This window comes from Ammospiza caudacuta, chromosome Z, assembly GCF_027887145.1.
Source record: "Ammospiza caudacuta isolate bAmmCau1 chromosome Z, bAmmCau1.pri, whole genome shotgun sequence".
In the NCBI taxonomy this organism is placed as follows: domain Eukaryota; kingdom Metazoa; phylum Chordata; class Aves; order Passeriformes; family Passerellidae; genus Ammospiza; species Ammospiza caudacuta.
This window is the reverse complement of record NC_080632.1, coordinates 27,676,697-27,820,875: the sequence shown is the minus strand read 5'-3', so window position 1 is coordinate 27,820,875 and position 144,179 is coordinate 27,676,697. Positions and strand designations below refer to the sequence as shown.

Here is a 144,179-nt window from a genome sequence, read left to right as displayed (position 1 = left end):
TAGTTCCTTTTACTCCATTACTCAGTTCATTTCTTGATATGTAAATTCTGAAAAAAAATTAATTTCAGAGTTTAAAAGTGCTAAACATCTGGGGAAGGTATGTTGAGTTTCATATATGTAATTGAATCTCAGCTTCATAAAACCTCTGAACACAATTGAGGATTTACCAGCATCTTTGTAATGGATTATGCCCTAAAGAACAAATTTGTTTCTGCATAGTGCCCAACAAGAAAAGGCAATTGTTTATAGATCTTATAGGACTTTCAGGAATGTTAAAATGCATCTTGACCCAAAACTGATCCAGTATGTAATATATGGCAGGAATAATTCATGCTATTAATGTTTGGTGTAAAATAGTGTGAAATCCAAAAGCATATCTTTGACCATCCCGGCCGGGAGCAGCTGTCTATTTAGGTTCAACAAGTTCCCGGACACAAGTTAAGATAACGATCGATGCCTTAACTTAAGAATAAAAGCTTCCAGGGTGATGAGCACCAGTTTCCCCGGGGAGCCGCCCTGCCGATTGCATCTACCAAGATATCAGCGGTGCCAAACTGATACATCTGAATGCACGGCTTCTCCAGGTGTGCCATTCATTGACACCAATGGCACACCTGGACTCGGCTGTAAGAGAGTCTGTAGGAGTGACGGGGGTCTCGCACGGTCGGGACGGACGGAGACGAGAGATCTCTGCAGCCAGGTCGTGGAACTATCGGTTTATTGCAAAGGGCCTGGGTGCAGGGCCCTGCTGGGAGCTGCCAGCCTCAGCTCGGAGCAGGCCCGAGAGAAGAGAGGCTTAAAGTGTAAGAGTTAAAGACAAAGAGCGGAGAGCATGTAGAAAGGAGGGGGTGAAGAAATGCAGAGGAAAAGATGAAGAAGTGAGCAAGAAAAGAGAAAGAGAGCGAAGTTCCCATTACAATACAATAAATCATCTTCAGTGTTGAATATTCAGATTCTCATCAACCAATCGACTACCGCATGCATATCCTATAACATTTCCATACAACCTATAAGAATCACTACATTACCATACTGTGTTACATTTTAAACCCTAAATCTTACTCTTTGGGCCCCTTCTGCCAAGCTGCAGGGTCTGCTCTGACCCTTGGACCTGCCTGCTTGCAGAGGGCATTGTTTCATCAAGAGGGGATTACCTTCGGCTGGCCACACCATTGTTTTCCAGTTGTTCAGTAACTAAGGTGTCTCAAAACTTGCTTTCATTTCAATCTCACTTATAGTTTCTAAATTCTCAAAATCTTTTGCCAGGCAATCATATTTATAAGGCTTTCCTGTTCCATCCTCCCCAACACTCGGCCTTTGTCCAGCTCTGCATGTGGAAAGCAACAGCAATGCATGTGAAGAGACACAAAGAAAATTCGGTCATCTTTGCCTCGGGCAGAACAAACTGTATGAAACCCCCCCCCTGCTGCAAGAGGCAGCATTTGTGTACCAAGGGGGACACTCTGACACTCGGAGGTCAGATCCAGGCTCACCCGGCGCCGATCCCGGGCTCGACGCTGTCTCTTTGGCTGTGGCGGTTTCGAAGGCCGAACTTTGGTCTCGCAGACAAATTAATAACTCTTAGCTGAATTTTTGATAATTTTGGCTCACGATTTGATCTTTTATAACAAGTAGGACATGGCTTAAATCATGATGGCTAAAATCTGCAAACTCAAAGTTCCTATCTCTTATTAGAAACAAAAAAAAAATAGGAACAAAAATATGGATATAAATAAAATATAATAAATAGTTTGACTTTAAAAATCCTAAAATTTGCCACAGAAGTAAAATCCACTCTGAGGTGGATAATAAGGTAATCCATCTAGGCAAGTTTTCTAAATGTTTAGACAGCTTGGAAAATACTACAGACAACTACCAGTGTAGTAGTTTCTTACCAAAAATAAATGTTTAAATGGTTCCTAGCATTGCAAGTTTAATTTATTATGTACATGATCATAGTCATAAAAGAAGCAAATGAGGGTACAGGTAAATAAAAGTCCTTTTCTTATTTTCATGCAATAATCTATGACAAGAATTGTATTTGAGAAATAGTCGTGTTAAAAATTAAGAGGTGTTTAATGGGAAGGTCTAGACTCTTTGAAAAATAGAGTTCACTGAAACTCCTTGAGGTTGGAAAGGCAAACATCTTTAGTATTCCAAAAAACATCTTGATTGAGGATATTTTTCAATTGAGTGTTTTCTAGTACAAGTAAAATGAAATTATGTAAGGTGCACAAAGGTGATATGAAGAGCAGATACCTCTATTTCCTTGGATTTTTGCTTGTAGAATCAAGAGAGTTTAGTAATTAAGTTATTTTCATAACAATCTGTCATCCTCTGTCCTTTGCTTCTGTTTCAAGTTAAATGTTAAATGTTAAATGTTAAATGTTAAATGTTAAATGTTAAATGTTAAATGTTAAATGTTAAATGTTAAATGTTAAATGTTAAATGTTAAATGTTAAATGTTAAGTAAGAGTTGTCAGAATCATAAGTAGAAGGAATCTTAGAAAGATGCAGCCCTGTTAACAGTACACTAAGATTTTTCTTAGCCATCCTCCTTTTACATTTCAGTTTAATTTGTTATCTAATGAATAGGTATTAATGTGTTTATACTATCCTGGTTAATACAAGAAGCAAGCATGATTGTTAAAACCGGAATAATTACACTTTATTTATAAATAGTAGATAATAACTTTAGGTCATCTTTACATATGTCAGCAACAAAACAGTCCTTGTAGATCCCCGATTACACCATGACAGAATTTAAACATTTTGCACATGCATTACTGAAGGAATTTGAATTCATAAGGAATGCAGAATTTAAGAACATTGTGACTGGAGTTGTTCACGACCATGATTCCAGCTGTCTAATCAAAACACTAATCAGCTATTCTGGTTTCTGCAGCTTATTGGAGTTGTAATTGTCATGGAAAAATATTTCTCATGCCTCCACCTTTACCATTAAAAGCTTTTCAGCAAAAATCACAAGGTCTGGTTCATGAAAGAACAGGTTGTCCTATGGAGTGCATTCTGACCTTGGCTGCAGATTTACATTTCCATTATGAAGTACTACTCACTGCAAATAAAACACAGCTGGTCTGTAGATCTAAATCCTCTCACCTTGATTAAACAGACTTTGAAGAAAGCAGCTATGCAGGTGAGCAGCACCCCACTCTGAAAGTACAGAGAACCAACACCAGAGCTTTCCCAAGGCTGTTGCTGATGTACCAGGACCAGGCAAGTGTGACACCTGGATGTACACATTCACTTACATGAAGTGAGTGGAGTTAGTGAACCTGCTGTGCTACAGACTGCAACATTGAGGGATAAGCGTTGTCTTTTCATTCTGGGCTTATGTGTTATCCAGCACAACATGGTTTTGGTTTATAAAAAAAGATCTTAAGTGATAACCCACACTACAAAGGAGAAGTAATCATTATGATAGCACCATAATGGATTCTCCCAATTCCATTATGGAGGTGAAAACACATACTTCTGACTAATAGATTTGTTATAAACACAGATATAGGACAGACCTTCAGGTTGTTTAATGAATTTTGTTGGAAAATTAGAACCCCAGGTTATTAAAAAAAGGTCCTGCATGGTCCTATTATGTTACTACTTCAGACATGAAAAGTTCTTTTGAAACCTTACATATGTTAAATAGATGTTAAAATGGATGGTCTGCCTATTTTATAAAATGTGTTTTCTTCTGGGTTTTTTAATGTTGTGTGGAAATTGATTTCCTTCAATTCAAAATGATTCCGAGGAGTATGCCTTCATACACATACTTCATACAAAGGAGTACGCTTTCGTGTTTGATTCAAGGAGGAATCACATGACCTCTTTTAATCCCAAGCAGAGCATGAATCACAGCACTTTCCACCCTCAAAACAATCATTTTGTATATCTGGATATCTATTCGTCACAGATGCAAAAATGTGGATTAAGGAAACTCCATGGTAAGAAGAATCAATACTTCAGTGATAATTGAAAAAACTGAAAATATGAAAATAAGGTTCAGAACCTCTTCAGAAAAGGGAAAAAACTCCTATGACAACAGTATAAACAGAATATATTTTCTGCTCTATTATTTTCAACTGCATCTAAAGCTACTCTAATTTCCTTCAACGTAATAATGATGTTAATTTAATTAACTCTACAGATATTCTTGGATTCAGTACTTATTTCATTCTTTTCAGATCATGTTTTTACTACAGTGTGACATATTTTGTTTGGGAGCTTTTTGGATGAAAGACATATTCTACTGATGAGTATGCATTGAATTTGGGTGCTTAGGTTAAAGAAGTATTTTCTTGACAACTCCTAATTATGGAATCATTAAGGCTGGAAAAGACCTCCCAGATAATCCTTTGAGCTCAACCTTTGACCAAACATCTCCTCAACTAAACCACAGCACTAGGTGCCATGTTCAACAGCTGGGCCCAACCCCTGGCTGTCCTGTGAGTGCTGCCCGATGTCACTCAGGATGATCCATTACAGAAATCTCCCCAGCACCGAGGTCAGGCTGACAGGCCTGTATTCCCTGGATCCTGCTTCCAACCCTTCCTGCAGATGGGCATCACACTGACCAGCCTCCAGGTGTCTGGGGCCTCCCTGGTTAACCAGGACAGAAGGCGAGCGATGGTGAGTGGCTGGGTGAGCTCCTCCTCCCTTCCCTCAGTGCTTGGAGAATCCCATCCAGTCCCATTCACTGTGAGTGTCCAAGGGGCACAGCAGGCCATTGACTGCTTCCTCCTGGACTGCAGGGGTCTGTTCTGCTCCCCATCCCTGTCTGCCAGCTCTGGGGCCTGGCTGCCCTGAGGATAACTGGGCTTTCTGTTAGTAACTGAGACAAAGAGGGCATCAAGCAACCTGGCCTTTTCCTCATCCTTGGTGGCAATTTTCCCTCTCTTCATCCAATAAATTATTGAGATTTTCTTTGGCTGTCCTTTTGTTGTTGATATATTTATAAAGACACTTTTAACTATCTTTCACAGCGCTGGTCAGATTGATGTCTAGCTGAGCTTGTGCCTTACTAATTTTTTCTCTATATGACCTATTGACATCCTTGCATTTTCTTGAGTGGCCTGTCTCTTCTTCCAAAGGTGGTAAACTCTCCTTTTTACTTAAGTCCCAGCAAAAACTCCCTGTCCAGTCAGGCTGTGTTTTAGGAAATAGGAATGGCGTGCTCCTGCATCTTTAAGATTTTCTTCTTAATTGTGTCCAGCCTTCCTGCAGCCCTTTGTTATTAAGGGCTGTTTTGCAAGTGACTGTCTGAACCAATGTCCTGAACAGGATCAAGTCTGCCCCCAGTATACTCAAGGCAGAGCTTTTACTCACCCTCTTCCTTACTTCACCAAGAACAGAGAAACTCTGTCATTCCATGGTCAGTGTGCCCAAGGTGGTCTCTGACCACCACATGTCCCACAGCCCTTCCCTGTTTGTGAGCAGCAGGTCTGGCTGGGCATGCTCCCTTATAGGCTGTGTCTGGAATTTACCTTCCACTCACTGCAGGAACCTCCTAGAATGTCTCCTCTCCACTGTGCTGAGTTTCCAGCAGACATTTGGCAAGTTAAAGTCTCCCACAAGAACAAGGGCCAGTGACCACGAAACACCCACTGATGGAATATTTCACTTCATCCTGGCTGGGTGGTCTGTGACAGACTCCCAGCAGGATCTCTGCCTTGTGGGCCTTCCCTCTGACTGTCACCCACAGGCACTCAGCCTTATCCCCACTGTCCCTGAGCTCTGTACAGCCAAAACCCTCCCCAGTGTGCAGAGCCACCCCACAGCCCCTCCTTCCTCACTTGTCCCTCTGAGGAGCTTGTAGCCATCCACTGCAGCACTCCAGTGATCCCACCACATTCCCATGGTGATAACCACGCCACAGCTGCCTGCTGCCAATGGCTTCCATTGTTTGTAACCCACGCTGGGTGCATTGGTGCAGATGCACTTCAGCTGGGCTGTCCATGCCACCCCAACACAGGCGTGTCCCCCAAGCTCATCTCTAGTGGGACTGGTCTTGTCTCTTTCCCTTTTCAAACCGGGCTTAAAGCCCTCTCAATCAGCCCTGCTAACTCAGCAACCCCAGAGATGTAAAAGAATTTTGCAAGCAACAGTTATCCTACGGTGTGCTATGCTCCTCCTATGAAATGTTGTCCTTTGAGGACTATTACTGAAAATATTTTTCCCCCCACTTTTCCTGCTTCTGCCCCAGCTTCCATTTCAAGTGGTTTGTGTGGAAATGCGTCATTTTTTCCTGAGATGTTTGCATTTTTACAGTGAATCAAGCTTGCTCTGACAAAAAAATTGTCTATTGAAAAAAAAAAAAATTACACTATTGGGTGTCGGTCAAAGGGTCACAGCAGAATCTCAATGTGTTCCTTGCATTTCAGACAGCCTGTCTTAATCTTTCTCAGAAGGCAGGAGTCTAAGAAAGAAGTAGAGGGAGATCATTCTCTATTTTTCACCAATCCCTAGACTAGAGACAGTACCGTTTCTTATTTATGGTTATCTTTCTCTTGATAGCTGCATTTCAAAGAATTGAGATTTGTTGGGGAGAAGGAAGACTTTTAAACAGAGTTGTCAGACAGGGAAGGAAGTAATGGAAATTACATACTTATTCTAAGCCATTTTCCCTCAGGTGATGAGGCAGCACCACAAAGTCAAAGGAGAAACACCCATTGCAAGGACACATCATTACATTCACAGCACACCATGACAAGGTAACGACTGATTTCATTTCTCTGTTCAAAATTATTTTCCTTATGGTGTGTAAAATATTACATTATCAGTCCATTTGCAGAGTCCTAACCTAGACAGCATCAATGAGGGTGTCTGTAGAGGCTGCCATTCTCTGGCCTGCTGAACAGCAGTGTACTCGAGCAGCCTGAGTGGGGAAGAGAAAGACAACATGTCCTGCACTCTGATCCTGACTCTGACATCCCTGCAGGTACATCCCGAGGTACAACTCCTGGACCTAGATTTCCAAAAGGGCTCTCCAAACTTTGTCATTCGCAGAACTTCAAGAAGATGATGACTGAGTAGCATTATTTTTAGTGGCTCTTTGACTTTTAAAAATGATCAGTCAAGTCAGCCATTGTCCACATAAATAAATAACCAGCATTTGGAAGTCCTATCGATGTCTTCAAGCAGAATTCTCTGCATTTTAATTAGAATTCTCTGTATTTCTAAGCTCTGAGTTTTTAAGCAGAATTCACTGTCTGTCCCTTCTTTTGATCTCTGTTGCAGATGGAACCAGATGGTATCGTTCTCACCTTTAACCTCTCTGTTGAATGTAAAAAGATGCTATCAGGTGTTGCTCAATGTTTATGGAAAGCTTTTGTATTTTACAACCTGTTTTGCTTTTGTCTTAGAAGACGTGGTGCAGAGTTACAGATCACATCTTCTTTGGCACTCAACCTGGAGCTCTGTGCATACTGAACTGAATTCTGGTCCAAACTGAGTAGGGGGCACCTCCCCAAACCAGAGACCACCACCCCCTAAGAGGCCCACACAAGCACAGCCACTCATATTTTATAAAGTGTCACAAGCTAAAAAATTACACAATATGTAGATGTAACTATGTACAAGATAGGTGAGTTGATATAGATTTCAATGCATAAATTCTCCTGCTTTTTACTCCTTGACATGTGTGCTCTGTAGAAAATGTCCACCTCGTACTCTGCACGGAATAAAAATATTTCCTTTCTAAGACTCTTTCTTCGTATTTAGAGAGTTCCTAAAATCACCAACATAATGGGACAGCCAGAAGACATAACAGAAGGACTTAAGACTGTTCTCATCCATACAGTGGGACATGTCCAGCACTAAGGTGAGGTCCTGAGCAACACAACATAGACATTTCTTGGATCTTACTACTTTTCAGGGCTATATAAGGGAGATATTATTTTCCAAGAGTGCAGTGTTGCAAGCACTAAGTTCACATCAGAAGAAAATAAACCATGATTTGCTCATTTGTTTGCTTTGTGATTTCTTTTTTTTTGCCACACCTCCAATCACCCTGCAGAGGTGTTTCTGAGAGTGCTGACTGGCAGGTGTGTTCCTCTGAAAATATAGACACATCAGGTAATCCATGTGCCAAAATGGATTACTGTTTTTAGCTGCAGTTCCAAATGCTCCTCACTTCCCAAGAGCTAGAGGTTTCTTCTTCTTTCACTAGAACATGAGAAATATGGGAAACATCTAGGATGCCTAAGGACATACTGAAATTGACTTGGGATATTAGATTGGTGTGTTAGATTGTACCCATGGAGTTCCCTACTAAATGAGATCTACTTAAAGAGTTCCAAATAGATTTCATCATTTACCTTATGTCCATAAAAAGAGGCAGTAAATGATGAGTTCTTTCATTATTCCACCCACTTTTTTTTCTTTTTCTCTGCATAAGAGAAAGGTGAATTTTTATGATACTACAAGAACTGGTTTCTGTAAGACTTTGTGTAACATGCTGATCTGTGTATGGGGACATGCTTACTTTATATGCTGACTGTTTAGAGCCCTATATAGGTCCCAAGATTCAGTTAAGTACCAGGGAATTATATAAGAAATATGAATCTAGATTAATAAATTACAATGATGGATTAGTCAGAAAGCATGTTTTTTAATTACTGGATAGAATGACACACCCCTCAGAAGTATCCTAGATAAACATCCACTCAGGCAGCAAAACAAGGTTGTACTCCTCTCTGCATCTGTTTGGACCTATATCAAAGAACATCCAAACAGCACTAGCAATTTGTGATCCTTCATTTAGGAGCTAGTTTCAAGTCTTAGAGGTAACAATAACCAGGCTTTTGATTTAGTGGCATTATCATCACTTCTGAAATTCTGCTGTCAGGTTCCAAATATTCCATCTTTTACATCTGCAGACAGAAACTGAGCACTTGGAAGGGTCCGCAATAAAAAGGCTGTGTTTGATCTTCTCTCCAGATCCCAGCAATGTCTATTTTTAATGCCCATCCAGTGGAAGAGATTTTTAATAATGGTATTCAAGTGTACATTATCTTTTCCTCTCATCTCTGGTGCTGTTTTTAGATTACAAAAATATTTTACCAGGGCACTTCTACGGATTTTTCCAGTACTTAATCTTAAGAGGTCTTTTTCTGTACTGTTCTGCTTGCTTGATGCCTTGTACTGCCCAGAGAATGCAAAATCTGTTGTAGATGGTTTCTTTCCCACAGTGCTACCTGTGAAGTCTGATCACTTTTCCTTAGCTGTTTGGCTATCACTTTCCTTGGAACTGACACCCCTTTTTGGCACTGAGTTGTTACTTTAGTGTTTCACTGCTCCGAACACACCAAGTACTGAAGGTGCTCCTTCACATATAAAACTACTTTTAACCTTCAAGCTGAGTACAAGAACACTGTATGACCAAATGGGACATGAGGTAGAAAGACTGGAGACACCTTCCACACCTCCATTTACACTTCCTGGACAGGATAGATGTTGCATCAGTTTTAAGAATTCCTCTCTCTGTTCAAAGGCTGTAGCATAAGCGCGACTTGAGTAATTTTCATATGGGTTTCATCCAAAAAACTTTGAAGTGATCTTGTATCAGCAGGGTACAATGAATACAGAGATTATCAACAAACTCTAACTCACTCTTTTTTTTTGTAATTAGGTATTCAACATATGCTGATCTTGTTAGGTACTCTTGACAAATGCTCTTATTTTGATTCAATTTCCCACCTTTTAATGTTTGGCAGAGCAACAGGAGAAAGCACAATAACATAATGGATGACAGTAATGTATCCTTCTGATGGACAGCTAGTGAATTCCCAAAATAAAGTTGAACTAGTTAGTCAAAATCTTTGCATTCTCCTTGCTCTCATCTAAAACTAATTCCCTTCCTCTTTCCTCCAGCATTTCTTTCCTGTTCAGAATTCATTCACTCATTTCCTACCACTTACACCCTGTAGCTGAGTGGGAAAAGACCAACTCAGCCTCTGCCTTAAAGCCAGAAAGGGATGTCCTCATATAGAAAGTAAAGAACTCCAGAGCTTGTCTTGAGAGAATGTTCTTGAACCCCGTTATAAAAAACCACAACAACCATAAAGAGGAAAAAATAATTAGTTTCAGGAGGTAGGACCCAAGGCATTTATACAGATTTCCATGTAAAAGTGCAGAATACTCATAGACTGAGCTGAGTGCTTGAACAAGTCAACATTATTTAGTGATGCAAATTACATGCATGAGGATAATAAATTCATTCTTGATTAGAAAAAAAAATCTATAAGTGTCTTCTAATGCTTTCTCATTTACTATCTTCCAGAAAAAAAGAAAGAAAAGACTGCTGGTTTCAGTTTCTTCTCCAGGTAGAAAACTTAGCAATGTTCCAGCTATCTGTAGCAGTGAAAGAAAAGCAAATACATCTTTGCCCATTTTTTAGTCTCTACAAATCCATTTAAATGCTTGTCTTGTGACAAGATCTGCTGTATAGGACAACTGAAGCCTCAAGTTCTTCCACCATATAATGTGGGAAATAGTAAAGGTAAAAAGATTTCCAGAAAGCTGTAAAGGCAGGCCTTAGAAATGGAAAGAACAGAAAAAGCTTCAGCTGCAAAGTCTGAAAGTAGAAAAAGTTACAATAGTACAGATAGCAAGGACATGAAATAACAGCTTGAATTTTAGGCTTGGCTAAGGTAGACCTTAAGACTGAAGAAAAATATCCTTAGCAAGTTAGTAGAAGGTTTTAAGCTTAATAATGAAGTATTGTGTATTGTTAATAGAGAGCAAACAAGCAAGCATTGTGTGAAGCAGGTGAACATGTACTTCTAGTAATTGGCTAGAACAATTGTCTGTAAGCTTTAGCAATACTATATTGGCTAAAAAGTTTCCTAAAAGCTCTGTAACAAAGAAATCTTTGGCTGCTGCTGGCAGAATGTGAGCTGTTGCTATCTTTCTATTCTCTCAAGCATGCAATGAGACTGATGCTGCAATAAAGCTCAAGGAACATAACAAACCGTCCTGTCCTGTTTGTGAAAAAACACCCACACAATATTCGACATTTGATTTAAAAGAGCAGAAAAGAACACCACTGAATCTCTCAGTAAAATTTGGCAAGTTCTCCAAACAAAGGTTGTGAAGGAAACCTAGAAAGTGTGGCTTTGCCTTTACATACTCAACTGTAAGTCAAGGGAACCTTAAGAATATCCCATATATCCCATACAACAATATTTCTGTGTAGAACACTAAAACTGGTAGTATAACAATATCTAAGTCTAGTGAAAAACAGCTTTTGTTCATATTTGCACACAGTCTTCCAGTGAGTGCCTGAAGAAGTTGTAAAGTAAGGAGAAACAGAGGATTACTTTTTAACTGACAAGTATGAGAACTACCACATCAAATGTGTCAGGGTTTCAAACATTCTGTCATCTTTGCAACGTTCCATTCAAGGCTGCAACACTAGTTTTGGGCCCTAACAAGAGCAGATCGTTACTACTAATGATACAAACCACCTCAAATTTAAGCTAATGGGGGCACTGACCCTGTGTTACAGCAGTAGCACCACAGAAACTCTGGCTGTGCCTGAGGTTCTAAGTCAGCCCGGGACAAATGAAGAATCCTCTCCCTACTGCAGCCCAGTCAGCAGTGCACAGAAATGTTGGAAAGGTGGAATGCTTTGTCTTCTGGCTGTTGTCTTCTCTTGCTTTAAACAGCCACATCTTTTCAGTGCTCCAGGCAGCCTAAAGCTTACTGACAGCCCTCCTTCCATTTGGCAGGCTTTGTAAACATGTGTTTTGGCCCTGTTGTATGTGTGTGAGTCTTAAGAACACTGCTAGGTTTAAGTCCAGTGTTTGCATTTGAGAGTGTTCTGCTTAGTTCTGGCCTGCAAGACCCATGGCATGTGGTCTTACTGATTACAGTGATTATTTCTGGGGAGAAGATTCTTCCTGCATACAGAAAATTCATTGTAGTAAAGCAGGATTGATTTCACCTTTTAAAATGGTAGCACAGCAATTTAACAAGACACAATTGTTTTCAACTAGTCAAGTATTTCCAATAAAGGTAAAATAGCAAAAATTAGTCCTTCTTCTAGTTTTGGGCTGAGAAAAAGCCTGTTTATCTCCAAATACAGGAAAGATCAAAAAAGGGCTATTAAAACGCCTTTGTAGTATTAACTTTTTTAAATCACTAGATTTATTTTTTTTTAAGCATAAACTTTGCTGGAATCTCTTTGTTTTCAGATCTTCTTCTATTGCTAAACTCCAAGTCTATACAGGTAGCCTTCTACTTCAATTAAAAGTACAGCATTAATAAATCAGTTTCTGCTCACTCCTCAAGACATTGATTGTCCCTGATCCACATGGCACAGTATGTATTTAATGCAAATGTCACCAGCCTTTAAAAACCACTTTCTCTAAATTGAAGTAATGCCCAAGTTGCATACAATATTAGTACTTATGTCTGTAAACATGCAGAAACACACACATATAATTAATGGCTTTGGCTCACTTGCAATGGTGGAATGATTCTAACTCATTATAAAGACCACTACAATATCTTAGAGGTTAAGTTCTGTGTCTCATCCATAGACGGCTGGATGGACCATAAAAGTACATCTCCCTTTTTTGTCAATTACAGACCTTAATCACCAACACCTCAGGAATACAGTACATACAGTATCTACCGTACTTCTAGCCTGAAACTGCATTTTAAGGAGTAAGCAATTTTCTCAGTTCTAATGGAATGTCATCACATTATGCCACTCCTTAGATACCAGCATGGAAACATCTCCAGCTGCCCTTGCCCTCTGCTTTTATAGGCCATTTTACTGGCATGCACTCCACAATTCTGCTTTAGACTCAGCAATAAGATTAGCAAGCACATCAGCACTGTGTGAGCTGAAACTCTGAGCTCTGGGTCACTTACACCTGCTCACCACTTACCTCTGAACAAGCTGCAATTCTGCTTTCCCTTGTCACAAAGCACTGCCACCCATTAGACATGTCCTCTTCTATCCAAAGGTGACAGTTTTCTGGTGATGTGACCAACTCTCCCATTTTGGTGGCAGATCTTTTTTCTTGAGGACAAGAACACCTGCACATGAGTGCATTGTACTGAAGGGTGCCTCTTATTATGGTCTTGTAATTTTTAGAGATGTATAACCCCTAAATTAAGAACCCTGTGACTCACAAGAGGAAGCAGCCAGATGGGTCTTAAGGTATGCACACCCATTTCCTGGTAGCATCTCTTCAACCCCATGTGATTTTCTCTGCTTTTCATCTACAGTGCATTTTCATACATCTTTCTGAAGTCAGGGATCAAGTGCAATCTCACATTTGATGCATTCCAAGAGTCAAAGAGGGGTAAGTCCCATCAAAGTTGTGTTTAGTCCTGCAGCTGGAGAGAAGACTCTTAGCCTTTGATATGGGCAAGCTGTCAAGCTGAAGGAGTGCAGGGAGGGCAGCAACAAAATGTTTGTATCAAGTGTGACTTCATTACTCTCTGTCTTCTTTTTCAAACTAGGTTTTTTTGCAACAAGAGATTGAACTGAGGCACATGGAGCAGATAAACTCAGCTAATCTTCGTTACGCCTTCATACAGAAAAGAAGCTTGCTTAAAACCATGAGATGTATTGAGATTTTAAAGAGCAGGGTTTATTATATTATGTCAAGTAATTATGATGCCTTCAAAACAGATGGAAAATAACTAAAAACTAGCACTTATCCAGATCAAGGGAGTAAATATTTTTCTTTGCACAGAAGTCAATGTGACTGCACAAATGGATCATGTGAGTTTTCTAGAGGTAAAAGAGCATTGAAGTAAATAGAAGGATTTTGTTCAACGCAAACAGAGGGAAATACAAACTACAGGCAGAATGGTGATATAATATGCTACAAAACCACCTTCATTGTGCTTCATCTACACAATGTTCAATTTCCAAATGGAAACTTGGCAAAACACTCTCAAATATAACTTAGCTGTGCTCTTAGGTGTTACACACTTACATGAGGCTAAAACATTTACAATGTTTACAATGTGCATTTTTACAAAATGTACCAAATTGAAGGACTCTATTTTTTTGCTCAAGAGATCTCTATCTGTAGCAAGATTGTCCTTCAGCTGTTCGAATGTTAAGACAATTTTGAGTGTGTATTAAGACAAACCAGCTTTTCAGTGCGTTAATGAGGCAGACAATGAGAGAGCAGCTCATTTATTTGTCCTGTCAGACTTAGATGTAGCCAAACTGGTGACTTTAGTCAAAAACCTACTCAGAGGTCTCAGATGAATTCTATGAACAGGGATCATATAGCAAAGCACTATTCCTCCAGCTGGAATATTAAACCAGGCAAGTGAAAAAAAGATGATGTTCTACTCCTTGGTCCACAGAAATGTTTTTAAAAGGTGTTATCACATATTTAAAATTTAAACTGACCTGGTCTTTTTCTTCATTTTTAAAGTAGAATTGTTGTTTTATTTTAATTATTAATGTATAGATCTGTAACAGATACTTTTATGTATCCAGATACATTAATGCAACCAATTTACATTCCTACATACAAAGTTCTGTAATTTGAGAGCATGGTCAATCTTCAGGGACAGTCAGTTTTCAAATTTCCAAAGTTTTCAGTACTTGGGAACTTAAAATATCTTTAATAAATCCTGCTTTCCTGGCTATAGCCCCTTCTGATGCAATATTAGTGGTTAGGTGAAATGAGGAGGGTTTACCCAAAAGTAATATCTACTGGTATTAGTAATTAAGGGCACAATGATGATATAAAATACAAACCAGGCACACTGATAACAATAATTCTGTTGATACGAACAGCTGGGCTTCCATTCACTAAACTAGATTTCCAGATGAAATGAAGGGAAGAATCAGTGTTCATTTGTTCATTTCCTACAGAGAATTTTCTTGTTCTTTGAAATCTGTCCAGTTGCAGAATGTGTGTGTGGGGGTGGGTGTGTGGGTGGGTGGGTGTGTGTGCCTGCGTCTGTGTGTCTGTGTCTGTGTGTCTGTGTGTCTGTGTGTCTGTGTGTGTGTTTGAGGAGGTTTACTCTATCTAAAATCCCAAAACAAAACCAGAAATTAACAGATTCACCACTGCACACCAGGATGGACACCTCCCTGGAGTACAATAAGCATCTCAATTCCTTATCAGCAAAGCTAGATTCTCATTTCTTTTCTCTTAGCAGATCTATAGGTTTGTTTGATACATTCAGGAAGTGCATGTTTTCCTGACAGTAAAGCAGGAAGAGGTGAAGTATTGCATCTGTTTCATTCTCCATGACATTAACCCTCAGGTTTATTGCAAGGAAGAAAGACAGATGTCCTGAATCTACTGGGCATGATTTGTACCTTATGCCTCTGACCAAATGCAAAACGGCTTCTCTACAGATATACTTTCCTACTTGTTTATATTTTCAGAGCTGGGTTTTATTTTTTTATTTTTAAGTGCATGTTTTAGATAGACCTCTCTGCATGAGAGGGAAATAATCACAGGATAAACACTTCTGCCTCAAAACTTGCATGCCACTCAGAGAGGACAGGAGGAAATGGTGATTCTTCTTTACAATATATTTATTGAGAAGCAGAGCTGTCCTGCAATAGTGGCTGCTCCTTTTCTGCTTCCCTAGCCTCTGGCAATTTGATTTCCAGAGCACTTGAACTGCTAGTGGCTGATGCCCACCTACGCTCTTCAGTAGCAGCTGCAGAGGTGACTCAGAGACAGTTAATATATTTTGTTAAGTCATAAAAATATATTCTTTTGAAGTTCATGTCTTTAACTGTGCTCCCAGATAGCTAGATGTCTGCTAGGCAGACCTGAGACTGGCAAAGCTCTGGGGCCAAGACACCAGCCCACCCACTCCTCTGTTCTCAGATGTTGCACAAGGAGCCAGACAGAGCTGAATGAGAAGCAGCCTGAAGTCCCACAGATAAGCATCTATGATCAGCAAGGAGGGGTAATGTTGCAAAGGGAAAGAATATTCTTTTTTGTCCCAGTGAGTGCCACACGTCAAAATTGGTAATATTAAATATTGAAATGACTCTGTAAACATACCTGGACAGGTGAATGACTTTAGCAAGCTGGAAAAAACTCCAGTGTTGCTTCTCAAAACTCTAGTGTTGCTTCTCCATACCTACCTCTGAATCTGTGGGCTGGATAGATCTATCAGTACTTGATAAACCAGAACCAATAACAAGACAACGAAGGCCCATTCTAAGACAGTAAATGTGCTTAGGCTGAACCCAGCACTGAGCTAAGACTCTGTTTTAGCAAAAATTCGTTTCCAAAGCACGGAATAGACACGTTTTGGTATCTTTTTTAGATGCAGACTTTCCCAATAATGCCAATATATGCTTTTGACTGGGGTAAAACATGAGTAGTCTCCATTCTACATGAAACAAGGGTGACAGGGTGACATTTAGATTACTTGTCTTTAAGATGAGTTTCATGTTTTGCTGGTTAAGATTCCATTTCTACGAAGCATTCACTCAGCTGCAGAAGGGCTTTTTTGACTGGATAGCAAAGGACAGCAAAAATGGAGCATATTGCATTTTTCCATCATTATTGTCAAATACAGGGAAATTTGAGCAACTTTCAAATTGTATACTTATAAACTCCTTATTTGGTAAAAAACATTCAGGTCAATATCATATATTTTTATGGTATCTCAAGAAAATTTGAGTTTGCAGGCTAAATGTACCATCGCATGGGGTCTTCTGGGAATATGATTTCAAAACTTTTGCTACAGTATAATTACTATATAAATTACTTGCCAGAGGGAACAATTTAAATGGGTCACACAGATCACCAGTTACTTGCTTGGGGAGACTTTCCAGATTATCCAGTAACAAGAGTAGTGAACAGGTAAATTACCAAGTACTTAATTTACTTAGTAAAATATGTAATAGGCAATCAAGTATTAAACAAAGACATTGTTCAGTAAAGAAATTAATTCATCATGTATGGCTTGCAATTGCTAAAAAATCCTCTATGAGGTATTAGCAGAATGGGTGCATTATTTTATAGCTATTAACAATTCAAATGAAGGGTCATCTCCTTTAGGGAAGACTGCAGATGATTCAAGTCTGAACTTGAGCAGAGTTCAACCCTACCTCCAGGACCAATAGTACATGCCTGTTCTACTTGAGACACTGGAATTTAATAACAAAAGCTGTAAAAGGGAATAAACAAGGAAAACTCATGTTACAATAAATCTCTTTTGGGAACAGAGAAAACGAAGTGCATATGCATTGAGATGGGGTGAAAAAACTTGAAAGTAATTGATTTGAATAAGGTACAGGTTCTGAGGTGAGTGGCTATTGTGGAATAATGACCAACACAGGTGAGTGCAGCAGTCAAACCTGCCTCCACTTATCACCAAAGGGTAAAAATGGGTTATCTAAACAGTGGATCTTGACAAGAAAATTTGAATTGATATTGACATACCATAGTAGAGATAAACAGAAGCTCATAATAATTAAATTATTTCTCCTCTTCTGTGGTAGCTCAAGCTGTGTTTACTAATGTTTTTCTACACAGCCAAAACAATTTTTTTCTACACAGGCAAATCTGGCCAGTTCTAGTTACAGCTGATGTGACAGAGGTTGAAGAAGTGCTGAAAGAATTCCCTTGAAGTCCTGACAAAAGAAGGATTTGGCCTGACTCATCTCAAGAAGCCTTATATCATGGGGCCAAATCATGTAATTGCTCCTTCAAAAGAAGGCAGGTTCCTCAAGACTGAGGAGCTGAGCTGGGTGCCATGTGCTCTGCCACATCACAACTTTTGTTAAACAGTGCTGGCAACTACGAGTGGAAGAATGTGCTTCATTCTGTCCAGAGATGGTTGCCCAGCATCCAAGCATCTTCCTGAAGGTATGGCCCTCTCCAGACAACTTAATCCATGGGGGCTATCAAAATTTACTTATGTTTTCTAGCTTGTGATATTTGCTTGATTTGACAGACTTCTCTCTGCATCCAAACTCCAGTATGGGCCATGATCCTAAATGTTAATCCTTGGTTGAAGTGGTGTCAGGAGGCTCTGAGATGCCTGGAACCACAGGACAAAAGAACTTTGGAAAGATGTGTTGAGGAATACATATGGTGCAGATAGCTTGGCTTGCAAAATGCAGATTGAGATGCAGATTGAACTCTAGGTGGCAGCTCAGACAAAAGGCCATGAACTGCTGGCTCTTTGCACAACAAAGGGCACAAAGTCTGGTGTTGGCCAGCCTGGGGAAAGGGGAGCTGTGAAGTGCCAACCTTTTGGATGACAAAGGGGAGTCACCAGGTACCTGTGCTGCCTACCAGGCAAATGGACACTGGGAGGCACAGCAGGAGCTGAGGACTCTGGAGCAAGAGTGAGACTTGAGCTCACTTGGACTGTGAGAATATAAAAGCCCAGGGGTTCCTTTGCTCAGGATCCTCCTCAGAGGCACCAGCTCAGGCTGTTTCTGTGTTACTGCGCTGTGAATAAACTGTTCTGTGGAATGAGACATCTGAGACTCTGCCCTGGGAAGCCTCCTCTGACTGTGAGAGTGGGGTGAGCAGGGACTCAAGCAAGGTTCCCAGTGTGTCACTGGAGCCACCTGCTGTGAAGGGGCTTCAGTCCCAGCAGTGAGTCTCTGGTGGTGGCAGTGTGACTGCCAGAGTTTCATGAATGGTCAGGCTGAGAAGCCTCCTTAATAGGTGTCTGCAAAGCCCCTGAGACATCTGAGTTCCTACTTTGCCAAAATTCATCTGTATATATCACCAGTATATACTGATACGCAACTAAACCTATTCTTCCAAATTTGTTAAGAATAAATTCATCAGATGGGGATGTGCTATGTATCATGGTGGTCTCTAATATTCATCTTGAACTGCACTTTCACAGCCAGCTCAGGCTATGCTGCTTGAGTCTTCTTCAGGTACGTCCTGGGTACTATGAAAAGAGTTGTGTTGCTATTGCACCTCTTCTGTACGTGCCCACTTCTAAGAAAGAAAAGAAGTGGGTTATGGTTACTACATTCTCAAAAAATTAGAACGGGCTGTAAGCTGACCATGTTTCACAAGATGTCTTATCCTATTTTGGGTTGCTCCATCCTGCATGTCACCCACTAGAAACACTGATATCCCACATAAAGTTTCTGAAAATAGGTATCCACTTCAAATGATAGTATGTCTTTTGTCACAGAAATACAAAAACATTAACATCTTTGCAATAGGAATTACAAAATTTCAATAGAAGTAGTATTCTGGTTTTTTATATCATAGAACTTTTAGGAAGAAAATCTGAAGCATTTCAACCCACCATTAATTTTCACTAGGAAATGAAGCTTGAAAATTACAGAGAAAAGAGCAGCAGGTAGGTTTCCAGGCAAGGCTAATGTAATGAAAATGGTAATGCTCTGTATCTACAGACAGCATTTACTCTTTGGCTCATTGTCATGTGGAGGTGAACAGGAATCTCCTGTGGTGTATGAGACTCACATCTACAGTTACACTTCCTAATCATTGACTGAAGAAAACTTTTGGGAAATGAGAATCCTGGAGGTACCATCATACACCACCATGTGAATTGTATGGCCACACATTCCTTCCTCTGTACTTACCATGCTCCCTGCATGATGGAATGACCTTCCTGGTGTGATTCTGTACATTTATGTGCCTCCAGTGTGTTTTCAGCATTACCTCACAAATTGAAAATGCTGCCTTTAAATAAGGGCTACATGAAGAAAATTTCTTGGGCAACAGGCATCTAGGTGCAATTTTTCTCCTCAGCCCTGGGATAAAAAAAAAAGATAGGCAAAGAATTAATAAATTCAGTTTAGTATTAAGTTTACATGGATTGCACTCCTCATTTTCCCAGCTGAAATAAACAAATGAATAAACAAACAAATAAATAAATAAATTGCATATGGATACTATGTAAGTTTTTATTTCAATTAATTACAATGCAATGACAAATTTACAACATGACTCTTGATCCAGAGTCTTGAGATGGCATATAAGAATCTGTCATGAATCTTCAAGAAGAAATAGTCAGTATCCAGGAAGGAATAGGATTAAATCAACTAAAATTATATATATAACTTATCCTGTGTATACCTAAATACCCTTTAATGGAAAATTTTGCATTAGCAAACTCCTTTGAGAACTTTTTATCAGTTCTATTGCGTTGGAGTTTGTTTTCTCTGATTTTTCCTTAGAACCAGAAGTCCTGCTCTGTGCTGCACCTTTTGTTGAATGGGGTGAAATGATCCCTTGGCCTGCATATGAATTTACCAGTGCAAAAGACAAGATGGAAAATGTGGTAACACTTTCCCACAGTGTGTTATTTCTAACCCTAACAAACATTGCAATATGTCTCTATATAACTTTTGGTTATAACTCTATATGTCTTTTGGTTACCCAGTTCCCAAGCAACCTGATGTTCTGAAAAATTAAACTTCTGGGTTTCTTTCTGTAATACATAACCTCTTTTCACCAGATTTTTATTCTATGGTAGCAATTTGGAGGTAGCAGACTTGGCTCTCTATGTTTTGTACTGATCTTAAAGAATATACATATATATTTTTACTTATATAAACCATTGATTCTGTAGCCTTCTAAAAATGCTTTTTCTTTACCACTACAAGTTTTGGAACTAGGTTTTAAGTGCTATTATACTGTGGGCCTTGTGTAGAAACAACTTTTCTGAAGACTAGGTGGTACTGAAAGAAATCCTGCAAATATTAATTCCATCTTAACAACTGAAGTGTTTAAGAATTTTTTAATCTCTCAAATAAATAGAGATCACTCACTTGCCATTTTCATGCTCTGAAAACTTCATCCTTTCCGGTGCTGTGATAGATAGCCACTGTGCATTTGAATTTGAGTTTCGGCTACATTACTTTCTCAGTTTTCACTCTTCAATTTTTCAGTATATCATAGCAATTTTGTCATCCATGTCTCTCTGGGGCAACCCTAGGTCAAACAATGAATTATACTGTTTTTTCATTGCGGTACTATAAATAGTTAAGTGTAACCTTCCTTTTGGTAAACCCAGCCTTCTCTATAGTAGTGTTGATTCCTGACATCTTTTGTCTCCTGCAGCTACTCTTTCATTCAGCACTGAGCTGACTTAAATTTGGGTGTGGGAGCAGGGGAAGGAAAAATCTCTGTGAAGATAACCTTAAATAGGAAGGTTCTTTCTGTATAATTGCCTCCTTCTTTCTGAGCTTCTAGTTGAGCTGCTACTTGCTATTAATATTAAACTAATAACCTGGTCAGCAAAATAATTCTCTCTCTCAAAAAGCTTGCAAATCTTAATGATCTAGATGGCTTTCTTACAGACTGCCTGTGCAATTCATTAAAAACATTATGGTAGCAACTAATTCGCTGTACACTCCTGTATTTTGAACAAAACTAATGCACCCAGAATTGTATTGTCCCTGACGCTATCTCTTTCTTTTTCCTTCTCTTTCACATTATGTTTTTATTAGTAGCAGTGGCACTGTGATGGTTTTCATGTTGTAATAACAACACTCAGAGGTGCTTGCAATGAAAGGAGTTATTTTCTTCAACAAGAATATCAGCAACATGTGCTAAGGTTTTGTCATCCTGGGGTATGTTTTCCCTATTCTTTACACCTCTTTGTTTGGGTCTTTTCCTTTCATTGTGCTCTCTTGGAGAACACTTGAAGATGTTGCTTGAGTCTAACCATATAGAGTCCTTTTAAATTTCACTTTAACATAAAAAATAGCCTGACAATACTCCTGATCTCAATAGTTCCTTTTCTTTTCACCAGTGTCAGTCAGGATGAATTTTTTTTAACCTGCCTCACCACAGCTGTAAATTTCTCATGCAGTGGTTTGTGGCTCCAAAACCAATGCACAAAGTCCTCACATTATATTTCAGCAGGTCTTTCTTCTCCTTTCCTTTTTTGGGATCCCCTTTTATTCCTTAAACACAATGGGGTTTTGTCTTTGCTACCATGTTCAATGGCCCATCTATGTTCAAAGCCATCTCAGAACAGCTATTGTGTAATAGCTCTTTTCTACAAGGTATTCACTAGGGTCTTCCCACTCTTATTTCTGTTTTCCTACATCTAAAGCACTGATAGAAAGACACAGAAGCTAAAAACATCCTACTTGTCCAATGACTGCTTTAGCTCTTAACTAGAAACTAAATCCCTCCTTAGAGGGAAGAATCGAGGCATCTGTGGAAACCGTGGAGGATTGTCTTAAATTGATCATGATAGTGAGTTAGGTGGGAGTCCAGACTTCATATTGAATAGCAGAAACACATTCTTTTTCTGGTTTTGCAACCTCTACTCTGAACACTGGGAAACCTTCAGTAGAGTGATCAGAGCAAAATGTTAAAGCTTGAATGGCCACAGTTGTTTTGCAACGCCAAGAGAAGGAGTCCTACTCATTCCTCCTACACAAGTATTTGTGCAGCCATGCAGTGAAGTCCATCGTGGAACTAGGTGACAGGAAGAAATGAGTAGAATTGTTATTTTTGATATGCAAAAGTTCCTTATATAGCTCCTTGTAGTTAACTAAGACAACTGTGCTGGAGCAAGGGAGTGGGTGCCAGTCGTGGGTAACTGCGAGTGGTACCGATTCTTCTGACAGAAAGACTGGCATACATCAGCTTGAAGTATTAACTGAACAGAAACTGAAGTGAATGGATTGATTCAGCCCTTTTTGGAAGAGTCTTCAGCTGAAATACAGATAAGTATTTGATAAAAATAATTATGTGAATTGAGCCGGAATATTGAAGAAGTAATCATTGTAAAATGAGCTGATAAAGCACATATTCCTCATGCAAACAGTTCTTGAGTCAGGGCTGAAGAGATTTCCTGTTAAAGGCTGAGTTAATAAGTGTTGTTCAAATGGGTTGTTGCAGCTCTTGAGAATAGATTATCTGAATTTCCACTGAAAGATTTCTGCTGTTTATGGAAGAAGTTTGAAATTTATTTATTGTCAATATGTCCTCTCCTAATTGCCTTGGTTCCAGTAATGTGTTGCCAGATACATTCAATGTTTTACCACTCCAATGAGATGTTGCATTTCCCAGCATTTATTCTCTTAATTGCTTATTCACTTATTCCAACAATATCTGGAATCAAATGATAGCATTAGAATCAACAAAGCTTTTGTACAGAACATTGTCCACCGACTACAGAAACTTAAAAGCCAGTCCTCTTTCCTTCATTGTTTTGAGCTCAGCTGTTTAACCTCTTTTCTAGCGCTCTTCTTCTCTATTCTTCTTTTAACCACACAAACCACTGCCAAGTAAAGGATGGGCCTTCATACTTTTGCCTGAATGACTTCACCAATAAAGGCCAAATAAGAATGCATACAGAGTTTGTAAGAAGAAAAAGAAAAAGTTATCTTTCACTAGCTGCAGGGTCACAATAATTATCCAAAGCTTTAACTGTATTTGTACATGAATCACAGTCAAATTCAGCTTAGCTCCTCTTAGCTGTATTAAGTCTGTAAAATTTATAAGAATAAACAGTAGATGACCTGGTTACATGGACAAGCTCAAGGCTCGTTTTCATACTAGAAGAGGATATCCAATTAGAAATTTAATCTGGTTTTACTTAAGTTCTTTGACTACTTAGGTTTAGTTGATTCTTTCATCTTTTCCTGACCTTTTCAGCTTGCAGGTGTCTCTTAGTGAATGTAGCAAGTTACATACATTTTCTAAGACACCATTTTATATAACTGCTCAACACACATTTAAGATTCCAAACTGCCTCCCAGTGGTCAGGAAAAAAAATTAGTTTTAAGAACTGCAAGCAAATCCTTGTAATACTCTATTCATATCTCACTCATTAACAGCTATTTCAGAATAGCAAATTGAGTAACTTCCAGGGTAAATATGGACTTTAGCAAACGATGTAAACAGCTCCAATGCAGAGATTTCAATAAGTATTAAAATTCATATTTTTAAAACTTGGTATATTTGAAGATAGCACAACATCTATAATCATATACTTGTGATATGATATCATTCACAGACTCTGTCTGTATGGTTCCTTAACTTAACATCAGCCAGTGCAATGCTATAATTTCCATGGCCGTATACCCTTCTTGTGGATTTTTTTAGCCCATATATTGCTGTATAATTTCTAACTACTTTTCCCATATCCTAACTTGCTAGTTTGGGGGTTTTTAATTTCTCATTTGCAATTTTTCTATTAATTTGTGAACAACTTCTTTCAAGCAACATTGTTAGGCCATTAGCTATACAATCATCAATGCTGGAGTTCAATTTCCAAACCAAAGTTACATGAATAATCCTTATTTGTGCAGCTTCAGACTTGCATTGGATCTGTTCTGGGAATCCCCTGCCAATGATCTCATATGTTGTTATGTCTCTTCCTTGGGATATTGAAAGATGTTCAGCACAGCTATAGAAGAAAGAGATTTTAGATTTCACTCACAAGTTCAACCCTTCAGGTACAAACATTCACTGATTACCATACATCACGAAAGCAAAACTTAGCCAAATGGATGTGGACTGGGATATTTAGGACCAGACATTCAGATAGTGAATGCCTACACTTTGCAGTGTTTCTTGTTGCCTACTAAACAGAAAAGAAAGTGAAATACAATACAGAGAAAGACATCAACTTGAATGGGAATCTGCTTCCAAGAAATTTTATCATAAAAGTGACATCTCTCAGACACTGGATTATGTTAAATCATGGACAGACATATTAAACTAAATAGATACTAGGCTGTTTATTCATTTTTGCTATCTTTTATTTTTAAAACATGAACTGCAGAGGATCCTCAGAAAGAAAAAATACCAAAACAAAGCCTGGCTCAAAGGCAAGTTGGAGAATGACAAGGAAACGAGAGTGAGAGAGATCCATAAACTAAGGGTAAACTTTTTCCAAATGAGGTTGTACAGCTGTGGGTATAACACACATTCCACTGCAATCCTTTTCATATGTGTTTTGAACACAGTTCTTACTGCAAAACAATTTTCTTTTTTTTCCTTCATACTGCATACCAACATGATACACAGCCTCTATTATCTAAATATTCCAGGGAACTGTTAGAACAATTTAACTGCTTCTTCTGAGTAACAGTTTTAATTGTTTTCAAATATTATACTTGGGTTTTTATTCAACTTCTTAGTTATGTTTTGTGGACATGGAGGAATGGAACAGTTGCATAAATACTAAGCAAATTTTTTCACCACAGCTCTACTTGAGCCCTAATTTATTATTATGAAACTCCCACATTAGGAACTGCACCAAAAAAAGTTTGTTTTGTAGGAAGATAACAAACCCCTTTTTCTTTTATTGCTTTATTAGCCCCACATATTTAAAATATCATAATCGGTCCATGTGAAACGACACTTCCTTATCATTACTAAGACACCTTTCTTTTATCACAGTAAAGGCAGGCACTTCAAAGCCTTCTGCAGTTATAATGAGGGGAGGCACTTCAGGATGAGACGTGGCTTTGGGTCTTTTTTTCAGACAGAGGCAGAACTTGGGCTGGAGCAGGGGGGTGGCAGTGCCGTCACACCTGCTGTCCCTCACCACTCCCTGATGGATCTCAGATGCTACACCACCCACCTGCAGGTTTTTGCAAACCCTTCTTCAGCCTTTTGGGTTTTGGCATGACAGGTATCTGGTGAAAGAAAAAAGCTTCCTGGGAGTCAAGTGCATTCTGAAGGAGCATCCTCTCTTTGGCAGCGGTTTAGTTTTACACACAGGAACTTAAACTGAGATAGTACTGTTCCCATCACCAGGATGTCATGTTGATCCATTAATAAGTTAGTCTCTTCCTGAGTTTCTTCAGATGTGACTGACTTACTGGACCTGTGATTCAACAGAAAACAAGAACTGACAGCTTAGATGGCAAGGACAGTCACACATTATAAACTCATATTCCAGCATAAACAGAGAGAATCTTTAGGTCAGCTGTCCTGGATTACAAAAACCGTGTATGGGACAAACAATCACATGCCTACTGTCTTGAATTTTTCCTAGCCTCCCTCACACAGTCTTTCAACACTGGGAAATGAGGATCCTCCCCCAGGAAGCAGTAGTGGAGGAGTAAAGACCTGCTGTGTTTGAGTCACACAGCCTGGCATGGGCCTGTACTTTCTGATTACAGGATTTCTCCCATCCCGTAACCACAGCTGTCCCTTCATGGTGTTGCATCCTCTACTACTGAGGATGAGGAGGGGCTTTTTCTTGGCAAGGCTGAATGTGCCTCTGGGGCTGAGGGGGGCTGGACAGAAGAGGAGCTGTCTGTACGTGTATTGTCCCATTATGGTATGTGATCTGGAACACTGGGCAGCACTAGTAGGGAAAGAAAAAGACTGTCATCTTCTCAGCTAAATCCACTCTCAGTCCTGGTGGCCACCCTGAGGTAAACATCCTCTGTCTTGCAAAGGCATCACATGATGAAAGACTGGACCCCTGCAAAACCGAACAAATTATTCATTCTTTTATGTTTCCTTGCACAGGGCATGCTCAACATTGCAACTCTGCCGCTTGACTGCATAGGTTTATTTTGTGAAGTTCTGTCTCTGGGTATTTTTGTGGATTTCTCTTTGGGTTTGCAGTGCAGGGGGCACTCTGCATGCACTTCAGCTTACCAGAGCAAGAGCTCTCTAGAATTTGTAACGATAGAGTGGAAGATGACTGGATAGTGAGTTACAAGTAAATCTCCACGTTAATTGCCCTATCTGAATGCTTCATCTAAGGCTTCACAAGGTGTTTCCCTGCAGGAGGAGATTCTCCATGCTAAGGAGAGGCTAGAAGAAGAACACCAGAGTATTCAGCAGCGTGCTCAGCAACTGCTTTCTATTGTGCAAGAGTTTAAAGGAATGTGAACAGTCTGCCGAAATCCTCCTCATGTGACCAAGATCACAGCAACAACCCGGAGCCAAATGAACAACCCGGCTCTTATATGCTAGCACAAAGACCCAGCTAGAAAAACATGGTGGAACTCCAGTTGCAAATGCGCTGAATAGCATTTTAATCTCAGCAGGTTGCTCGGATGGCTGCTTTTCCACTACGGAGCACTATTTTAATTAAATTTCCACATCACCATATTTAGCGCATTTTCCCTTTTCACTCAGTATTTTTTGTCAGATCCTTGAAAATTCATCTCTTTGTCCTCTGTGAGCTTTAAAAGGCAGAAGGGAAAAAAAAATTTTATCTGCCCTGTGAAATCTGTGGCTGTTGGTTGTTACTCGTATGTTAGTTCTTTGATTTTGTGTTGCAGGGTTAGGATAGGAATGGGACTCATATCCAACAAAACAGGTGGGTATTTAAGCTGAATCATCATAAAAATAAAAAACACAGCAGTTGCCTGCAATGAAGAGATTTTGGAAAGGCTAAGAAAGTAATTATAGCATCATATAGAAAGGTCCAGATATAAATTATGTTGCAATATTTTGGTAACAAGTGAATAATTTCTGTTTCTTTTGTGGAGAAGAAGTGGTATCCTGTTTCAGGGCCTCTTCATTTTCCACATTCAAATTGATATGGAGAAGCATTTCAGTCATCTCTTTCTCTGACATAAGCAATGTCTCCCTTTTGGATATAAAAATATTGCCTTATACCATCAGGTGTCAAGCCAACTCACTACTGTTTAAAATCTGGCCTTGAAAATAAATGGTGTGTGGTGTACCCCTATTAATTAAAAATGTATTTCAGTAGAGACTTTCCAGTGTCTGTAATGGGGAAGTTATTTATTATGTTATGTGTTTGCCATCTGTCATGAAGGGGGAAATCCTGTTTATGAATTAAACATTTTGATTGTTCTTTAAAGTTTTTAATATGTGTATTTTATGCTAGTATTTATTTGCACACCAATATAACATAGTATAATATAGTATTTTTATACTTAACTATGGTAGATATGCAAAAATAGAACAAAAATCTTCTGTGTTGGGCATAGTAGAGATTTAAACTACATCTAATAGTCTGAAGATCACAAGGACTTAAGGGGACTATATCTGTACACCCTCTTCTATGAAGTGCATAATTACAATGTACCATCTTGCCTTTGACAATTAAAAGCTTGTTTCTGATACCCCTACCATGTGGTCAGTACAAATAATGAGCAAAAACGGTAAACAGTATCTTTAAATAAGACAGATAAAGTATGTACAAATTGTTAAAGTAAAAAGCACCTTTTTCAAGGAAAATGTTCACAAAGTTCTTTATGCTTCACAGTTTGTTGCAACCAAAATGACACTTTTCTCTAAGCCAGGGAAAAACTCCATCTCACTTTGTTGCAGAAAGGAGTTCCTGAACTTTTTAAGTGATCGATGTCAGCACAGGATAGCAAGGAGTTTCCTGGGCAATGTTAGAACAAGTAAACTGGGAACCGGAAGATCAAATTGCCAGAAGTGTCTTTTGTTACTGGCTGCCTGCCTTTGGAATTCAGATTTTATTTGTCATCAGACTGTGCTGTGTTCAATAAGGCAGAAACAAAACACAAAAGAGGAGAGGACTACAAATCAAAGAAATCAAAAAATAGATACTCAAATTAAGATTTTAAATGTTATCTTGCTGCAGGAAAAGCAAATTACTTAGTTCCTTTTAGGAAAAGGGTTGTACCTTACTCTGAGATGATAAAACAAGTTTAAGTGTCTTTTCAGCAACTGATCACAAAGCAGTAAAATATAACCCTAACAGGACAGTAACTAACTGGCTATCGAAAGAACTGCTTACCATTTTAAACAAATTGCACTGTAAAAACCATGTAAGAGGTGAGATAAGACTGTAGAAAACCTTATTACAGGGCTGGTTTTTTTTCCAACAAACATGGACTTTTAATAAAATATTGCTCTCTGTGTCCATAAAAGTATAATTTTTTGGACTGAGCAGGCCAGAAAGCTGACCTCCCAGGTATGAGTGGGAGGGCAGCCTTCCCACTTTTAAAATCCCACAGCAATTTTAAAAGTTATCATGGGTTCAAAGAGGAAATTTCAGATAACTGTGATTTTCAGACACTTGTTTACTCCACATACAAAGGTAATTTTAAAGTTTAACTACCCTTTGTAAGGTGGTGTTGTTTTAATTATCATTATTGTTCCCTGGGACAAAGCATAATGGTAGATGAAAACCAGAGGCTAGCTGATGTGTAGGGCTCCTCTTAAATCTGGCCTGGTGACCACTAAGTTTTGCTTCAGGTCGGCACAATCACATTTAATAATTTCTTCCTTGTGTTATAAATAATAAATGATGAAGCCAAATCAATAATCAATAAAAAAAGGGTTTGGTTTCGTGACTGAGATTCAGTCTCCAATAGCCACAATCCAAAGGGCAGCGTCGAGCCCGGGATCGGCGCTGGGTGAACACTGATCTGAACTCCACCACTTTGGATTCCCTCTGTTCACAAATGCTGTCTCTGCCGGGCTGGTTTTATACTGTTTTTTCCACCTGGGGCAGAGTTTCTCCCATTCTTCTCCTTGCTTCACATATTCATGTAGTTTCCTTTTCTCTGTGCTGGGCTGGACAAAACCCTTTCTGGGAAGTGATGAATGCTGATGTTGAGTTACAGGAACCTGGCATTGGGATGCACACCCTTGAGGACTCTGGCTATCTTGATCATAGATACTTATCAGTATTCATCTCTTGGGTGTCCTGTCCCGGAAAACGCCCATCTCCCAGGGAGCCACATCTTTTCGTTTGCTAATTAGGTTTTTTCTCTTCCTTGCTGTCTGTGGTTTCACAATTTGTGAAGCAATCTCTTTCTGCGGTTTGTGGTTTTAAATATTTAAGAATTTTTCATACAAGCACAACTTTTTTCATGTATATTTTACACAGGCATTAATTATTCCATAACATATATCACACTTGTTTTGTGGGTCTGGTCAGCCTGATGATTCAGAAATTAACAAACACATGCCTGTGCTTCACCTCCTTTCTCACTGTTTTTTGTAAGCTTTCTGCTTCCAGGGCAGCCATACAAGAAAATTTTAAGCATCTGATCACAGCTATGAAAAAGTAGGTTTTTATATCATAAAAAATAAGTAGGAATGGTGGGGTGGGGGGAAAGTTTGGTACTTTCAGTCTTGTAGCTAATGGTGTTCTCAGTAGCATGGGAATTAGCAGTATATCTCTAGCAGGACCTGACCTCAACTAACTACAATAAAGCAGGTAAAACAGCATCTTTTTACTAGAATTGTCTGTTGCAATAGCTACTTTCATGGTAGTGCAAGCTTTTAAAAATCAATTTGCAGCTACAAACTATTTTCTTCTCAGAAAATTAGTGCATTCATATCTAGGCTACTTCTGTCTTCCATAGAAAACTTGTATTTCTAATATGCCTAACCTGAAATGCACTTGGCTTTTTATCATGCTGGAAGCACTGTGGTCCCACTGGTGTTAGTGAGAATAACAGAGCAAGGCTGTGTGAGACAGTGTGAGACCTTGACTGCCAGCCTCTCATCCGTCTCCCACTCCCCCTACTCAACAGGACACTGCACCAAGAAAAAGACCATGGGTACAGGGAGATCAGTCACCAAATACCAGCATGGCCAAAACTGAATCAGCTTGCAAATTAATTGAATGTATTGCCAATTAAGAGCAGGGTAACAAGAAATAAAAACAAGACTACAACCACCTTTCCCCTGCCTTCCTCTGTTTTGGGGGCTCATCTCCATTCCTTCATTCATGCTCCTACACATGCACACACTGACAAAAGCCATGTAGAGAATAACAGGGGCTGTGGTCTGCTCATTACGATTTGTCTCTGCCACTTCTTTCTCATCCTGTTCTTTTCTTGCTACAAGAAGTGGTTCCTTCACAAATTTCTCCAAGGTGGATCAAAGACTGGTGAAAGTTTACTGGTATTCCATACAATTGAACATCATGCCCAGCATATGCTAGAGGTGCTGATTGCTTCTGGGGGACAGTCTGGGCATAATTAGATTTTATTTTCTTTTAATTATTAAACCATTTTTATCTGAACTAATGGGTTTTAGTGTTCTCCTGACCATCCCACAGAGAGTGTAGGGGAGGGTAAAGCAAATAAATAGCTGCATAAGCTGCCAGCAAGGCCAAACCAGATGTCCCAAGGTCTGCAGCATGAATATCTGCTCCTGCATACTCCTCGGTGAGCTGCAGGGGAAGAACCTGCACCGCCACAGTCCCATGCTTGAGGTATCAGCAGAGCCTCACATTTTTCACAATCTTCTCTCTCAGAGCTGCTGTGTGTCATTTCTAACTCTATAAATAACTATAAACTCTGTAATAAGCATGACATCACAGAGGTGCCAGCCACCAGTGCTGTTGATTGTCTCAGCTTTGGGCAGCTGTGGGCCTGTTTTGGAGCCAGCTGATGCTTGCTCTGTCCAACATCTGGGCACTTGCTGCTCTTTTCTCACAAAGACCACTCCTAAAATCTCCCTGCTCCCAACACCTTCCCATGAAAACCCAATACAGATCACCTCTTCTGGCTTCAGCCACTGAAACTACCAGGCGCCACCAAAGTTACTCCAGGAAAGTTCTTGAAAACTATCAGAACAGCGGAGGACTTTAACTCCCTACATAAAAAGTAGTAGCATGTTTCTTAATGTCTCTAGTAATAATGAGAACAATAACCCTTGCAATAGCAATGACCAGAGGGATGCTGATGACTTCCTAAGGCAAAAATAATAAAAATCAATGTAACTACACAGCAAGGGAGTTAATCTGATCTTTAAAATCAATATCTTTTACCCAAGTGGTTATCTACAGTCTACAGTCTAAACAGTTGCATTCAGCTATGTGATATTCCTCCCGCTTTTAGATTTCCTTTATATTTTTTTCTTTCTTTCACTAGGGTGTATAGGAGATCAATAAATCAGACAAGTTTTAGTCTTCATAACAAAACTGCAATATACCAACACTAACTAAAAATACACTTTGCCAATGGATAGCTTTTATTTGCTCTCCATCAATACCACTGCATTTTCAAAATTAGTTCTTAATAATCTTGTCTGAAATCAGCTGCAAATGGAGACTTGATGCCATGGTTCCAACCAATCAAGGTTCAGCTGCTCAGGTTTGAAAGCCCTTTGGTGAAGAGAAGCTGAAATCAAAAGGAGACAACATGCTTCAGATTTATTTCAACATCTTTGGTGTTGTTGTGCTCCTTGATCCCTCCAGCACAACAACAATAAAAAGCTGAGGAATCTCATCGTCACACAGGATTGTTTATCTGATTTCGGGAGCTGGGTCTCACCAGGCCGGTTTCCTCTTTACAGAATTTTTCTGTTTTCCCTGTGTTTGGTGTCCAGGTGCTCATCTCCCAGGTTTTCTACCTGAACTACTGTTCAGGTGTATTCCTGCATCTTGGCTGTATAGGAAGTCTCTATTGCAAGTCTCTTTGTAGCTTAGTATTGTTTCTAAATTGATGCTTTGTGCTTGGTACCACTTATGCCATTAGCAGTATTACAGTGCCAGAAAATTCTTACATATTGCTATAATTTTACGTATTTTGATGCACTTATGACAAAGCTCAAGGCATGCAAATACTAATTACATTCTTTTTAGTGTAATTCTACTTTACAGGAAGCAACAGCCTTCTTCTTTTGCTAAAATTCATCTCCTATTAAAGATTTGGCTTTCTTATACTCAAAAATTGCCAAAGGCAAAAGAACTCTTCGCTGATTTCCACATGAATTTAACTCCCAAGGATAATGAATCCTTCAACATACCATTTACCGGAGAAATGCTGTCAGGCAATGCACTCTAAATGTTAATTTGGGATCTTTAACATTAAGATGATCTTCATGACCAACAGCATAATTTTGCAGTGTTAAAGCCTATTACATTTAAATCCACGTGTTCCATGGGGTCGGTGGCTGGAGGCAGGGACGACACACACACACCCCAGAGCTCCACGGCACAAACAGCCTGTCCTTCTTACAGAGGGAGTTCAACACTGCCAGGTCTCCACAGCTCACTGCTCTGATCCTCTCACAGCCCAGCTCCTGACCAGGGAGATGCCAGCAGCTCAGGATGGAATGTGATAAGGGAAGGTTCCTGTCTCCCAACCCAGGGACCCCAGTGCCACAAAAGCCCTTGCTCATAGCTGAAAGCCATCCAAAGCTGCAGCATTTGATTTACTGGCTGTTGTTACCATGTTGTTATAGATACATACTATACTTTTGGCTTTTCACAAATATTAAAATGGATTCTATACGTGTGGTGTTAAAGTAACTTTGCTATAAGGATATAGTTTTTATTTCTGTTGTTAACTAAAACTTAGAAATAGCTGATAAAATGCCTGTTAAAATGCCCGCTTGGATGGGATAATATCCAAGGAATAAATGATGAGGACTCTGCTACTGATAGGCTAACTATCAGCACTCACTTTCTGAAGACAGTATGAACCAAGGCCCAAAACTGGAGGTGATTCTAAGAATGAGCTAAAACCACAGCCAAGGAATAGAAATGCTCTAGAAAGGCAGACCCAAGGAGGGGCCACGCTAAACAATTCTTGGAATGTGTAAACTAGTTTGGGGGAAAAGTTTACTGTGTAATTGTTTATGAATATGTAACAGGCTGATGAAGTGGAAATGGTATATAAAGGGTGTTTCCAAAATAGCAGGTGCGCTCTTGGCTGAATGCCTAGAGGCACCTGGCCATAAATCTTTATCTATTGTCTTTGTCTCCTATTGTTCTTATAAACTTTGAAATTTTTCACAGGAGAGTGAACCTCTCACAATGTAGTGTAAGGGAATGTAAATAGCAAACCCAACCAGTATAAAACAGGATAGTGTATCTATCTACACTGCCTTCTCCAGCAACTCTTTTTCAATTCCTTTTATTTTAAAATATTATTTGTATTCACTTGGGTTCCCATTATGCATGTTTATTTTAACAGCACTTTGATTATTCTCTGTGATTACCAGGACATTTACACCCAAAGTATTTTACTGAAAGTAGTTTCATACCATCTATCAGTTATGTGATATTCCTTCAGACTTCCGATTTCCTTTAAATTTCCTTTATACTATTAGGATGTATAGAAGACCAACTAACTTCAGAGTTTCTATCGTTAGAATTGACCTACTTCCAAACATAAAAGTCTGTCTTTTTTATCTATTTATTTGTATAACCAGCATCTTATCTTGTCTTGAAACTCAAAGTTCTTGGCAACTGCTTTGTTGTACATTTCATAGTAGGCAGAGCATGTAATTTTGTACATCTCTTTATCAACACCATGGGATATGTGGCCTGCTGCATTTTTTAGTGAGACCAAAGAGCCCCTCCTACTAAAGCATTAAGCATTATCAAAGAATATCAAAACACACTGAGATGGAAGGGACACACAAGGATAATCAAGTCCAACTTCTGGTCCTGCACAGGACAACCCCAAGAGTCACACCATCACCAAAACAGCAAGTAAAACAGGAACTCTCCAACATCTTCTCAGTGTTAGAGAATTCATGCATTAATTTATTCTGGCCAGGATGTTATTCTGGCCAAAGTGTGCCAGAGAAATTATTTCATTCACACATGCCCGGATTGTGCAGAAAATTATCGAATCACACAGGGTTCTTTAACGCAATTTTTCACATATTTATACATACAAAACCCAAAGAAATTCTCCTTCATTGTTCCAAATTACACAATTCTTAGTGTTGGATCTCCTGCTGGTTATTGATCCCTTCTGCTTCCACGCTAATTTGGTCCTCATTCTTTGGTTCTCTGATCAGTCTTTTCCCAGACCAGGTGCCTGCTCCAGGGGCCAATGTTCCCTAATGTTCACTTATCTCCTGTATATCTTCTGGCTACTCCCAATCTGTTGATTTCAAACTAGTCAGTGATACTAAAATAGGAGGAGCCATGGACTCTCTCCAGGGCAGAGAGGCTGCACAGAGAGATCTGGAGAGCTGGGAAATTGCCAACCATTTGAAATTGAACAGGAGCTAGTGCCAGATTCTCCCCCTGGGGCAAGGTAATTGTGCTTATACATACAAATTATGGGATGGGACCCTGGAGGGCAGCCCTGCAGAAAGAGATGGGGTGGAGGGACTCGGGCTGATGGCAAATCCAATCTGAGCCAGCAGTGCCCTGGCAGCCAGGAGGGCCAACCCTGTCCTGGGGTGCATCAGGCACAGCATCACAGCTGGGCAAGGGAGGGATTGTCCCACTCTGCTCTGCTCTGAGCTGGGGCAGCCTCACTTCATGTGCTGGGGGCTGGTTTGGGGGCCACAATATGAGAAGGATATTCAGCTATTCAGGAGTGCAGAGGAGGGTTTTCCCAAGGTGGTGGGAGGTCTCAAGGGCAAGATTTTACAAGGAGCAGCTGAGGTCACTTGATTAGCCCGGAGATCAGAAGACTGAGGGGTGATCCCTCAGCTTCCTTCTGGTGGGCAGTGCAGGGCTGTGCTGATCTCCCCTCTCTGGTGAGCAGCAGTAGAACATGAGGAAATGGAACAAAGCTGCATATATGTTCTAGTGTTTCATAGTCCTGCAGGGAGTTGGACTTAATGAGGTTTATGGGTCCATTCTACTGAGATTCTCTGTGACTCTAGCGTTCTATGAGCTTCTCGTAGGTTGTTCAAACTTAAGCTCTGGAAGACTAATGCGGCAAGGGTGTATCTGGCCTGGGTGGTCAGTGTCCAGCTAGCAGAGGGCAGGCCGACACCCAGCTGCAATCCAATGCGAGCACCCCTCGGCATCTGAGGGCCTCAGGCTGTGCTGCCTGCAGCAATGTGACGGGAATAAGGAGCTGCACTCTCGATGGGGTCAAGTCAGGTTTAATATGAAACCCTACACGACAACCAGGGAGAGACCCCAGGGAGAGACCCCAAAATGGGGGTGAAAAGAGGTTATAAAGGGGGTGGGTGTACAAAGGAGGGGTTTACACTGAGCCAATAAGGAAGGGTGGAGGGATGAACTTAACATAACTGACATAAAGGGGAAATCAATAAATACAAAGTAAAGGAGGGGCCCCGGGACCACAGCCAACCACAACCTCCAGAGAGAAGAAAATTCTGGAAAGCTGGGAGGAGTGGGGGGTGATTGACTGGGCCCAGGGAGGAGGAAAAGTTTACTTATAAGGAGATAAGGGGGAGGAGAAATTATATAACTTAGGTAACTGACATAACCAAGGGCAGGGGTAACCATCGTAACATAAGGGACAGTAGAGCTACGGGAAAACTGGGGAGGGCAGAACCATTTACATTAAACAGGGAGAAACAATACATAAAATGGGGGAGTAATACAATAAACTTAACAACACACTACAACAGACTAACACTTCTTTCTAAACTCAATGTCAGTTTTGAAAAAACAGGATGTGCCTCGACTCTTACTAATTTAAGCCGTCTTAAATTTGACCTCATGTATATCACTGTTGCAAACAGTGCTGTTTCAGAAAATACACTAGTCTGACAAATGACACTGCCACATTTAAACATGCTTCTATGTTCCTACCTACATATCAAGCAAGAGCTTCTTACAAAAAGTCTGAGAAAGCTGCTCCAGGTGGTAACAGCCACAAAAATGCAAGTGACAAATCTTTTGAACTGAGAGGCAAGAATTTTATCAAGTGATCTCCTAGTGTTTCTCCGCTAAAGATCCATTGTTTCTCAAAGAAGACTCTAATGCTAAGGAACAAGTTTGAACACAAACGAAAAATTATAATTTCACAACATTCAAATACTATGCATCAACTCATTTCTCTTGTCAATTTTGTCCCCACATCAAGTCTGAAGGTTACAGCAAGAGCTGGCTGATTCTTTTTTTCAGAAGAATATTTCTTGAATAAATGAGCATTTTTTCAGCTGATTTTTTTTCCATAGGAAAAAAAGAGATCACCTGAGGTGATTTTTTTATGATTACCTATGGAAACAACACTTATCTATTAGTCTGTATGCTTTTTTACAAGCCCATCTGTCTATCTTGTTATCCCAAAAAAATTTTGGACCTGCTGGCTTATTCCAATTAAATTACTATTTAAAATATTAAAATTAATTTTTTAAAAACTTTGTGAAAGCTATGATTGAAAACAACAGAAGCAGCAGAAAAAGTTCATTAATACTTCGTGGACTAGATAACACTAACATGATAAAGAAAAAGAATCTCAATGATCACAGCTTTCTTTCTGTTATGACAATGAGAGAAACTTGAGTCAGAGCTCCTGATTAGCTGCAGTTGCAAAGAAAATTCACACATCCATTCATCAGATGCAATTCTTCTAAGCAGTAAAAAAAAAAAAAAAAGCTGCTTTTTTGGGTTTTTTTGTTTGTTTGTTTGTTTGGTTTGTTTTGTGTGGGTTTTCTTAAAGCTGATTTTAATTTTTGGAAGAGAAAAAGGATAAACCTTTCCCTTGTTAGAAAAAGTAAAGAGAAAAAATTGAAGCACAGGATGTAAAAGGCTATGGGGTTTGTTTCTAATGTTTTTATTTAATAAGTATTTTGAAGTAGATAGGTTTTTTCCTAATTTCAGAACTGTAATTTGGAAATCTTATTTCTGTATTTCTTATGAACGCTGAGACATATAATGAGCTTATGATTCTGCCAGTTAACAAGGGGCTTTAACACAGTCAACATAAAGACTAATTTAGTTCTCACAAGATTAATTAAGCTGATTTGAAGGAGCAGAAAATTTTGTTTTGTTTAACTTAGATTGCTAAAATGATGCTAATAATTTAAATGAGGATTCTCCTCACTCTTTAATTAGTTTATTTTCTTATGAAAGGAAAAAAAATACAGAAGATGGAAAAAGGAAGTTCAGAACTACAGCCTCCTTGTCAAATAGTGAAAATTTTACATGATGAACATACATAAATTCAGCTCAGTGAAGTACCACCAGTTATATGTCATTAAGTTAGGCAGTAATTTTGTTCCTGTCACATCACTCCATTCCTCCTGGGTCAGCAGCCTACTGATTTACTCAATTCTGTTTGCATGGGTCAAACATTTTGCTTAAAATAAAAGCACCGACAGACAACAAAAAATGGAGAACAAAAGGGGAGAACAAAACAAAAGCAAAATACAGCATGGAAGAGGAAGAGATAGAGCAAAGGTTTCTAGAGGTGAGACCAGAAGTCTCACATTTGGATGAAGTGCCTGATCCCTAGAAGGAACCTATCACTTTGGCTGTTAAGTGGCAGCCAAATAAACTCCACCAATCTATTGTCCCTAACATTGATAGAGTCCTTCAATATACACCTTTGGCTACAAACATTGCTTGAAACATCAACACTTTTGATAACTTGAAAACTTGCAAAATGGTGACGGTCTCACAAAGCACAATTCTAGGAAGCTATTTGCAAGAGATTATTTGCTGTTAGAGTAATCCTTCTGCCTGTGTCTAGTCAAATAGGCTCAGCTGATGATCCTCCAGGCCATGGCACTGCTCCTCCCTTTGCCACTGCCCTTTGCTAAACGCTGCTCCTTACCCTAACCTGCCTTTGGTACTTTGGTTGATCAGACTGCTGCGGACTCCTCAGACCCACAAACCACTCACAAAGAATATCAAGATGTGGGGGAAAAAAGATAAATAGAAGGGGGGGGGGGGGGGGTGGGAAGGGGAAGTTTCTGGGGAGATCAGAAGTAGATTTACTGTTTTTTAAATTTGATCAGAAAGATTGCAAAGCAAAAACATCCACCAGATAATATCTGCATTGCATCTTTGCATTTGTGTAAAGTTATGGTTTAAGCTGAAAATACAAGAGGTCTCAAACAAAGTCTCCAATCCAGAAAACCCAAATCTGTTTTCAGAGCTAGAACTGTGTAGACAGCAAGTTTCATTGGTCACAAAATCAGATGAAACACAATCTTGAGGAAAAAAAATCTTACAGAGTGATCTGATCACCCACTAAGTTTGATAAGCTTTAAAAGAACAACCTCCTCATAGCATTTAATTTCTCATAGTCAGAGAAAGATATTTTAGTCAGCATTTTCAAATAAATAATTTTGTACTAAAGTTACCTTATTGCATCTTCAGTCTCTGACACAATTTTGCCCAAAACTTGTGAAGACTTGAATATCTGACCAGCTACTTCAGTCAAAATGGATCATAGAGTGGTTAGGAATACTGTACATTTCCAGTTTCTGAGCAAGAACCATTTTCTTCTTTTTCTATTTACACTGACATGCTTTGAAATTAATCACATTCCAAGTATTGTCTCTCAAAACTTCAAGGTAAATGTTTGCTCATCCTAAACATTTAGGCATGTGTCAGTTTCCAAATTCTTCACCTAGGAACTGCAAACTATGTTTACAGAAACTTTTGATAAAGGTAGTTGCCACAGGTTTGCCCTCACTTTACAGTCCCAGAAAGATGACAATGATTGGACTGATAAATCTCCCCTTGGCTATCGTGGTACAGGACTTGGTACTAGCTGAAAATGTTAGCTCGGTTTAATTTTGTGAATATAAGTGTGAAATTTTGTCATGTATAATTTTGAAATTCTCTTTAATCCTGGAACTGTATGCCAAACTGCTATAATACTCATATATGTTATCAGTAGTTGTCAGCTGTGTTTAGCTCTTTTTACTTCTGTTCACACTGATCCTTAAAGTCACATTTCATCCATTAATTAGAAGATAAAGAGAAGGAATGTATGTGTCTTTGCACCAGAGCATACACTGCTATCACTTTTCAGATAACAGTCATGATCTCCCTTTATTTCACAAATGGAAAAGCAGGAGACCCTTCCCTGGATTGGAGTGTGACTAATCAGGGAAGAATTCTCAGGAATTAAGTGGGATTATGTTGGCCTGTCATCTCTCCCCATCCCCCAGCAGAAAATCATGAAACAAAACATCCTTTCCAGAAATCTTTAACTTTACGTTTCTCAGACATTCCCATCTTAAAATAAAAATCCTCTAGATCCTGCTTGATCACTCTTTCTCAGGAGGCGTTGTCAGTTTGGGACAGGGATTTAGTACAAAGTGGATCCACATGGTTTGAAAACTCCACCCCGGTATTTTTGGGCTGATGGTAGTAACTTCACTGGAATCTTCTTTCCATTGAAAGACCAGAATATGATTAAATTTTTTTGTTAAGAGCCAAAATTTCTGTATTTCCTCTAATTTAAATGCATTTGTTTTGAAAACATTTCCAAAGTAGAGTGGCCAGTGTCTTGTCCATGAAAACCTCTTCCTTGGGTCGCAGTGACAGAAAGCCATCTCAGCTGTGGTCAGGATGCAAGGCTCAGTATGGCCCATGAATCAACAAACCTCAAAACAAACCAACCAAACCACTGGGGGGTACAGGAATGATGATGCACTGTCTTTGGAATCTCATCTTCCCTGGTGGTCTCCACTTGGTTTACAGTTCTCTTTCTGAGGCTCACCAATGTGTGCCAGATAGGCACAGTGCACGCAGACAGGATTCAGCTCCCTGGTTTACATATTTTTAGCAAACATTTTCTGCAGACTTCTATATGGCTGTGTTTTCTTTCCCAGCTTTTTTGGTTTGTTTTTTTGTTGTTTGTTTGTCTTTGTTTTGCTTTTGGTTTTGTTTTTATGTACCAAAGAGCAACAGTACACTCATTTAAAAGATCAGAATTAATTGATCAGCAATTAGGCTGACGCGCTGAATAAAGCAAGTCACAGGCTTCACATAGTGAGTCCTGCATCTATTAAAATGAGCTATTATGTCTGCAGATGTGTGTTGCCTCATATTTCTTCCAATGTTTAGTTCTATGTCTGGTTAAAAGTGTGGCTCTTGCATGATCTTTCCTGTATCATCTGACAGCCACTCTATCTCATTACACCTTCACCTCCAAGACAAAAGAGGCATAGCTGCAGGTGTGAGTCGTTAAATTTGCACACTGAAGACATGTAGGAAGTGGAGAAATAACTGTTGAGTGGAAGTAACTTTGCTTCTGCCTAATGAGAGCACTTTTCCATTAGAGATTCTCCTCAAGTCTGTTGGATGCCTGTTGCCATTATATCCACTTGTAACTTTACCTTTCAAGATTGCAATTTTTCCTACTGTTGCTGTAATGAGACGCAGCCTTACTGCTTCTGTGTGGAAAGAGGCTCTTTCACAGAGCTGTGTTGATGACTAACACTACATGCTCACTTTTCCTTGAAGTGTTCTCCTCTAAATGTTTCTGTACCCAGCAACTCAGAACAGCAAATTACAAGAACAACTTTGCCTGTGCCTCTCAGTTCTATCTTGCTTTTGTCCAGCACCCTACTCCAGTATTTGAGCTTTATCAATGTGATAATCTCATGGCTCACAAAAATCATGTACTTTTCTGATAGTGCAAAGTGGTTGCTGGGCTACTTCCCAAACACTTCTGTTCCTTAACTTGTAAAAGTCAAAGATACTTTATAAATTAATGAAAAAATATGTAAATTTGAAATTAAAAATTAATAGATCTATGTATTTATTCAAGACACTAATCAAATTTCTGAGTTAAGGATCAGGCTTGTTTAATGTGCAATTTTTACTTCTCTTTAGGTTTTCACATGTAACTAAAACATGGAACATGTGAAATAATTTTTCAGCTAACAAACAACTACTGCTACTAAGACCTTATAAATGTAGCCAGAGGACAAAAGAAATATTTAAACAGACTTCTCCTGAGTTTGGACATTTCCTTACATGCTAATGACCTATTACTCATATTTAATGTAATGATTTCTAGAACATGATAACTTTTTAAAAAAATATTCATTTTATATGAGGTCATCAACACCCTGCATCTGTATGCTCCACTTAGGAAACTCAGGGCTTCCTTTTTTTTTTTTTCCCCAAATATTTTTTTTTCTCAAGTATTCTTTTTCGATTTTTTGTTTGTTTTGTTGTTGTCGGTTTGTTTCCACTTGCACTGGTGCTCAAGGGAGTAAAGATCCAGTCTAAGAATGAAGAATCATTAATCCTGATGGTACTCTCATGGAGGAGGCATGCTGGTTGTCCTTCAGCTAGGAGAATTGGTTTAACAGCAAAAGGCCCTACAGGAACCAAGTCACCAGGCAAGGAGTGATGGGGATCAAGTCTCCCCAGGCACACAGCTGAGTGCTGCTGTAGATGCCAAGTAGAATGAGGGTAGTCTGCTGATCTCAGGTGTCTTTCCAGAGCATATTCAGAAAGGAGCACGATTCAGAGCAGGGGACTCTTCAGTTTACTGGATGTCTCACCAGTGATTTATGTTTGTCTGCTCCCAATATTGTAAGTAACATGCAATCATCATTGTAAAGCTTTGGAAAGCCTACTTCAGTGATGGGGACTATGTGGCATGATCTTGGAAAGAAAAGAGAGAAAATTATACTTAAATTGGAGGAATACTAAGCTGCCATCCATTACCAATCCAGCGCCTGAAATGGTGGCTCGATCCAAAAAAGACAAGGTGTGATATGAGAATGCTGCCTAGCTCTGCTTAGGGGAAAGCACACTCTATTAGGGCTCATGAGTTTCTAACAAGGAGAAAGCAAGTAAGTCACTTGCAACAACACATTCTCTGTGGGATCTCAGCACCTCAGGATGGAGGTGCAGAGAGGCCGAGACCACCCTTGGGGGGCTCGGGAGTCCTGGAATGTTGCCAGAAGTGTCTGGTGGCTGGACTTTGATCCCACACAGGAGACAACGCCTGTATGAGGACTGGGAAGATTCCACTGGGTGTATGGTGAAGGGATAAGTTAATTAGAGTGTAAAACACAGGGTTTAGGATTTTGGTACAGGGGGGTCTAAAGAAGTAAGATGGAGGAATTGGGGCGTGTCCTGTTCTTCTTCTTCTTCTTGGCCTCCATCTTCTGTGGTGGTGGTGGCACTTTGGGATTGGTTATTACTAGAAGTGCACTGGTTAATAAGGGTAGAAGGTATTGGGGAAAAATGATAAATATTGTACACGTAACTTAGGGTATAAAGATAAGTGACCGCCCAGGGGCTTCGGCAGTGTGCCCATGGCTGACTTGCTGTGCAGACCTCTGTCGGGCTGAAAGAAAATCTTTTAGATAAACAATTAATAAACACCGAGACCGAGACAAGATCAGAAGTCTCTCCTCGTCCTTTGAAGCGCCGGGCTCTTCAAGGCCATCCCTGGGCCTTTCCAGGCCACCTAAACAGCAGAAACAGAAAACTTACAAGCCTAAACAGCCGAGAAACCGAGCAAGTGGCATCCCTGAGCTATCTCCGGTCGTAAATCAGCCGGAAGAAAAACATGAAATCTACAATTCTCCTTCTAGTGTTTCTGCGTGGGGATCTGGGTCACCCTGCTGTACTGCTCAGGAAGCTGGCCAAACTGGAGCTAGCACCTCCCTTTCCTCTTTTACAGGGCCCTCATATGGATACCGTGGTTCCCATCTCTTTAGTCTCCTGTCCTGACAAGGCAGTGGGTGAGGGTCTCCTTTTCTTCCTAATACTTCCTAGCTCATTAGGAACTTCTGGGATTGAAGTTGTTCTAGGAAGCTAAATTATTTTCTTTTTCTTTGCCAAAGACGAAGCAACAATTTTTAAGGACAACTGAGTCATCATGAATACAAATAAATCACTGTTTCTCTGAAGTCTTTATATTGAAGGATAACAGTATACTGTCTAAACAATAGCAGACTAAAAAAATAAACTCTTGGAGAAGGAACAGTGTAGCTAGGAAGAATATCAGTGTGTTCTGCTGCTGTAATCATCCTGCAGTTTGTAAACTAGTAGCCATTTGTGAATCATGCACAGGAACTAAGGCACTCCATTCACATTGGAAAAATGTCTTAAAATGGGCAGATGATTTAAAGAAATAATTTTCCAGGGCTTGATAGCATACTTAAGCAAAAACATCCATCCACTTAGACAAAAATTACTCACTATGATATTCTATTCACATATACACAGGTATTCCTTACACACGGCATTCTTGAATACAAAGGGTGATTATCAGAATTCTTGCTACATTTTCTTTCAACATTAATCCTTGCTCAATCTCCAGACTCTCATATCACACTTGGAAAAAACTGCTCCCACAGAAAGTCATCAAGCCCACTTTTCCTTGGTTCTACCCCCTAAATACACGTATAAAATAGGATAAAATAGACATAAATCTACAGCTCCATGAAAATGTATTAATTATGTTGATAAATAATAACAGTTATCATTATTCATTAAATCTATAGCCATATGAATTTATATGTGAGCTGAATATGTGTATGAGTTTTCTTTCCCTTTTTTCTTTAAATTTAATCTCATTTTCCTTTCCTTTCCTTCCTCTTCTATCATAGAATGCAAGTAGTGAAATTTTTACCGTATTAAAATTTTGGCAAAATTCCCAAGTCTGACATGGAGCCAGGATTTTACTCAGTAAATCTGGTTGACTAAATTCTTCATTTTAATAGTACTACACTGTATCTTTTTTCTGTCTTGTTTTCATGCTATAGACTTTTGTGGAAGCTTGTATTCGAACTAGCTAGCATGCAGCTGTGAGTACCTGCTTATAGAAAAGAAATCTGAATATTATTTTGTCAGGTTTAAAATAGAAGACATGAACTGCAGTTGTCCTTAATGCTCCTCTGATTGATATTCAAAAGTATCAGACACCTCTTTTGATTTCTCACAACAATGTGAATTGTGTGTCTATTACTTTCAGCATATTTAATGCACAATGTCCTCAGCAACTTCCACCTAAATTCTGTACCTTACCTTCATTTATAAGGAATGTCTTCTTGTTAGGTCTTTTCAATTTCTCCACAATCCCTAGACATGCTTTGATCACTCTGGAGTTAGAGACAAGCTACACTCAAACTCTTCTCACATAAAAGAATGGGCAAGGCTGTAACTAAAGATAAAGAGCAGTCATCACAAAAGCATTGATAGAGTCATTCTGCTCAACAGCACATATATACCACACAAGACGCAGAACAGTAGTAGGACCTGTGAAACAAATAGAGATCTTTTAAGGTTCTAAACATTCCTAAAAGAGAAAGATGTCATTGGATCAAAGAGCAGGTAATTCAGATCAGCATATACGTATATGAATCTGCACGTCCTTAGGTCTCTGTGGATTTCCAGATTTAATGATTACACAGTAAGGATAACGTTTGAATGCAGGACTGATAGTCTGATCCTTTTGCTGTCTGATTTTTCACAACCAATCTGGCTTCAAGTGGTAAATGCTGCTTCTCTTCCAATTTATTCCTGAAGTTGTATATTGGTGTTCCTTTCTTCTGTTTTCTGGTGTTTGTGTGAAAACAAGGATTTAATTTCTATACTATGCCTCCTTTTTTTTAAACAGCTACCTGTTTTTCCAGCCTAGGCATATATACAGATATATAAATATAAAAATGCAAATATATATATAATTTTATCTGGCATTCAGGACCACTACTGAATCCATTCCTAATAAGGGTGATTATTTCAGATATGTAAAATAAAGCTTGCTGGAAAAGCTTCACCATGAAGTTCATCAATACTTTTGCTGGCAAGTTATAATACCTGTAGATATTTTTGGTGAACGCAGTCAGAGAGTTAGACAAACTACAGTCCCCTTGAAAATCCCAGTGACAGGGAGGCTCACAAAAGTTCTCTTCAGTGACTAACAGTGGAAATCTGCTTGACAGCCATCTAAAGCGGAGACCAGCCTGATCTCCCTGGAGCTACACTTGACTACTTCATTCATGCCATTTCAGAACAGCCTAAAACACACTGCAGTAACACTTTGTAGGCAGTTTAAATCACTTGCATCACTTTTCTCTTGTGTTACAACATTAAAATTTTTCTCTGTTTTTCCAAACATTTTTCACTGAACTGTAGAAAATTTGTCTGGGAAAAACTATTATGCTGTACTTAGCTTGTTCTTGGCAGACACATTTTTCTTTTGCAGCCTTCTTCAGTGTTTATGTGATTCCACCACCTTCTTAATTAAGTTATTTCTGTGCTAACCTACATCCAAGTTTTTAATGCTCCCCAAATAATACCACATCTGCTGCAATCTAAGTAACTTATATCTTGATTTCTCACTTGTTTCTTCCACAGTAGCACTTGGCCACTTTGGCCCTGTATGAGACCATTCAAGCAGGAATTTGCACTCATACATCTACTTGAGCATTAAGACACAAATGTGTCCATCACCCTAAGCTGCACTTAGCTATGCTTCTAGCTTTTGCTACAAGCAAAAGATGTTAGACTCTGACAGGAAAAGCAGGGTAGGCTGCAGCTGGGCAAGAGTTTCAAGGGAGTGATAGAAGAGATAGCCTGAATGGTGTGAAATTCTGCTTAGCAATAAAACTGTGGAAAAGGAGAATCAGGAGGTGTTATGGTGCTGGCTTTCATAGCAACCCTTAAGCTGAGGCCTAGCTTCCAAGGCAATGACAGACATCTGCCTGACAATGGGAAGCAGTGAATAATTCCCATTTTTTGCTTTGTTTCCAGGTGCAACTTTTTCTTTTCTGTTTAAACAGCTTGTATCTCAGACTTTTCCATCTTATTTCCTCCTGCTGTCTTGAGGAAGAGTGAAAGAGCAGCAGAGAGGGCCTCTGAGAGTCATACAAGACAAAGTACAATGTATTACCACTTGATCCCATTTATCCTTTTCCTGCAGTACTTGGAAAAGATATTGTATTTGTAACTCTTAATACTAATGTTGTGCAAAACAAATTGTACCACGCTGAATACAGCAGAGTGCCATTGGGATAAAGAAGCAAGAGATTTGATACTTTGTTTATCACATCACCAGAACTGGTATTTATTTTCTGGGTCATTAAAGTAATTACACAACAGAAGCAATCCTGACAGGTTTCAATGTAGGATGGTGGTAATTCAATATAATTGAATTTATTTCCAAGATTTTGAATAATTCGCTTTTAGCGAATTAGTAAGTTTGAGCAGAGTATAAACATGAGTTCTGCATGAAATGAAAATCCTACTAACTTGATAGATTTCTGGTGTGGTTGTAAAATCTGTTCCCAGGTGTGGTAAATAGTCAGAATTGTACAGTGTTGCTTTAAGACAGGCGAAGAATTGAAGCTAGCTGAGTAAAAGATGAGCTGGGCCATTTGGTTATCATGCTTCTGGCTCAAGCAGGGCTTAACAACAGAATGATATCTGGAGACTCCCACCCGATGCTGTTTCAGTGAGGCACAGAAAAAATACAAACATATGGGACCTGCTGTACCGTACTGTACTGAAAAAGGTCAGCCAGCCTTTTCTGCAATCCCAGTATGTGAAGGAGGACCAAAGTGTTTATTCTACCTCTTTTGTCAGCTATAAATCCTGACTAAAAGTAACTGAGACTCTCATTAAGCCCCATTAACAGATTAATTTAAGCATCCTTTGGGATGCAAATGAAGAACATGAGTTGTGCAACAGCCTGTATGACCAAAGTCATCACACCCCACGCCAACATGTGGTTGTTCTGTCCCCTAGGGCTGGGCCAAAATTTATAGTATAAAAGGTGGGCTTCAGGGCAGAAAAGGCTGGGTTGGGAAAAACACGTGGAGGGGGAAAAAACCTCTGGAGGAGGAAAACATCGCTGGAGGGGAAAAATATCTCTATCTGCTCGGCATTGACTGATAGACAGTGTCTCTCCTCTTTCTCCTCTACTGAAGGGATGGCCTTAGGCGAGGTTTACACCTCCAACTGCATTGTAGCACACCTGAGAATATTAATTTTCATATATATATATGCAAACCACTATTAGAATATCTGTCACAAAATTTTCTGATGTGACACTCTGTATTTTTTTCTGTATTTTTAGTGCATTTATCACTGGCAACCCTGAACATGCTCTTCTGTTGTTCTCGTTATTGTGAATCTGGATTGAGAACATTGCTTTTTGAGTGCAACCAGACCTATAATGTTGGACTGGTAAACTGCACCTGTGCTTCAAATTCTTCTTTTGAAATTGACTGGACTTACAGTGCTAAATTGGTTATATTCTGGCCATACCCAGGCCTACTGACCTCTGAAGGCCACCTGGAACTCGAGGGGTCTCATTTTCTGCTGAATTCCCATACTCTTAACGTGAGACCAGGTAATTTGGCATGTGGGGTCTTAATTTACTGTTTTTGAACTATGTGTATGATAACCTAAGTATAATTACAAAATCGTAATAGTATTTAAATTATTGTAGACCATGCTAGATTGATGTGGTAGGTAAGTCAAATATCCAAGTAAATAAATATTTTTAAATTGTGTACTTTTCCTTTATATTATGTTTTATCAAGTGCAACAGTTGAAAACATCAAAATCAGGTATTTTTGTATTCAGAAATATGTAATTCCTTAGAATCTTGTCTGAAGCAACTATATTTTAGATATACTTTTTGATCTTATTATGTATGACATCGAAAAGCACTAGTGACTTCCACAGTTAGGCTGTCCATTATTTCCAAAAGAGAGGTAACTGCACCTAAGTGGAGATGATTATGTCTTGGAGCAAATATTTGCAAATCGTGCAAATTACTCTTCACAGTTAGGTTAAATGTCTACCAGCTAATTAAAAATTCTTTACAGATAAACAAGGCTAATCCAATCCACGAAAAACATATGTTTGATTTTTCACCATCTTGATTCATGTCTTAGGCTTCTTACCCTGAGTGGACTGATCATAATTAGGTCAATTACATGATTTTTTGCAGCACTATATGATGTTATGAATATTTGCTCTGGGATACAAGTATTTTTTCTTTCCTTTAAATTCAGCATACTGTAATAAAGACACATTGGTAAATGCATATTTATTCAAAATATTGTCTGAAAAGATATTTTTTTCCTTCTTCTCTTCATGCAGTTTTGGAGTTAAATGAACCAGATACACAGCTGCTGCCAGAAGGAGCAGTCTAACCATTTATTTTTCTTCTTATCTCCTTCCCACTCTTCCCAGTATGATGATCCAAATAAAAAACTTTGTATTTTGTACTGATATATTTTCAGTGAAAATGCAGCTCCCACACACCACACAACTTTGCTGTCACTAGATCCAACACAGGCTAATAAGGAGGAGTACACATCAAAAGGGTGAAAAAAGACAGGACCAGCTGGCAACAGCACTGCTTCAGCTTCATTTGAACCAGTCCTGAAGCATCTTCTGAGAATGAAAGATGAGAATAGGATATTTCCCTCTCGGTTTTCTTATTTTCTTTCAAGTTCAGATTAATTTTTGACTGCCTAGCAAAGTGACAGCCTGTAGACTTGTCAGATTTATTGAGTTTACCAATAGTCTGTGGACATCCTAAGTGAGGAAGTTGTGCAATTTCACTGGTCATAAACTTTCGTTGTTGTGCAAGCACTTTTCAGGCCTTTAGGCCCTTCCTGAGAAAATGGAGTATGAGTTAAATACAAACACCTCTCCAGTCCTTCTCAATGCATATTTACTGAATAATTTACTGAAAATGTAACCGTCCTTTATCATGTTATCATCTAACAACTGCTGAATACGGAAATGGAATCAAGGAGAAGTATTTCAACAAGGACCTTGCTTTTCAAATGAATGAAACTTCTCAGATCTCTCCATACTATAGATAGGCTGTTTCTTACTTGAGTATTGATGATTAATTTAAGCAATTAAGTCTCCATAATTCAGTAACAGTGCAAGACTCTACAATTATCTTTACAGTTATTTTACTTTTTTTAAAAAAGGCATAAAAATTAACTGTGAACTGACGCAATTGTTTCTCATTAATACAGTTATAAGGGTAGTTCTCTATTCTAGGGGTAAGAAGATTACTTTTCTGCAACATATGAATTTGTTGGCCAGATTACTCAGCTTGTAGATCGAAAATTATAAATTATTAAAAGATACATTGATATAAAACTTACATTAGTTTGAAAAGGGTGTAGAGGTTTAGTATGTCAGCCACAGAAATAGTCCATCTTCTTACTACTGGGGTAAAAATCCAATACACTTGGCCAGACACTTCTGCATCAATTTGATCTGGGAAACAATGAGGTGATGAGGATGTGTTTGCAGTGAGTACTCTTACACAAGACAAAAAATGATGCTCTCTCATGCCAACACCCACTTAAAAAAAATTTTGCAAGATGAAGCTTTGATCTGCTACTAATGGAAGGGATTGGATACTACTGTTAACTCATAAAGTGTCCTCTTTACTACATAGTATAGATTACAAATTGTACGTAAATGAAGGTAGGTTTAGGAAACAGACATGTATTTGAAGATTTTGTTTTTAAAGCTGTTACCAAAGATACAATCTCTCATCTATAATTTAGAATCATGGAATCATTTAGGTGGGAAAACATCTTTAAGATCATTGAGTTCAACCATGAATGTGACACTAACAAGTCCACCACAAAAACACATCCTTAACGACCACATCTACATGTCTTGTGAATACCTCCAAAGATGGTGACTCAGCCATTTTCCTGGGCAGCCTGTACCGGTGCTTGGTAACTCGTTCAAGGAAGAATTTTTTCCTAATATCCAATCTAAATATCCCCTGGCACAACTTGAGGCCATTTCCTCCTGTTTTGTAATTTGTTATGTGGCAGAAGAGACCCATGCCCACTTAATTACAACCTCCTTTCAGAGAGCAGAAAGATCACCCTTGGGTCTCCTCCAGCAGAAACACCCCCAGCCCCCTCAGCTGCCCTCTGGGACTTGTGCTCCAGACCCTTCACCAGGTCCATTGCCCTTCTCTGGATGCTCTCCAGCACCTCAGTGTTTTTCATGGGTTGAGGGGCCCAGAACTGAATGCAAGATTCAAGGTGTGGCCTCACCAGTGCCAAGACCAGGGGGACAATCACTGCCCTGGTGCTGCTGGCCACAGGCAGGATTCCACTGGCCTTCTTTATAGCCATGAAGGGCACCTGGACACAGCTGGCTCATGTTCAGCCATTGAACCAGCACCCCAGGTCCTTTTCCAGCGAGCTGCTTTCCAGCCACTCTGACCCCAGCCTGCAGCACTGCCTGGAACTGTGACACAAGGGCAGAGCCCATCACTCCACGCTGTTGAACCTCTCCTGCTATAACTGTAATTTCTAGAATGCATAAACTACCTACTAAGTCACCCGAGCTTATTACACAGATATTAGTATATTAGTTACGTACATGTAAATTACATAGCTATGATACAAATATTATATACTCATAAATGCATCAGTTCATGCCAGATAATATATCTATTTCCAATGTGCTGAGAAGTTCAGCAAAGCTTTATATTGTATAGCCATAATTTGTCTTTTCTAGGCTAACTGGAAGTAAGAAGACCAGAAGACATTGGGAGAGTATCTGAGAAATAAGCTAAGGTTTTCTGAAAGTAGGAGTCAGAAGATAGCTTAAAAGCAAAAAAGAAAAAAAAAAGTTTGCCTTACACAGATTATTAATTCACTATTAATAATGTCCACATACATATTGAAGGTTAGGAATTTGTATGTAAGTAATATGCAGATAAAAGGTATTGGGATGTTTTTTCTCTGTCACTAAACTCTGTTCTTCAGAGGTATTCATCTGCAAGTGGCCCAAGATTTCTCTAGAGATTATTATTGCAAATTAATATACCCAGTGAAATTACCTCCCCAACAGGCTGACTTACTGTCACAGAATCATAGAATAATTCAGACTGGAAGAGGTAAATTTCCAACTTTAGTGGCACAATTTTAAGTATTGAATTTATTTCACGTTGTATGCAGTAAGAGACTGTCTACTGCTGTTATATGTGACTTTCATATGTTTTCTTGGCTGTTAATGAATCTTTATTTACCTACTGTTCCTCAGAAGTCCCAGAAAAAACATGGTTCTGGTAAAATCTTGTTTATGTAGAGTAGCTTTCTTAAACTGCTACAGGTCTCATCCTATGTCCAAGAATCAGTAAGAAATTGCTAATTTTTTAAAGTTAGTTTAAGATATTATAAAGAAATAAACATGAATTTCTAATTTTATTTCTGATGCACAAACATGTGATACTCATAGTGTGACACTAACTGGCAAATGAACAACCAACATATTTCATAGATTAATGGCAGTGAACCCATCTTTGATCATCAGATAATATGAACTTGAATTGGACAGAGACAAGATTTTTGATTTTTTTTTTAACCTGAAATCACTTTAAGAATGATTTAAACCAGTCCATTATCCATGCTTTTGTAAAATAAATCTTGAATTAATATTTGCCAAATAACTTCAGCTTCTTACACTATGGACAAATTCACTTACTGCAAGTCACAACATATTTCCTTTTTATTTTCCTAAGAGTAATCTGGTCATAGCAGGGAAAGCAAACAACACTCAAATAAACAGAGCTACACCCCACCACCCCTCCCTGACACCAACCTATAAATTTAATCAAAATAATGATCTCTAGAAAAGTGCGTCCATTCACAAATCACTTGGTTAAAGAAGAGTCAAAGGAAAATTACTTCTGCCTCAGATTTTCAAAATGGGCTGCTTCAGCATTATAGAAGTACCTTAAAAAAATTTAAACCTTTCTGCATTGATGGCAACAGGTACATAACGAAAGTCTGAAATTATTCAGGCCTGCATGAGAATTGTCTGACTTTGACCATTTAGTAAAACCTGTTTATCAGAGGACTATAATGCTTTTGAAGTCAAGGATTTGAAGAAAATATAATTCCTTATATGCTGTAAGTGTTAATAATAGGTTCTGGATTAAATTCACAAATAATTACAAACTCTAATTTAGATATTGTATTTTCAATAAGCTTGTGCAGCAACTTAAAATTATATGCTGCCAGTAAAAAAATAATTACTCAACAAATGAAAATTAACTGAATTAGCACTGTATGTTTAAAAATATCTATATAATTAACTGAATTACTTCTTATTTTCCTCTGCATCTCATGCTCCTTGATCAGATGAGGTGAACCCAAGCCCTTGGTTTCAAGCTACTCAGAGTAGAAGGATGAAACTGGTTCCCACACTCATATTTAAAGAGTTGGTACAAAAGGGAAGTTATCTTTTCTCTTCAACTAATGTGGCTGCCTATAGTTTAATGCTTGCTCTGAGAGTCTGCTGCTGTGAACACTTTCTTAGAAGGATGCAGAAAAAAGGAACAGGTGTCTACAGAGCAAAAGTTACATTTTATTTGAATTTATGGGAGACTCCAGTTTAACAATCTGAAATATCTCTGAATAATATTTGTTTTCATGTCTTTTTGCACTTTTTTTAATATTAGTACTGTTTTGATTTTATTAGAAAATTGTAGGGTGACACTTTCCTGATATTTCTTATTTATAGGAAAATAATGTTTCTGTGTCAAGCATTCATATGAGCAATTCACAGAAGATGTTTAAGAAAGCTCAGAATTGCTCCACAGAGAAGGATGCTCAGCCCTGGACCAGAATGGAGACATTAAATAACTAGAATTTTCTTAACATGATCATGGAGAAATTCTTAACATGTTCATAGAGAAAATGACGTGGCAGGGGACCTCTGAAGTATTCAAACCAGAGCTAACTTCAGACTTAGACAGAGCTGCACAGGGACTTGTCCAGTTTTGAAAATCTCTGAAGATGGAAATTCCAGTTTTTGAGCAGCTCATTCCGGGGTCTGATCTCTTTACCAGAAACAAACTGCTGTTTATAATGAGTCAGAATTTTCACTGCTCTAATTAATGGCTGCTGTCTCTTGTCCTTTCACTGTGTATCTCTGAGAAGTGTTTGGATGGTTCAAACTACAACACACCCAAGCACCTTGAAGAAACTGCTTACAAGCACAAGTTTAGATAACACATAATTAAAACAAAGCACATACTCATGGCAAAAAAAGACCCCACTTGTGAAGGAAAACAGGTTCTCAGTAAATCATGTTGAATTTACCTCACCTGCCAAAAGTGACTCCTCAATATGTAGTTGTTCCTCCATTCTTCCATTTCCACTATGAACAGCCAACGCAAATTTTCAAGAAGGTGGCTACATTGCAATAGGTAGACTCTAGCGTAAATAATCTGACAACTTATCACAGGCCTTATTTAAATAAATAGCTATCTTGGAGATAGATTATGGGATCTGCGTCTGTTGAAATGAGGGGCTTTAACCTCAACATCCCTTTTGTGCTCATTCAGCACCCCCATTTTACACAACATCACTGTTGGTTAGACAAGTTTAAATAATTATCTTGCTAGAACATGCATTTGTGTTTCAACTACACTTTCACTGCAATTCAGACTTACTGGAGGAGCCTTAAGGGAGCTGTTTTACAGTCAAGTGAACTAACAGACATAAGAGGCCTCAGTTTATTTATCTGCAGTCTAATTTACTCTTATATTCTTTCCTTTTTCAACATTCCCTTTCCTAATGGATCTCTATATTTGAAATAATATTGCAACAAGTGCACTCAAGAAGTGTGTGTCCATGAGCTGTGTCATCTGTCAAGCATCAGGTGCCCCTTAGTGTGCTGTGAGGTGTCTTTACAGGATTCAGATGACAGTGCAAAGGGCAAGGTACATAGACTACAAAGCCCCCTTTGCCACAAAAGCCACTATATTGCTCATGATCTGTTTATCCACCGGTTTCAGCTGTGTTTTGCATCTGTGTGTCTACTCCTAAATTTCTTTATCTATTTTGCCAGTTACTCTTTAAACTCTCTTTAGCAACTGCAAGGGGAACAGAAAATTTCTATTCTTTGTATCGTCTGTGTTGTCTGTTAGTGAGCATGAAGACAGAGGTACCAATTGCTTCAGCCCCACTGAAGCAGACACATATGTGGCTGCGGTCTAAATCCCCAGCTGGCATCCCCACATCCCAAACAGAATGGATGTTGATGCTGCTATTGGACAATCCATGTTACTTGTTTTCTCTGATTCATAAGTTGTCTACACAAGTAACAAAGATTTAATTTCTCCCTAAGTGAACAAAAATGGTATCTTTTGATTCTCTGGAACCATAGGTAAACAAACTTCACGGATCACCTTCCTCAATCCTGCTACACTACATAAAAATTATGACATACACCCCAAGATATTCAGATACTATTCTGTTGCAAAGATTGATGTTTTCTGCAAGAAGGGAAGACTTCATTGAATTATAAGCTTTTTTGAGAGTTAACTCGGAACATCTCCTAACAGCAGGAGCTTATAAATTACTTTTCTTTCTTAATGAAAGGAAATCTACTCTATATTGAAACCAGGAAAACTTTACCTCAGTATTTTTTAACAATTTTCTTTCTGCAGTATCTTTGCTGGTAGGCTGGCTAGCTTATTTCAGATCCATTTGATTCATTAACTCCTCAAGCCGGAACAGTTTGAAGCAACTTTCTTGTATTTTTCAATATTGATTCAATTTCTGTGGCATATTATTTGTTCTTCCCAATGACTGCATGATTTCATATTGCATATTTTTTATCACTGTGAATGAGAGCTAAAGGAGAACTTAAAAAAAAAAAAAAAAAAAAAGAAGTGAAAATCTAACTCTGGTTGGACAGGAATAGGTTTTCCACAATGAAATATTTGAATGACAATCCTTTGTGTTTTTTTAAAACATGACGGATTGCTTTGTAACCATCTGTATTATAGATTCTACGGGTTATAGAAAACAGTCGAAAGAGTAAACTAATCAACTCTGATATCAAGAGATACGTTCCCAGATCACAAATTCATATGTTGGATCTGAAACAACACTGTGAAATCTTGTCAATCATTATTCAGCATATTCCAAAAATGCATATTCATGGAAGGCTGCAAGAAAATGCATTTTAGAGAGATCTACCCACCTGTGAAATGTTCATGTGAATTTCAGTTTTTAATGTGTACAGCGCCTGGAAATATTCAAGATATTTAAAAGGCACAGGTAAGCCTCAGGAAAAAAAAAGTAAGAAACTGTTCTGCAATTATGGTGATCACTAAATACTACCATTGGGGATTTTGGTGATCATTAACTATCTTCTTTCTGGAATTAACCTAGATGTTAATTTTGATGGTTTCCTTTTGAGTTAAGAGGGAAGGAAAATATTTAAATGAAGGTGCTGAGAATCTCTGTAAGTTAATGAGCTCCCTTAAATCTTCTCAAGATTTACAAAGTGATCTTTATTCTCCATATTAACTGTGTACTAGAAATACATATAGTCTGACTGCTGCTCGCTGGCTTCAGAAAATGAAAGACTACTCAGGCTGACTACTCCAATCATATTATTAAACATAAACAGATTGGAAACAATTATATTTAGACTGTAGACTAGAGAATTTCATTATATGAACAGTCAGTATATGCCATAGTTTGGTTAAATCTGGCAGAAGAAGCACAGGAAAGCCTTAAGAATCTTTATCTAGTCAATTGTGCTCACAAGAATGTTCATTCACAGTACCACTAACAGGTGCTTATATAAAAATTTCCTTTACTGCATCTACCAGCGCAAGAGGAAGTTGTGGGAGAAATCAAGACTAAGATCAGAAATTAGATTAAGATCATTTGAGCACCAAACAAAAATTGCGCCTATCATGCTAAGAACATTTACACTAAATTTAACTGAGTTGTACACATTAACATAAAAATTAGAAAAAAACAATGCTCTGTACGAGGCAAACAATAGCAAATGGTAGAGGAGAGTAAGCGCTAGTAGGGAATATCTGAAGTGAAATTTTAGATTACATGTATACAGAGAAACAAATTAGGAACGATTTCTTCACTAAAAGGGTTGCCAGGCTCTGGAACAGGCTGCACAGGGACAATGTAAAAGTCACTATCACTGGATGTTTTTAGAGGACATGTAAGTGTGGCACAGAGACATAGTTAATGGTGGACCTGGCTGTGCTAGGCTAGTGGCTAAACTTGATCTTAAATGTCTTTTCCAACCAAAATAATTCTATGATACTATGTCAAAATCCAATTCTTTAATTAAATTCAGTTAGAAACCTTCAGTCCCCTTGTATAAATGTTTCTCTCAAATGTGGTTTAGAAGGTAATTTTTTTTAATCTCCCCAGAGGAAAAATATTAAGGTACAAAGGACAGTTATTTTGTCAAAATACTACTACTACTAAATGGATGTCTCCATCCTTAATCAACTGGTTCAAAAGCAGTGTTTGTTCGTCAGAACAGCACATTGTTTCCATGAAGACACATGATGGGTGCAATGGAGTGGATCACATTCCACTAAATACATATATAGAATTATTATATTTTGATGTTTCTGTGCTGGGAGGTACCTATTGAAATAGCTGTGAAGTTCTGTGGGTATGTCTTCTATCCATTGTTCTGGTGCGAGTTGGTTCCATTTGCAGTATAGGCTTCAGGAAGCTTGACCCTAACGAGTCTCACAGGGTTGTGCAGAAATTTTAAAGTTTGTGCTTTAAACATATTTTATGAATTCTTATAGAATTTTCAAAACAGAATGGTATAAAATAACTGTATGAGGTATCACTTCATATTGTACTAATTTTACATTGGTTTTCCTTAAATACTTCTCTCCATGCTGAGCTTTGCAAACTACTTTTTCCTTGTGTTACTCCTTCTTAATTTCTTTTCAGGTTCTGTTGCAAGTGCAGCTGAGTATAAAGTAATTGAGGCTTTTATGCAAGCATATGTTTTAGATGGTTGCAGGTTTTATAAAGGTGGATGTGTTATGTCTGAGTTTAAGTGCATCTAGTAGTCCACAGGTTGCTATTTCTTTTCATGTTCATTGTCCTACTCAGAGCTTACTGGATAGGTATCACTATACTAACCATGTGTAAGAACTAGCAAACACATCTGAATTGGAAGTGACATGGCTGTAATTAAAGCAAAAAAAAATTAAGTAATGAAGACAGCACACATAAAAAGTGAATGAACAAAAGAAAATAATAAATATAAAGTACAAGTAAAGTACAAGTTTTCATGGTAAATACTATGCAAAATTGAAACAGAACTAGATATGCTAATAATGCAACTGGAAAATACCTTTTAAATCCTAATTAATCCAACACTACTGGGAGGAAAATCACACGAGATTATCTACATTGCATTCTCTATCTTGCATAGAAATACATTTGCCTTTCTTAAAAGTATTTCATAATTTTTCTTCTCCTTTCAGTACTAAATCTTTGAAATAACAGTCTTCCTATATTCCTTGAAGGCTATTAATAAGTTGAGGTGACATGCCTTTTTTCCCAAGATTGGTCACAGTGGTTTTCTTTCTTTTTCTTCCTGCTGTGTACATTTTTAATATTATTGTTTGGTTCCCCTGGAAAGCCTTAAAAAAGAACATGGCACAGAGACCACATGAATCTCAAGTGCTTGTGTAACTCCTTTAAAATAAAAATTATCAGAATGGAAATGATTTTCATATATTTGCAAAATAAATTGATAATCAAACTTCTCATGTTTCAAAGCCCATATAATAGAAATCATGAACAAAAAGTGTATTTTGAAGTATCTTCCTTTTCTGTCATAGAGATTAATTTCTTCTACCTATATGGAAATCAGTGGGAAAAAATGCTATAATTTGTTCTGCAAAAGGCTGACAACTACTTATTTTGGATATATGTGTATGAAAGTGAGGCAGGAAGATATAAGAGTGGGAGGAGAAGGGTTTAAATTTCTGCAATAATGGTATGATCCATTTGGCATTCTCTCTTGCTGTGACCAAAGTAAGTCTGTGAAGCAGGATGTCATCTCATATGACAGAAATATTTATCTGTTTTAAAAGAATGTTGGGTTAGTATCTGTGATTCTTCTCTCAAAGCACATTAGACTCCTTCCCCTTCAGTAGTTTATCACTCCTTGACACTTAGTAATAGATCATTCACTTATAAAAGGGATGTAACTACACCAGTAAAAATGAAGGCTTTTGTTAATAGTAAGAAAAATGTAATCACGAATTGAGACTGAGCTATAAGAAAAATAATTAATTTAGCTACAAAACCTTCCTTATCAAACCTCTAAAATTTCAGCTGGTTTTTAGATTTTGCTTCAAACTGAAGTTCTAATTTAGTTTATTTTGAACATAGTTTAGTTTGTTTTTTACTTTTTATATGTTTCAATTCTGAGCAGGTTCACTGTAAGCCTAGAAATTAAACACATTGATCAGAAGTCACTCTCTCTGTTAGCACATGATAGATATCTCTGATAGATCCTGAGCATCAGTTCTGTAGTAGTTGGAGAATCTGTTTAGGCTGAGCTTTATTCACCATGTTCTGATGCATACATAGATACATTTTTTAAAAAGACAAGTTATAAATCACCAATATTTGAACCTTATTGTTGTTTTACTTAAATTGTTAGAAGACAGGTATTTGGCTTCTGTAGATGTGATAATACACAAATGTTGCAACTATGTCATTCAGTAAACACAATAGGAGGCCTCTGTTTCCTTTAATTTTAAATAACTTCTATATCAGCTTTATAACAAGTAGCTTGGAACAGACAAATTTTCCAGAGAGTCAATTAAAGCTACCCTTTAATACAGCAATTAAGTCCCCTTAGTCCCTTAAATAAAATTAAAACAACAGGCTGACTAATCACAGTATTAAAGGATGTGGATTAAAAATCGGGCTCGGAGGCAAGGTGGCATTTCCCCTTCAAATTCACAAGCAACTTGGATTCCAAGAGTTCTTGATTCTACCATCAAGTCAATAATCAATTTGTTTCTTCAAGACTGACTGCTGATAATTCCTAGACGAGGAGGATGTTGAAAATGTTTCTGGAACTGGGGGGAACCTGGTTCCTATCAAGATCATCCCAACTGCCTTTAAAGCTTGTGGGAGATTTCAGCCATTCTGTTCCCAGAGAAACTAGGCAGCATTTAGAGCATTGAAAATTCCAAGAAGTTTTTGTACAATATTTCATAAAAAAAACAGGATACAAATAACTGAATTAAGCTGCTTTTTGAGTTCACAATGTGATGGTGCCAAATTGAGCTCTTCATGACTCTTAAGGTACTCCTAAGGAAGACAGATGAAGAGTGTTCTACGGGTCTTCAGAAATTAAAGTTTCTTTGTCTTCTGTTGTAACAAAAAAGTCACATTATGTCACGCTATACTTGCCAAGCTCTAGTGGAAGGCTTTTCACCCTAACAGAACCAAAATGTTAGGAGCACAAACAACAGTTCACCATGGCCATGTGAAAAGAACTTGCAACCTTGTGCTTTTTTTAGCAGGGAATTTTGAAATGTTCCCCCACATTCTTTCTTGTTTCCCTGGTTCACAGATGGCAAGAAGGAGACAATTTTAAAGGAAGACTTCTGCTGGAACTACTCCTCTTGCAGTTGAAGAAATATTGCTGAGTCTCTTCCATAAGGAAGACTATTTAGTACAAAATATAGTATCTGGGTTTGCTTTGGTCAGCATCTGAGGGCTTGTAATGCCCAGCCTAATTAGTTGTCAGGTAGCCACAAAGTCTTGGGCTTCTCTGTACACACATAACCTCCAACATTTCCTCAGAAAACTTGAATGGACACGAGAGCTCCAAGCTTGTGCCAAGGAATCCACAGTCTGGCTGAAGCAGAAAGTCAGATCCAAAGCTGCAAGGGTTACACAGTTCAATTTGCCCTGCCCTGCCCACAGTCAGGCAAGAGCTCTTAGCAATTCAGAAGGAAGAACAAATGGCCTTGATGAGCAGTCAGTTTCTCAAGAGCTTCTCAATCAAGTGATCTCCTATGCCTCAGGGATCATCACACTTCAGATCCTGAAGCAAGGAATGGCTTGATAGCACTGAGGACCCTTTTCTATGAGGGCTTTCCAAAGTAATGGCTCTCCCATTCTTCCCAAGAGAAGAAAACAAATACAACCCTGACAGAGTTCAGGATTAACAGTAGTTACAGTTTTCCTTTTAAACTGCTCCTCCCTTCTCCAACTGCATAACAAAACCACAATGTCAGGAGTGTGTGCAGGACTGAATTCACTTCTTGCTCCTGGGACCACAGGAATGACTTTGTTGATGTCACACATGGCCTGATGGCTTCAGGAACAAGACCTCATTGGACTCAAATACTATTTCATGTGAAAAGCAGCTACATCCCATTTATGTTCTGTGGCCCATACACTGAGGTACAATGTGAAGGCTTCTGGGTGAGCATGGTAACTCGAGTTATTGGCAATGCTTATTTTGGTCTGGCTTCCTGGGTACAGAAACATCTGAACTGACAAAGTGTAGGAAGACTAGAATTGGTTCTTATACGTTGTGATCTGAATGGAAGCTTCAGACAAAGTTAAACAGAGAGACCTTCCCATTGTGACAGAGGGTTCAGAAAGGATTCCCTTGCTTTCTGAACTGCTTCTCAGAGAGAAGTCTAGGTGTGCTGGATCCAATTCTAGTGACAGACTTAACCAAAGATTATGTCTAAAGGACTACATAGGTGTGATCGAAACTTATATGACTTTGTTCTGCAAGACTGAGGATGACAAACCAAACACATGTATATGAAGAAAGTAAATCAGTTACTTTAATTGATGATTAGACTAAAAGACTTCAGTCAGGACTGTAACTACTAGCAGAGTGTGCTATTTGTTAAATCAATAATTTTGAAGCTAGCTAAATAATTATTAAATGGAGACTGATGCTACTTATCCGAACCAAAGACCATAGGCAAAGCAACCCTGAGGGACATGAGCACTCAAGCGAGGAATCTCCACATGTACTCCTAGAAGGACTGTGTTGCAAGTTCCTCCTGGAAGAAGAGGGACTGGGTTTTCATAGTACAAAGTCATTGACTGTAAATTACATGTTTCTAGGCCAGCTATGTCAGCTCAGCAGCCTTGAGGCTCAGCACCTTTAAATCGATTACAGTGTAATCACTTGCTGGTTTCTTAATCAGGATCTTGTCTGCAGCCTCCTCAGCAATGTCAGTTGCTGTCAGAGCATTGGTTTTCACATCCTCAGAATGTTTAGTTTTGGGATAAAAGACTCAGGCTGGCTTCAGCATTCTTCAAAAACAAAAGCAACATGAATCCCTTCTCTATCTACCACTGATAACTTTTACAAATAGAGAAAGGTTTGAGCTATTTACCCCCACTTAGGCAGAGCACCCTGCTACAGTCAATGACAGCTCAAAAGAACAAATCCATCCTGGTACCATTAAATCCTTTCAGAAAAATAGCACCATAGCCACTATGAGAAGCTGTTACTATCCTTCCCTTATTAACTAGCTAGGATATTAACTAGCTGTTAATATCCTTCCATGATGGAGTATGTCCCACACCATATATTCAGATCTATGTATTCTCGCTGTCTGAACAGTCATGCATGATTTGATGGGTGGACTGTTCAGTAGATGACGTATTGGTAGAATGCTTGCATCCATAGAACAGCGTTCAGAAGCTCATTGTCCAGATGGAGGTAGGTGACAAGTGGTGTCCCTTAAGGGACAAGTCCTGTTTAATGTCTTCATCAAAGTTACAGAGAGTGAGATCAAGTACACCCTCAGTGTTATCTGCAAACACCAAGTGGAGTGATGCAACTCACACAACTAAGGGATAAGATACCATTCTTGTGGACCTGGACAAGCTCAGCAAACATGTGAATTTCATGAGGTTTAACAAGACCAAGTTCCAGGTGCTGCACCTCAGTCAGGGCAACCTGCAGTATCAATCCAGGCTGGGGATGAGCAGATGCAGAGCAGCCCTGTGAGAAGGACTTGGGGGTGCTGGTGGGTGAGAGGCTGGACATGAGCCAGCCATGGGCACTCCCAGCCCAGAGAGCCAAACGTGTCCTGGGCTGCATCCAGAGCAGCGTGGGCAGCAGGGGAGGGAGGGGATTCTGCCCCTCTGCTCTGCTCTGGGGAGAGCCCACCTGGAACCTGCATCCAGCTCTGGGCTCCCAGCACAGGGAGGACATGGAACCGTTGGAGTCACTCCAGAGGAGGGATACAGAAATGGTCAAAGGGATGAAGCACCTCTGCATAAGGAAAGGCTGAAAGATTTGGGATGGTTCAGCCTGAGAAAGAGAAGGCACTAGGGAGGCCCCACAGTGGCCTTTCAGTACTTAAGCAAAGGTTGTAATAAAGACAGGGACAGACCTTTTGGCAGTAGCTGTAGCAGCTGAACAAGGAGCAATGTTTATATACTAAGTGAGTGGGGATTTAGAGATCGTAGGAAGCAATTTTTTACAATGAGGGTGGTGAAACACGGGCACAGGTTGCCCAGCAGATAGATCCCTGAAAATACTCAAGGTCAGACAGATGGGGCTCTGAGCAACCTGAGCTGAAGCAACCTCTAGTTGAAGAAGTCCCTGCTCATAGCAAGGGCATTGGACTACATGACTTTTGAAGGTCCCTTCCTAGCTACACAATTCTATTACTCTATGTCTATTTTAATTTCAGGAAAATTTAGCCAATGATTGCTTATCTAATAATATGCAAAGCTGGTTACAGATTTTACAATCCTACACAGATAGTACAGCATTGTTAACTTGTACTCTCATCTTTACCAATCTTTGTCCCCTACTTCATTGTTTCTCACTCTCTCTTTCTTTCTCAGAAGTTTCTTCCTTTAAATTGCAAATGAATAATCTCTCAGAATCTCAGAACCCTTTTATCACAGGAATTACTGGGGACACAGTTCCTTGGATGAAATTAAGAGATGTGAAAACAACAAAGGAGAAACTAAAAATAACATTCTTCTCCTGTTCTGCCAATAAGAATTTTAAGCAAAGTTATGTGTGTCTGTACCTTCACATACCCATATTTTACTTTCTGTCACAGGCACAGACTTCATGAATGATGTGATCTGTAAGTGTGACTTAGTAACTTGGATACTACCCTGTGCATTTGCTACTGTTGAACTAAGAAATCCCAAATGTCCATTCTTTGAACAAAATCTTCCCTTCCCCAAGCTGACTTAATTTCTTGCCAAGCCTTGCTTCAGAAAAAGGTACCAGTATGATTTGTTATGGCAGATCAGCTATCCAACTGCTTCCATTATTAGACAAATTTGTCAGAAGGTAACAGTCTTACTGATGTTTCCCATTTCGCTGTCAGCATGACAGTATGAATGGATCTTAGAGGTCTGTGCTGTAATGATTTACCAAAATGATGGACGAGGATTTGATGACACTGTATCATATTTTCATCAATGTATTTCCAGATTATTTTACTTTTTTTTTTCCTCCCCTAATTAATGCCTTAGACAGTTTCATCTGAAAATTTCCGGTGTTATAAATGATCAGCAAGAGAGTCAAATTAATAATAATAGTGAAAGGTGACCAAAAATTTGGTCCTCAGAAGCCACAGCCAAAGAGACAGCGTCGAGCCCGGGATCAGCGCTGGGTGAACCTGGATCTGACCTCTATCACATCGGGCCTCCTTCTGTTCACAAATGCCGGTTCCAGCAGGGCTGTTTTATACAGTTTGCTCTGCCTGAGGCAGAGGTGCCCCCATTCCTTTTGTCACCTCGCATTTGCATGAAGTTTCTTTTCACTGTACAGGGCTGGACAATTGCTGTGTGGTGGCGGGCGCTGATCATGTCAGGAGAAGTCTGTATTTGGATGTATGCTCTTGACAACTTCAGCTGTCTTGATTGATGATGCTTATCAAGTGCTGATCGTCCTTGGGTGTTCCTGGATGGTTCTAGGGGAAGCCCATCTCCACACCAGCCACATATTTTATTAGTTAATGAGGCATTCTTTCCTGCTGCCACCAGGAGTTTCATAACTTCAGTGTGGCAATCTGTCTCTGGGCTGTCCGTGGTCTGAGGGTCTTTGGATTTTTGTTACATATTTAATTTATTTTACAATTTTTATTTTATACATTTTCCACACAAGCATGAATTACTTTACATCACATATTGCACTGGTATGGCTCACCAAATTTCTTTCTTGTATTCCACTCCATCTAGATCACGCATGCTTCATGAATTAGAAAATACTCCCCATAAGGATTAAGAAACATACTAATTTTCTCCTAGATGTCCTGGCATCTAATGCTAACAGTTATAAAGATGGCATCTTCCTACGGTCTGTCAATTGCTGAACAAGTCTTGATTACTTGCAGGTTTTCCATTACTGCTCCCTCAAGTACTCCTCCCTCAGCCTGCCAGGGGCATGCAGGACAGCCCTTCAAGAGGGGGAAAGAATTTTTAATTACTGCTTTTGCTCAGCATGGATTTTTGAAGGCTTCCCCCTTTTTCCACATCCTTATTGCATGGTTCAACATGTTTTCAGGGAAACCTTTAAGTTTTGAAGTAACTACATCTTCTTTCTCCCAGTAAAGTTGCCTCTCTTGAAATGAGAAGACAATTCCATACAAAATGCAGTTGTTTGCTTGTATTATTTACAAATACTTCCCCTGCTCAGGTAAAGTGCTAGTCTGCCTTTTGGCAGCTGCACCACACTTTTGACCTTCTTCAGCACCAACCCTGGCAGAATTCAGGAAGCGTTTGGACAATGTTCTTAGGCACATCGTGTGACTTGTGTCCCTTGTGGGGCTGAGAGCTGGACTCGATTATCCTTGTGGGTCCCTCCCAGAACAGGACATTCAGAGACGGCTCGGTAGCTCTCTGTGCCGACTGAGGGCAGCAGGGTGACCTGGGGCACGCCGCCCGCCACCCGCGCCCCGCAGGCCGCGCTGCCGCCCATGGCGGCCCGGGTGGGGCTGACCGCCGCAGTCGGGGCGGCGCAGTGCGCCTGCGCGCCGCCAGGGGGGCCAGCGCGGGGGAGGAGGGCGGGCCCCGGCCCTGTGTTTTGAACGGCGCGATGCGGGTGGCTCACTATTTGGCAGGAAGGTGAGGAGGCCTCTATCCTGGCGGCAGAGATCGCGTAGGGAGAGGGGGATCCAAATGTGGCAGAGGCGAGCTAGAGGCAGCGGCGGCGGAGGGGGACAAGCGAGACGAGGGGAGCGGCCGTGCCCGCCGCCGCTGCTGCTGCCGCCGCAGAGAAGCTGAGCGGCCCGGCTGGGAGGGGCTGAGCGGCAGCCCTGGCACCCCCGGGCGCCCACCCCGCCAGCAGGTGAGCGACCGGGGCGAGGGAGGGGACGGGGGGAGCGCAGCCCGTCGCGCCGCCCTTGGCCGGGCCCGGCCCAGTACCGGGTAGAGCCGGAGGGAGTCGCTGTGGGGGGACCGGCGCTCCTAGGCCGGCCGCGCCTCGCCTCCCTCGGGCCTCTCACTTCGTGGATCCCCCGCCCTCTCCGCCCGGAAGCCGCGGGCGGCATCGGGGCCGCGGAGGCTCCGGTCTGGAGGTGTCGTCTCTGTTCTCCCTTTCCCCGCAAGCTCCCTGGCTGCTTGGCAACCCCCCCCGCCCTTCCGGGCTCCGGGGCTCTGCCGCCCTCCCCCGGCACGGCCCCGCGCCGCATCCACCCGTAGGGGAGCGGTGCCCTCCCCCTTTCCCCGCTGCGGAGCTATTGTGTGCGGGCTGGGGCCCGTCGAGGGGCTGCTGGCGGATAAGCCTTTCCCCGGGGAGGTGGAGGCGGGAAAGCGGGACGAGGGGGGCGTGAGGGCGGCGCGGGAGCCGGGGCCGCGGGAGACAGCGCCGGCGCGGTGTGTGCGCGCCCCGCTCGCTCTGCGCTGCTGCGATCCTTTGTCTGGTGTGCCGCTTTCCCCTCCTCCCTCGCTCCTTTCCTCCCTCCTCCCTTCCCTCTCCCTTCCTGCGTTCCCCTCTCTCTCCCAGGCTCCAAGCGCTGCTGCAGCTGCAGGTTTGTAAATACTGGACCAACACACACACACACACAACATGGCTGACGCTCGCCCTGCTCCTCCACCAGGCTCTCCGCCTTCTCCCTCAGTCTCCGCTGCTTAGCCGCTCCTCCGTGTAGGCTTTTGTTTCTTACCCCCTCCCCCTTCATCGCCCATCAAAAAAAAAAAAAAAAAAAAAGAGGAAAAACAATTCACCCTCCTTATTTGCGCGCATGGCGGGATTTCAAGGGTAAGGATCCTCGCTTTGGAAGCTTTCTCCTTTCGTTTTGCTGTTTACAACAAAATGAAACCTAAAATCAGAGGTGATTTGGGAACCTGGCAAGGCCTGGGGCGAGGGAGGAAGGGAGGGAAGGAGGGGGAGAACTGGGTGAGCCCTGCTGAGAGAGGCTTGATTGGAATGTGCGTATCTTTTTCTCGTGTTGGGTGGGGGGTGGCTGATGCACCAAAGTGCTGGCAGAGATGAGAATACTGTGTTACACTTGGCAGAATGAATTAGGGCCTTTTCTTTCGTTTCAGGACGATTTGGTATAAGGGGTCAACTCTGGACAATCACATTAAAAAGATCTGAACTAGGCATTGTGTAGTTAATACCCGTAAAATCGGCGTTTTGGCTTTTTCGCATTTCCTGTATCTCCTTGTTAGTATCTTAAACAGCTTGCGAAACATGGAGCACGTAAACCAGAATTTACACTTGTCAGGTCTTCGTGTTGCTAGCTTTCTGTCACAAATTAATTTGCCCTTGTGATGACAATAGTACAAACCGAAGCATTTCCTTTTTCCTAAAAGGAGTGCTTTCAGATTTTTTTATTTTGAGGTTTTTTTGTTGTTGTTATTGCTTGTTTATTTGTTTGGTTTTTTGTAAAAAAGGCATGGGGACGTGAAGTTAAGGGAGCTCCCAAATGAAAACAAGACAGCATGCTTTTGACCTCTTTAGTAGTGCAAGGCAAATGCTTAGTTCGGTACCCTCCACCTCAGTTATTCAGAGCACCCCCTTCTGGCTTTGATAAATATGGCTTATTTTTTTGCTGCTTGTGACGTAAAACCGAAACACTTGAAGGTAGTTCGAGCGTATCTAGAGTGATCTGCCATGAAACAGATTTATTTCTAGTTTATAAATTAAGGGTGAATGCTGAAGGTGTTATGGCATGATGCTTTATATTTGCTTTCTAGTCATGTTACTGTAATTCCAAGTGTTTAATTTTTCAAGGGTCATACTTAAAGATACAGTCTTTATTTATACACATGGATAGCCATAGGTTTCTGAGCACTGCTCTTAAGTAACAAATATCCTAGCTATGTCGTCTTTTGTCTGCTTTGCTTCAGAAGCTTCTAGTGGAGAAGCATTGGAATGGCACAATGTTGCTGCTTTTACTGAGATAGAAATTGCGAATTAAATACCGCATATGAGTACTTCTTTCTGCTGCTTTTCCCATCCCCATTAATAAGCAGTGATTAGCAAGCATTGATTATGGAGAAAATAATATACAGAAGGAGTTTACAACAACATAAAAGTTAAAAGAAGTAATTCAAATTACAGTATCATTTTGGAATGTGTATCTACGTCATAGCTTCTGAGGCAACTGTTTTAATTCTAGATGGAAAAGTCAGAGCAAAAGTCTATAGCCTGATACATCAGTAGATTCCTGCAACAGGCAGTTTTTTTTTTTAACATTTTTCAGTCTGAAGGCAATATTGCCTAAACTAGAATAGTTTTATCAGTTGTAGTTAATTTGTTATTTATTGTGATAACTACTGCATTTTGAAATTATGCTCACCTACTAAAAATGTGAAATGCATTTAAGTATGCAGCTCCTCCCTCCAAACAGGCCTTCAGATGCTTGAGCCAATTCTTAGGCTGAAGAGCAAAATAGAATAAAAATAAGCCATCCACAACAGAGTTTAACTCTGTTACATTGCAGTTTTGTTGCTAGAGCTAAATTTTTTTCTGTAACATTTGTCTGTATTTCATCATCTTTGTGAAGTTCCTTGCCTCTTTTTGTAACATCTTTACTTCACCTTGCATTGTATTATTTTCTGTGAAACTCAGAAGGTTTTTCTTCCTGTCTTGGTTGTGTTGATTTAGTCAAAAATCAGTATTGTGGGGATCAGAGCCCAAAAGGAGCAGATGTAGTTGAAGAACCTGCCAAATCTCTGCATCTTCACTTAGTGAAGACCCTCCAGTGTTTTTGCCTTTGTGAGTTATGTTAGGCTGTATTCAACCAAATTAAAAACCTGAGACTAGTAAGGCCTTCTTTTCAGAAACTGTTTGGCAAATGAGACTGAGGAAAAGGAAGACTGCAGCAAATGCAGTCTCAGTGATCAGCTTGCTGGGAGAAGTTAGAAATTGACTGTTTTTTCAAAGTAGGCATGCTTTTCAGTAGGTCTTTAATCAAGTAAATCATGACTTGCTGTAGTTCTAAATATTTATGAAATTGCCAAGTACCATACAGTCCTAAAGGTAATAAACATTTAGTACATTCTTATTCAGTACTTTATATTTTCTTAGTCCAAGTATTCTTTCACCCTCTTCTTACCCAGTATCTTTCCTTGCTATCTGTTACCAGACTGCACTCTTTGACATGTTCAGATCTGTAAACCAATAGCTGATGCAAGAGCTGTGTGTTAATGTAATGCATGATTTGCTTACTATTTGACAAATTAAATATTTTTAGAAGGATTCTATTCACTGAAGCTAAACACAATTTTTAAACCTTTTTTTTCCCCTTTCCAAAGAATGAAGCCTTTTCCTGCATACTTCTCATCATTCCATTTTGTTTTTCTTGTATCCTTTCTTTTTTTTTTTGACCTGGTAAGAGAAAGTTTGATTTCTTGATGGTGTGGCATGGCAATATGTTTTCATAGGTGACTAAAACCAATTCAACAAACTGGTTTAGAAAACCATCTTCGAAAGCTGTGCATTGAAGCTGAACTAAAAGAGAATGCTCTTATGGAAAGTTGTTTCCTGTTGTGTGGTTAGATAGCTTGTTTCTCATGACAGGTGTGAGAGAATTTTTTGTTTGTTGTTTGTCTTGTGTTCCTTCTCTTACTGCTCTTTAGAGGTTAGTGATTTTATGATGGAAGGCTGAATGCTGATCTTTCTTGACACTGGTTCTCATAATGAGTATCTCCTGTATATCAAGATGTGTCCCACTAGTCCAGATGCTATCTAGCTGTTATTGTGCCACCTGCCTTAAAAGAATGGAAGCTGACTTTGCTTTATGAATGTGTAGACTTGTTTCTGTCTGATGTGAATATATATTGAGACCCTTAAAACAGTGCATATAACTGGTTTGTATTTAGCTATGAACAGTTGATTCTAGAGACAAAAGGGCCTCCTCACAGACCCATTTGAAACAATGGTGAAATAATTTGAGCTAACTGCTTTCACCACGTGGTGGCTGAAGTTAACTTGCTGTTATATAGTAAAATGTGAATTTGCTAAAGACTTACAGAATTCAGGAGGTGAATGGCTTTCAGTTTGTGTTCTACAAATCCAGGTTATATTTTTTCTTATTTATTTTCTGTAACGTATGTCATGAAACTGCTGTAAATCTATGTTAAATGAGGTCTTGAATGATTGACTTGGAAACTTCACTATTGTAATGATTCCACAAAATGAAATATATAGAAATAGTAATGATTACCTGTGGTATCTACTAGCTGTAATTGTTACCTTATTGTATTTTAATTTCTGCAGTTATTGCACCTTGGTTGAGAGGTTCTTGAAATATTTTGATGAATTCATACTCTTTTTGATAAGACCTAAAAATGTCTAAAACTTGATTAGCTCTTTGATTGGGTTCAGTTTGGAGTTTTTTTAGTTGGTTGGTGGTTTTTTGGTGTGATTTTCTAATGTTACTGTGGAATATTCCAGTACACTATTCAAGTTCTGCACCTACAGATACTGGTGAGAGTAGGTGCTTATTTCAAAAGCAGTTCTGTGGATTCCAGTGATATAGTAAATACTTGACTTTCTCAGAAGGTGTGCTGAACTCAAGACCATTTGTTCCATACGGCATTTTGAACAACATGGAGCTGTATCAATTAGTTACTACTTTGTAGTATAGTAAGCTATTCTAGCTGGTCGGTGCCAACGTGCTGAGGTCTATAAAGTGTCACCAACACAGACTTCAAAAAAACCCATAAACAACTGCAGACCAGGCAAAACCCAACTGCCCAACTTCTTTTCCCATGAACTTCTTTTAATCCAGTTTAAATGTAAAAGGGAGCTTTGCGAGATTATGATTTCTTACCCTAGGTGTATAAGGACAGAAAGAGTCATTAGATGTCAAACTTTTGGTCTATTTGATTTATTATAATCAAGTAATTATGTGTTTCAGAACTGTTTCAGTTTTGCTAATTTAGTGTTTATGTTTCCTAAATGGAAGTCATTGGTAGTTACATTGAATCAAGGCAGCTCAAGACCAGTATATTATCTTGTGATTTTAGTTGGAATTTTTGAATAGAGAAATTTTCACCTTTCTAGATTTAATGGGTTTTTTTGAGCTGAGTAGCACAAGAAAAAACATGTTCTAGGTTAGTTCTCCAGTGAAAATTCCGTAAAGTTTTGTTGAATAACTTGTTTGTATACCTTGACAAACATGATGTTTGCTGAAGTCTGGAGCTCTGCTTCTGGTTCTTTTAGTAAGCAAAGGTTAAGTACCTGCCATGGACTGGGAAGTATTACGTGTATTCTGCTGCATATCTGTAACTTAGTTCTGGTTTTAATTGTGTACTTAAAAGTGTCTGCAGATTAGGCTTTCTTCAATTTTCTAGGAATTACAAAAATTAGTAAAAATAATGCTTCAAATTTGGTGTTTGTGTAATTCATAAAATTATACTTGGAAAAGAGTTGACTGATTCTGGACAATTGCTAGGCCATCATGTTTAATAACCACGTATGGTCTAGACAATGAGCTAAACATCACAGTGAAGCTAGAAAGGAGGCAAACAAGTTAGAGGTCAATGTATTCCTTTTTTCTCAAAGCATTCCCGTTGCAGAGAGCTTTGTTGAATGGATGCAATTACTTTTTTCTTCAGAAATCCCCTTCAGAAGTTCTTTGTCTTGTTGGTGAAAGATGGCCTACAAACTCATTAATTGCTTAGGTGTCAGTGGAACTAAAAATGAGATATTGTGGTGCTGAGATTTAGTGAGATGTGATAGGCCAAAATCTGTACTCTGACAAGTATGCCTTCAAAAGCAGTTTAACAATATGTTCTGACTCTCATGTGACTTCACAGAAATCTGTTCTTGAGTGCTTTTAGGGTTAAGGGATATGCAGGTGTTAAATATACTTGGAAACCATAGATTGTTGCATATTCTTATGGTTGTTTGATGATAGGCAGAGCAGCTGGCCTCTGGGTCATCACTCCCTACTGCTGAAGGGAGGAGTGAATAAGCACAGAAATCTTCATTTCCTAGACTGCAGGAGTACATCTCAGGTGAATTACATCTCTGTCTTATGCACTTCTTTTTGTCAGTAAAGCATACATACTGTTAGGTGCCAGACAGAAGACCAGAGGGAAAGCGGACTTTCCTATCTGCTCAAGTCAGGGGAAGTTTTGCTCCTGCCTTCAGTATGCCTTCACATACCTATGTGTCTTGGTTTGAAAGACACTGTCTGCTAAGGAAGGCAAGGGTGTCCCTTGGAATGCAAAATATTATGCACTTCCCACTGAATTATTATAATTTTGAAATTCAGGGCCTTTCAGGCAAAGATACGAGAAACAGAATAGCAGCTCTTTGCCAGTGTGTATAGCAAGGCAGGCCCACAGCAGAGGCAGCGACGGCAAAGCGGAGCGGAAATCCCGTGGAAGTCTCCTCCCACTCTTCAAGCACTGTCCCATCGGTGCGGTTCCGGTGGCGGCCGGCAGGGGCGCTGCTGGCTCCCGGCGGGCCGGGTGAGGGCAGTGCTTCCCCGCGCCTGCAGGGGGCGCTGTGCGCGGGTCCGGCTGTGTCTCCCTGCGCCGACAATGGCGGGCGGAGCCGACAGGAAGGGAGGGAAAAAGGGGCTTCCTTTAGGAACCCCCAGGGGCACCCATCCTCCCCTCTGGATAGCAGAAGGAGCTATTGCGGAGATATCGGAGCAGTAAGCTGGGAAGGTAGGGATCGGCAAAGTCCCGGAGTGGTGGATGAGATTTATCAGAAACTTTGCAGCTGCGGCTGGAACCGCGGGACATTCTGGATGTTCGGGGGTGCAGTGCTACAATGTAGCAAAAACTCAGAACTGTGGCAGGAAAAAACCAAAATGGCGGGGGCGGGAAGTGGCAGCCTGGCTCTGAGCAGGGCAGGTAAAAGGCTCCTTGGGAAGGGAAAGCAGTTGGGATCCCGGAGTTTTCTCCTGAGGCACCTCAGCAGATGGTGAAAAGTCCCTTTTTTAGTGAGTTTGGTTGGTAATAAGGTCCTAGTTCAGTGTCTGCTCTCACCAGCAGGGAAGCGGGACTGGGCTGGGCCCCAGCGGTGGCAGCGAATTCCCTCCCCCAAGCTGCAGCTCCAACCATCCTCCTCCAAAGCCAAGTGCAAGAGAGCTAGGAGCTGCCCCAGCCCCTTCTCTTTGCAGCACAATTCTTGTGGCATCTCTGCCTTTCCCAGAGAAACCCAGGGAGAGTAGCCAGCTGGACCCCTCCCTTGAGCTGTGGCCACTTCTCTTGTCCCTCATAAGTACCCAGTCGTTACTGTCTCCTAGCAACACATACGGGAGAAAATTCCCTGAGAGAAAGAAAAAGGAAGAATCTTAAAGCCCTGCACTGTATTTACAGTGTCTGTACCTGTGGCTTGTGTGGAAAGAGATCAAACAGGTTAATGTTACTTCATGGCAGTAGGGATATGTGGCTGTATTAACAGTAGATGAAAAGTACTTTTTCCAGTGCTGTAACCTTGGCTAACCAGAAATGAAATAGACATTACATTACAGACAGTTTTAGACTAGAAGCTTGAAGAACTGAATTTGCATGGATTTGAGACAGGATTTTTGTTTTGTTCTTAGGTATAATTTAATTGAAGAAGGAAGAGTGATGGTGTGAATAAGCATCCCAGGTTTTGATTGTACTTAAGCCTCTAATCACATTTCTAGGAGAGTTTGTGTTTGGGTGACGGTGGTGCAATATGCACTGGCATGAACTAAAAGGGCAGAGGTGTGGTTGTTGTAGTGCGTACTTTGATTATCTCCAGGACAGACTCCTAGAAAGCCTCACCTGATTTCATGGGGAAGAATATCCTGCGTCCTGAGATCCTGTTTGCTGGAAGATGCCTCACTTTTTCTCTTCAGTTTCTATATTTCCCATTCTCTGCTGCCCAATTGAGTAGACTCAACTTTGTTTCAAGGACCACAGGACAGTTTAGTCCTCCCTACAAATAAGCATGTGCATTTTCAAAATGGAAGATGGATGTGTGTGTTTTTTGGGAGGATTGTTGTTATTACCAATACCTAGGTTAATGCAGAATCTCAGGAAATACACTTAAGTGTTTATTGGTGAATCTAGTTCAGATCAGATATAAAACTTTTCAAGGAGAAAATGAGATTATAAAGCAAAAAAAGAGACTTCGTTTATCTGTTGCTGTTGCTAGAAGTTCTACCTCCAAGTTCTATAATAATTAATTTACTTTCTCATTTAATTTCTATTTGTGTACAGTATAGTAGTTTCAGAGCAGCAGTTGTTTTGATTACAACTTAACCATCAAACTTGAAGAAAGGAAGGCAGGTTTACTGTGGGTCAGACAAGTAGGGTAAACAAGTAATTCCAAGGTGATTGTCATTCTGGAAGCTTTGACTTGCTTCTTGCCATGATTTTAATACCTTTCTGTAACTAGAGAATGAGGACAGCATAGTGTTTTAAGTCAGCTATATTCAAATGCATGCAGATGTTTTCTTAAAGTTCATTTTTTCACAGTCCAGTAAATAACTTCCCAGAGTAGCTTGAAATAGTTTGTAATCTGCTGAAATACTTCACATCTGCTAATTTGTTTCCTGAGTATGTAAATACCATCATCAAAAGTAATATTTTGTAGTACCATAAAATCAGAAGTAATATTTTGTGCATTTTTCTTCTGTGCTTTTTAAGAAATACTAGTGTATGAGGGTTGGTGTGTTCCGATGTCCCTGCAGCTTTTAGGGAGAGTCACTGGTTTCACAGCTGAACTTACCTCTCTGTTGCCTTGCTCCTTACCAACACTCACACTCACACACACATACACACTTATGCAGGATGTGTTGTGTTTTTTCACCAAAAATGTGAAAGAGCAGTACTCAAGCAAAGAAGATACCATGGTACATCACAATGCTGCTGATGGTTCTCATCTTAGAGAAGAATATATGATTGGTGATTTAATAAGTACCATTGTCTTTGATGATGAATCCAGTTCTGACTGAAGTATTTAAATTAATATTGCAAATATCTGACATAAATTTTCTACAGCTAATTTATCTTCTTTTAGAGTAAGTTTTTGTTCTTTCACTGACCCTCCAGACTTACAGAAACCAGAGTAGTTAGCTGCAATTGGAGCTTATATAATAGAATGCTGAATTTTGTTTTCAGTGACTTGCTGTTATACAGATTGCAACTTTGACATCTATGGCAGCTATTTACCATTTAAATGTGATAACCTCTTTAGGCCAAGATTTTTAGACGGTGAGTGAATATTCTTCAGTTGATCTGGAAAAACTAACATCTCATTTTTCATTAGTAGCCATGGCAAGAGACTGCCATGTGTAACAGCAAGTGTTTTCACTTAAGTGGTTTATGAGCCCACTGTAGACTGTTATATGGATGCATTTGAGAACTGATTTAATATAAGCTAAAATGGCTGAATAGGAAGAAAATAGGTAAGATAAATTTGGTTTAAGACTGGCTGCTCAGTTTTTTCAAACTGTAGATTAAAGCCAAGAGATAATTTTCTCTGAATCCTTTTTTCAGTTTTGTTCTTTTTTAGTTTTTTTTCCATTGTCATTGCAAAGGTAGGATGAAAAATGCTATTGATTTGAATTGTCTAACTATGTAAGATTTTTTTAAAATTAGGTGTATAATGAGAAATTTTCCTGTGCTTGGAATATGCATTTAGTATTCAGTGTGATCATGTTTCAGTTTGCAAAAATGGTATTGTTTGCTCCTTCATTGCAGTAATTTGCAAAAAATGTGTCCATCTTCTTCTGACTAGAAGAGGCCAAAGTTTATCAATACTTTCACTCTAATTCCTCTTCCTGCTGTTGGCTGATTTAAGAAACAGAGCTACATTTTTATTAGAATAGGGGCAATCAATGTTTGTGTCCAGTGGAAATCCAAGTTAATATCTGATTTATTAAAAATTGTCTGTTATGTTTGTAGCTACTGTGATGTTGGTATGGGAGAAGTTTGCATACATGTTTCTGAAATCTTTGAATAAATGATCTTGTGGCTAATCTCATCATAGTTTTGGTTGTATAGAAAGCTCTAATGTAGGTAACTGTTTTCTAACCTTATCCCTTTTCAGTATTTTGCAGTCCTGCTCTTTTTATTTTTAAAGTGCGGAATTACTACTTACATGTCAATATTCTCACTGGTTACTTAGGTTGGGGTTCTTAACAATTAAATTTTGACATTCTAGCCAATGCTGTGAATAATATCCTGATAAGAATCTTGAATGTTTATGCACTTTGTTTGCATTAGAAGTTGATATGTGGTTGTGTTGCACAAGAATTCTTTTTACAAGTATTTGTATCACAAATTCTTACATTTGTTTTAGGATTTTTCTTTTATTATGCCTAGGTTTAATTTAGTTTTGCAGTGGCATCTTCTCAGGATAGTCAAACACATCAAAGAAGAATTTGTTACTTACGATGCACAGACTAAAAGGGCTCCATCTAACGGAGATCATCCCCCTGCCCCTAAAAACTATGCTGCTTGTATTTCCTCCATGTTTACAGGCGTATGTAGCTGTGCTGGTGGCCTGCATTGTGGGGAAGTGGTTGTGATGTACTTAAAATTATGCTTAGAAAGATCAGCCAGCCTTCCCAAGAGTTATAAACACAGGAGTTTGATTTGCCATGATTACTAAACCTAACAGACTTATAAGTGCAGTAACTTACCACTCCATTACTTTCTAACAGAAGGGTTGGTATGTTTGCTCTAGGCTTGCTCTTCCAGAATGTTGGAGTGACCCTTTTGGCTTTGGAGCAATCCTCCTCTGACTAGCACAATAGAAATTAAACCTAGTCTTCTGACAAAGGCCAACTGAGGTATACTCCTTGAAGAGACATGAGCAGAGAACAGTGAAGTGCCATACTTTCTTAAATAGATGTTTTTCCTCCATGGTTTCCAGAGACTTGTTGTAAATGTTTCCAAACCAAATTCAGTACACTTCCTTAGAGCTGTAATAAATTATTTGTGTCACTTCTCTCTGTAAGAGCATGACTAAGAAAATAATTGCATTATAAAACTGGAAGTTCACTTGCATTCACCATAGAGTGGTAGCAAGCCCAGTGATTGTGCAGTGCTGCTTCATATCCTGGGCAACTGTTATTTTGTGCATGAGTTTTTGGGTTTTTTTATTGGAGGGAGGGGAGGACAGTTGTCTACGAGGAAAGAAAATTTTAGAACCACAGAGTGGTTTGGTGTGGAATGGATCTTAAAGATCACCTAGTTCCAACTCCTCTGCCATAGACAGGTACACCTTCCACTAGACCAGGATGCACAAGGGCTTATTGAGGCAGACTTTACACTTCCAGACAGGAGGCATCCACAGCTTTTCTGAGCAGCCTGCGCCAGTGCCCCACCATCTGCACAGTAAAGAGTTTCCTCCTGACGCCTGATCTAAACCTATTCTCTCTTACTTTGAAGCCTCTACCTCATGTCCTGTTGCTCCTTGCCTTGATAGTAGCAGCTGTCCTTCCTGTAGCAGCTGAAAGGCTGCCATAAAGTTACCCCAAAGCCTTCTCTTTCCAGGCCGAGCAACCCCACCTCTCAACCTGCTCTTGTAGCGATGTGTTCCAGCCCTGTGATCATCATGAAAAACTGACCCAGTTCGCATTTGCCATGATGCAAAAGTGTGCTGCTTAGGATGGTTACACAAGCCTGTGACAGCTTCTTGTTGTGCCAGCGGTGCAAGTTCTTGCCCTGTGGTTAAATGCAAAGGTATTTGCAGTAGACTGGACAATTAGGAGTGGTTTAAAATTTACCTTTGGATAGAGTGATGTAAGGGAGGTTATCATGACTTTGAATAAGTACTAGATAGATCTCTTCTTTATATTTTTTTTTAAAGCCTTATTTTGTAAGATTAAGCATGGAGGACCATGTAAGTATGAAATGATCAGGCTGTTGGTTAGAACATACACAACGTTAAATCAGCAAGTATTTTTGCACTGCCTGTAAGAGTGTGGTTTAAAAAGAAATTGTACTTCAGTGTCTTGGTGTATTGTGCAAAGTCATAGGAAGAATTGTAGCAGTATAGTAAAAAGAAATAATACCTTTGTATTACTAAATAAATTGTAAACATTGTCACTTTTTAAAGCTGTTTGGCTAAACTTTGATAGCTGATGATGATTCCATAGTAGAAGGACAGAATAGTACTGAAATTAAACCCTGTGTTCTGTTAGCATAGGCAAATAATTAATTAATAAAAGAGGTTGTGCTTTTTCATGCTGCTTGAGAGTAGACAAGAGCTATAAGAAAAGTCCTTTAAAATGTGCTATGTGTGTCTTCATTGTTCTTTTACGAAGGTCTGCATAATGTTGCAGTAATGGAAATTTTTTTTAAAATTAGTTTTGCTCTACCATCTGTATGCATAGGAAAACAGATACATTTGTTCTTAGCCATTAGAAAATGCACCAGAAATTTATTTTAAAACCACTGCATGATTTAGTGTAGAACTTGAAGGTATATGTTATATTTCATTTGTTGGGGGTTTTTTTTGGTTTTTTTTTTTTTTTAAGGAAGTTCTTGTAAGCTTATTTGGCATGAATCAGTTCTTTTATCCCTTCATTAGCTTCATTTCTAGTCAATAGAACAGCCAAAATGTGGGTTTTAATACCAGATATATGAAATTTTCTTTTGCAATTTTGTGTTTAATTTTTGAAATGTATTTTTTGAACCAAGAGACAAACAAGGAGTGCTTCAAAGGGCAAACATATGTCAAAATGCCAATGAGTCCTTAGCCAAATATTTAATCTGATTGTAATATTGTCTATGTGGGGAGCAGATCAAATAAGGAACTATTACAATTTAATCAGTTTAATTTTAGTAAAATGCTCTGCTTTTGCACAGCTTCACTGTTAATACCTTGTAAAAAGCCAGACTAAGCCTACAAGGTTTTCTGAAATTATTTTCTGGAGAACTTTCCTTTGTTTTCTGGGTTATTTATTTATGAATGCTTAAAGTTGTAGCCCTGCAGTTTTCCTTTACCCTGAAAGTTTTTGTGAATCTCAAAAACATATTTAGTGTGCATATTTATTGAGCATAAACTTAAAAACTGGAGTTAATTGAGTTTTTTTTTATTTTCTTTTAGCATTCTGGATATGGCATGCATATGTTATTTACTACTTTCTTTTGCCTCATTAATCTCATTTTTCTTTAATTTATCACTGTTTTTGTCAGTGGGTTGTTTTTGGGTTTTTTTCCCCCTGTGCATGTTGATAACTAGCGGTTCCTTTTCAGGCAAAATCCTATGCCTGTTTTTAATTGCAGTCAGCAGCTGATGTCTGGCTTAGTGACTATGTCATGTTGTCACTGCTTCTTACTTGTAATCAACCCATATGACTTGACTTGGCTTTTAAAAATCAGTGTTTTTTGGATGCAGACCTAATAACCACAGATGTATGATGCCTTTAGGAATGGCATTTAATAGACGTTTTCTGCCACTTTTTCTGAAGAATTTTAGGACCATATAGAGCAACATATAAACAAAATTAAGTAAGTTTTGATCGCAGGTTCCCAAACTCTTTCCAATTGATGCAAAGACTTCTTCCAGACAATGGAAGAAGTCTTGATCTGTGAACTATTGAGCTGTGCCGGCTGAGATGGTAATCTCTTGCAGGTGCAACTATCTGTTCTTTATGGGAAGACTGAGAACTTTTAAAACCTCTGGACAGAGGTGGATTAATTCCTACATAGCAATAGGAGGCTGGATGTTTCATTAGTTTCTCTAGTGCTTTTTTTATGGAAAAAATAGAATGAAAAACAGATAAAGTATGATTAAATTACACCTTTCTTGTGTTGAAAGTGATGTCATTCCCTTTGCCCTTCTTTGTGCATTTTTAAAATTCCAGAGGTAGAAAGACCAGCTGGCCTTTGGTTCATTTATTTGGTAGGAGAGGGGGACAAAAACATGATTATGTACATCTGCATTTTCAGTGCAGTTGAAAAAATCGCTCAGTGTATCGTGTCCATGCTGGTGTTAGAGATGCTAAGCAAGTTCCTGAGTTCAGAGAACTATTAAAAACTTTCTGCTTATGCTCCACATGAAACTAAGTATAAGTGTGGTTTTTATGTTACTTTCACTCTAGTGACTCTATTCCTGATAGTTAAATTAGGGTGCAAGTCAAAAGGTTGTGCAGCTGTGGACAATTAAATAGTCACTTACTGAAGCACAGTTTGTCTGATTATTTACAGAATTTTCTACCAAAAGATGATCTTCCCAGCAGAAGTATCTGCCACTAATGGGTTGGAATGATGAAAATTTGTCTATAATTATTTGAAGGGGATTTCTCAGTTTGTGTGATGCTAATGTAAGCTCTGTATAACTGGTGATCTTTTAGTGCATTTTAGGAAACAGATATAAAAAACTATAATTAATTGATCCCCATCTTGGATTGTTTTGCTTATTAGAAGTAACAAGGCACTTTTTACTGCTGAATGCCTGAGGGTTCAGAGGTGTCCACTCTATCACTGCCATTAAGATTTGTGAAGGCAAAAGGGAGAATCGCTTTGTTGAAGGTCATTACGTTAATTTTTCTGTGTGGATGATGCAGGTGTTGAGGTATACTTGTAAAATGTGATGAGTTTATAGATGCATGTGTATACCAGAATGTCTGTCTGGAAATTTGTTCTTCATCGTTTATTCATTGCATTTAAAAAAAACAACTTTATTTTTGCTCCATAAGCACCTGTAGCTGAAGACAAAACCTTATATCTCAGAAGTTTTTTTTCTCAAATACAGTGAAGTATTGTGAGAGAGTTGTGTCAGAAAAGATACTGTTTTCATCAGTCAGCTAAACTTCTTCAGATGAAAACTTGTCTTAGTGTAACCTACACTTATGGGAGCTATAAATGTAAGTAATAAATTATAGGTGTGTGCTCAGAGGTAGTTTTTGTTATGAAGATAAGTTTCTTGAGCTGTAAAAGGTGTTTATAGGTAATGACTTGTTGCACGATCTCCTGAGTCCTGATAAATCATGTTTAGTGTGTCCTTGGGTTAGTTTTCATTAAAGTTCCATTAATAATTTGAAAGATGAAATGAAAGCATGCTGACAGAGAATAATTTTAGGCAGTGTATTTTAAAAATAAGAATAGAAAGTCTAGCTAAATGGTAAATAGAAAATACAAGACTTGAAAAATTTGCTTTAGCTATATTAAATTTGACCTACCCTCAAATAAACAACAGAAGAGATGATAATATTGAGGACTTTTAAGGTCTAGTTCTCTAAGATTGTATTTTATTATACGTTTTACAGGCAAGAGGAAAAGCCCTTTGAAGCTTTCACTGTACAGAGTAATACAAGAGTAGTTGGAAAAGCTATAGATTAATAAGGTAGGCGTAATTTAAGAAAACTGTTGTTTTGGTTTTATTTAAGTTGGTAACATGTTTTTTAAAAGCTACTAAAAGAAAATGCTGATAAAACTAAATCACAAGATTCTAGAATATGCTTACCTGGAAGGGATCCATCAGGATCATCGCATCCAACTTCTGGCCCTCGACAAGACCATTCCCAAGAATCACGCCCTGTGCCTGCCCGAGAGAGTTGTCCAAATGCTTCTTGAACTAGACTGATTTGGTGCTGTCACCCCTTCCCTGGGGAGTCTGTTCCAGTGCCCAGTCACCCTCTGAGCGAAAAACCTTTTCCTGATATCCATCCTAAGCCTCCCCTGGCTGAGCTTCTTGCCATTTGCTCAAGGTCTGCCTCTGGTCACGAGAAGGAAAAGGTTGGTACCTTCCACTCCACTTCCCCTCATGCAGAAGTTGTAGACTGCAATGAAGTCTCCCCTCAGTCTCCTCCAGGCTGAAAAGACCAATCATAAGGCTTCCCCTCCAGACCTTTCACCATCCTTGTGGTTCTCTTTTGGATGCTCTCTTATAGCTTAATGTCTTTTTTTAATATTGTGGCTCCCAAAACTACACACAGCACTGAAGGTGAGGCTGAACCAGTGCAGTACAGAGCAGAGTGGGGCAATCCCCTTCCTCTGTTGGCAGTGCTGTGCCTGATGCACCCCTGGTACCTCCTGGCTGCCAGGGCACTGCTGACTTATATTCAGGTTCTTTTGACTAGTGCCCCCAGGTCCCTTTCCACAGTGCCGCTCTCCAGCCTCTTGTTCCTTAGTCTGTACACATATCCAGGGTTGTCCCAGGTGGAGAAGTCAGTACTTGCCCTTGTTAAACTTAATAGGTTTGGTGATCACCCGCCTCTCTAATTGTCAAGATGCCTCTCAGTCCTGATCAACATATCCTAATTTAGTGCCCCTGTCAAACTTATTTAGTATCCATCTGAATCATGCATCCAAGTCTTTTATAAAAATGTTGAAGAAAACTGGGCTGAGGGTTCAGTTTAGTTAGTTGAGAGGGGTTTTTTTTTGCATAGCAGGTTTTTTATGGTATAAGGCTATAGGGATCTTAGAAATCACAGAATTTGAAGGGACCCTGAAGATCATCTCGTTCCAGCCCCCCTGCTGTGGGCAGAGACACCTTCCACTAGATCAGGATGCTCAAAGCATCATACAGCCTGGCCTTGCACACTTCCAAAGATAGAGCATCCACAACTTTTCTGAGCAGCCTGTTCTTGTGCCTCACCACCTGCGCAGTAAATTTCTTCCTGATACCTAATCTGAACCTAAACCTATTCTCTCTTTGAAGCCACTCCCTCATGTCTTGTCTTGATAAAAAGTCTTTCTCCAGCCTTCTTGTAGGTCCTCTTCAGCTACTGAAAGGCTGCTGTAAAGTTTCCCCAAAGCCTTCTCTTCCCAGGCGGGACAACCCCCACTCTCTCAGCCTGACCTTGCAGCTCAGTGGTCCTCCTTGGGACTTTCTTCCAACAGGTCATGTCTGTGTTTTTGTCTTTGCTGGGGGACAGATCTTGATGCAGTATTCCAGGTGCATACCATGCAGGTGGTATTAGCTCTCTAGTCCACTCTCACAAGTGGACTAGATAGGTAATACCACCTTCCCAGACTTGCTGGTCATGCTACTTTTGATGCAGCCCAGGATGTGATTGGTTCTCTTGACTGCAAACACACATTACTGAGTCATATTAATCTGCCTCTTATCCACCAACACCCCCACGTCCTTCTCTCTGTGCCTGCTCTTCAACCGATTGTCTGCCCAGTGTCTGTATTCCTGCTTGGGATTGCTTCAGTCCAAGTACAGCACCTTGCACTTGACCCTCTTGAGATTTATGAGTTTCCCACAGACCCATCTCTTAAGCCTGTCCATGTCCCTCTGGATGGAGCACTTCCCTCCAGCATGTGGACTGCCCTATACAGCTTGGAGTCTTCAGCAAATTTGATGAGGGTGCATTTGATCCCACTGGCTGTGTTGCTGACAAAGATGATGAGCAATTCAGATCCCAGTACTGACCCCTGAGGACACCACTCGTCACTGCTCTCCTCTTGGATATTGAACTGTTGACCACAACCTTTTGGAGTGCAGCCCTCCAGCAAATTTTGTACTTATTAAGTTGTCTAATCTATCAAATCATGTCTTTTGAGATTAGAGACAAGGGTGTTGTGCAGTTCAGTGTCTAATACTTCACACAAGTCCAGGTAGATGATGTTAGTCACTCTTCCTTCAAGCACCAAAACTGTAGAAGGCCACCAGATTTGTCAGTCATGACTTTGTCCTTGGCTATTGGCTGGTGTTGACATGAAAATGATCCTCTACTGTTACCCAGAAAATCCAGTATAATGTTTTTCTTCGACCATCAGTGAAGATGTTGAAGACAATTGGATTATGAAGTGATAAATTCATTATGGTGTGATAAATTCAACTTCGTTTGAGGGCCAGGATTATTTTCCTGTATTGGGTCACTGAACTACCCGCACGTTAGTAGAACTAAGTGTTAAGGCTTGTGTTATGGTTAAATACAGCTGGCAACCAAATACAACTAAGCTCCATGCAGCCACTTGCTCACTCCCACACCAGCAGGGTCAGGCAGAGAATTGGAAGAGTAAAAGCCAGAAAACTCATGGGTTGAGAGAAAGGCCGTTTTATAGGGAAAGCAAAAGCCATCCAAACAAGCAAAGCAAAAGAAGGATTTAATTACTGTTTCTGATGGCCAGGTAGGTGTTCAGCATTCCCCAGGAGAGCAGGGTCACGTCACACATAATGGTTACTTGGGAAGACAAATTACATCACTCCAATGTCCCCCAACCCTTTCTTCTTCCCCCCACCTTTACATCCTGAGCATGATGTCGTAGGGTACAGAACATCCTTTTGGTCAGTTTCGGTCGCCTGTCCTGGCTGTGTCCCATCCCAACCTCCCATGTACCCCCAGTTTCCTCAACAACATGGCAGTACAAAAAGCATAAAAGGCCTTAGGCCTGTGTAAGTCTGCTCAACAATAATAAAACTATTCCTGATGTTATCAGCCCTGTGTTCAGCAGAAGTCCAATACACAGCCCCATACCAACCAGAAAATTAACTCTACCCCAGCCAAACCTAGCACAAAATGTAATGGAGGAAATAAAATTCACCAGCTTGTCAGGAAGTTATAATTTAATAGCCAGTGTTCTGCGAAATTGGAGGAAGAGAAGTCAGGTTTCTTTTTAACCAAATCTTCCTTTTGAGCAGGGACATCTGCTAAATCTTCTGATCTTAACAACACAGAAAAATAAAAGGAAGATGCTGAGCTGCTGGAAAACTGGGGTAAATGGTCAGTGCATTATTTAGAGCTGGAATATTTGGCCTCTGAAATGATATTGAAAATGCCTGAAGCATTTCTAATATCAGTAGATTTTATTGTCACAGATTACCTGTTTTAGAGAGTAGAAAAAGTCTTGGTTTAACTGTGATAAAAGATAGTCTTGGAAGTAAAAAACCTAAGAAAGATAACTGTTTCGGCTTTCGGCTCTGAGAACTTTAGTAGCAAAAAAACAGTGAAGAACCTCCTGTGTAGTTAGTAATTGTAGTACAGATATGTAACTATATTTCAGTAAAGCAGTGAGTAGTTAGCAAATCAGAAAGAAGAATTTTATATGAATGCTTCCTGTAAAAGGGAAACTATTTCCCTGTGTACATAGGAAAGGAATGGATCTCCTGTAGATTTAAAGCTCATAATCCTCTTTAATTATTCTGCTGGCAAAATAACTTAATGCTCTTTATCTAGAAATATTTGTTACCTTACTTGTTCTGAGTAGCTTCAGACTGTCCCTTGCTTAATGTGCAAGTATGCAAAGTGTATACTTTGCAAGTATGCAAAGTGTATACTTTTTGACATGTGATAATTGTGTGCTGGGGTCAGCTATATTAGATAAGTTTCTCTGGGCTTAGAGTTTTCTGCCTTTTTAAGCCATCAAACAGAGAGGTCACTTGAAATAACCAGTGAGCATTTCTTTCTCTTGCTTTCACATGCATGGATGCATGTGCTTGCATTACATTCTGACCAGTGTTAGTTTTAATTAGTTCTATTCCTGATAGATGATGACTTCAAGGAAATTTGAAAAATGCTTTTAACTTCTGTACTGCCTCTTTTGTTCTGAAAGTTGTGAGTAGTAATATAAGATCAAGTGTGTAATCAGTTGAGTTTTATGTACTGTAATGGAAAATACTGTTTTCGTATAAAGTACAAAAGCAATAAAACAACTTAAGTAATACCTCAAATAATATTTAAAAAACATTTTCTCTTTTAGATTTCAAGAAATTGTAGTGTATGGGCCTATGTGTGCCCTGCATGTTGCTGTTGACTGGCTAAAACTTTTGAATAAATAAGTGAAAATTATGTATGACATGACTTGTCAGATATCAGTTTTCTGACAAACGTGTTTGATTCAGTACTTCTCTATGATGCTCGTTTGTGGACTAAGCTACAAATATTTTTGGAAGTATAGTCACAGGCTACCCAGGAAATTGTGAAAGAAGTGACTGGATATAGCACTTAGTGCTACAGTCTGGTTGACAAGCAAGATGCTGTTCTGTCAAGGACAGTTAATTTTGGAGGTCTTTTCAGACCTTAATGATTCTGTGAGGTTTTTTCATTATTAGTTGGTGAACTGAATATTTGCTATAGCCCTTCTATCAATTTGTATGGCCTAATTGATTATAAATCAGACATCCTTGGGTGAAAGGCAGAAAGGGTTCATTGGTTTTAGGAGTGCATAGTGAAACATCAGTCTACTAACAAAATGGTGAAAAGAGCTGGTCAGAACATGGTGTAAATTGAGGGATTAAAATGGCTTCCTTTTATTGCATTTTGGACGAGTAAGATGAGTGTATTTGGGGAGTGGTTCTAAGCAGGCATTTAAGAATTTTGTGGTACTGCTTATTTGCAGTGCTTGTGGTTGACATTAGTATTTCTTAGCCTGGATATGGCCTCAAAAATTTAAAAGAAAATTCATAATGAAACTTCAGTCAAAATTTCTTAAGTCTCTTTATAATGATGTAGTTAGGAAAAACTGAATTTTTTCTTTCAGAAAGAAACTGTGTTGTTCTTGATTAATATATCAGGCTTTGTATCAAAGGTGTGAAATTGATAAGTATAAAGAATATATCTTTGTTAAGGGCATAGGTTTTTATAAGTGGAAAAAAATTTGTGAGCTGCTAATGGATCACTTCGACTCAAAGAAATAAGCATTGAACAATTCTTGTTTATGTATACTTAACCAAAGACCCACTGCACCAGAGTTTGGTAAATCCCCATGTTTTCTATGCAGCATGGTGTGGGCTGGGTAGGATTGCAACTGTAATTTGTAGTGTTACTTGTTGCACTGGTGAGGACAACCACTGAGAATTTTTAGTTCGTGTTCTGTGATCTGCTTTATGCTTTTTTAATGCTTCTGCTGTTGACTGAAATGTAGAATTTTTCAGAGTGATGGCTATGAATTTTATTTGTGACAAGTAGCCCTCAGTGAGAGGCCAGAAGCCACAGAGAACAGTGTACTATTAGCTTTGGTTGGTTTTGCAAACAGCGTAGGATAGAAAAAAATCCCAAGATTATTGGTATGAGGAACTGTGTAAAAAAAAGTTGAGCAACTGATTGAACTGGTTATGGTCAAATGACTGAAGGATTTTTCCTGTTAAGCAATGGTAGAATGACTTAAATGGAAGAAACACCAAAGGCTGAGGTCGGGGGAAGGGTAAAGAGAGAATGTAAGGCAGTTGTTGAGGAGTAAGGTGTTTCAAAAGAAGTTAGAGAATTCTTGGCTTACTTTAGTTCAATATTTCATAGTGGCAGATAGCTTTAGCAACTGTAGAGTGGCTTTGAGTGGTAAAGAGACCTTCCAGTCTGGAAGGGTAGCCAGTGTATGGTAAATGTGGGCAGCCAGGCAAGCCTACATGCTGCTGGTGGCACAGACTTGTTAACCTGATACCCTGGATAGAAGCATTTGAACGTGCTTACGTGGCACCAGTAGCGACTGCTGTTGTGTGCCTGTTTGGGCTTACCTCATCTCTTAAATGGTCATTATGCATGTACTTAAAATGTTGCGAATGTGAGAGGAGCAGAGCTCAAATGAACATGGAAATAATGAACTGTATTTTTATAAAAATGCTGTGCAATTATAATTAAGCAAGTCTAAGTGTTGCTCAACTTTCCCCTTAATAGTTGTTGAACTCTTACTAAGTGGCGGTGCATCACAGCAAGTTTAAAAGATCCTACTAAGAAAGTGCTAATACTGATTTACATGATTTGGAGAAAAAGAAAAATTTCCTTGAGTTCTATAGAAAAAGTCTTTTAAAATGTAAAAGTAATTTAAAAGCCTTCTTTAACTTATCAACTAGGGGTTTGTAGGCAAAAGCTTGAGCTTGCTGTTTTTAGGGATTTGATCTCTGAATTGTATTTTTCTCAAATGTAATCTTTAGGTGAGGTTCAGGTGTTTTAGATTGTTTTTAGTATTGTACACTGCTGTTTTGTTTTGTGTTTAGTTTTTGTATTCTTTGAGCATTTTTTTTTATTGCTCTGAAATAAGAAGTCTAAAATCAAAACATTGCTTTCTTGGAGTTTCAACAGTTTGGGCAACAGCAGTTCCTGTTTGAGATCTGATGTTTGATCGTGGGCTCTGTTTTATTTACAGTGTTCTTAGCACAGAGTGTGCTGAAATAAGATCAGGGAAAACTGTCATAGTTTTAACATACATGTCGTGAACCAAGATTCTTTACATGTTTTTTGATGAAAAACATGCTGTTGGGTTTCTACTTCCTTTAACAGTCCTTATTTTCTTAAAAGAATACAAAGTCACGACTTTAGGTAATTTTTAATGTAAAAAGTGATTCTGATATAACCCAAATGTAAGGACTTTAAGAGCACAGTTGCCTGTCCAGCCCTTAGAAGGAACTTACCATAAGGCAAACTTGCACAGCAGCAACTTTAGATAGCAGAAAACGGAGGAAGTTGCAACAGGAAGATGCTAATTCTAGGCCTGGAGGAGGCAGATCGATCCTTGTTAGTGCATCCTGGTTAATGCATCCAAGGATTCCTACTGTATGTGTGAAAGAAAGCAACTGCTCATATAGTTATCATCAGTCAAACACAGGTCTCAAGGGGGTATGCTGCCATGCATACGTGTAACTTTTACATTGGACTTCTACAGGAGGGCAAACTTTGGCCTGTTTAGGAGACTTATTCAGAGAGTTCCTTGGGAAGTAGTAGCCCTTAAAAACAAAGGAGTCAAGGAAAGGTGGGCATGCTTCAAAACAGACATCTTGAGGGCATGGGAGCAGACTGTCCCTGTGTTCCAAAAGATGAATCTATGAGGCAAATGTCCAGCCTGGATGGGCAATGAGGTTTTGAAGGAATTGAAGAAAAAAAGGAGGATGTATCATCTTTGGAAGGAGGGTCAAGGTTCTCAGGAAGTATTTAAGGGGCTTGCTAGGTCATGTAGGAAAAAAACTGGGGAGGCCAAAGCTCAGTTTAAACTTAATTTGGCAACTTTTGTAAAAGTTTTACAAATATATTTTTACAAATATATGAATGGTAAAAGGAAGGAAAAGACTAATCTTTGCTCTCTATTGGATGCAGAAGGGAACTTAGAGTAACTTCAGATGAGGAGAAGGCAGAGGTGCTTAACACCTTCTTTGCCTTTGTCTTTAGTGGGGTGATGGCTTGTCCTCAGGACTGCTGTCCTCCTGGGTTGGTAGATGGTGTCAGGGAGCAGAATGATCCCTCCATTATCCAAGAGGAGGCAGTCAGAGAATTGCTGAGCTGGCTTGGATGTTCATAAATCCATGGGCCCAGATGGGATCTATCCCAGGGTGATGAGGGAGCTGGCAGATGAGCTTGCAAAGCCTCTCTCCATCATTTACCAACAGTCCTGGCTCACTGGTGAGGTTCCAGATGGCTGGAATCTGGCCAGTGTGACACCCATTCACAAAAAGGGTGGGAAGGAGGATCCTGGTAATTTTAGGCCAGGCAGCTTGTACCTTACTCAGTACCTGGCAAGGTAATGGTGCAGTTTGTACTGAGTGTCATCACACAGCCCTTACAGGATGGCCAGGGTATCAGACCCAGCCAACGTGGAGGGGATAGGTCGTGTTTGACTGACCTGGTCTCCTTTTATGACCAGGTGACTCGCCTGGTGGATGCAGGAAAGGCTGTGGGTGTTGTACCTGCTGTGTTCAGCAAGGCCTTTGACACTGTGTCCCAGAGCACACTCCTGGGACAGCTGGCAGCCCAGGGCTTGGACAGGAGCACTCCTTGCTGGGTTAGGAACTGGCTGCATGGCCGGGCCCAGAGAGTGCTGGGGAATGGTGCTGCATCCAGCTGGGGCCAGTCACCAGGGGTGTCCCTCAGGGGTCTGTGCTGGGGCCAGTCCTGTTCATTTTTACACACTTACATGCATGAGGGTGTTGAGTCTTTAAAGGTAAATATTCAAACAACATTAAGCTGGGAGCGTGTGTTGATCTGTTGTGATGGGTAGCAGGGCTCTGCAGAGAAACCTGGAATGGTTGGATGGATGGGCAGAGTCTAACAGGATGAAGTTTAATAACTCCAAGTGCCAAGTCCTGCACTTTGGCCACAATCACGTTATAGGCCCCTGCAGCATTACATGCTGGGGACAAGGTGGCTGGACAGGGCCCAGGCACAAAGGGACCTGGGGTTGCTGGTCCACAGCCAGCAGGACATGAGCCAGCAGTGTGCCCTGGGGGCCAAGAAGGCCAATGGCTCCTGGCCTGTGACAGGAATAGTGTGGCCAGCAGGAGCAGGGAGGTCATTCTGCCCCTGTACTGGCACTGGTGAGGCCACACCTTGAGTGCTGTGTCCAGGTCTGGGCCCTCAGTTTGGGAAGGACCTCGAGACACTTGAGTGTGTCCAGAGGAGGCAACGAGGCCGGTGAGGGGCTGGGAACACAAGGCCTGTGAGGAATGGCTGAGGGAGCTGGGGCTGTTTAGCCTGGAGAAAAGGAGACTCAGGGGTGACCTTATCACTCTCTACAACTCCCTGAAAGGTGGCTGTAGTCAGGTAGGGTTGGTCTCTTTCTCCAGGCAGCAGCTGACAGAACCAGAGGACACAGTCTCAAGCTGCACCAAGGGAAATCTAGATTGGATGTTAGGGAAAAGTTTTTTACAGAAAGGATTATAAAGTACTGGAATGGCCTGCCCAGGGGGGTGGTGGAGTCACCGTCCCTGGATGTGTTTAAAGAAAGACTGGATGTGGCATTCAGTGCCATGGTCTAGCTGAAGTGTTAGGGCGTGAGCTGGACTCAGTGATTTTGAAGGTCGCTTCCAACCTTGTGATTTTGTGTGTGAACTTGGACCGTATGGCTGGTACTCCTGGAAGAACGACTTGGGGATGCCCACCACCAAGAAGCCCAGAGTGAGGAAGGATCCCTCTCCCTGTCTTCTTCTGCCTTTCTCCAGAGCTGTACTCTGTCCCCTGGAGAAATAGAGTATTGGCCCAGTGGGCTGATGTGTTTGCATGAGAACCTTTTGTATGAGAGCTGGTTTCTGTTTTGCATGAGAACCTTTTATGTTGAAGATACATACCCTTGGTGACTGGATGAGGTATGTGTTCAGAGACCTTAAATTGCAAGTCCAAAAAAGTGTCTAAAAGGGCTTTAGATATGTTATTATTAAGCGAGGAAGGGGTATGTGGAATGTTAAATCTTAATAAAACTGAATGTTGTATCACTGTTCACAATGCAGTGGCATTGACTGAAGAAGCCCAAGGCCGAATTAAGAGAAATTGCTACCAATCACTCCAAGACCAAGACAGTTCTCCAGGAGTTAGCACCAGTTCCTGGATTATGTCAGTACTTTGATCTTTGGGATTCAAGGATAGGGGGAGGGTAGGGGAAGTGGCTAATGAGACTTGGGTTGATGATTGCCATTGGATTTGCCTTTTTAATGATTTGGATAGCTATTGTACATTGTATGACTGTTCATGTTATTGCTTCTGTATTTTCTTCTTCTGTTGCTTCATATACATCACCCTTGTGGCCAACCTATGAGCTGAAGAAAAGAGTCCCTGGAGCTATGGGGTGTAAGGACTTAAAGAGCACAGTTTCCTGTGTCAGATTGTCAAGGCCACAGAAGGTACTTGTCTGTAAAATAAAGCATCACAGTGAAAACTTGAGGTCAGGGACAGAAAGAACTAATTTGCAACATGAAGCTGCTAGTTCTAGGCCTGGGAGAGGCAAGATCTGATTAGCACATCCTGGTTAATGCATCAGGACAAAAATTCTCGCTGTACTAAAATGGGAAGCAACTGCATGGGAAGCAACTGCTCATATACATACCACCAGTAAAAGAAAGAGCATGCCAGAATCCTCTGTATTCTCCCTCACTCCCTCCCTTGTTAACAGTTAAGACACATTGAAACTTCTGATCTGTAATCTCCATCCTTATTCTATGATCTTAATTTCACACTTGTCCTAATTTTGGCTAGGACAGAGGTAATTTCATCACAGTTGCCAGGAGGGAGATGCCCACACTGTGTGGGCAGGGCCAGGTTATTTTGTAGCACCCCCATCATTATTAGAGGGCATGGCTTTAAATTGGAGAAAAAGGGAACATGATGCAGAATGGCCTTTATTTTGTTCTGTTTTTTCAGGAGATCAGAGGAGCCAACAGAGTAGTGTGTGGGCAGTCCAGCTGGGGGATATGTACATTATGGTTTTTGTCTTAGGCCTGAGGAAGGAGCATGGGTGGAGACAGAATCACAGAGTGAACTGGGCTGGAAAAGACCTTTTGAGATGATCAAGTCCAATCTATGACCCGACACTTCCTCATCAGCTAAACATGGGACAGAGTGCTACATGCAGTCTTTTTTAAAACACATCTGGGGATGGTGACTCCACCACTTCCCTGGGCAGACAATTCCAGTGCCCAGTCACTCTTGTAGTGAAGAATCTTTTTCTAATGTCTAACTTAAACTTCCCCTGATGCAGCTTAAGACTGTGTCCTCTTGTTCTTGTGGGAGAAAAGACCAGCCCCCCAGCTGGCTCCAGCCCCCTTTCAGGAAGTTGTAGAAAGTGATGAAGGTCACCCCTGAGTCTCCTTCTCTCCAGGCCAAACACCACCAACTCCCTCAGCTGTTCTTCGTCAGGCTTGTGTACCAAGCTCTTCACCAGCCTTGTTGCCCTCTTCTGGATGCATTCAAGTGCGTCAATGTCCTTCCTAAACTTCCCAAGATGATTTGTGTACCATTGCTTTTCTTTGTCTTGGGCTCAGGGAAGAAGATGGTGGCTGTGGTAAAGTCTGCAATATTTTCCTTTGTCTGAGGAATCTCTGTGTCACTGGACATGGTAACATTGGGTCAGTTGGACTTCTATAAGCATTTTTTGCATGTGATCACCCTCTTTTATACGCTGTTGTTATTAGTATTGTTGCTACTACTGTTTGTGTTCCTCAGCTCATTGCTGTTTTTCTAGTGAATTGTTGTCTCAATCCATAATCTCTGCCTTTTTGTCCCTTTCTCACTGGAGCTGTTGGAGGAAGAGAAGTGGTAGTTTGGAGCTTAATTTCCATCTGTGTTTGAGCTACAAGAGCCCTGAAAAAGAAATCTATTTATGAGAAGAATTTCTGTGCATTGAGCTCACAGTTCTGTGAACCTCTAGAGTAGGGCTTCCTTACAATAACTGCATATTAAAGTTTTCTACACATTGATTTCTTCAAGTACGTGGACAGATAATAAAGGTTAACTATGGAATTTTTCACAGGTTGTGTTGAAATTCTTACCCACGTGCAAGGAACTGATAATTCCAGATCTCTAATGGATCACGCTTCAACCTCTGGTTTTGTTTGCTAGTATTCTTTAGGCAATTTGTAGTCAGGTTTTTTTTTTTGGTTTGGTTTTTTTTTTTTTTTCCATTATAAAAAAAACCCACAAAAAACCCCAAAAAACAAACAAAAGAAAAACCCCAAAACCCTAGGCTGGTACAGCCTGGGCCTTTGTAACCCTGAAGCTAAAAAGTAGTTGTTTTGTGGTCATACATACTTGCTATTTTGTTTTGTGTTAAGTATGTTGAAAATGTTACCTTCCACACTAAAGGACCCACAAAGGAAGCAAGCCAGATGATCTTTCTGAGGAGCACCCAAAGGCAGGTGTAAACGATAGCATTCTTGAGGCCAGAATTCCACATTCATGTTCTGCCATATCCTGAGGTGTGGCATAAAATATCAAGCCAGTCACAGGAGAATCAAGATGACATAATCTTAATTTGTAGTTGCCCAGAAAGTCTGAAATCATTCTATTCTTTGTATGCAGTAGGATCTAGACACTTTAGAAAGTGACCCCTTGCTATGTTTAAGAGTAGGCATTGGATTTTAGATACCTAAACTTTCAGGAAAGTACTTCTTGCTGTTTGGAAAGACCGCGACTCCCTAAAGCTGAACTTCAGTAATCAATTTGAGTGATGTGGCACTAGTTAGGTATATTGACTCTTATATTGGGCTGGAAAACAATGGGGAAGTTCCACATCTCACAGACACTTTTCACCTATGGATTTTACTCATTTTAAACTACAATACAAATTTATATGTGAACATTTTAAGACAAACTCTGTCCTTCTTTGCATAGTGCTTAGAATTCTGAAATTGATTTTTCTCCCAGGAATCCAGGCCTTTTCAAGGAACATCATCCACTCTTGCCATCAAATGCGATATAATGTGTTCTTCCTGTAATTTTAAGCAGTTCTCCTGCATAGTAGAGTCTAACATGATTACTCTGTGTTTTGGATGTTTGTTTTGTGTTTCTCAGTAGACCATGAAAGGTCCTGTTTCCTTGGGGTTTTTGGTTTTTCATGCTATTGATGGATGGGTACTGTAATGCAGATAAGAAGACTTATTTTTGGTACCTTGAATCTCCCACAATGATGAGGGATACTGCAAATGCATGTGCATACAAATATATGTAAGCGTAAGGGTATGCTAAAATACATGTAGATACTAAAAATTACGTATAAGCTTGGATAAAACAACATCTTTTTATCATTCAGCCTAAAGCGCTTTTTTCTTAAATCAGAACAAGCTGCATTCTAACATGGGGACTGAGAATCCTGTGCCTTCCTGACAGCTTCACTGGTGCTTTTATTGCAATTTAGAAGCGTAGTGAGGGTGTTCTGAAAATTAGTCTTGGAAGGTAATACTCTAATTCTATAAAGGTGTTATTAAGTCTCTGAAATTAAAAAAGATAATGGTAAATAACTTGCCCATTTATTTAAAGTACTGTTTTGTAATCCCAGCTCTAATGAAGTTTTTACTGCTGTCTTTGCAAATTAACCCAAATACACACTGTCAGAGTTTATTTAAAGTTACACCCATTGTAATGCTGAACTGGATTAAGTGAGTGAGCTGCTTTAATGATATAACATGAAGGAAATGTAATGGAAGTAAAGCACAAACTGTACTGGGTTCTCTAACTGCTACATTTTGCTAATTGAGAAAGTAAAAAGACTGGAAAAAGAAAGTAAAAAGAATAGAAATTGCAATTCTAGGATTTCTCTCTGTTCTCTCCATTCATCTTTATTTTTAATGTGTGTAAGAACTTTTGAATGCAGTATTCACAGGTTACCATCTACATGTGATCTCGTAAGACTATACTAATATTTCAAGTTAATGAATTCAGACAAAATAAATCCACCTTTCACCTTGATCACCGTTCCTAACTTTAAAAGAGCTATGGTAAGGACATGCGCTAAAAGATGATAGGTTTAATGAAACTTGCTCAAACTGCTGCCTGAGATAGCAGCCTTCTGAAAGAATAGTACGCTTTTTAAAGCTACCCATGTAATTCTAAACCTCTGGGATAATTCTTCAATGTAATTACTGTTCATACATATTGTTCTACTATAGTGTTACCAAATTTATTTTAGGATTCCTATGTTATGTCAGCTTTCCTGGTTTTACTCTTATCTTCATAACTGTGGTGTTATAACACCAGCTGGAAACTATACTCCAAATAAGACATGTCTCTTCTCCCTGCCCTTCTAGTAAGAAAGGAGGGAAAGGCAGATGTTATGGGTTGACATAACAATTACTGAAAGCAAACAGGAGTGGAATAAGAAACATACAGTAATAGTAGCAATGCTGATAGCAAAAGTATAGAAAATGAGAAGGCTTTACACACAACAGCAGGTGTTCATCACCATGACTTAGCTTTGCCTGGCTGCCAGGGTAAAGACAGGTTGGTGGCTGTTCTGCACTCAGTACTGTGTGGTTTCCCTGGAGAAAGACAAGATGGCAGATGCTCTTCACAGCCAGCTTTACCTGTCGCCAAGGCCAAGACAACAGAAAACAGTAGCAGAAAAACCCCCAAAAGCAAGGCCATCCATGTCACACTGCACCACTGTATCATTCCTGGTGGCTTCTTGAGCCAGTGACGCTACTTTTGACATCTCCACTCAACTCCTCTGGACTCTGCTCTTCTTGGCACCCAGAGCCACAGATTCCTGAGGGAATGTTCTTGTCATTTGTTTCTAGTCATGCATACTTCAGCTTTCAGAGTCAACTGTTGGGATCCCCCTGTCACCCCAGAAATAGAGATGGATTCTGCCCCTAGATACCTTGATGGCATCAGTGTGTTGGTGCCAGTTAAAGCCGTACATTCTCATGGGTCTTATGTGCCAGGGCATCAGATCTACATTCCAGTAGACATGATCATTCCTTTCCACCTGTTCAGAGGCAGGGCATCTCTTGGTCTGGTCATGGTACTTAGTTGTTACTTCATGTAAATATGACCTGGAGGTCCCTTCAAGAGGATCAGAAATAACATCAGCCTTTTTAATCTCTCTGAGGTCTTGGAAAACTGGAGCTGCATTTATTATCAAAGAGTTTAATGTGGTGTTTATTATTCATCTCAACAGAAGTGCTGCTAGAGCAGAGGTGGGTTTTCCATCCCATTTCCTCACATGTTATCAGTGGTCATGCATCTAGAACCACAGATTACCTTGTGGTGTGTACCCTCTCTCTCTAGCTGGGGAGCACCTGCTGCCTAATAGCAGGACCTCTGATCTGTACTGGCAGGGCATGGGACATTTCCTCCTTAAATTTTGGGTAGTCTTTTTTAAATTGTTGTTGGTCCTCTTTAATTTTCCCATTACATTGTTGTGAGTCCTTGGATAATCATTTCACAGATGAGATGCAGTCCTGTATTTGGATGGAGATAGTTTCTTTATATAGCTGGAGTTTGGTAGGCAAATTGTTCACTTTTTTCTCCTTCCCTCTATGACTTCTCTGCCAGTGAGTTGGCATGTGACACTGGCACGCTCTGTAGGAACTTCACCACATGTTTTGTGCACATTGGATGCATCTGTATTTATAGGGGACTGCTCATTTTTTGAATCTTACAGATTACCTGCATTACAACTAATTCTCTCAGGTACTGGATACCTTGAATTGATGGTGTTCCACTTGGTTGGTGCATTAAAAGGTCATCTGTGCAAAAGTACCTCTCCATCAGACTTGGCAGGAGTTACTTACAGAGACTGAGAGTTCCTGGTCTTTTCTAAATCCCCCGGTCAATGCCTGCATTCCAGGACAGAGATCCTAATTGCTTGGCTTCATTGCCATCTAGTGTTGCACCATTTGCCACAATATCCCAACATCAAGCAGCCAGGTGAGTAGGGCTCACCAGGCTGGTGGCTGTAATCTTTTTGTGTATCTTGGAGCTCACCCATGGATAGGGATCAGGTGATTATGTCCAGCCCCGTCTCTGCCTCTGAGAATGTGAATTGATTTGTTCTTGAATTTTTTTTCTTCTGAGCAGGGGCAGCTGCTGCTGGCATGGGTTGTTCCTCTGGTTCAGCTGCAGTTTGAGTCGCCTTGCTGCCTGTTGCTCTGCTTTCTTCTCCTTCCCCTGGGCATGCTGTCAGACACACAAGCAGTGTCTGACAAGTGTCAGCAAGTTGCATAACTTTACGCTTCTGTGGAGCTGTCACAGCATTTTTCTTTCAAATATTTTGCCACTTTATCAAGGTCCTCTCTTTTTCAGGGGTGAACTTCCAAACCACTGGAGCAGCATGCTCTTTTAAAAGTTGGTTTATTTTCTCCACCATGCCATACTACTCATGACTGTTCAGCTCAGACTACTCAGACTGTTCAGCGCAGTTCACTGAACAGCTTCCCTAAATGTGTCTATGCTGACTCAAAACATTGTGTAGACGTAATTTATTCTAAATTTCACTTATTCTAGACTGCACTGAAGAAATTTGGCAGATATTGCAATTAGAATATGCTTTCTTTAACATCCAAATGGAATTCAGGATTCTCAAAAACTGTTGTAGGAGGCTCAAAGGAGGAAAAAAGGGTGAAAGGATGAGAAAAGTAATTGTTCTCCAGCCCCTCTACAGGCTGCGTGTTATTATTAATAAATCCTCAGAGGTAGCAGCCAAGGCCAGGACCAGTGAACAGCACTGAACACACAGCCCAGATGACCTTTATTGCCATTGATGTTATCATGGCACACAGTACAGCAACAAAGCAATCCTGGTCCATTTTCCTACTCCGTAAAAATAGCATCATGGGGAGCATGTATAGGAACATATGCAGGGTTAAATATCACACCTCCATGAACAAACAGAGCAGTGTAACTAGTGAATTCTGTACCTAATGAGACAGATTCTTAGATCAAAGTTATTTCAACCCTGTTGTGGCTCACAGTGGGCACCAATGAATAGTGATTTGACCCCAGCCACAGATTAAACTCCAAATAAGCCTTTCTCCTTCTTCCTGACGAAGACAGAGACTCCAAGGGTTAGATCACAATTTAGTGCAAGCAAACAGCAGTGATCACAATTTAGTGAAAGCGAACAGCAGTGGAATAAGAAATGCACAGTAATAGTAGCAATATTATAACAAAAGTATGCAGGAAGAGAAGGTGCATTATAGACAAAAACAGGCGTTCACCACCTCCACGTAGTTCTCTGTGGCAGCTAGGACAGGATGGCAGCTGCTCCCCACAGTTGGCTCTCCCTGTCCTGCAGGTCTGAGACAATGAAAAACAATGACAGACCCCTGAAAGCAAGATCATTCACATTGTGCTATGCCACTGCTTTGTTCCCCATGGCGGATTCCCACCCGAGTGCCTCTGCTTTTGCCCTCTTCATTCTGCTATGGCTTGGTTCCCTAGGTTTCCACAGGTTCCCAGCAGCACCAGGGCTTTTAACTGTTCCACTGGGCTCAGCTGTGTTTGACACGCAGAGCTGCACTCTCCTCAGGTACAGGAGTGGCAAGAGAGGGCAGTGTCCACTCAGCTGATTCCAGCAACCTCTCTGAAAAGAGGTAAACAAAGTTGTGTCGTTTTTGCGGGATACTCACCTTTTCTTTCCCCCAGGGCCATGCCCTGCAGTGCTCATGTAGATGCTATAGAATAGCCACACCCATGCAGTTCTGAGCTCCACCCCCTCCCTGCAACCCCAAGAATTTAACAGCAAACCTTTTTATATTGTTTTTCATTATGGTAAATAACTTGTCCATTTGTCTATGCTAAAATTTTTTAGTAAATAATTAGAAACTGCAGTGTGTTGTCTTTTGAATTTTAAAGACACCTTGTCAACAAAAGACTGTGCACAAATTTCAGATTCTTCTAGTCTTCTGAATAATCTGCAGTTCATCACTATGGGATTGCAATGTGGAGTTAAATTTGAATTTTGTGAGTTTTATATCTGTCATGAGGGTAGTTGGTGTTGGAAGGGGCGTTTAAAGAACATCTAGTCTAACTGCCCTGCTAGTGGCAGGGTCTTCTTTCCCTAGACCAGGTCAAAGTCCCATAGAGCAGTACCAGTGCGGTGGTATGGGTGTGTTTGTGTATGTGCACACACAGTTGCACACCAGTGCTGTTTGTTTCTGTACAATTGTAGACAGCACCTCTCTGGGCAGAGGAGTGGTAGTTGTACTTGACTTGGGGTCTTTCAGTTCATAAACATGTTTCTGAAAAGTATTTTTTCCATAGTTGTCACCTGCAAATCAGTTTTATCTTCAGATTTCATGTATTGTAACTGTACTTTCTTCTCAGACATCAGATCTTACTACCTACACAAATTCCTAGTATAGAATAAAAGAAGTTCCTAATAACTAATATGCTGATTCAGCTGGTAAGATATTTCAAAAATTTGTAATTTGAGTTGCTGAATTCTTGTACCACAGGAAAGCATTTTGGATTTTTTTATTAGGTAATGAAAAAAGAAACCCAACAGTAACAAACTAAAACCAGCATATTTTTATTGCAATCATTACTTAGGAGAAATCTTAACAGTAAAATTGCCTTTGGGGAGGCAGGTGCAGAAGACTTGCAGAGCATGATCCTTTCTGCTCATATGATAAGGATTGGGAGTCTGAATAACAGACTAACATGCTGAATAACATACTTCATCCAGCTTGTTAGTGCTGGAATAAACTATACTACTACTTCATCTTAGACATATAGCAGTAGCTCTGAGCTAATTTATGGAAGTCACAATTGCTTACCAAGGAATTTAGTTTATGCATTTCAGTTTAGAATGACTCCTTCCCCAGAACATTTTTGTGAAGCGTTGCTCCTCCCCTGAGCAGCTAGCAGTGGAAGTTCTCAGTGAGTTGTATACAGAAGTGTATTAGATAGCAACGTAAAAATATTAAAGCCCACCAGGTGGTGCCAGAAGGCCTGATCACTGGTGGCTCTGACAGCTGGAACAGAGCTAAGAAAGTGCAAGCCTGCTGCTTTTGGCAGAAATTGTATCATCTAAATGCAAGCAATAAATGCAATTACCCTTCCTCTCCTTCCAAACTTCTCTACCCCTAAAGCATTTCCTCAGCAAATACTTTCTTCTGTGTTCATGATGGTAAAATTTAAATATGCTGGTTAGGAGCGAGGCACTTAAAATTATGATGCTTGGTGTCAGCATTAATTATCATTGGTTTTGTCTGCTAGCATCCCTCTTCAGTGGATAGCAGAGCCATGAAGCTTTCACTAAACAGCATTATGCCATGTGTTGCAGTGAAATGCATGCAATTTTATGGAAATACAGACATGAATGTTAAAGTAAAATTTAAACTAGAGAATTATTTTAGGTGGTTGTACTTATTTTCATGGAGTTAAAAGTTCATATAACCATTTTAACGTTTGTAAACAATTAAGTTTTTAGAAAGGGGATAAGATATTTCACAGTAAGAAGTCTGTGCATGTTGTTTTTTCCATAATTTCCCTTTATACTGCAAAAAATTTTTTTCATTACTTTTTTCTTTCTGTCCTTATGTCATGTCTTTCTGCCTATTTTGATAGTATGATCCCACTATTCTCAAATAGAACTGGTATGATTGACAATTTGTAATACTAGTGTTTTTAATCTAACACTTAGTAGCCTCTGAAACACTCTGCAGTAATTAGACTACTATGAGACAAAGCAGTCATCAACTTCCACACTTTTTCCTAAAGTGTGCTTTTGTGTAGAAAGGCTTGTAAAAACAGATGAGCAACACACCTGGGCTGGAGAGTAGCAGCTCACAAGTCAAAACAATGTCTGTCTTGTAAGTGAAACCTGCCGCTGCACTGATCGTAACCTGTGCTGTTGGGTGTTGGAAGAATGGGTGTCTGACAAGTAGGCAGTCGCTCTTCTCTTCCAGAAGTTACTGGCAGTCTGTAAAGTCTCATCTGTAAAGTCGATTTGGATGTGTCACTTTGTATCCAAAAAACCCCTACTTATGTATGTTGGATTTACTTTAGTGTATCTGCCGCTATCAACAGAATGACTTTAAAAAGTTGATTGTTTCATAGGTCATCTTACATATTGCCAAACAAGGTGCATCAAAAGTGTGTTTTGGTTTTGTGTTTCCTACTTTTATGTGAAGCATGACATTTCTTGAGACTTGAAAGATTTAAAGTTAAAGATTTTTCATTTCATGACTTAATTATCTTCTCTTTATGATTTTCCATATTGGAACATCAAGATACTTGCATGTTGGCATTAAGTCTGATATTTTGTCATTTATCACTTTTAAGAATCCTAAGTTGTACATGATTTAGTGTATTTGTAATTAAATAAGTAAGACTTAACTTACATATTCTTGAAATTCAAAGTGTTCTTAAAGTGCATCAATTTGTTTTCAGAAAATGAGGTTTTATGCCTCATTGTTAGTAACTTCACAACTATCGCTATGCAAGTGAAATGTATGGAATTCAGAATACTAGTGTTAGGAAAGCAAAGTTCCAGTAGGGCTTGAAACTGGTAACAGTTACTGGCTTAGTTTCTAGCAAATCAGTTTAAACAGCTGGATCTGGTTTTAACTTCAGTAGCCTTGTGTCCATCCATTGGTTCAGAGAGCATAGTGAAGCACTTTATTAAGTGCTAGCAAATGAATTGTGACTTTAAAAGTATTATGAATAAATTTTCTGTCTCCAAAGCATGATTTCAAATTTGGGAATATTCTATTAAAAAAAACTTTACTGGTAGAAAACCATATTTTTTGTTGTGGTTTAATTACTTTTCTATACATAACTGCATAAGCAATGCAATCAAAATATCTAGTACTTTATATTTTCACTATGAATTGGAAATCTTGTGAGGGGGAAGTATGTAATACTGGTGTTACAAAATACTTCCCTTGAATAACAGTTCAACAGCTTACTGTAAAAGGGTGTATTATTTTCTAAATCTGAAGATTTTTCACATTTTGTGGATTTGTGAAGGTGGTGATGGTTGGTTTGTGTTTTGGAGGGATTGTTCTTTTAGTTTTGTGGGGGTTTTTAGATCAGAAGATATAAGATTACAGTTACTTCTCAACTAATAGCTTTTCTGGAGGAGAATAGTTATCTTGTATTTTTATGTAGTACCTGTGAGATTGAGTATGGTAGTATATCACAGCAGTGCTATGATTTTAGAGTTGGTTTTTCATAATCTGTGATGCTTCTATATTAAATGTGTTTTGGTCCATAGGAGAATACATCAGAGTTCAGTAGAAAAATAATCCTTATGCTGTATTTGTAGTAAAGTAGTTAAGCAAACTAATTGGTTCCTGTTGGAATGTTGTTCAATATTGTTGCCATGGTGGCTTTTAGCATTGTTGGGTATACACTGGTAGATTTCAGGATGAGATGAAATGTGGAAAACTAGTATGTTTCTGTAAATAATTTTTTAATTTCAGAAGTTCTTCTTGACTTCCTCACTGTAAATTGCTTAAGTTAAGTTATTTCTAAAATTTGCAGATGGCTCCCTACCGATTTTTCCTAGGTGTATTGCTCATTGTTGCTGTATTGTTCCAAGAAGTTAATGGGTACAATTCATGAAAGAATTGTCAAGTGTTAGATGTAAATGCATTTTTCTGTGTAACAGTTTTACCATACCTTGAGATGTGTCACCTTTATGTTCTGTTATTCAGTAAGGCATTAGCTTAAGCTACATTTTTCCCTTGTCTGGATCACTAGTTAGGGACATTCTTCAGGTTTTAACGCCTGTATGAAAATTGACAACAGTTTCCAAAACTGAAGTAAAAGAGGGAAGAGAGTGCTGACTCACAGATTAGACCAGCCCCATCTCTCACAGATTAGCAGTGACATTTCTTAAGGAAGTGATCTGATCTCATTTGCCTCTTTTGTAAGCAACACTGTAGTAGGGAATTCTTATACATAAATGATTCTGGCCCAGAAATGTTATTCTGAAATAAATTAACCTGTAATGCTTAGATTTTTTTTCACACGGTAAAAATTTTCTGGTCTTAAATCCTGGAAAGAGTATTAAAAAATTGTTCTCAGTTACTTCCCTTATCTAGAGGAATGTGATGACTAAGTGCTTTAGGAATTTGATGATCTTAGGTGGAAAGAATTGCCAGAAACTTAAAGAGATCTATGAATCATCAGATCTATGAACTATTGACCTGCTCAACAAATTGCTGGTATAAGCAGTCATTGCAGTGAAATCAGTGCTTTTAAAAGCTTTTGTGTTGCATTTTTTTCACCAGTCTTTTTTAAACTTGTGTGAGGCAAAGTTATTCTGCTATGTGAGTTGGGAGCATATTATTTCTAACCAAATAGATTGGTTAGATACTTTGATTGGTACTTTAACCCAGTAAAGATAATACAGTTTCTTTAAGTTAGTAGTCATACCTCCCTGTGTTGAGCTCAATGGTTTTTAAGAAGCCTTCCTTTCTCTTTGTAATTGACATAGTGACCGAGAAATACACTATGATTAGGGGATAAAAGTAGCAGCCCTTGTATTTGTTTAGCCATATATGTCCTGTGTTGCTGAATGTTTTCAGAATAATAAACTGTGAAGGAATATCCTGTTGCATATGAAAACAAATATTAAAGTGGGGCTTGGTTAAGGTGGAATATTTTTTGTTTCAAAATCAAGGTACTTATAAACTTCATCTGTTTTATTTTTCAGAGTACTGTAATTGAAAGAGAATCTTTTACATTTGAAGAAGCACAAGTTGTTGATTGAATGGTGGATTAATAAGTGATTGTCTCATCCTAAGACTAAAAAGAAGATATCCTGGAAGTTAGAAAGAACTGGATTTTCACCCTAGTCCAGCAGCTTTGCTGCTCACTTAAACACAGATGAATGAAGACCCCATTTGGAAAATCACCAGGTCAGCGGTCCAGAGCTGATGCAGGTGAGGTGTTCTTTCTGAATGGTTGTCTTTGCTTTTAATGGATGAAAAGGATTCTTGCTTTACTGAATTCTTAAATATGTGAATGATTTTCTGCACATATTAATAATTTTAGATGTCAGCATTCCTCTTTTAAAAGAAAATTTGCTTTTATTCTAGAAGATCATGGCTTGAAAAGACAAACTAGAAAATTAACTAGTATATTTAAATGTAAATGCAGCAGTACAGATCTGACTGTCCTATTTTGTGTTATGTCAAAAGTTATTTATCAGTGACCTGTGTGGGGAAAGCAACATAATTTTTTATCACCTACCATTGTGAATTGTAGCTTTTATGAAACTCTCAAGAAACCAACTGACAAGTGCAATTGGGAAAGCTCAGTTAGCTTTTAAAATACCTATGCAACATATGATTTGAGTGCCACCAAATACACGTTTGATTCATTGAAACATGGAACTGATACTGGAGGATTTCTCAGTAACCCTTTGGAGACTTTCAGACTTTTATTTTACCTGGGACTGTGTTAAAATTTGCTGTCACTTGTTTAAAACGTGTACTGATTCCAATAGTAATGCAGTTATCTTTCAAGTAAGAGCTAGGGGTTTCAAAGGAGAGATGCAGTGCAAAATCTTAAACACTTGGTTCAGTGACCAAATGGAGACAGTGATGACTGGAGCTCCTCAGGTGTTACTATTGGGAGCAGCATTGTTTAATATCTTATTCAGTGGTAGGGATGGTGGGATTGGGTGCACTCTCAGCAGGTTTGCTGATGACCCCAAGCTATGTGTTGCAGTCAGCATGCTGGAGGGAAGGAATGCTATCTGGAAGAACCTGGACAGGATTGACAGGTGGGCCCTGCATGCCTTGGGATGTTCAACAAAGCCGAGTGCCAGGGGCTGCCTTTGTGCTGGGGCAATTCCAAGCACATATATATCATGGACAGAGAATGGACTGAGGACAGCCTTGACAAGAAGGATTTGGGGGTGTTGGCAAATATGAAGCTCAGCATGTCCCATCAGGGTCACAGTCATGCAGACACACTCACAGCCCCAGTGGCCTCTCACATCCTGGACTGTATCAAAAGCAGCATGACTAGCAGGTTGAGGGATGTGCTACTGCCTTTCTAGTCCACTCCAATGAGACACCACCATTCAGCTCTGGGGCTCCTAATGTAAGAATGATGTGGATCAGTTGGATTGAGTCCAGAAGGAGGGCCATGAAGATAATCTGAGGGCTGGAGCACTGTCGAAGGTGCAGAACTTGGAATTAGCCACGGCTTTGTACTTTTCCAGTCTCTAGTCAGCTAAATTCCCAACATTTCCCCTGTTTTCTTTTTGGAAAAAGCAAAGTTCTATGGGCTAACTCCTTGTGTCACACTCCTTGCAACACAAAAATAGGCAATTCTAACAACTATTACATTACAAGCAGTATTCTCAACTAGTAAGGTTTCTCTCTTATAAGGGATCTAAGCCAGGGAGACAAACCAAAAAGGCTATCACTAGTTATAGGATATGCTATACAACAGACACAAAAAGGATTCTGTGTGCTACAAGGCTCAAACAAAACTCAGGTGTGCTGATACAACCTACAAAAATAAGCTAAAGGAGCAGCATGTGCGCAGGTTTTATCTGCGTTGATTGTCTGGTAAGTTTGCTTTCTATCTTCAAACAGCAGATGTACTTCAAACAAGAATGGCTCTACTCACAAATGCTTCTGATTGTCCCTTTTAACTAAAGTTTCTCTGATGTTCACGACAACACCTTGCACACAAGTCATAAAATAAACGCCTAGAATAAAAGCATAAATCTATCTAACATCACTTAAACTTAATAGCACTTAGACTTAAAATACTTAAATTTTAAATATTTAAACTTAACAGAACTTAACATCACTTAAACTTATCTTTACTTAAACTTAACAGAAATTAAACTCAACAGAACTTAACTTAGCAGAACTTAAGTTTAACAGACCTTAACCTTAACAAATCTTAACCTTAAGAGAACCTAAACTTAACAGATTTTCAAATCAACAGAACTTACATGTAAAATCACTTAAATTTAACAGAACTTAACCTTAATGGAACTTAACTGCCTTTAAAATCTACATAACTTAAACCTAATATAATTTAAACTTAACAGAATCTAACTTCACTTAAACTTAATAACACTTAAAGTTAACAGAAATTAAACTGAACAGCACTTAAACCTGACAGGACATAAACTTAACAAAACTTAACCTTAACAGTATTTAACATTTAATGGCACTTAATAGATAATTTAACTTAAACTACTTAGCAACAGATAGAACTTACTATAGAAATAGAATATAGCATTTACTATAACTTACTTACAGGCCTGACTCTAAAATACTAAGCTAAAACAACTTTCTTCATGTGTTTGCTACAGCATTTTTATACTTGAATGCACTTAAACATAAGTTTGTTCAAGGTATAGCGGTGGAAAAGTTCTTTTGAATTCAGAGCTTGCTTTTACATCTATCACATCCAAGCAAAGCTCAAAAAATACAAAAAACACACTCATTACATCTTACTTATACAATCACTTTAACATTTTTAAATTTTTCAAAATACAATTTCAGAGTTTGATGTTCCACCGAATGAGTTATGTGTGCTTCTGATGTTTAAAGTCTATGTTAATACAGGTGATTTTAAGACAGCATAACGGATGCTAAGCCAAATCGGCTGAAATTTGACCCACGCAATATGCTGATTTCTCTTTCACAGTCTCTGCCAGGAAGAACAAAAAGTCTTTTTAACTTAGGTGAGGAACGTCTTGATAGTAATGGTCCTTGGTGTCACTTGTTTATTATCACTGGTTTCTTAATTGCAGTAGGGATCTTTTCTTTTGTTGACAAGAGTCACATTTATTACGGCTGTTAGGTCTAAAACTGAAGCTTTTTGCCGGCCGCGGGGCGGAGGGAGAAGCGCTGGCCCTGGAAAAGCACTCTGGTCCCGCGCCGCTTGTGTCGGAGCGGGCGACCCCCCCACGCTGGGCTTCTTGTTTCGCGCGACTCGCCGGCAGGCTGAATCACTGCGTGCGCCGCACCCAGCGCTGCACCCGTGGCGGCGCGGGTCGCTCCCCCCGCGGCTGCTGCCGCTACCGCCGCTGCGCCCATGCCGAGTTCGGAATGGCACAGCCCTGCAGGCGCCCCGAGCCGCGGCTGCTGCCTTGTGCTCAGAGACATGCTGAAGCAGTCTATTGTACACCACTCGCCGTGGCTTGCCCAATTTCTTTGCTGTCTTACTATCTTCTAACACTGCTTCCCACAGTATATCCCCAAATTTTCTCCGTTCTGAGAGTTCATGGACTGTATGTGGGTTAAGGAAAACTTCTTTAGCATAGCCGTAGGCTAACAACCCTGGTAGCTCCTTTTTTGAATCTGTCCCATTTACTCCTCGCCTTTCTAAATACGCGGCGAAAAGATCATATGCTGCTTGCCTATCCATACCTATTTGTGAGCGCGCTCTTGCAGCTTTCCAGGCTTCGGCAGACACGTATGGCTCAAGTCACCGATGTGAACCCCAAGGGTGCTTCAAAATTCCGGCACCGTCCCGGCTGCAAACAGGACCCAACTCCAACTTCCTCGACCGTGGCACGTCCTCCCCCTTTTTCTTTTAGTATGAGACAAGGGGGTCAACGTTCGGTGTCACCATATGTCGAAGGAAGGGGACCAGGACACCAGATGGTTCATCACAGGTCCAGTTTATTGAAGAAAGCATCAGACACTTATGCAGCAAGTAATAAGCTTATGAATATTCTGTAAGCCAAGCGATCTGTTGGTTAAACTATACCATCGACTCTTCCTCATTCCTTTGGGCCTACATTCTCTACTTCTCACGTCTCTCTGTCTACTTCTTTATCATACTCAGCTAGGCCCAAGGACACGCTATCTTGCAGGTGCAGAACTTGGAATTAGCCACAGCTTTGTACTTTTCCAGTCTCTAGTCAGCTAAATTCCCAACAGAGCACCTGTCCCACAAGGGCAGGTTCCAGGAGCTGTGGTTGTTCAGCTGTGGTTGTTCAGGAGAGAGAAGGCCTCAAGGTGACCTAATTATGGCCCGCTGTTACCTGAAGGAGACTTCAAAGAAAGCTGTAGAGGAGCTATTTACAAGCTCTTGTAATGACAGGACAAGAGAAAATGGCTTCAGACTGAAAGAGAGTAGGTCCAAAGGATGGCCATGAGTGACTAAAGGGCTGGAGCTCCTCTCATGAGAAAAGGCTGAGAGTTGCAGTTGTTCACCCAGGAAAAGAGGAGGCTCCAGGAAGTGCAACCTTTTGGTTTTTAAGTGGTACTTACAAAGAGGACAGAGAAAGGCTATTTGCCAGAGCCTTCGGTGGCAGTACATGGGGTAATTGTTTTAAGCAGAGAGTACAGTTAGGTTTGAGTATGCAGAAGAAATTTTTTACAATGAGTATGTGTGGTGAAATACAGGAACAGGTTACCCAAATGTGAGTGACTCCTCGTTGGAAATATTTAAGGTTTGTTCAAAGGGATATTAAGCAACTTGATATAGTGAAAAGTGCCTTCCCCCATCATAGGGCTGAACTAGGTAAACTTAAGAGAATCTCTGAGATTACCTAGAACAGCTGTAAAAAAAGGAAAAAAGTTGTACTTAAAGAAGTAACTTTTTAATCAGATTTGTTGAGCTTTGTTGCATTATGGATACAAATATTTATGCCTTCCATTTTTAATGGTGGTTGCCACTTTCCAAGAAACTTTACAAACACACATAGGGTTCCAAAATAGCTACATCTTAAGTAGAAATTAGAATTTTAAGTCTTGCCTATAAAATTTCTGTCATCTGAGATTGAATAATACAGCAGTAATGTAGTCTTTATCAGGAGGAACAAAAATTAAAATAAGAAGATACAGTGAAAGAGTGGAAATAGTCCATGTATTTTATATTTTAATAACCTGTGCTAGTATTTCACCACATTCAAGGTACAAAAACTTCTTATACCTAATCTTCTCCTTTTTAAAATCGTTACCCTATGTCCTGTTGCAACAGGTCCTGCTAAAAAGTCTGTCCATATATTTCTTATAGGCCCCCTTCACATACTGGAAGGCTGCAGTAAGGTCTCTTCAGAGCCTTCTCTTCTCCGGGCCAAACAATCCCAACTATCATGTTTCTTCATGCAGGAAGTGCTCCAGCCCTCCAGTGATATTTGTGGCCTTCCTGTGACCTAATTCCAGCAGGTCTCTTCAGTGCTAGGACCTATGGATGCAGGGTTCCAGTTGGGGTCTTACCAGAGCAGAGGGGCAGAATCCCCTCCCTCCCCTGCTGCCCACGCTGCTCTGGATGCAGCCCAGGACACGTTTGGCTCTCTGGGCTGGGAGTGCCCATGGCTGGGTCGTGTCATCCACCTGCTCCATTCTTGTGGACCAAGACGAATTCAGGAGGCAGATAGTTCTGATTTTGACCTTCTGACTAGAATATGTTAAACCTAAGGATTCTGTGCTGTCCTCTCCACATGTCCAGAGCTGCTGTAGAGGACAGAGAAACTCTTGTTGCAATTTCTACAATTGTGTAGCTGTTATGGGTTAACATAGTTTAGGTTTTAGTTAAGAAAAAAATCCATGAGCTATGGAAGTGATTCTCTGTAAGGACCTTGGCAGCTTCCTTTGGACCTGACAAAACCAATCAGTTGGCTAGTTTGAATATTGACAACCTGTTAAACCACTTGAAAGAGCTGAAAATGCCTCTGTGGAAAACGTGTTTAAAAATGAACAAATCCTGGGAAAAGCTCTCTTGCCTCTAGCCTTTCAGCAGGTAAGTGGACGCTAGCCAGGCAAGGCCTCACTCTGCTGTGTTGTCTGGCCAGGCCAGTCGAGCCCTGCTCTGCCTCATGGCCCGGCCAGCCCGGCCTGCAGCGCAGCTTGGCTGAGATTCTGCTGCTACCGAGTTCCAACCACAGCCAGTGGACCATGCTGGCTCCATTCAGCTTTGGATGGAGCCAAGCCAGGCTCCTTTCCAGCCATGAACCACCAAGCCACTCTGCTGGTTCTGCAGAAAAATCATGTGGCTAAGAACAGAGATGGCTCTGCAACCCTACACAGAAATCAGCCCCTGCAACTGGAATTTAATGCAGCAGGGACCAGAAAACAGCCATGCAACCAGAGTGGCCACTGCCCGGCAAAGATCATATGTTTATCCACAGGCCCGGGCAAGATGTTAACATTTTTAGTGTACGGATGGAACTTGCAGACATCAATCCTCTCTCAAGTGAAGAGAAGGAAAGGGTGAAGACACTTAGAGAAAACAACATAGAGACACCAAGGTCCATAAAGGAGGAGATGGGAGGAGAATGAGGAGATGCCTTAGTCTTGGGCTGAAATTCTCTTGTATGGCTATGGTGAATTGATACAATAATTGATACATCAGACGTTTTTTTCCCCCCTGTAACTCATGGAATGCGCTGGGGGATGTAGCATTCTAGCCACAGTGAGCAGTGTTGAAGCAAGGAGGTGTTGAAGTAGCTTGAACAGAGAGAGATGAGACAGATGAGAAACCTTTCCCCAAAGATGGAAGAAGAAAACCTCTGTTTCCAGAGATAAAATAAGAGAACTTTTATTTCTATACTAGAACAACTCATCCTTAAAATTGTACCCCAATAAGCTGAAGTGACTCACCTATGGTGATAGTTATGGAAAAAACTACCAAAACTTGGGAGGGACTTAATGATTGCAGATTTCCAGGCAGCTGCTATTTGTGAAGATTAAAACCATGAAGGGACTGTTTCTTGTGGAAAAGTCTCCATGGCATGGCAAGAGAGACTCTTTTCCCTAAGAGAACTGAAGAAAGACTATTTTAGAGGTGGTAAACTGACTGATAGTCCCAGGCTTTGTCTCTTTACGTTGTCAGTGGAAAAGAAAAGAGGGTGTGGTGGGAGGTGAAGTGTTTTGAAAGTTTGTTCTGATTTCTTTCTTTTTTTCTTTTAATTCTGTTAATAAAGTTTTCTTTATATCTTTTAAAGTTTGAGCCTGCTTTGCTCTCCTTCTAATCCTTATCTCACAGCAGAAAATGAGTAAGTAATTCTAGTGAGTGGACTGGCATTTGGCCAGCATTAGACCCACTACGGTAGCCAAGCAATTCAATAGTATAACCCCATATATCCTTAAAAGGAGTTTACATCTCTCTGAGACCTGTCTGAATTCAGACTGTGCAAATTTAGAGGGCAAATTGTGGTAAATCACGTTCTGGTTAGTACAAGAGTGTGTTTAACCTAGGATCTTCAAATACTTGATACATTTATTAAACATCCAAATGCCATCACTTCATGTATTAAACTAGGAGCTCTCTTAAGAGACTGATTTAAGATGATGAGTAGTGCTTAGTTGTCTGTGTTGCCTTTGGTATAGAGCTCATTACATCAGTGAACAAGTTGAATCTTAGCAAAATTTGAAGATCCCAAAGTGAAAACTTAGGAAACAGCAAAATCCCATTCCTGGAGGTTGGCATAACTTCTCTTCTGTACTTACTGCAAATGTTGGAGTAAGTCTTCCTTCGGTGTCAATCTAGTGTTTCAGTTCTTGACTTTGAAAGATAAATCCTTCATATCTCCCTTCTTACAGGTTACAGAGTCCTTGAGAGGTGGACAGAAAGCAAATTCTTGTGCTGCACCATTCTGTTGTTTTGCTGTGTTTTTACTTGAGCTACTTTAGCCAAAATCTTACTTTTCTCTCATTAGCTGGAAATGTAAAATGTTAAGTACATATGCTCATCTTCTGTTGATGAAGTTTCTCTATTTTGTAAGAACAGTTCTTGGATTTGACAAAATTACTTCTTTTAAAATAAAACATCACCATATTTTTAATAATTTTTTTAAAATTATATTACATATCATAGAATACAGCCTCATATACAGAGAGGTAACGGAAATTATGCTTAGAAAGTTTTCTTACAGGTTGTAATAAAGTCCTAAAGTCTTATGTGTTTCTAATCATACTTTTTCTGAGTTTTTTTTGTCTTCCCTGCTAAGTTCTTACTCAATTTAATTATTTGGTTTTGTAACAGTCAAAAATTGCAAGAAGGATCTTTACTGCAGTAATTGAAAGACAAGGTCTAATTTTTAAAAATTACGAACACTTCAGATATCATTACTGTTGGAAATGCAGATTCTTGACTATCTGATGAAAACTTGAATATACTAAACATAAGATTATTTTAATTATTAATTAATTATATTAGTTCTGCCATTTCTGTAACTTTGTGTATGCCCTCTTAAATTTTGCATACAAAAATTAAAATAGTAAAATACTTAGGAAGACTTCAAAGACTATTGGTACTGTCACTGCTTGACTCCTGTATGATTCTCTTCAATATGTATGTAGTTGTAGATATGCTTGGAACATGAATACAGTGCAAATTTGAAAGAATTGATTTGTTTAAACCTATAGAGAAATTAAAGCACTTCTCTGCAAATGTTAATTCAAGCATTCCTAGTTAAAATTCTAGGCATGTTTGTACATAAACATGAGCTGTTAGAGTTACACATGGTTCAGTCCAGCACTGTGACCAGATTGTTTTAGATTGGCAACCAAGAAGGAAAAAATCCAAAACAGTCCAAAACAAGCTCCTGTGAAGAAATTTTAACTCCATACTGTTCAGAGGCTGTATAGTGAGGAAGACAAGGAGAATCAGAATCAAAGTCAGTTATCTTCTGGCCATGTGGTCACCATCAGGCATCACTTTAACAGGGGCTGTTTCAGTCAACCCCAGTAAATGATCCCTGTACAGGTGGCCTCTGACTGTGATCTGAGGCTGCAGTTTTCATTCCAATAACTAATTTTGATTTTTCTACCTGTACACATTACCTTTTATGTACAGTGTTCTTTTGAACGTGTTTTTCTGTCATTTTGATCTTGCATATTTCCTCTGCTGAATTCTTCATGGCTGCTCTCTTTCAGCAGAAGCCTGATTTCCGCTTTCCTCATTTCATCTTATTAAAAGCTTTCCATTTTTCAGATTCATCCCAAGTTATCGCTGGGTTGAGTGCAGTGCTCTTCTTCTAGTAAAAAATTATTTATTTTTAGTTTTTTATGTGCTCTGTTAGGCGCAGGTAGTGCTGATCTTGCTAACTCAGGATGATGTATATTGGCATCTCCTTTTACTAACTCAAGGATGGAAGCTTAAAACAGCCTGGTGATTCACAATTGTTGCTGATTGACCATTGCAACTACTGTCTCTGTTGTGTTTAGTTCAACTTCCATTTTAATAGTTGCTGTCACTCGTTAACATTCATCACTGAGCTTCTGTGTTGGGTTTACATGGCAAGGGTGACTTCTGCGAGAAGTAGGTAGAAGCTTCTCCTGTGTCCAAGAGAGCCAGTGCCAGCCCGCTCCAAGATGGATCTGCACTGGCCAAAGCTGAGCCTGTCAGTGATGGTGGTAGTGCCAGTGGGCACTGTATTGAAGAACAGGGGAAAGATTCTGCCCCATAGCAGTTGCAGGAGAGGAGTGAAACTATGTAAGCACAGCAGCCCTGCAGACTCCAAGGTCACTGCGGAAGGTGAGGGAGGAGGTGCTTCAGGCCCTGGAGCAGAGGGTCCAGTGCAGAGAGTGGTGAAAATCATGGTGAAGCAGCTGTGCCCCTGCAGTGCATGGAGGACCCTGCACTGGGGTGTGTGGATGAAGGAGTCTGAGCCTGCAGGAAGTCTGCACTGGGGCAGGTTTCCTGGCTGGACCTGTGGCCCCATGAGAGAAGAGCCCATGCTGAAGCAGGTCTTGTGACCCTGTGGGGAGCTCACTGTAGAGCAGCCTGTTCCAGAAGGATGGCACACTCTGGAAGAGATCCATGCTGAAGCTTTTTGCCAAGAACTGTAGCCCCTGAGATGGATTCACATTGGAGAAGTTTAAAGGACTGTCTCCTGTGGGAGGGGCCCCACACTTCAGTGGGGAAAAAGTAAGATGAGTCCTTCCCCTGAGGAGGCAGAACTAACCCTAACCCTGTGGAGAACGAAAGAAGCAGCAGAGACAACTTGTGATTAACTGACTGCACCTTTGTTCCCTGTCCACTTGTGCTACCTGGGAGAGAGGAGGTAGAAAAAAATTGGGAGTGAAGTTAGGCCCAGGAAGAAGGGAGAGCTGCGAGGAAGGTATTTTTAAGATTTAGCTTTATTTCTTATTGTCTTACTCTGACTTGCTTGGTTATAAATTGATATTCCCCAAGTCAAGCCTGGTTTGCCTCTGATGGTAAATGTTGAGTGATGCCTCTCTGACGCTCTCTTGACCCAGGAACATTTGGTTGTATTTTCTCTCCCTTGTCCAGCTGAGAGAAGCAGCTTTGGTGGGTACCGGGCATCCAGCCAAGTTCAGTCCACGCCAGCTTCATGTGCAAATAGCCAATGTCTACCTCTTTAAAGCCTTTTCCTCTCTAGAGCCTTTTCACTGATCAGTCATAAGAGAAAGTGTTTGGATTCTTTACATTTTGACATTCAATATGATGGCTTTTATGTAAGTTCTTAAATTATTTTTCAGTAATTCCAACATCTTTTATATTGTAGGTCATGCAGGAGTGTCTGCCAGCATGATGAAGAAAAGAACATCCCACAAGTAAGTTGTTGATATATTTACTAAAGAATAGCTCTCAGTAACTGGAAGTACTGTTCTAGAAATATATCTGATTGTTCCACTCTGTTTTTGAAAACTGTGGAATAATATTCAGTCTGTGTATGTGTGTAGAGTCAGACTTTTAATCCTTTCAGGAGGGTAGTAGGGTAAAGAAAGCCCCACAGATAAAGTTTTAAATGTTGTTTTGACTGTTAATATTATATTTTTTTAAATACAATTTCGAAATTCTTCTGGAATCAGTAGAGAAGGATTTTCAGGCCTAGCTTAGCCATGTCTACTGTAGGATGTTTGTTCTCTGGCGCAGAGTTCTTGCAGTCACCTGATCAAAAAAACCTGCAAATCATCCTTACTAAGAACCCAGTTGGGAAGGAATCTCAGATATATCTAATCATAGATAGCATTGTAACTATAGTGTTGGAAAAAATTTTTCATTTTTAAAAAATAAAGAATGTACTGAAATACTTCTGTAAGGAAGTTGCTGTTAGTATGTGAAGGAAGGATACCTGCTTTTGCTACACTTTCATGGCATGTATTTTTCCATCTTCAACATCTTATATAGTGGCAGCTGAACACTGGTGAGTAACTGTGTGAAAGTAGAGGTAACCTTCTGGATATAATTGGTCTTAGTGTCATGCAGCAAGATACCGTATCTGGCTGTATCTGGTGAGAGAATTCTAAGCTGGGTAAGTGGGAAACTTGAAATGTTACCAGCTGTTTGTAAGTGTAAAGTCATATAGTGTGTATCAATCACAGGCAATTTGTTTGGCACGTTTATTTTCCACAGTTAATCTAGTTAATCACTATTAACAGTGTTAACTGTTTCCCAGGGACAACACTTGATGTTAAACTACTCTGATGCCTTCCACCAGCTCATCATTATCCATTCTTGTCTATCTTCATAGAAGGCAAAGAGAAACATTTTTTTGTCTAGGGGCAGGTAGAGTTGGTTAAACTTTAATTTCTCTTGTTCTCTTTCAACCGCTCAGAGAAAGGAGTGTATGATGGGAAGACTATCAGAGGTGGGTTGCCTTTTGTACTTGAGGGTGGCTAGATTTGTCTTTATTGTTGTGTTAATATACACTTATTTAAATAACTAAATAGGCTGTAAACTTATTAGCGTAAAAGCTTTTGTGGGACATAAGAAGTTTTGATCTTAAGTGATATAATTTTGAGGTGTTTAATTAAGCATCCAGCTCAGTTTTATGTTAATTTAGCCTAGTTCAATTTTTTATTACTTAGTTAAGGTTTTTTTGTACCAGGCGAAGGAGACTTCTTGCGTGCTGCCTGAGAATGAGGTGTAATAGTGGAACATTGTTTATAGTTTACCATAAATGAGTAGGATATGAATATGATGTAATACTGTATGCTGACACTACTCTGAGCCAACATGATCAACTGTGAGTTAGTAATGTACTTTGTCACTGATTTAGCTATTTATATAGTTATGTCCTCATTTAAGGAAAAAGAAAAAGAAGCCTACTAGCACTCAAAGGCCATTGAGATTTTAAAGGTTTGTGTCAGAAGGTTTGTGGCAGAGGAGGGAGCAAGGCATGACTAAGTAAGTGAGGCTGTGATAGAATGAGCAGTGTGGATGAGCCTTCTGAACTCTTTAAATAGCAGTTAACTATTTGGCAGACAATACCCTTTTCTTTAAAGGAAAGAGGGGCCCACAACCATTAAGTCTTTTGGAGATGATTCCAGTGGTTTTAGGGCAGTTCTTCCAAGCGCTCTGTCTTGAGTAGTGGTGATCTCTGCCAATATGAAGCTGACCTCACTGGGATCAGATCAATCAATAAATTCAAAAATGTCATTCTTTCCACGCTTAGTGTATAAGGATAGTGCAAGATCTAGCACAGGTATGAAGCAATCCTTTCTTCATAGCCTCTCCAGATTTCTTGTAGTTAGCAATTCAGAGACTTGGAGGTGTAGGTTATAATTGCAATTTATTACAAGTGGACTTAAACATTTTGAAATTTTGATACCACTTTAATGTAACGTGCTCTTGGCTTCTGCAGCATCCAGAGCTGAAATTCACAACTTAATGAATTTTTTTATTTTTGAAGGAGTACAGAACATACTTGAAAACTTCTGTGTTAATTAACATGCCTCATAGTCGGAATATTCTAAAAAGTAGTTAATAACAATTCTCAGATCACCATTATGTTATTAGTCATAGACATGAGTTAGATCACAGTTGTATTACGTTTTGTATCCTATTTTCAATAACTTTTATTTTGTACCATGAGAAATTTGAAGGCATACTGACCACTGCTACTGTACTGCTTCTATAATATTTTATCATTTTCATTCCGGTTTTTCACAGTTCTGCATGTTTTGCATATCTGAGAGATGTCATTTTCTTTCATCCTTCTGGTTTTTTTTTTCCTTTTGGTGTTTTTCTGAGATGACATGATAAGGATAAAAAACAATCAACAACAAAACTTTAATGAGTAACTTTGTAGGTTACTGGGCATTGCCATTCCTATTTTTATAAATGCTAGTTTGTGGTTTAAGCACCACTCTCTGGTAATAGCTGACTTTTCTGCTAGCAGTCCTCTGCAGTTCTGAGATATGTTGGTTTCCCAGATAGCAGTAGCCAAATTAAAGTTTGTGTAAGGACCATATAAACACAGCTTTAACATCTGGGCAGATTTCCTCCTGACTGTGTAGTCTTTATAACATTTCCAAAGTATCTGGTTCTGATAATGAAACTTTTTCGCATTAGGTTTTTATTTAACAGCATACAGCCTGCAAGATAAAGAAGAGGATCAGAAACTTTTGGGAATCGAAGGGCCGTTTACAATGATGATGTGTCTGATGTGTCAAGAACTACTTCCAGGACTTGCTATTTTCTGTTTATCCTGGCTTCGTTTCTTACATGTCTAATTGTTTTCAAATATTCAAGAGCAAATGTCTGTGGAAATTTTAAATACTGTTTTAATGAAAGAGAAGGAAAAATTGTGTTGGACATTCTGGATAGAACATCATAGAAGGTTATCTGAGTAACTTGATTTATTACAAAAATGGCACGCTGTTGAGGAAAGGAGTTTTGGTTACTTGGTTGTCTTACATGGAAGTACATTCATAACGTACTTCCTAATAGTTAGAAACTTTTGCTTGCTTTCTTACCATGTTCAGATACAAGAAGTATGTTTTCCTTGATAATTTACGAGTTTCCTTGATAATTTAATTAGATAGTTTGAGTATCTGATTTGTTATAGTATGGACCACTTCAAATGAGAAGTGAGCAGCTGTTCAGTTATGCAACCTTCAAACAAAAATTTGAAACTGCAAGTACATGTAGTGGGTACTTGATTTGTAATTAAATTCCTAATAATCTTTGCTCTATGAGGCATTATAAACCTGTTTGAACTCAGTTATGTTATCTTCTCCCATCTTTTTTTAGAATGAGTGTAAAGCTTTCTACCGTATTGTTCCAAATAAATATTAAATATTATGCTTTGTAGTCAGAAAGTAAAAGTTCACTATGAGGTTGAATATCAATAGCATTATAATTTTTTTTGAAAGATGAAATGATGAGCAACATAAGCTGCTTAAACTAGACAAAGCAATGTCAGTTTAAACTTTTTTTATTTCTAGTAGTTTTTATTCCCTTCTGAATGAATCAGTGTTCCATTAGCACTAATTAAATGAATCGAATACAAAACAACCTCAATTTTGTGCTGAGAACCTGATCTCTGAACTTATTCTGTAATAGTAAGCTATTACTGACACTTGTTACAATTAGAAACACATATATATACTTGAGTAGAGCTAGAATCTGAAAGTACATTCTAGTTTTTGCATAAAATTAGATCCAGCTTTGTGGGAGAGTTTTTCTTTATAGGAACTCAAACCTGTTCCAATTATCTGTGCTATCAAGGTTAGGAATCAAAACGGCAGCCTGATCTTTGGAAACCTCAAATGATAACAAAAGTGAAATTTGAAAATATCCTTGCTAAGATCTTCATGATGAATTAAAATCTGGAGGTGGGACAAGTACTGAAGTTAATTGTGTATCTTGTTTTTAATAGTTATGGTTACAGTTATGATACAGTGTTAAACATTCCAATATCATATTGTGAGTGTATTATTCTGAAATACTGCTTCCAGGATTTCAGTGGTATGATTGTTATCTGTGTTTTTTGGATCATCTAGGGACTTCTATGAGAGCATTAATCATATCTGGAGCCTTTTTCTTTGCTCACTATCTCTAATCTAAGGAACAATATTGCCTTCTGCAACTCATCATCTTTTAGATGTTACTTTTAAGCTAGTTGTGTGCACATATTACTGCCATTGAAATGATGTGTGCTACAAGTAGTAGCTCAAAAATTTGTTTTACAAATAGTTGATATCCAGGAGAATTTTGTATATTCTTATAATCCCCCTTAGTTTCTTCCATTTGTGTTCAAAATTGTGTTTTTAATAGCTGCATAAAACAAAACTTGTATACCACTTTCAGTGATTTGGAACTGTCAAATAGCTGACATTACAGTTCATCAGAATAGCAGCTGTTACTTACCAGAGGGAATTTTCATGCCAATTCCATGATAATATCAGAAGGACAAAAAAGTTACTTGATCTGTTTTCCACATAAAGGAGTATCCCCTCTCTGACCATTTACATTACATGCAGTTTTTAATTTTCCATATTAAATATGGAAGTGTTGTTGCTGTCATGTGTCTTTAAAACTACTTGGAATCAAAATTACCTGTAAATGAAGGAGCCAATATTTTCCTCAGGTGAAAATAGGTCTGTTTTAGGGAAAACAAACATTTTGAAAGAATTTCAGTCAGCCACATAATGCTTGCACTTTCTTCCTTCTGGGAAGGAGTTGTTTACTGTTCTGCAGAGAGTAACAAGGTAGTAAAGTTGTAGCACTGCCAGGTAACCTTGTGTTTTGAGATTTGATCAGGTGAGTTTTACTTTTGACATTCAGTGTAGCAAGGGATAGGATTTGTTATTTTGGTTTAAGCAAACTACATTTAAAATTTACTGCTAGGAAACTGAACTTATACAGCATGTCAAAAATGTGTCACTACTTCTAAGTATGTTTTTCTTCTTTCCAATTAAATTTTATTAGCTTTATGACCTAATTTGAATAAGGTATGCTAAGCTATAAAATATATTGTCATGTAAAAGCATACGGTTATTTTTTGAGGCAGATTATGTATGTACCTGTTTAATATTAATGTTTGTATCTGTGTACAGAAAACATAGAAACAATGTGGGACCAAGCAAACCTATTTCTCAGCCACGAAGAAACATTGTAGGCTGCAGGATACAGCACGGATGGAAAGAAGGAAGTGGACCTGTAACACAATGGAAGGGCACAGTTCTTGATCAAGTTCCTGTAAATCCCTCACTCTATCTCATAAAGTATGATGGATTTGATTGTGTGTATGGACTAGAACTTCACAAAGATGAAAGAGTTTCAGCACTTGAAGTTCTTCCAGACAGAGTTGGTAAGTGTTTGGGTTTTTTCTCCTAAATAGATATACATATTGGCTGACATTTATCACCAAATGTTTTCCCTGCAGACTTCCCCCAGATAACCCATGACTACTTAAATGTTACTGCTCAATTTCACTTTTGTCTCATGGTAGGTAATCTAAATGCTTTGATTTTTTTTTTCTATTCCAACAAATTTTGATGATGCTAGTGAGTGCAATTGCTGTCTTCTGTCTTTAAAGTAGTATGCAGTACATTCTGTAGTTTTCAGATTAACATTGATATTTCTGTTAAAATTTCAACTCTAAGCCATCTAGACTGTGTTGTCTATTTTGTGTGTCTAACAGTAATAAGGTTACATTTTTTCTTGTACAACCACCATGTACTATAATAATGGCTGGAAGACGTTTTCTAAGTGAATTAACCTGATGAGTAATAATGCTTTTTGTTTTACAGAATTAGCACTTGGATTGTTAAACTGCAGGTTTTTCAATCCACCAAGTTTGATATCTACTCAAGTAAACACTAGTTTGTAAATAGAAAAAGCTCTTGCCTCTTCTAACTGCAAAGGAATTGGTTACAATTCCCCAAAAGTTGAATTAATACCATCATGGAACTGTTTCTGCCTCTCCCTGCTCAGTGTCTAGTTAAAGTACAGAGTCTCTGCTGCTTGACTGATCTCCTGTTAGCTTACATTGTGATTGTTCAATCACAGGGAGTACAATAATTCATAATTATTTTAACAACATTCTGAAGTTCTTAGTTCTGCAGCACTAAACTCTCTGGAATGGACACTGTTTGTTTTGTGTATGAATTTACCAACTGCCAATAAGATTTGTGCATTAATCAGCATAAAGGTTATTTTTACAAAGACACATTTTGAATGAATTTCTGAAATGCTGTCGTTTCAGCTTCGTCTCGAATTAGTGATGCCCACCTGGCAGACACAATGATTGGTAAAGCCGTGGAACATATGTTTGAGACAGAGGATGGCTCAAAAGATGAATGGAGGGGGATGGTTTTGGCTCGAGCTCCTATTATGAACACATGGTTTTATATTACCTATGAGAAGGATCCCGTCTTGTACATGTACCAGCTCTTAGATGATTATAAAGAAGGTGACCTTCGCATTATGCCTGATTCAAGTAAGTAGGCCACTTATGTTGGGATCCATAAAATTAGAGGGTTTTGAGGAAATGGTAAAAAAAACAGGCCTCAGACAGCAGATTTGTGAGCATTGCTAATGCAGCAGAAAGTTTTCTAAGCTGTAGCACAGACGTGAGAAATAGAACAATAAACCTTTGCGATTTGCCCTTTTAGGTTGCAACAAGTTTATCTAATGTATATCTTTAGAAGGTTAATATGAATGAGTCTCTGTGCTTAGTCTCTCATAAACGAGCCATTGTGTTAGAGAAGAAGTCTTTATTGTGTTAACTACAGTTACGTGTGTTTCATATGATTGGATAGAATTATTGTCAATACATTGATGCTCTATGTGTGACTGGCTGAAACCTAGGCTGAGATGGCTTTATGCTATGCTGTAACGTTACGTTTCCTTAGCATTCCATTTGTATCAGTGAGCTGTTCACATCTGTTGTCTCCATTGTCCTAACAGTGTACTGAGACTGATGTTTGAAATAAACAGCTCACGGCACTGATTTTGGGTGTCCCGTCCCTGTTCATGGTTGTATATAACCTGCCAACGGCAAAAAGTTACTGTTTTCTTTTGACAGCTTTTTGTGTTAAACATTTAGCTGTGGTTTATGTGTGGTCAAGACAGGTGACAAACAACCATCATATTTGATATTCCATTTAATTTTTTTTTCAGTGTCACAGCTAACAAATGTGGTAGTACAAGAAAGAACATCTGTGTTAACTGCTGAAATATTTAACTTTTCATAGCAGTGACATATGCAGGGTAATACCTTTTCATAATTAATCCTAATTCTGCTGAAAATATGGGTGTGCTACCGTGAAAGACTTTACATTTTGGTTTTTTAGTGGAAATTTACAAGCCAGAAATCTTCCACTGCTGTTTTCTTATAGAAGTATCATGTTTTGTGGAGTTGGCTCTTATTTGTGTCTCTGAAGCAGTTCTTGTGGGAATGAATATTTGGGGTCAGACTGATATAGTAAGAACAATTTCACTAGCTATGTGTCTTCAGTGTGAAAAACTTCTTGAGTAGTTGCTTGTGGGAAAGAAGTACTTATTTTTTGAAATTGATTTTCTCTCACATATTGTAACACTAGTAAGAAAAGATTTCCTCTTAGTATCTTTCCTGTCATTTTGGATGAAGTAGTCTTCTTCAGGACTTCTATTAGTTTAGGAGGCTTTTCACAGAATCAATATTATTCTAGAGATTTAGATAGTCAGTTCAAAGAAAGAGATTAGAAAGAATACTTTGGGTTTACTTCTCCTGTGTAACAAAGCCCTTTTTGACAAAAGCCATCTGGGATTTAAAGAAAATTATTGTAACTAATACATATGCAAAGCACTATGTAGCCAACCACTACAGTTATCCAATTAGTAATTAGTCTAGTTTGAGATCATCTTCTTTTAGATGCACCACTGGTAATGATCTACTGGCAGAATAAAAAAGTGGCACTTATTTGCATAATCTCTGTGTTAATGATCTGTGTTTAGATTACCATCTCCTCTGGCCCTAGCAAAAAGCAGCATCTCTGATGCTTTAAAGAAGGAACCACAAATGTTAATGGAAAAAAGTGGTCTTCCTCTTCTTAAAGAAATAAAGCCAGCTCTTTCAGATTTGAATGTTAAAATAACTTGTTCTTTGTATTAACCATCAAAACAGACTAGGAATGTATTTTAAGTCTGCTTTGCTTTCTTCCACCTTGGGAGTAGGGAAAGCTTAAACGCTTTCTTTCCATTTAAATCTTAATTGGTTTTAGTGCACTTTACCCTCTGTGCTTGCCAAAAGATTATTGCTTACTGATTTTCTAAACACTTCTAAGTATTTGCTTCCTTTCCTGAATGTGAGTGCTTTCCAGATATTTTGAATCATGTCCTTGACTCAACAACTGGATGTTAGTATTTTGGAGTAGTATTATTCAAAATCAGATTTTAGAATATCTACAAATACTTCTATAAATTTGGTGGAACTTGCCATAATGTTATAAATAAAATTTCTAGGGTGCTGTCCCTTATCAAACATAGGTTCTGCACATATGAGGAGACCAAATAATAGGTAATTTGTTTTAACCTTTTTTCTTTTTGTGAGGGGAAAATATAGTGCTGGATCTGATACTAAAACTTGGCCTACACTTCTAAGTGAAAATGTAGGAGTTGAACTTGCATCTTTGCCTAGAAATATAAAACTCATACTAAGAGGGTAATAACTCTGCATGACAATGCATTCATAGAGGAAGTGAAAAACAAAAACCTTCTGTTTGCAAGACTTTCAAAGTGCAAATGCAAGCCAGTCTATTCATTCCCTGTTGGGTTTTTTTTTCTTCTTTAAGAGTTTTTTCACAGCTCTCAAAACTCAAAATAAAATTGGTAGAATCTGTAAGGGATTCTTAATACAAACTTGTAACTAAATTATTAATTTAAAAGCTTATGATTTCCAGAATAAAAGCCACATTAGATATTGCAACTGCTTTAGAAAGTTTTCCTGTAGAATACAAACTACAAGTTTATCTGAATTAGGAATCAAAGAAGAGGAGTTGAGAAAGAAGATGTGGTTAGCTTTCAGTTCTCCACACAGTACTTTTTACCCTTTATCAAGTTCCGTAATTGGCTTGTATCCAATCACTTGGCATGCTACAAATCACACCTTTCATAATCCAGATTTAGCATAGGGATTGGCCGGTTAGGTTTTGCCAGAGAGGAAAATAATACAGTCAGATTTTACCAAAATTTCTCAAATATGGAGTCAAAAGTCCCTTTTAATAAGGAGTTGACACCTACTACCATTTCAGAAGAGATGCTTCTGTTGTAGTTAAATGCACGCATTGAACCTTTGAATAATGTGTGTGGGAAGAGGGAAGTTAAGTTAGGGTACCTTTCTGCTAAGTAGATACAATGCCTTTTTCTGCTCATTCAGCAGAAATTCAGCTATCTACAGCCATTTTCTACAACTTGTGCATACACCCTCCTGTCAAAGTTTTACTTCTCTTACCAAAGGGCTATTTTTGTCTTTATAACACTGAAGACAGCATTGCTTGAAGACTTTTTCTGCAACTACTTTCTACAAGCATGGCAATTGTTAAATGCTTGTCTGAATGAAATTAAGTAATCTGTTTACAAATTCTAATTGTTTTGTATGAGTTTTAAAGATGACTGTGCAGTTTTCTTTCATAGTGCAAAATTTTATAAAAATGTCTACTAAAGCATGCTGGGTTTATGTTACAGATGATTCACCTCCTGCAGAACGGGAACCAGGTGAAGTTGTGGACAGCCTGGTAGGCAAACAAGTGGAATATGCCAAAGAAGATGGCTCGAAAAGGACTGGCATGGTCATTCATCAAGTTGAAGCCAAACCATCTGTCTATTTCATCAAGTTTGATGATGATTTCCATATTTATGTCTACGATTTGGTGAAGACATCCTAGACATCATCATGAACTTTTGCCAAATTTGTGGAACTATTAAATGTAAAATTTGTAGACACAAAGACTCGACTGCTTTCCAGTTTAACGAAAGCTTAAATGTCCCTGCGAACCCACAATCTCTGCCAGCAAAACTGTTTTGTTCTGAGTAATACAAACATGACACATTTTGTGTAAAAGAACTCCTTTTCTTGAAGGAAGTCAGTATGTTTGGGCAGGAGGGAGTTAAAAGCAAAGAACAGCTGCAAATTCAAGCTGTGTAAAGTTGATCTAGTGTTGTAATCATTAATCTAAATTTTTTCATAGATTTTGACTTTTTCTTCAATCTTGCACTCACTTGTTCAACTGCCACATGCAAGTGTAGTTTGATATTTTGATACGCCTTCTTTTGTAACATTAAATTTAATTTCTTGGATACTGGCAGTCCTTGTCTTCAGGGTTGGGACAGAGGTGACTTTTCTGAAAGGTTTAAACAGTTGGTGCAGTATCAAGGAGTGCCTAACCCAAGTAACATCAATCTGCTGTGTTTTTACACTTTATTTCAAATTTAGCTTTTTAAGAACTTGCAGTGTATGGAAATGCTTGTGCATTTTTTACTAGTCACAGGGCAGTAGGATATCAAGTGTTGGATTACGCACCTTTCAGTGAAAAGGCTTTAAGCTATAAAATTACATTTAATCTGTATAACCACTTAATTAGAATATGCAGGTTAATGGCCCATATTTACAAGTTGTAGGAACCAGTAAAATACATGCAACAAGGCTGCCTTCAATCCTAAATGTTGTACTTCTTTCTTTGTTTGTTATACACACTTCTTAGCAAAACCCAAGTGCTTGGTGCCACAACTCTAACAGTATATATGCTACTTCAGAAGACTTTAGACTACGCATTGGCATCAGTAGTCTCTCATTTAAAATCAAAACCTAGGAACCTGAATGTTTGTGTGTGGACTTAGAAGCCTAACAGTAGTTAATATTTTCCATGATAAATACAATCTTACACCAGGGGAGTGGGAGGGGATGTCCTTTTACAGTGAAGATGTAATTTTAGAGAAGGAGAAGCATTTGTTGCCTTCTGCTCAGTCTGTTGCATTCCTTTGTTTGGTTTGCTTTTAATAATTTTGGTTCAAGAAGGCATCTTCCCAGTTTATTCTTTTTCTGGCTTTTCCACTTAAGGAGTGTCTGGAAAAATCTACAATTTAAGCCTGTTGTTGCCTTTTGTGGTGTACATTGTACTTGCTTTGAGGTATGCTGTTAACATTAATTTCATTCTATGAACACTAGAGTTCTGCATGCCAGTGGTGTACTATCTAATGGAAGCTATAAGGCAGTCTCAGTTGTTGTCATCTGCATTAGATTGTGGATGTAAATAGCAGCCCACAACTGCAAAATCTTTTCATGGTTATAATCTTGCAAGATAGTTGTAAATGAAAATTAGGGTTTCCTTAAGTGTGGCAGCTTTTAAAAATAATGGAATTGGAACAACAGTGCAGCACAGCAACAAGGTTGTCATGTTACAATAAATGCAGAGCTCTGCAAGTTTCAAGAACTGCTTCACAGAAGTACAGAACGTGAAGACAGTTAACACTGTTGATGGAAGGAACAAATACCCTGATATCCAGCTGTGTGCCATTAGTGGAAGAATGCAGGAGCTGTTAATCAGAGGACAGAGGTGCAGATGAGCTCTGTTGTGGGTATTCCTGATATTGAAGACTCAGTGGTTTAAGCCCCTTTCTGTCCATTTTTTTGCCTGATTTCATATTTTAGCCTTAAGGCTTGTGCCTCATTATGCTGTTGAATGGTAATAAATACTCTCCGTATAAATATGATACCTTAATTCTTTGTCCATTGCTACTATATTGCATTATGTCCAGTATTTCATCATGGGCAACCAAAGGCAGGCTATTGTCTTTCAGTGAATAGCTTCCGATGCAGTCCTTATGCAGTAAGTACCTGAGTCGTAAATGTTTCTTGTGTTTGAACAAAGTGAGCAGATTTGCAACACAGTGTTTTCATCCTGCAGATCTGTTGTGTTTTCTATTGACTCTTAAGAGTCCTGCATGTAAATCTCAAAGCTGAGCCTGGCTCCGTGAGCCCAAGTCGATAATTGTGGCACAGGAATGAGTGAGTGTATTAATTACACACAAGATACATGGATTACCTAGTACACTGAGCTTGGGGCTATATTTCTGAGGAATAAGAGGTTTGTTTTGAAATATCTGAGGTTTAGGTCTACTGGAACACTTCTAGAATTAGGCTTGCATTTGTGGGTTTTCTGCAAGCCTATTGAATACACTATGTATTCTGACAATTAGAGTATAATCTACAAACTGTAAATTTCACTGTCATTTTTGGATGTCCCCGTTTGTCTGTTGTGTGGATATTTTCACTTGGGGTTTTTTTGGGGATATTTTTTTTGTTTTGTTTTTTTTGGGTTTGGTTTTTTTCGATAGCTTAAACCACAGTTTTGAGGCTTGAGACTAATTCCACTCCCTGCCCATCTGCTTTGGGCTTTGTTTTAGGCTCATGTTTCAGATCTGCATGCAGTGCTTGCGTTACCCTGGTAACTAAATGTTGGTTCCTTGTTATAGGGGTTCAACATTACTTTCCAAAATCACATAGGGCTTGTGATGGCACAAGCCATGGATCTTTGTATAAAAAGTTATTCACCTTTCACATTTACCTGCTGTAGTATTGTTGTATATTGTGTGTGTGTGTGTGTGTGATGTCAGGCTGCCATGTAAAACTTAAAAGGGAAAAAAAAAACAAATGCAGACCATCCTTTTTTGCATGCTTAGAGGGTTAGAACATTCAATGTAACAAACTAAAGTTGCATGTTAAAATGTTTAGGTTTTTGTTTTGTTCTGTTTTTATTTTGTGTTCAGTTTTTTGTGAATTTGCTTATTGTGCTGTTTTAATGGTTGTTAGTAGGATTAAATGCACCGGTGAGACGAGCATAGTGCCAACGGAAGGTAATTTTCCAGTTGTATGTGTCATACAGCATTTGAAGGGACCATGTATTCTGTTGAGGAAAAAAATAAAATTTCAGTTGAATTGCAGAACACTACATTCTTCTTCTTTCTTTTGAGTGCCAAACCCTAAACTATGTTGGAGTAGAGATGGGGAAAAACCTTTTTGTTGGAATAGGTAGAAGCATTCTTTAAATGGATTGTTTAAACATAGGGGCTTTGTCTTCAGAGAGAATTGTCATCAGGGAAAAGAATTATGGTAAAAACAGTTTCTGGTTCCTTGAAAATGCTGTGCTTTTTGTATTTTACATCATTAGTGCAATTTGGATGGTTCTTGGTATGTGTATAGTTCAGAGGTCTTCGTGTTCACATTTTTAAATTAGGTAATTAATTCATCTTTAGAGCTTGGTTTCTTTATTTTTACTTTATTTTGAACAATGTAGACAGTTCCCTGTTCTCTGCATTTAGAAGTATAAACACTTTAAATTGTTACTTAATTCTGTAAGTAATTTTTATAATTATGATGTAACTCTATCCTTAAAACATTTAAAATAAACCCTTTATGTGCAACTTATGCCTGTAAACTTTGTTCTCATGAGCAAAACACAGAGATGTGATTTCAGATTTTGAAGAAGCAGTTTCTTCATTTTTCTGATTGAAGGGGATTTATTATTTTAATGTTGAGCCATGTATGCTGGTATAATACTTGCCCTATGAAATATGTTTGCTTGCAAGATGGGACTTGCCTAAGGAAAACCATACTGTTAAATTGTATTTAACTAAACACAGAAAACTCCCCCCCCACCAGGGGCTGTGCAGATCTGTGAAACAGTCTCTATTTCCAGAGCACACAAAATGTCTTGGCAGTGGGGAACTGCAGAAGCATTTCGCATGTTTCAGTGTTTTGGTGGTACATTAATTTACTTTGAATTAAAGCAGTTTAAAATTTAATAAAGTGTATTGTTCTGGTGATAAAAACAAAGTTGATGCAAATTGGAGGTGATGAGGAAAGATGATAACATTACCATGTTGTGGATTTTCTAAAGTCTTCTATGTTGTTTTGAAGACTTTATGTGGTTTAATTACTAAGGCAGGCTTCCCATATTGAACAGATTTTTCTTTATTACTTTTCTGATAATTAAGGGTGCATGACACTTAAAGGATGTGGTATAGTGGTAAACTTTGTAGTGTTAGGTTAACAGTTGGACTCAATGATCTGAAGGATCTCTTCCAACCTAAATGATTCTGTGATTCTAAACCATGTTTTTGGCACCAAGCTCATTTAGTCATATACTGAAGAACATGGAGAATATGGAGAATGCCAGCATGCATACCCAAGCCTTTTCCCTTAGTTCATCATCCAGTTTATTGTATCCTGTTGCCTTTGACATTGCTCCTAGTGAAGATTTATATTGTGTACATCTGTGATTAAGGAGAGTCTAAGACTTTATTCCAAAAAGTCTTTGCACCTGCGAAAAGTAGGTGTTTATCTCTGTGATCAGTCTGTTAAATTGTAGTTAACAACAGATACTTACACTTTGTGACTAATGCCTGAACCTGTTCTGTATTACCACTAATAAACCATCCTCAGTTTGGTGGCATCTTCCTCTGTATAGAGAAAAAGAGAAGGCTTAGAAAAGCAAAGATATTTTTGTTGTCTATCACTGCAGTAATGAACTCACTCCTGAGAGCTGGTTGCTTACAAGCTGACTTACAAGCATCTGAAATGTCTCTCAGATTTAAGAGGGTGATAGGGGTCTTACTCAGAGCTATTGTGTTAATGCTGCTGTATTGTATTTTCACATCTGTCAGGTTCCTCCTTGTCAATATGAACAGGTTAAATTTTCATGGGGAAAAAAAAAGTTATTCGCTCACTGAGTTATTTATTTTGACATAATTTTTTTTTTATATTCATGCTGTAAGCAGTGGAACCATTGATGACTTCAGGGGACTACTGCTTTCTGGAAAGGATAAAGTTCAGTAAGGATATTTTGGAGGAGATTGGGCTGCTGTAATTTAAGATCATTAGGGTACAAAAGGAGAAGTAAAAATAGGTGAAGGTAATTAGAGGTGTGTTCTTTCATCCTCAAGCACTAGATAATAAAAGATTTTTACTATTTCACAAACTTTGAAGCATTATTTTAAATCTGACTCATTTTTCTTTCAGTAAGTTCCTGCCTCAGCATGTTACATCATTAACCTCTTTGCCAGTATCAGTAAATTACCATTTTAATTAATTTCAGGATTTACAGCCTGAGGAAGTTATCAAACTACTCAGGATTTTTTTTAAGCTCTGCTCTTCCCATTGCCTTGTGAGTTTCCTGATTTCCAGAGTGTAGAGCTCTATATGCACAGTGTCCACCTGTGTGTATATAACAGGATGCAGCTGAGATCTCAGCAGTGAAAGGATGTTCTACCCAGATCTGAGAGATGAGAGACAATTTTTTTTTTAATTAAAAAAAAAACAACACAACTTTATACTACTTTAAACACACATTCTTGTTGATCAAAGTGATTCCTTGTAAACAGCCATTGAGGAGAGAGTGGTCTTATTTTTCTCTTTCTTTTATGGAAGATTAATCAGTGTCAGGGCCGCACTCATCTGAGTTTTGGGCTGATGCGTTTTGTTCCTGTGGCACTAGCTAGCTACACATGATGTATTCAGCTTTGAAATGGGCTGGGGGATGACTGATTAAATTACCTTCATAAAGACCTTTACCACTGGATAAAAGCTGTCACTAATTTATTTGATTTTGCATACTGTTCACTAACTCCTCACTATTTTTAGCTTACAGAGGCAGATGTCTAACTTGAACTTCCATTGATTTAATGAATTATGAAACATTAGCCTTTTAAGCTGTAAGAACAAAATAAATTGGCACTAACAGCAGAAGCACTAGAGAAGATAAAGTGATTAAAACGTTGTGCTTAAAGTGTTGGAAGACTGACAACAGCAGTTTTTGCAAGTAACTTTTCGATAGGATGCCACACATTTCATTATGGAAATTTGGAACCTGTTTTGCTGGGAATGCTCAATATTCTCCAGCATTTTTCATTTAATTCAGGTTATGCCTTAAAAGGATGTCATTCTACCTGACACAAAATCCTCTTCCATTATTACTGCAGCTCAGTGTATTGTCTACTCAGTAGCTCGTAGACAAAAAATAAAAAGGGAGTTACAGTGCAGTTGTGTGAAAAAGTGAGGCAGAAAACCTAACCACTCTGATTCAGAACTTCTGATGGTAGGGGGAAAGAAAATCCAAACAATATAAGGAACCGAGAATAAGATTTTATTCTAAAAGAACTGTCAGGAAGATTTAACAGGAAGATGCTCATATTATATGAGAAATGCATTGTGTTAAATTTTACTGAGAAGAAAAGAAAATTAAGATTAACTGCAATAGGTAGTGCTTTTTAATGTTGTAAATCCAAACATTATCCTAGCCTTTAACTAGGCTAGGATAAGATATTACTTAAGATATTGCAAGACTAGCAGTGTGCACAGGAGAAGATTCTTAGCATTTTGGCTTCCACAGATTTGGTTTAACACATGACAGTTGTCATATTTAAAATATAATCAAATTATGCAGGTAAATGGCCCAAAATAACACTGTATGTTCTAAAAATTATGAATATTTAGTTCAACAAATACCACTCTAGCAGATGACAAAACTACAACTACCTAAAATTACTATTAATTGATACTATCTAGTCATACTCCTCTAGATAATACAAAAGCATGAAATGGAGATCTGAATTGCTTCAAATTTTTAAAGAATGTACTTGTATGTGGAAAATATCTGAAGAGTGCTAAAAACCTTACTGCAGAAAGCCTGTGCATTTCATGCTTTGTTTTGAGGTGCTCCTCTGTAGAGGACATTTTTTGCACTCAATATACGTTCAAGATTGCAAAGATAAGAATTGCTGACACCTGTGTCCTTTTGAGTCAATTAATAAAAAAATGTATTTACTACGCTGCCAGGGGCAGAAATTTGAATTCTTCAGACATTTGCTTGTCTGTAAACTACCTAATTATATCACTAAAAACATTTTGGAAATAACAAATGCAATTTCAAACTTAATTTTGGTTTTCTTAGCTGGGATTAGTCAGTACTCTTGCATGGCAGAGTAAAGGTGCAGAGTAAGCACCAGAGAAAATCGTGCTATGGAGTGAAAAATTACCTGCCAACTGACTGAAATCCTGAACTGCCTTTGGGATGGCACTGGGGTAGGAGGCTCCTGCAAGGTATGGCAGCAAATGAACCCGCTTATTACTGGCCTTTGGACAAGAGCTGTAACGGTATAAATACTTAGTTCTGAAGCAGTGATCCTTTCTTGACTGGACCAGATTAAGGTTGGTCCTGACCCATGCTCTAGTGGTCTCCTTGCAATGGGATTAACAACATAAGGAAGGCTCTGTCTTGATGCTCTGGTACTGGGAAAGTCCTGTCTCACTCTGTTACTTCTATTCAAGATCCAGGGCCATCTCACAGGAAGAATTTCTGTCAGAGCCACTTGGAGAGGCAGGATTAAATGTGGTTTTACTGTGAACATGAAAGACTTCTGTTTTGAGGCTTTAATACTTTTAATACTTTTTATGTAGAAAACAGATCCAGCCTTCTAGTGGCAGGTGACATAAACAGCATTGAAGTCTTTGCTTCCTGGACTCAACCTTCTGCATCTTCTCCATGTCCTGCTCGCAGTGATCTGTTCCTGTAGCTTAGCCCCAGAAGTATGTCTGGAGCGGCCATTTTTTCATAGTTAGCAGCCTTAACGATTTCTTCAATATGAAGATGACTGTGTTCAAGTAATTCCTCTTCTGAATTGTTTCAACCATAGAAGAAATTTTGGGATGAAGTTACTGAGATGCAAGAATTTAAAATAGAGGTATTAGGTGTACATGCCAAGTGTTGGCAGTAGAGAAGTTGTAGGTGGCCTTTGTGAGAAAACAGCTGGTGTTGCCCTTGTGTAGGACACAGCCAGCCTGAACAGTCCCACTACAGGACACTGCTGATCTCATTAGCCAAGCTATTGGTGCTGCCTCTGGAAAGCATTTTAGAGAAAGGGTACAAAATGCTGCAAGACAGCTGTGAGAAAAAAGTGAGTTTATGTGAGAGCAACAGCACTGCTGACACCAAGGTCAGGGCACAGTAAGGGGAGGAGGGTGCTCCAGTCATTGGAGCAGAAGTTCTCCTGGAGCCCTGTTAAAATCTGGTTTAAACCCAGAAGAGCAAAGGAAATTAAGTCTCTGTGTATAAAATAGACTTTCCATTTTATACACAGAGACTTCAGTTTATACACAGAGATTTATTTTATACACAGAGACCTAATTTCCACTTTGAAAATTGGAAATACACCCAAAAGCATGATTAAAAACAAATGAGGTTAGATGTTGGTGCAAAAAAAAAATTATTTTATAGTAAAAGGGAAGGGAAGGGAAGGGAAGGGAAGGGAAGGGAAGGGAAGGGAAGGGAAGGGAAGGGAAGGGAAGGGAAGGGAAGGGAAGGGAAGGGAAGGGAAGGGAAGGGAAGGGAAGGGAAGGGAAGGGAAGGGAAGGGAAGGGGCATATGTGGGGCGATACGGAGAGAGTGGCAGGGGTTAGGTGGAAGCATATCACCTTCTAGACAAGCGACATCTCATTGCTCCCCTCCACCTGGTGTTCTTGAGGCTCCCCTGCGGCTGCCGTGCCCCCAGGGCACACGGACTGTATGGAACCCCGGGGATGGATGTACCTGTGGGCAGTGGGGATGTCCAGGTGCCTCCCTTGCAGGCCCGGTCTGAAGGCGTCCCTTGTGGCGCTGCGGCTCTGTCGCACCGCGCTGCCGTGCCCCGGGCGGGCTCTGGGAGCCCTCGGGGGATCCTGTGGCAGCCCACGGCACCCCCGGGTCCTCGGTGTGGCTGCGGCTTCTCTGGGGCGAAGGGGCCCCTCGGCCGAGCCCTCTGCACAGCCGGCATGGGCGGCTCTCAGCTGCTCTAGCTGACTGGCCTTGTCAGGCACTTAGGACTGGATCATCTCCAGAGGTCTCTTCCAACTCCAACAGTTTTGTGTTTACATGAAGGAGCAGCAGAGATGGAGTATTATGAGCAGACCACTACCCCCTATTTTCCAGTTCCTTGCACCAGCTGGGTAGGAGGAGGAGGTAGAAAATTCAGGAGCAAAGTTGAGCTTGGGAAAAAGAGAGGTGGGAGGAAGATATTTTTGGCAGTCTTTCTTTGTTACCATCCTCCTCCTATTTTTTAATTTGCAAAAAATTAATTTTTCCTTGGTTAAGTCTGCCCTACCTTCAATGGTACTTAGTAAAGAATGTTTGTTTCTTCATCTCAACTGATGAACTTTCTCAACATTTTTCTCCCCCGGTTCTGTTGAGGAGGGGGACTGAGAGAGCAGCTGAGTGGGCTTCTGACAGTCATGCAAGGTTAACTCACCACAATAGCATAAGGATTTATTCTACTCAACTCTAATCAAGTTATGTATGATTTCTCTTTTCCTTGCCCAAGATGATTTTCTATGTAACTGAAAAGGATAGAATCATAAAATGTCTTGGATTGGAAGAGACTGTAAGATCATCTAGTTCCAAATCCCCACTATGGGCAGGGATTGCCCATGAAAATTACATGTGAAACCTGAATCTTTGACATCTGTCATTCTCTGCAGTTAATTGTCATTTTAGAGCTCTAAAGAACAGTCATTGTCTTCTTAATTCACGGTCAACCAAAGGAACAGAAAATAGCTTTCTTAGGCTACTTTTTGGGGAGGGAGTTGTAGTGGAGACTTCAGCCTATTTAGTGACATCGCTTTCTCAATTATTTCTGTGCTTCTAATGATTCTAAAATCAGAGCACATGGGACTACAGGCTACAGAATGTTACATATTCTGTGTATGTCTGTGTAAGGGGAAGGTCTTTGGGATTTTACAGTGGTTAGATAAAACATGTAAATGGCAGTGAATGCCAGCCTTAAAAGAACATTCCCTTAATTCAAACAGCAAAACCACAGCTTTCTTATGAAAAGGAGCATGCTAGACAGAAAAGTCTTGGGAGGATATCTACAAACCCATGAGAAAAGTGACTGCAGTGAGGTGAATGTGCTGTGCCGAAACTCTCAATGTGAACTCCTGCTACCAGCCGCAGCACAGCTGCATTGGCAGCTTGGTTATTGGCAGAACAGTATTCTAGCTTCAGCACTGCAAAACCTACACTGGCTTCTCTAGACCCAGTCCTTTTTTTTGCTAATAAATGATGACCTGAAACACAAGGTTTAATGAAATCATTCAATCTAGCTAGAAGAGAGGCTGCTAACAAGGTGAGCAGGAGTACATGCAGGCTGTCCCTTCCACAACTGAAGACTCTATTCAAGTTTTGCCAGAGGAAGAGGTTGTGCAGGTGCCAATTACTTTTGTATGCAGCTATCAAATTAATTAAAGCAACTGAAACTGCTATTATACTTATGGAGCCCCTCCTTGCAGCAGAGGGCTTGTGACAATCTGACCTTTTTCTTCAACCAAAACTCTGACAAAAATTAGAATTAAGTGGTGGTTGCTAGCAACTGTAGGGCACTGACCTAGATTCTGCACGAAGACTCAAAAGCAGCTTTACACTTCTCATAAGGCACATAAATGCAGGATCTAGTGTTGGATGACTCTGAACCTGAAAACCTCTAGTCAGAGGTCTCTTCAGACAAAAAAACCCTAAATGTCCCCTTTACTACATTAAACTGCCAAAAGGCTAGAGTGAAGTGAAAAGTGCGACTGAACTCAAATGAACTAGAGCAGAATTTTACCACAGTATTTTTCCATTTCTGCTGGTGAAAATGTTGTTTCTTGTTGCCACACAGCTGCTGCTGTATTAGATGACACTGCATTATTTCCCTGGTATACCTGTTTGGAAGTCAGAAAAGTTACAGCACTGATATTTAGACTATCTAGCACTTGGTAATTTGAGATACACTGCTCAGGATAAAAAAGATTAAAAGGAAAAATATTCCTTGAAAACTCTCAAATCCAGCTAATTTTTAAACATTTTTAAGAGCATTCTTTCACCCTTTCCATATGTGTTATTTATTTACATCAACAGTGCTTATTAAACTGGGACCCAGACCTAATGTTGTAAATGTTTACTTAAAATTTGCTATTGTGGAACTAAAGAATAACCTGATTTGTACAGGGCTCACAAGGATCATTGAGTCTATCTCCAAGCCCTGGAGAGGACACCCTGCTCTTGCCTGAGAGCATTGTCCCAATGCTTCATGAACTCTGTCAGGCTGGTGCTGTGACCACTTCCCTGGGGAGCCTGTTCCAGCACCCAATCACCCACTGGGATAAGAACCTTATCTTAATATCCAGCCTAAACCTCCCCTGACACCATTTCAGGCCATTCCTGCAATGAGATCTCCCCTCAGTCTGCTCCAGGCTGAACAGACCAAGTGACTTCAGCCACTCATCATAAGGCTTCCCCTTAAGGCCCTTCACCATCCTTGTTACCCTTCTTTGGATGCTCTCTGATAGCTTAATGCCTTTTGATATTGTGGCATCCAAAACTGCACACAGGACCCAAAGTGAGGCCTCACCAGCACAGTGTTCTCTGATAATTATTGCCTCTTATTGCTAACAATCTGTTGCTTCAAAAACGGAAAACAAAAGAAAAGGAGATATAAACTTACAGTATCTTCTGTACTGAAATGTTTTGGTTAGTTGGTAGCTGCTACAGCTCTCATTCAGTCTTGATGATGGCAGATGTCTTTGTGGTGAGAATACTAAGCTACATCCCAGTATCTCTTAGGAAGGAAAAGTAAGATTCCCTAACAGGTAACCCTTGATATCTACAGCAATAGGCACCAAAGAGTTGAAATAAAATTAATAAAATAGTAAGTAATTAAAATAAAAAAGTGTTCTACTTATTTGATTACTTTTCCCACTGGAGAAAAGCTGGCATTATTTCTTTTGTGTTTGGACGTTAGGTAGGGGAAGCAGCTCCAAGAACAATCATGAAGAAGCATTCACTACATACCTGTATCACTGCTGACTATGTCATAAGATCCTGAACCCAGCTGAGGAAAAGGTGTTCTGAATATGTCAGCTCTTAGGAATGCTATGAATATGCAATAACTACTTTAGTTGGCAGATTGTGTACAGTAAAATTTAACTTTTTTGGCTCAGTAATTTTTTGTGCACTGGCTTCTTTCCCCAGCTCATAGGTTACTGTGTTGGCTTGAGATCAAGAAAGTTGCTATTCCTTTTTTTCACTATATACACTGTGATGAGTAACTTTGCCTGCTTTCTCACCAGTAACTCAGATTATAACTCTCTCCCGTAAAGCATATTTTCATGTATTATGAAAAGGAATTTAAAAAACCCAGCTATTTAACAAAATTTTATCAATGATTGCTACAAATTTAACTCTTTAATCCACAGATGTGTTTCCTTTATTCTGTGTGTTCTGATTTTCTGTTTGGCTAATAGTAACACATAATGGGATGCACCAAGGCCAGTTGCTAATATGACTTCTTCAGGGATTGCACTACATGCAGTACTGCACAACCAGAGTTTATCTTTATTAGTTTTGTCATTTGCATGTTTTCATCGGGTTATAATTAAGTAGATGGTGCATTAATGATTAATTGTACACAGAATCAATAAGCCCTCAATCAGGTCAGACTCTCCTTTGAGTGAATTTAGTCAGCATTTGCCTCATGGCTTCTCACTGGATGGATATACAGCCTGCCAACGTCAACTGTGTAATGATGGTATGCATTTCCTACAGAATGCCTAAGAATTATAAGCGGATTGAAACTTGGTGTTCTATAACTTTTCATTTAAAAATCCAGCATCATGCATATGACATGAGTTTTAAGAGACTCTTTATTGCAAATATTTATTGGGTCAAATTCACTACTCTGACCTGTGCCAGCTATGAAGAAGGTACATGAAGGACAGAGCAATGGGTATGTTTCTTAAAGACCTAGACAGGCTTTCAGAACCTTCTCACACTTTATCTTGTGTATAGCTCACAGAGACATTAACTCTGCCACCATGGGTGTATGGAATTCTTTTGTTCTGAGCATATATTGTATTTTCTTATATTACTTAGGAGTCAGCAAGTCTAAACATTTTTACTTCCAGTTCATTTCTTCTACAGGTCTTTCTCAGCATGCTACCCTATGTCATTAAAAGCAAGCTACCCTATGATTCAGAGTCTTCATATTTTCTTTTTTAAATTCTCAATTGTGTGTCAAAATCTGGATATGTAATTAAGTTCAGTGTTAACTGAAGCACAACTCACAAGGAAAGTAGGATAATCTTTGCAATGTGAGCACAAATAAACTAAAAGTCTTGGGCTTAGATTAGAGACAGGACTAAATACTGTTACCTTAAAAATTGTATAGTAAATTCAATAACAAAAAGCTCTTTTCTAGCAAAATCATAAGCACAGGTTTTTGTGGTAGGAAGTTTTTGTTTAATTTTATCCTGGAATTCCCCAGAGGCTTCCACTGGATGAGCATTGTATGCAGATTTTCTGATAGTGTCACATCACAGCCAACACACTTGAGACAGGCCCACAGGCTCTGCATAAAGAAGCTCCAATATTTTAAGTCCAAGGGGAGACTGAGGATGGAATAAATCACCACGGTGTTAACACCACTAACAAGAACAGTCCTAGAAGACTTTTCTAACTGAAACAGGTCTGAGTCTCTTTAGTATGAATCATAAAGCAAGGCATTTCTTTATTGGTCCATGTTAGTGTCATGGAGAAATGTCTCTGTAGTCAATTCAAGGGCAGGTGCAAGACAAGATATTCCATGTTATGCAGCATTTTCAGTGAATCTTTGATACATTTAGAGAATTGATCACCTTAAGCTTCCTGAGGGAAGGTGTCTGGTTCCTCATGCCTAGTAGCTGTTCCTCAAAGAGCTTCAAGAAGTTTAATATCATTGTCGTGTACATCCAGCTCTTCTCCCCAGGGAGATGTATGTAGTTATCAACTTTTTTTGCCATACCTAGAGGTCTCAAAGACAGTCTCAGTATGTTCTTTTGTCATGGCATAGCCCTGTTTCTGGCTAACCAGCTTCCTAATCTGTACAGACGGAGCAGTTGGAAGTTCCCTGGGTCATTTCTTCCACTCATAATACCTGAGAAAATACACTTTCACCACCAATGGAAAGAGACATTGGTAGGAATATCAACAATGTACCTATGGCAGCCTGAACTTGTATGGAAACTTTTTTTTCCATTTTTTGATGATTTTACAGGCTCCAAATGCTTTGTCTCCATCCTATTTCACAATGGTCTCACAAAAGCAGACAGTATGGCAAATCAAAAACTCAGGTGAGCCTAATTTCTCACCTGTGTTATTTTAAGAACAGGCAACCTTCAAAGCTCCTTTTGTCTTCTACTTTTGACATCTGGAGGAATTTTGAAGTGGGGAACCACACAAAACAGCACTCAAAAGTTGGAGAAAGGATTGATAGGAGATGTGACAGATAGGAGGACTACATTGTTTTAGATGTCACTTCTCTACTGGAAGTAGATGAGTACCTGGTCTTGAAAAAACATAGTTTAACCCTCCATCAAAAGTGGAGAAATACAGTATTTGAATAAAGGCTACCTTTTAAACACCTAAGCAATGTCTTTGGTTTTCCAGTAGAATATCAGAATTGAAGTAACATATTAGTCCAGATATAACTGGAAATAAATTAAAAGGTCTACTCTGTAAAGATTAATTCAAAAGAATCTCTTAGAAAATAATGATGAATGAGCTATTTTCTTTTAAATGTGTGAACTTTTGCACAAGAAACAAACAGTCTTTTAATTAGCAGTAAATCTTCATAATGAAAGGCAAAAGGGGTAAGAGAAATGGCAGGAATGCAGCTCCCAATTCAAAGTGACCCTACAACCAGCTTTGATGAGCCTACTGAAAAAAACCCCAAGACTGCTGTGTTACTTCTGAGTTCATCTTTGGGTTTTCTCTCTTTCCTCTCACATCTTCAACTATTTTAAACAAGACCATGTCCTTTTTCACTCAGGACAGAACATAGACAAAAATTTTTTGTCAGGTCAATGGAAGAAAAGCAGGTTTCAAAAAGACCTCAAAAGGAAATAAATGTGGGGGAGAATACTTGTGCTCAGTTTATTCCTATGCAAATTTAAACTGGAATTCTGTCTTGAAGTATCTCTGTTTTCACTGTTCATACTATATGGTCAGAAGATGGTCAGATGTAGAAACTGGACTTTAATTTCACTATAAACTTGGTTGCAATTTACCCAAGTGAGTACTCTTCATAACTAAGGACCATTCCATAGAGATAAGTATTTGAATCATACTACATATTTGTCATAATTTTATCTTTTCTGTAAGTAAAATTTAGACAGATTTTTGAGAGGCTGCAGATTAAAACAGGGGAAAAACTGAAGAGTAAATCCTAGAATGGACTTTTAATTTTAAAATACACACCATTTTAACGTGAAATATTTTTAAGCTAGCTTCAATAAACACTTGAAGTATCCATTATAAACACTAGAATTTATTTTGGAGGATACCAATAATTTTTTTTTAAGACAAATTCTCTTTAATTGGGTTTTGCACAGTTCATGGAAAGGAGAAAATGTACCAGGTTTGATTAGCATCCCATCGTGATCCTTTAATTAAACTGTAATTTAATAGCCCTACCACCAAATCATCTTTCATTTCCGTTTTTGCAGTTTGCTTTAGGCAGGAAAAAAGATTTCTTATTTGTAATACAATTTTTATTAATTTCTAACTCAGTGTCAGCTGGAGGAAAAAAAGCATTATTCAACCCAAACACGTGATAAGTGCGCTGGAATAATATGAGAATTCCTCCTATCTACTGGGACAGAGAATAGACAGCCCCTTTTATATCCAGAATTCAGATAATTTTCATGTTACCAAAAAAAAGAAAGTGCAGGACGCCTGATAATAAAAATTTTATTGTCAAAATTGCTGAGGCTGGTGACCAGCCCTCCAGGAGAGAGGCGGCGAGCTCCGCGGTGCGCCGAAGGGGCCGGCGCACGGGGCCGCGGTTTGAATTCGCGGCCAGCTCGGCGCCGTGAGCGCCCTCGCTGTGCACCGAGCTCCTGCGCCAGGAGGGGGCGCTCGGGGGAAGGGGCCGCGCTCCGGGGCTGCGCGGGGCGCGGGGCGGGCCCTGTGGCGGCGGGCGCTATAAAGCGGCGGCGGCGGCGCTGCCATGGCACGGCGGCCGTGTGGTGACCGTGTGGCGGCGCTGGGGGAAGGAGGGAGGGTCCCCGGGGAGCGCTCGGGCCCGTGGCCGTGCCAGCATGGTGGATGTGTTCAGCGGGCGGCTCCTGGTCAGCAAGGACGGCCGCAGCGTGGACCCCGAAGAGGCCCTGCAGAACAAAGTCGTGGGCTTGTACTTCTCCGCCGGCTGGTGCTCGCCGTGCCGCGACTTCACCCCCGTCCTCTGCGACTTCTACACGGAGCTACTGGAGGAGAGCGAGCCGCCCGCCCCCTTCGAGGTCGTCTTCATCTCCTCCGACCACAGCGCCGAGGAGATGCTGGGCTACATGCGCGCCATGCACGGGGACTGGCTGGCGCTGCCCTTCCACGACCCCTACAAGCAGTGAGTACCGGCGGCCCCCCAGCGGCCCTGCCCTCGGACAGCCCCAGTACCGCAGGTGCCCCGAACCTCCGCCCCTGCCCCGTTATCCCGCGCCTGCTTTCCCGCTGGAGCGCTGGAGCCCCGGCAGCCGCGGCTGCTCGCTCGCGGGTTTTAGCCCGTCCCACACGTAAAGAACGCGGGCTTGTGCACCTCCCTTGGAAGCGAAAAGGTCTGTGAACGAGAATTCAGAGAGTAAAGACCCCATGTGTTAAAGAGATGAGTGAGGTAAAAACGAATGGCAAGTGAGGATCAAGTGATTGCTTTTCAGCACGGCGGTAATTGTTACTAAGGTTGGTCTGCATTGTCTAGGTTAGTGCTCTGGGAAAAAGGCAAAGGAAGACGCAGCAAAATTTGTAACTAAACTACTTCGAGTGGAGGAAACTGTGAAGAATTTCGGACAGATACAGTATTAGCTGGAGTTTAGCGGTGGCGCACTGCACCTGGTACTGGGGTGTAGAACTCCTGTGCTGCTCCGTTTCCAAAGTGACATTCCTGTAGGCAGCTTGCTCATGAAAATAGCAAAAGGAGAGGGCATCTGTGTAAGTAACAGGGTGAAGGATGATACCAAGAAGTGTTTTGATGACCTTAGTCAAGGATGGAGCCTCATTTGGATGACTTTCAGAAATCTGATTTAGCTCGTATAAGTATAGACTGGGATTACAGGAGGACAAGTAAGATGTTCAGGGTTACTGAAATGCCTGTAACCGGAGACTTGAAATACATGTAAATATTGATAAAGAGATTTTTTTCCCCCTCTCTTTAAATGAGTTGATTGTAGAAATTTTTTTTCCAGGTGGTACCAGTCAAGAAGGTAATATGACTTTTAAATAGAGATTGGGTAATAAAACTTGCAGCCAAATCAATTATTTTAAGCAAGGAATCATTTCTAGTGCTTCTAGTAGCTTCTGTCTTTCCTTTTAATTCTAGATCCATCCCAGTATGCTACCTGGTGTGTAACACCCCAGCTACTCACTCAACAGGGAGCATGTTGGCTAATGTTGTTTTTTCAGTGCAGTTTGACAAACTCAAGAGCAAATTATTTAAAGCCAGGAACAATTTCATCCTTTCCTGGCTCATTTCTGGATGCCCACTACCAATTTATGTTAGACCTTTTCTCCACTGACTTAAATATTGTTTTGCATAGTTCTCCAAAATTTTCCCAGGCAGTAATTATATTTGATATCTACTAAGCATGATAGAATGCAGGCAAATTTCCATCAGGAAATGCAGCCCTTGAAGTCCCGCACCCAGCAAGCTGTTCAGCATGGCCCATGGGAATGTACTTACAGCTTCATCCTCTGTGGATTAGAGGTCTATTTCTGACTGCTCTTGCTCAATGCAGAGTGGAGGCAAAGAGATTTTTTAATTGGCTTTTGTGTGGCATCCTGTAATGCCCTTCACAGTTCTGGGCAAGCCATGATGATCTCACATCATCATGGCTTGTCCTGCCAGATGATGTGAGATCTCAGTGGTTACTGAAGAACAGAATGGAGAGGGATATGAACCAGCCATGTTTTTGGAGTTGTTTCTTCTGTGTGGCAATGAAGGACTGTGTGGAGCTGTTCAAGGTGCTTAGACTGGATTAACTGGTAGTTTGGTGTCAAGGGTACTGGTGAATCATCGTAGACTTAGTGCAGATGTGTAGTCACTACTCCAAACTATAATTCTGGCTAGGTACTAGTTCTATTTAAGAATATAATTTTTAAAAAATGGGTAAGATAATTGTATTATTAATATTTTAAATTTCATTATTATTTTTAAAGTTCCATTGCAATTAATTGAGTTGGCTATTGTTTTTGACTGTGTAAAGAAGGCATTTAATATCTTCAGTGATATCCTAGCTGGTTGCTTCAGTGTTTAAGGTACATAATTGCAGCATAGACTGATGTCTCTTCTAGACATAAGAGAGCAAATTTTAAGTGTTCCATCTAAAATACTTTTCAAGAACAGAAGCATTGGTGATTAATTTTTCTTAAGAAATAGCCAGCATCCATTCTTGTACTGTGTAGAGCCTAACACTGCAGTGTCAAGCCTACCTTCAGAGAAACAGAATACTGAATTCAAAGCAGGATCTCCAGGCTCTTCCATCCTGTCAGTCCTGGCTATTTCCCAGAGGTGGGACTGCACCTTTACTACCCTATGTGGTCTGTGGCATGAGTAATGGGAAATACTGCTCCTGATCCTTTTATTGTCTGAGGTTGGTGTAAATTTTTTTTGTTGCCTGAGGCACAGTATTTTGATTCTTGAAGTGGAGTGTGAAGACAGCCTGGTAGGAAGTGAACGCTTGGAAGAGAAAGGAGGTTAGTAGAGAGGAAAAGCAGGTGTTGGACAGAACATCAACAGCAAAGGGTGTTAAATAGGATGTTTGATAATGGCACACAAAGACATACTGCTGTGTTTGTTCTGAACCTTGTGATGAAAAGCATCAGTTTTTGTGAGAGTGCCTGGTGTGTACAGTAGTTCTTGCAGGCTTCCAGGTAGGCAGGTATTTACTGAGTTGGCCTGTACAGCTCAGTAAAAATTAGAATTATGGAAAATGCCCATAAAAAGAAAATGAAAAGGTTATATGTACATTTTATATTAGGAAGCTTTATGTATGAGGGTAGATTGGCACGGGCAGAAATACTGGGGAGGATGGGTTGTTAAAAAACAAAGATAGAATAATGTTAAGGATCTAAGCAGTTAAGAGCAATTGCTTAGTTCTTAGACTTTTTAGACTGCTATTGCAAAATCTCAGCAGACACTTTAAAACTGAATCCCAAGCATGTGACGTGCATGCTTATGACTTAAGATTTAACAATGCAGAAATTTCACAGCTAAAAGAAAATACTTACAGCTGTATTACAGGCCATACTACTAGAAGCAGATGAGCAAGGAGCCCATCCCTTTCACATGACAGCATTTCCAAGTGAAAACTGTTATAATTCAGGTGTTTTCAGATATCACATTACACATGTGTATAAAATTTACCATTTATGTTCCCAATATTATATTATATCTGCCCCATGTTGTCTTCATCTCAGGAATGCTCTTGCCCATAGATCTTCAACCCTTACATAAAGATACCTGTGCTGTGGCTCAGCCTGGGTAGGCAGCCAGGCCCAGACAGCTGCTGGGTCACTCCCTGTCCCCACGGGACGGGGAGGGAATGTGGACGGTGAAAGTGAGAACACTTACGGGTTGAAATAAAAAGTTTGATAGATAAAGCAAAAGTAAAGACACGCAGGCGAAGCAAGATACGAAATTCATTCACTAATTCCCATTCACTGACGGATATTTTAGCAGCTTCCAGCACAGGATA

General features: G+C 39.5%; 2 protein-coding genes across 4 annotated transcripts in view; both read left to right on the top strand.

Moving 5' to 3' along the window:
• Nucleotides 1-65,368: 65,368 nt before the first annotated feature.
• SPIN1 (spindlin 1) lies at nucleotides 65,369-128,204 on the top strand. 3 transcript variants are annotated; one of them, XM_058823591.1, is made up of 6 exons: nucleotides 65,369-65,417; nucleotides 103,443-103,671; nucleotides 114,192-114,240; nucleotides 119,473-119,726; nucleotides 120,624-120,857; nucleotides 124,085-128,204. In XM_058823591.1, the coding sequence occupies exons 2-6, from the start codon at nucleotides 103,620-103,622 to the stop codon at nucleotides 124,282-124,284; spliced, it is 789 nt and encodes a 262-aa protein (XP_058679574.1). In that variant the 5' UTR covers nucleotides 65,369-65,417; nucleotides 103,443-103,619; the 3' UTR covers nucleotides 124,285-128,204. The 3 variants fall into 3 exon arrangements, with proteins under 3 accessions (XP_058679574.1, XP_058679572.1, XP_058679573.1); XM_058823589.1 differs by having other exon boundaries at nucleotides 65,399-65,640; XM_058823590.1 differs by lacking the exon at nucleotides 65,369-65,417 and adding an exon at nucleotides 66,251-66,552.
• A 12,333-nt stretch (nucleotides 128,205-140,537) lies between these two features.
• The window catches only part of NXNL2 (nucleoredoxin like 2), an 8,197-nt gene continuing 4,555 nt past the window's right edge, over nucleotides 140,538-144,179 (top strand). Inside the window, exon 1 of the mRNA XM_058824237.1 lies at nucleotides 140,538-140,839. Within this exon, the coding sequence (XP_058680220.1) occupies nucleotides 140,538-140,839 (302 nt within the window). The remainder of the gene's footprint in view (nucleotides 140,840-144,179) is intronic.

Bases quoted from the DNA above. Each gene is read 5' to 3' on its own strand.
- SPIN1 (XM_058823591.1), top strand. From the start codon at position 103,620: ATGAAGACCCCATTTGGAAAATCACCAGGTCAGCGGTCCAGAGCTGAT. The intron at 103,672-114,191 runs GTGAGGTGTTCT...TTTATATTGTAG, and splicing joins GCGGTCCAGAGCTGATGCAG to GTCATGCAGGAGTGTCTGCC. The intron at 119,727-120,623 runs GTAAGTGTTTGG...CTGTCGTTTCAG, and splicing joins AGTTCTTCCAGACAGAGTTG to CTTCGTCTCGAATTAGTGAT.